The sequence below is a fragment of the Oryza glaberrima genome, chromosome 10 (assembly GCF_000147395.1).
Source record: "Oryza glaberrima chromosome 10, OglaRS2, whole genome shotgun sequence".
NCBI classification, from domain to species: domain Eukaryota; kingdom Viridiplantae; phylum Streptophyta; class Magnoliopsida; order Poales; family Poaceae; genus Oryza; species Oryza glaberrima.
Window position 1 is genome coordinate 19119391 of NC_068335.1, and position 141753 is coordinate 19261143.

A 141753-nucleotide genomic window follows, 5' to 3' on the forward strand; every position below is an offset into this window, starting at 1 on the left:
ACTACAAGACGAATCTATTAAGCCTAATTAATTCGTCACTAGCAAATATTTACTGTAGCACCACATTGTCAAATCACGGCGTAATTAGACTCTAAAGTTTCGTCTCACAATTTACATGCAAACTATGCAATTTATTTTTTTCCGTCCACATTTAATGCTTCATGCATATGTCCAAACATTTGATGTGGCGGAAAATTTGGAAGTTTGAAGGGAACTAAACATGGCCTCTATCTATCTACTGAACATCTGCCGGTACTCTTATATACATGCCTGGTTTAGATGGCAAAAATTTTTGTTTTGGGTGTCACATTGGATATACGGACACACATTTAAAGTATTAAACGCTGTCTAATAACAAAACAAATTATAGATTCCACTAGGAAAGTGCGAACGAATTTATAAAGCCTAATTAATCCGTCATTAGCAAATGTTTACTGTAGAGCCACATTATCAAATCATGACGCAATTAGGCTTAAAAGATTCGTCTCGCAATTTACACATAAACTGTGTAATTGGTTTTTTTTTCATATTTAATATTTTATGTATGTGAAAAGTTTTTTTTAACTGAACAGGGCCAGTTAGACACTCTTTTTTCACTGTTCAGTTAACTAGGGCTAGTACCTTTTGGTTTGGTGCAGCCTCCTGTGTTCTGTTGTGCTGCGGATGGAGCTGGACTCCTGTCTCCAGTGCGGCTGGACCTGGAGCTGGACGGCTCCTCGTCTCGTCGCTGTCCCATGGCGCGTCGGCGCCTTTTACCGGGGGCGTGACGCCGTGACGGGCAAGCGAGCGAGCTGCAGACACCACCACACGCGTACCAGCCCAGGCCACGCGTCACGGGCTCTCGTCACTGCGTGGCGGTGGGGCGTCAGCCTCACTCGCAGCGTCTTCGTCTTCCGTCTTGTCTTCTCTTTTATTATTACTGAATTAGGACCGTCCCAACTCATAACATTAGACATGTTTTTTATAAACTCCACATCATCAAGAAACTAATACTAGACATTACTCTTCTAATGTAAACACCACTATTTCATACTTCAATTTAGTGCTATTTATCTCACATAATGTCTTGGATATTATGTATAAACCATGTCTCATGCAGACATGGTTTCCTTATCTTTCCTCATTTATTCACTTGCCACATCATTTTTTTTGTTCTAGGTGGTAACTTATTTAATGTTATAACACTATCCTAGTCGTTGGGTTGGGAATGCCCTTATATACTATTGTTTTAATTTATACGATATAGAGTATAATTGTACTCTTTCGTGGAGTACCATGGACGTGTTTGGGAGAGATTAAAATTCAGAGAATCAGCTGGTTGATAGCCAGCTTCTGAGAATCTCAAAAAGTTGTGTTTATAGCTTCTGGCTTGTAGTTTATTTTCTAGATTCTACAACTACAGTTTCTCAGAATCTGTATCAAAAGTTGTACTGTTTAGGGACCTTCTGATTCTGCGAAAAGCTACAGCAGCCAGAAGGTCGCTCAAACAGCCCTATATATATAGTCTCGTGTCTGTATCTCTCGTGTAAGTAAGGGCTTATAGTTACTCCCTCCGTTTTAGGTTATAAGACATTTTGACTTTGGTCAAAGTCAAATTTTATATATAAACTTAGTTAAGTTTGAAACAAAATGACTTATAATCTGAAACGGGGGGACTACTTCTTTTTTTCAAAATATAAGACCGAAACGCCGAAACTTTTATCATATGAAATCCGATCACTGTCATCAAGTAGTCACAATATTACTTGGGAGTATTGGAATCAAAATTGTTGTATTTAAAACACAATATTTCAAATAAGCTGTCATGGTCAAAGAAAGTGACTTTGCAAAAGAACATGATGAATGCCGAACAAAGAGCGTCAGTGAAAGTTTACTCGTTAACAGAGACACGGCAGGGCCCAATGCAAATCGCTTCATGCGGTTGGAGAATACGAACAACTCACTGTGTTGGTCGCACATGTTACACGTGCTGTGCTGCCCATTTTCTAGTCCCTATCACCAGCTCTTGAGTTCGTAGGAGCTGTTTGGTTCTTAACTAACATTGCCATAACTCACTTTAGGCAATGTTAGACAAGTGTGACTTGCCACACTTTTTGTGGCCTACAAATTGTAAGCCACACGTATGGCAAAGTTAGGTAAATGATTGCGTCTATGACATGTGGGGTAGGACGGTAAGAAAGTGTGGCTTGCCATAACTATGGCAATGAACTAAACACAAGGCTAAGGAGGTGTGGCAGCCTAAAGTGTGGTGTGACAAGTTGAAGCATTGAACCAAACAGCCCCGTAGACTCGCAGAACTTGTTTACTTTATTGTCAAAAATAACTTATCAAACTGAAATAATACCAAAGACGGTCATGCCATTTTAAAAGAGAGGAGAATATTAGAGAAGGACATAATATCAAATAAATAGAATGGGTGAGACTTCAAACCCAGGTCGTCTAACCCACCACCTTAGGGCAGTCCAAACCCTCCACCTAGGATGGTGTCTATGGCATTAACTACATTGTCATGTAAGACTTTTAGCTTATGTTGCACTATATTAATTAAGAGAGAGAGTGGAGAGAGGAAGAAACTTGGTCTCATGCAAGACACAGTTTCAACACGAGAACCTATGCACTAGACACTATGAAGTTTTGCATTGGGAGATAATAGTGTCTTCATAATAGATGAAGAATAAATATGATTGGTAGAGAAGAAAGATGATGTATTTATTAATGATCACTTTAAGAAACCATGGGTTGTAGAGTGTAGTTTCTATTGTGATATCTTATTGACATGGCACCATAGACACTGCTTATGGACACTATGGGTTGTGACTGCCCTTATAGAGCTAGCCGAAAGACCCATAGACGTTTCTCGGTCATGCCATTTTAAACAATTCAATTCTTTGCTAAAATTGATAAATATATGGTACCATTTATTTTGTTACCAAATATACGAGAAACATCATATTTAATATATCCTACCAAAACCGTGCATGCTAGTCTACAAGAATGCATACATATGGGTACACTGGATATGAGGGAAAAATGCATATATGTGGGCACACTAGGCATGAGGGAGCTCACCAGGAAGCAGCCCAAGGCAGAGAAGCTCCAAGCGTCTCCGGTGATGGTGAGCGGCATGCCGGCATCAGAGGTGACAATGACACCAGGGACATTCCAATCTGGTACATGCACACCAAAAAAATCAAATGCAGGAGGTGGAATATCCCCTAAGGTTGCCACTGCTGCAGGTAATTGACATCCACCGATTACGGAGGATTTGACGCCGGTAGCATTTGACCGGAGTTAAAAGAAGGCGATGCCGATCTCCTTGATCGGTCCACGGTTGAAGGAGTTTCATGAGACGTTTCCTTCCTAGATGCTAGGTGAATCTCCTGGCGAAGTCACTTGATCAGGGATAGTGTGAGGTCGTTGGAACGTTGGCACGATACCATAGCTACGCTCTACACCGCGCTAGCGACAAGGTTATGTTCCTGGGACTTGGCAAGAAAAAAAAAGAGAGGGTTAGTGCAGCTAGGCAGGATAGACGGCACTGGTAACGGTATGATCTATATCCCGCCTAGCCTACTCGAGCTCACTGAACACTGCCATTGTCTTCCTAGGCGGCTGGATGCCTGAAATAGTGTGAGTGTGAGAATGACATGAGTGGAAGGAGGAACGACAATTTTACAATAGTAATGTAGCGAAATCCACTTTTTAAAGGTATTTTAATGAAACCTGTTTTTGAGGACGACATAATATCAATCTCCTCGTCACCGAGCCACCCGCAGAAAACTCAAGAAGGGCAGCGGATCCTTGGCCACCACCACGTACTCTCTTCATAAAAAAAAACTTAGCCTTACAATAGAACGAATCTGGACAAAAAAAGACCCTTTCTAGTATAATAAATTTAAACAATGTCCAGTTCCATTGTATAAAAATATCACCTCTAAATAGGTTGAGTTTTTTTTTTTTTTTTTTACGGAGAGAGTATTCCGCGACCCGTCCATCGCGCCGTGAGCCCAATAACTGCATCCAGCCGAGCCAGCCAACCACGCCATCAAACCCCCCACCCCAATCGCCGAGCAGCGCGGGGAGCCGGGGAAAATTGAAGCACCAAAACAACCGAGACACACTCACACAAAAAGAAAAAATAAAATAAAAAGAAAGAAAAAACCGCGGACCACGACCCCAAAAGCGCTGCCACCCGCCACCGGCCGCGGCCACTCTTTCCCCTCCTCCGATCCGTCGCTTCGCCGGGGCCACGCGCGCGCACCGGAGGAGGAGGCCGTGACTTGAGTGAGGTTTTCTCCTCTCTTTTTTTTACCGCGGCGACTTGTTACTGTTTCACCGCGCCTCCCTCCCCTCCTCCCCCGCCTTTTCCATTTCGAGCTCGCCTCCCTCCCGTCCCCTCCGTGCTTGCTTCCTCCCCTCCCCCACCTCACCCACCTGCCCGTGGAGGCGGTGCGCGAGAGAGAGAGAGGGAGTTAGGGTTAGGGTTTTGGGTTGTCGAGTGGGTGGGTGGGTTGAGGGGAGTGGTCCATCCATGGACGGGGGGACGGGGCCGGGGGCGGAGCTGCTCTCGCCGGGGGAAGCCGAGTGGCCGCCCGAGCTCCGCCTCCCGCCTCCGCCGCCGCCGCATCCTCCTCCTCCTCCTCCCCCGCTCGAGCCGGCTCCGCCATCCACTCCCCAGCTCCGCGGCGAGGCGTCCCCGCCCCCGCCTCCGCCTCCGCCCGTGGGACCACCCGGCGCGGCGGTGGTGGCCGCCGCCGCGAGGAAGGAGGCGTCCGCGTCCGCCGAGGGGTTTGATGACTCGCACTTCCTCGGATCGATCATGGGGGCGCCCGCGCACCAGCACCAGCACCAGCACCAGCAGCCGCCTGCCGTGGGGCCGCCGGTGGTGGTGAAGAGGAAGAGAGGGAGGCCGCCGAAGAACAGGGATGGAGCGGCGCCGCCTCCGCCGCCCAAGCCGGTGAAGAAGAGGGAGGACGACGAGGACGTGGTGTGCTTCATCTGCTTCGACGGGGGCAATCTCGTGGTCTGCGATAAAAAGTGCGTGCGCGCGGTTGGCGCTTGCATTTCTGCTTATAGTACCGTAGCTTCAATTTCGTCTGCTCGTAAAAAGCTGAACCAAATGTCTTCCATTTTGGGGCTGTAGGGGTTGCACAAAAGTCTATCATCCTGCTTGCATCAAGCGCGACGAATCATTCTTTCGATCTCGGGCGAAATGGACATGTGGTAAGCTCTCCTGTTGGACTTCTGCTTCTTTGTACTTAACATCTAGTGATTACTGCTGTGCACACCGAGGGCGCGTTCTAAAATGCGTTTTGAAACTGATGATTAACCGCACGCAAAACGACAAATGTGATTAGCATATGATTAATTGAGTACTGTTAATTATTAATAACTAGAAAAATGGGTTTATTTGATTTTTTAAAGCAACTTCTGTATAGAATCTTTACGCACGAAACACACCGTTTAACAGTTTGAAAAGCATGCTAACGGAAATTGAGGAATTAATAAAACCGAAATGGAGTTTAGAATGCGCCGAGTAGGACTAGGATTAGTGTCATATCTTATTTGACGTACGATTATAGTTGACGTAATGGTGGCCATAACTGCTGTTAAAAAAGGCATCTTTTGTGGATACTAGATATATAAGTGCATTTGGTATGATTGCCTTCCCTTCTTTGCAATGCTATGAATTTTATGTACTTGAATTTAATGAGCAGATTAGGTCATTCTTTTTGCCATTTTACCATCTGGAAAGTACATCCGTGGTAAAATTTATTGGGTATTTGCATGTCCTGACTGGTCCGCTAACAAACCAATAGTTCAATACGACTTATCCTGTTCTTGATGTCATGTTTTTCAGGTTGGCACCTATGCAGCACCTGTGAAAAGGCAGTACAGTACATGTGCTATACTTGTACATACTCCCTCTGCAAAGGTTGCATCAAACAAAAGCCAGTCAAATTCTTTGGTGTCAGAGGGAATAAGGGCTTCTGTGATACCTGCTATAGCACTATACTGTTGATAGAATCCAAAGATGATCGTGCCAAGGTAACCTGCTGCTAATCCTTATATTCCCTCTGTGTTTCTTGAATTATATGACCATCTATATGCAAATATGTCTATAGAGTTAATGTGCAAATATCCATTTTCTCAGTCCTTTGGACAGCATAATGCTCATTTTTAACATTTGGTTCAACTAGGCACCTTCTTTTCAAGTTCATTTGATATTGAAAATCATGATTAATTAAGGTCATAGATATTTCTCTGAGTAGTTTGAGAAGTAATAACTGCAGAACCCAAAGTCATGGAATACATGAAATTTGCTATATCTCTATTTTGTTGATCCAATATATTGGCACAATGTTTTGTGAGTTGCAGGCTTGTAACTATCGGCTTTTGTAATGTAAAGTTGGTGGCATTTGCTGGGTCAATTTATCCATTCCGTTGTCTATTGCCTTTAGGTTGTTGCGATGTGTGGCTTTGATTTGGTTTATGTTGCAGTGCAGAACTGTACTTTTAGCTCAAGTGCATCTGTAACTAGGAAATATTGGCGTAATCTTCATGACTTCATGTAATCTTACCAACATAGTTCTATCCTCACACATCTTGTATGAACTAGGCAACCTAAAACAAGTAGCAATACACTTTTACCTTGAAGTTCTAAATGATTTTAGGCTTATATTTACTTGGTAAAAATAAATAAAGAGGACTTGCTGAAACAAACATACAAGCTAACCTTCTCTTCTACTTTAGTTGCACAAATATTAGAAATCTCCATTTTGTTGATAAGATACTCAGACATTTTGTATGACTTGCTATTGATATGTGCTTTCTAGGCTAAGGTGGACTTCGATGATAAAAATAATTGGGAATATCTCTTCAAGTTGTATTGGTTGGATCTTAAAGGGAAACACTCTCTAACATTGGAAGAACTTGTCAATGCCAAAAGCTGTTGGACTGTTCGTAGCACTTCCGCTAGGAGAGAAAAGGAAGATTCATCCAATGACCTCTATGATGCAAATTTTGACCTTGATGCCAGTTCTGATGGCGCCTCAAGAAAACGAAGACGGAATAGTTTTTCAGGGAAAAGGGGACGGAAACGCCAAAACAATGGTGCTGAAAGCTTACCTAAGAGAGTGCAAAATGAAGGAATGACTTTTATAGGTGACACACAATGGGCATCATCAGAGCTCTTGGAATTCATTGGGCACATGAGAAATGGTGATATTTCTTATATTTCCCAATTTGATGTTCAGATTCTTCTGCTTGAGTATGTAAAGCAAAAAAATCTTCGTGATCCTCGCAGAAAAAGTCAAATTATTTGTGATGCGAGGCTTGCCAATTTGTTTAGGAAACCACGTGTTGGCCACTTTGAGATGTTAAAGCTTTTGGAAATGCATTTTCATGCGAAGGAGACGGTAAATGGTGATGGCCAAAAAGGCATTGACTCAGATTCAGCTCAAATAGACAGTGGAGGATATAGTGATATGCCAAGTAAATTATGCTCTGATAAGAGGAGGAAGATTCATAAGAAGATTGAGAGAGAATCACCAGCTAATCTAGAGGATTATGCAGCGATTGACATGCACAATATCAATTTGATTTACTTGCGCCGCAGCTTGCTAGAGGATCTTATTGATGATAATGGCACGTTCTCTGACAAAATTACTGGTGCTTTCGTGAGGATAAGGACTCCTTGTGTTGGCCAAAAGCAAGATATTTACCGCCTGGTGAAAGTTCTTGGTGAGATTTTTTTTACTATACTGACGGGAGCTACTAATTTCCATGAAACCAGAGTTTGAAGTTCTTGGTGTTTGATTTTGTCTACAGGTACACATAAAGTAGCAGAACGGTACAGCGTCGGTAAGAAGACAACTGATCATGCGCTTGAGATATTAAATTTAGATAAAAAGGAGGTTATCACGATGGATACAATCTCAAATCAAGATTTCACAGAGGTAAATAATTCATATGTTTGGCACCTTTTGTATGCTACTCCCTCCATCCGAAAGTGTTTAGCATATTTCATTTCTTGGTTTTTCCAAATGAGATGGTCATATTTGTAGTCTTCATGTGCTAAATTAAATTGTTGACCGGAACCCAAGTAGACATCTTAATACTATTTGTTGCATGCATGCATATAGTTCCTTGGTTTTGTCACATGGGGGATGGGTTTATTCCTCCTTGGTCTTGGTGATAAAAAGAAATATGTCTTGCACTTTTGGATGGAGGGAGTAATTAAGACAGTATACTTTCAACCACAAATTAATACCGAGACAAATATACAATATGATCTTATGCATAGCTCTCACTCAATTGTCAATAGTTTTAAACTTTTAGGTTATGAATATGTGAATTAAATATTCACTTAGCTGGCTCAAGCATCACGAATGACTAGAGTTTGGTGTTGATTGTCAGTAGTAACTTTATTAAATTTGTTAAACATAGATGTGCAAAATCTGAATGTTATAAACACTTTGTAGTCATTGCCCGTGTCGTGTGGATATACATTGCTTTGCTTGGATCTAAAGTATACCAACAACGTGCTGAATATCATTGAAGCACATATGGATATCGTGCAACCATGGCTTGGCTGGCTGTGGGTATTCATTTGCCGTGTGACTATGTGAGGTGTCTGGTTTAGTTCCCATCATAATGTTCAAAGCAGAGTTAATTTTTACTGAACTTCTAGAACGGTTCAACTTATCTGTGGGAGGGTGATTTGGAGGAGGTGGTGATGGAAGACAGACAATCACTCAGAACTTTTGTTATATGAAGTTGTAAAGACAGGCAACTTGATCATATTCTTTACAATATAGTGCATTAGTGCTATTGCTCGGCCACTTAATATTTTTTTGACCTGGACTCGACCCCTCAATGTTTATTCTCGTTTACTGGACTTATGATGCAATATCGTGTTTTCGTTACCTGATAATTCAGAATCATCGAGATTTATGTCTAGTTTTTTTTTTAAAAAAATATTTTACTAACCTCTAAAGTAATAAAGTGCAAATTTGCTGCGGTTCATTGTTCTATGGTACTACAATTCTTCCATTTATATGATCTGTCTGCATGTATTTCTGTAGGAGGAATGCAAACGCTTACGCCAGAGCATGAAGTGTGGTTTGATTACCCGACTAAAAGTGGTACTGTTGATCAAGATTCATTATACGGTGATCGATCTCATCACTACGTTCAAGTTACATAGATCTGACATATCTCCTTTGTCTTGATTCAGGGAGACATCCATGAGAAAGCCAAAATATTCCAACTGCTGCGAGTTAATGATGTACGTACTGTATTACTTGAGAAAAGCTCGCTAAGTGCTGACTTGCTTTATTTCAGAATATTGCTTTCGTAACTTATTTTCTATTTTTCTTTGTTAAATCCACCTACAGTGGTTAGAAAATGAAAAGCAGAGACTGAGCCATCTACGTGATCGTGCTAGTGAAACTGGGCGCAGAAAACAATATCCTTTTAACTTAGTATGTCGCGTCGCTGTTCCATTATTTATTTCTGCCATATGTTTTACAAATATTGTAGTTTGGTTCTCCAATGTTAGATCAAAGATTTGCATGCCTATGGTCATCATAGATTAATCTATGAAGCGTTCAATTCATACCATCATTGCTAAATTATTATTTGCATGAGGATACATTTCTTCATGCATACTTTACTAATGGAGTATGTGTGAGTAAAGATAGTGCAACTGCATGGCCTAAAACTATACATTTCTCTATTCAAGTTTAAGCAAAACCCTGTTGAGGAACATGTTTCATGGGTTTGCTAAGGTACCTTGATTTTGACTAAACTTTTGTAACATTTTTTTGTTTTGACTTTACTGCAATTTCATCGGTCTTGCACAATCATAATAGCCAAGTTAACTACAATTATTATGCATAGCTAGCAATCTTTTGTCATCCTCCTTAAATGCTGTGAAATTAACTCTCTGCTAGAAAAAAGATTTGACATTTTAGAACTTAGAAGTTGGAAGGCAGCTTTCATGAGCTATCATCCATTGGTTTCCAGATGATGTGTCTATGCTGAGTTGCTGACATAAATCCAACTCTTTATGTTCTGGCTTTCTTTTCTCTTTAATTTATTTTCTCTGGAGAAATATTGTGATCAGTGGCCGTTCTTTGTTTCAAGTAAAACTTCTTCCATAACATTCAAAGTCTTAAGTGTATGGTTTTCTGTTCAAATAGTGATTGGCATCAAGTCATCACGATTCACCTGCTGTCATTTGTTGATCATTTTATGATCCTTGACTATACCCTACGCTTAGGGAGTGTGTAGAGAAGTTGCAACTTCTGGGCACTCCTGAAGAAAGAGCACGCATCATTAATGAAGATCCAGAAGTACATGTTGACCCATGTATGTCTCCTGATTATGAATCTGCTGAAGAATTGGATGTTAAGAAAGCTGGTATTTCATGTCTCTGAACTCTCTCTAACTCCCTATTCTGCTATTGTATACTGATGTGCTCTGCTTATAAACGTTGATCTTTTTGCAACTTTCTTGTTGACTTTGTACGCAGTTGATTCGACAAGTAGGAATGGATCAGACCTGTTATTTCTTGGAAGAAAAGGAATCGAAACAAACTCTCTGCAGAATCATAGACAAAATTGTTCTGCCACTAGTCATCACACGACTACAAGTCCACCTACTGAGGGTATGACTCATGGACAAGGAGAAGAAGGTAACATTAATTTGCTTTCAAGAAATGGATGCGATATTCTTGAACCTAGCATTGATTTGAACAATATTGCATGTGAAACAGCATCGTTTGCATCGTCAGAAATTGTATCAGGTGACATGGAACCAGAAAAAGTATGGCACTACAAGGATCCTTCAGGAAGTGTTCAGGGCCCATTCACACTTTTACAGCTGTCCAAGTGGGCAGCTTATTTCCCACGTGACCTGAGAATATGGCTAACATTTGAGAGTGAACAAAACTCACTGCTTTTGACTGAAGTTCTCTCGAAACAACAAAAAGATTTCATTCAGCCTTCTCCCGAAGTTGACAATAATAGGTCAACATGGGAAGGCGTTGGGCAAGATAGAGTTGACTCAAGTTTGACTGGAAATAACTCTTCCTCTCCTATTGGTTATAATGTGATCTACTCTTCTCGGTTGCCTAGCCCATCTGCTGACTATCGTGCATCAGCTAGAGAAGGCCCAAACCTTCCGAGTGGAACCTTGCCATTCATGACAAGCCAGAAAACACAAAAGGATCCTCAGATGTTGCATGGCCAGGCACAGCATCAGGGTGATTATTCATGTACCATCCCGTCATCTGTGGTTTCATATAGACCAGCTGGTTCTCATGATGAGTGGCCCCCTCGAGGCAACATTGGTGAATGGAACAATAGTCAGGATAGTGGTGGTATGTGGAGCCCAACCACACCTCACATGAGTCGGAGCAATTTGGAGCATCAGCCTGACAGGTGTATTACGAAGAAGCAATTGCAGAATGATTCCAAACGTAATACGCTAGCAGGATCTGCAGAAAATCTAAATTCCCAAATGGATTTTGGTTCACAGAAAGTACACATTCCTACTCCACAACAACCTGAGAGAGATCTTGCCACTTCTGTTGGTACTTCAAGGCAATCTGAGTTTAAAACTTGTCATCAGGAAGGCTCTCACTGGAGTTCAACAGCAGACTCCATTACTCATGATGGGCTTCAATTATCTCTTGCTTCAGCAAAGCCTGAGAGCTGCTCTGCAGTAAATCCTATTAGAGATGGAGATTCCAGTTCAGCTTCTCGTGTGCCTAATCAATCAGGAGCTCATGTCTATAGCCCACCACACCCAGCTACAACTAATTTAAGCAAGAGTGAGGAGACTATGAATCAGTGTAAATCGTGTGAGCCTGAAGCATCAAATAAATCACGCAAGCCTGATGCATCATATGCTCCAGTTAATCAACATCCTAAGCCTGAAAGTGATCCAGTGTTACCTGATACTCAAGATTTTGAGCGCACGCATCCTAGCCCAAGTACTGAACATGACACAAAGGAGCCATTGAAGGATCAATCGAGGTCAACATCAGTAGCACCTGAAGGGTCGGGTACAAAGGCACATGGACAGTCTTCCATAGCTTTTATATCAGAAGCATCTGGCCCACTTTCTAGTAAAATTGTTGGCTTGCAACCACCCAAGGATACATCATTTCTTGTTGAAAGAGATATAAAAGATGGAGGTTCCATTACACAAACAGAGCAACAAAAAGAAGAGAGTACAGCATTTAAGAAAGAGAACGTAGCTGTTGATCCTATCTCTGACAGTGAAGCAATAGTATCTGGTGTGTTGGAATCTTTGACAGAGACATATAATCTGCATGAAGAAACCGCTTTGGAAAATTTCACGCCAACATCTGCCGAGGAAGAACAACCGCAATGCTCTACCCCTATTGCATTATCTCCTTGGGATGAAACAAGTGACTATCAAGGTGAAGCTGTTGATTCTGCTCTATGGGGTGTCCAAGATGACCAAAACAATGAAATGTGGTCATTGTCTTCACCAACACCTACTCTCCAACCTTCAGGTTAATGGAAATACCTTTTTTTAATCACTTTATTTGTTTGCTTGATAATATTTAATCTTGAGATATTCTACAGGTATTGGAGCTGATACCAAAGGTGCTTCCTGTGCTATAGAAGAGGTGATAGTAGCCCAAGGAAATAGTGGTGTTGTTGAACCGTCACCAGCACTGGAGAAGAAAAGGATTGAAAAAGTACCAAGTGCTTCCATAGATCGTGGAGTACCAGAGCAGGTAATGCTAACTTAAATATTTAAATACTAGGCAAAATTCATCAGCATTATGCAAAGAGAATCCTAGCAACATGATGTACCCAAGTTTTAACAGCAGTTTTATTTTGACTTGTTTAGGTAAAACCAAAATCAGATGCTGCATTATCTCCAGAAGAGAGCAGAAAACCTTCAGGTTTGCAACTATCAAGCACATATCTACAAGGGAGCACAAAATCTTCAGGTTTGCCACCGTCAGGCACATCTCTAGATGGGGGCATAGAACCTTCAGGTTTGCTACCTTCAGGAACTTCTTTGGAGTGGGGTACAAAAATTTCAGGTGTGCAATCCTCGGCCTCATCTCTAGAGGGGAGCAAAAAGGCTTTTGTTAGGCAACCATCAGGCTCTTCACTAGAGGGAAACACAAAAGCGTCAGGTAGGCAGCCGTCAGGTTCATCTATAGAGGGGAGTAAGAAACCTTCTGATAGGCAGCCATCAGGTGCATCTCAAGAGGGGAATACAAAGCCTTCAGGCTGGCAACAATCTGTGTCGTCTCTTGAAGGTGGCACGAAACCTTCAGGCTGGAAACCTTCAATTTCTATAGACACGAATACAAAAGCTTCAGGTTGGCTGCGATCGAGCTCATCTCCTGATGTGAACAGAAAAGCTTCAGCATGGCAATCATCAGGTTCTTCGCCTGTTGCAGGGAGCTCAAAAGCATCAGGTTGGCAGCCATCACCTCGCGAGAGCTCGAAATCTAAGCCTAATTCCACATGGGGTGCCGGCCAAAGCCGCAACTCGTCTTCGCACCAATCAACAACACCAACAGCTAAATACTCATCAGAAACCCCAAGGAGACAAGGAAACAACAACACAAATTCTGCTGGCTGGGGAGACTCTCTCGGAAACAAGAGCTGGCATTCACCCTCAGGCAATGCGAGCAGCCGAGGCAGCCATTCTAGCCACCACCATGACCGGCACAATCAGAGCAGCGAACCATGGCGTGGTGGCTCAAATCATTCCAGGAGATCAGATCATCGTCAAGAACATGGCAACGGTGGCTCGTCGAGATCATCGTCGTCGAGGGGGCAATCTCAAAGGGGGATCTGTAGATACTACGAGAATGGCTACTGCAGGAAGGGCACTTCCTGCCAGTTCCTCCACCGTTGAAAACGCCCTCACATTTTTGTACAGCCCTAAATGATTTCTCACTCACTCCGTAGTCAGCACAGAAGTGACCTTTATTTAACCTTCTCGGCACCACTCAGCTGTTAGTAAGTATATACATATCCATCAGCACAGGAGTATGATTAAGTTAGCATTTTATGCTTGGAAAAACAGCCACTGATGTACGGCCACGACTGTAGATCCTTCTCTTTAGGTGAATGATGCATTTTGATTGATCCTGTTAGGTTTAGTGGAATTATGAGTTCACCCGCTTTAAATCTCTCTTGATCGCGTATGCAAGAAGCAAAATTTTGATATGTTTGCACTTTGTTGTCTCGTCTCCAGAATTTGTAATTCAGGCAGCTTGTTTACCTGGGTTACTAGAAATCGGAAGCTGCCGGGCTAGCAGAGGATACCGCAGGTATTGCCCTCGCCGACGGCTCGCCGGAGCAATCCTGGCGTCGCCGACATGGGCAGCTCCAGGAACGAAACGATTGTGTTACTGTGGGTTGGAACTAATCCTCCACGCAATGCAACGTAAAGCGAAATAATGGATTGGCATATAATTAATTATATGTTAGTAAAAAAGCTTTTGTTTTAAAAAACATACTTCCTCCGTTCCGTTTTATATTTAATGAAACTTATTTAATATTTTAGATGTTGAAATAAAAAACAGTTAGATTAAAAGAAAAAAAGAAAGTCAAACTGGCTTTTGGAAAAGCAGCCGTGGGTTTTGGCTTTTGCAAAAGTAGCTTTGGAAAAGCAGCTACGAGGAAGTCAAAAACCTGTTTGGTTGATCAGATGTGACTTTTGGAAAAACTTCTCACTTACGACTGGACCCTGCTTGTCAGCCTCACTGCATTCATCTTCCTCCTCACACGGTTCGCGTGGGGGCTCGTTGTCGGGGTGCGCCGGCCTAGGCTCGTCGGCCGGCCATGAAGGCAGCGTGGGACGAGGGAACAGGCGGCGACGGGGAAGAGCAGACGCGCGTGGTTTGGAGGAGGCCGGCGACGGGAGTCAGGGGGTGCGGTAGGGGAGGAGCTCGCCACCTCGCCGCAGGTCGCCGCCTCGCCGGGAGGAAAAGGGGTGGCGTCGGGCGGGGTCGGCGTAGGATGAGGAGGAGAAGGTGCGGCGTCGGGCGGGGAGGAGCAGGGGCGGCGCCGGCCGTAGATGCGCCTCTCCACCCCCACTGCTGCACGCTAGCGGTGCGGGAAGACGCAAGAGGAGTCTATCGAATCGTTTTTTTATAATGGTAGAGGTGGGAAATTTTTTTCTCTCAAAAGCCAGTAAAAACAGGGGTAGAGGCTGCTTTTGGATTTGTACTACACTAAAAGCAGCTTTGGAGAAAAACACTTACTTCCTCCGTCCTAAAATGTAAGCATTTTTGAGGTTGGCATGGGTATTAAGAAAGTAGGTGAGAATGATTGAAGAAAGTGTGTAATTGGTTGAAAAGAGAAAGTAGGTGAAAAAGAATGATTGTGATTGGTTGAGAGGAGAAGGTAGGTAGAAAAATAGTTTCATTTTGGGACAAAGTACTGTGCTAGAAATAGCTACATTTTGGGACGAAGGTAGTATGATTTTTGGGTCCTTTGATTTGCTTTTGACTTTTGCAAAAGTAAAAGTAGGTTGAAAAACCCAACCAAACACGGACTGGGATTCGGTGACATTCCCCCATGACATTCTCGGTGACATGACTCAATGTCACCGAGAATGTCATGGGGGAATGTCACCGAATCTCAATTCACCAGACACACCCTGAGTTACATGAAACGGAGAAACGGAGGGAGTACAATTTACAATTGAGGAAAGGAGAGAAAAGAACGCAATCTTACCGTTGAATGGGCCGCACGGATGTTAGCCTAGCTGATTTTGTTGGCCGTAGTACAGCCCATGTTCTGGAGAAGCTGTAAAATGGGGTTTCGCCGCCGCCACGGCGGCCGGAAATCGCCCATGAGTAAATCGCCATGAGCTCTCCAGACCGGCGCCGGCGAGCGCCATCCTCTCCTCCGTCTGATTCGTCCCGACTCGATGGCACCGCTCCAATTTCCTCACCACCGACGAGGTCAGTGCACCGAGTCTCCTCCCTTGCTCATGACCTCACACGGAAATAACGAAGCAGATGTTCATTCATTCATCTGTCGATTCCTTGCAAATCTGAGCGATTTGTAGTTGTGATTTGTGAATCAGAGTGATTACCTAGCTAATAGCTATTAAAGAGTTATAAACAGTATTTTTAAGAGTAAAATGCAGTACTATATATTGCAGGCACTTTTGATTCAAGAAAGCAGTTAGCTTTATTTACTGCAACCTGTCTGTCACTAAATTCAGCTGTTTGTTCCACAAGCTATCAGATATACACTTCTTTGCAAAGCACAGATCTGGCTTTTCCAGTCGTAAAACATATATATAATTTTCTGCAGCTCAATTACAGTGGTTACTTTGACTTCGGTGTGCCGCACTTTGGTGTGCTGGGATAGAAGACAGGATAGTAGGTGTTCAGCTCAAGCTGGTCCAGGATTTGATTGACAAGTGTCAAGTAGGAAGAATGTCCGACGATGAGCTCACTGGCATCAACCTGTGAGTTCAGAAATATTATCGAGTTTTTAGCTGTATAGAGGAAATTTTTTGGCCCAGTTGAATGCCGCAACACACTTACATTTTCAACTCCAGGTACATTAACTGCTTGGATGCCGGCCAAGCCTTGTGAAAGCAGGCTACATGAGAGATCATTTTCATGGAAAAAATGATGACTCCACATCCACAATCTGTGATAGTGATTCTGAAATATGAGTCAGATTTACCTTGCTCGAAAAGTGATACCGAGAATCCAATCATTTGTGGAGTAAACATTCACAAATCGTCCAGCAACCATCTGCGGAAATGCATGGCCATCCATACTAGTGAGAAGATGACATGGAGCAAGGTAAGATTTGCTAAAATTATAGGTGGTTTCTTCGAGCAATTAGCACTCATTTCATTTGTGACTTTACTTTCAGTACAGTAGTGTAAAATTCACATAAGAGTTAGTAATGTGCTCAAGGCTATAGTTTCAAGCAGTTGGAATCTATAGAACTACCATACCTTCCTGGTAGACTCCCACAGCTCCTCCTTATCTGAAACTGGTGCACCTATCATCACAGCTCTTTCAACGAGTCCCTCTATTCACAATGAAAGGTCAGCCAGACAAGCTATAAATAAAGTTTCATATATGCACATAGTTAAGAGGTACCATTATTTCCCAACAAAGCTAGTTCCTCCAAACACTTGAAGACAACACGTGCCCCTAGGGAAAACCCGATGAGAGTGACAGGCCTAGAAATCCCAGTAAAAAATTAGTTCCATTGAGAAATGAAGTCTACTGGATTGTACATTCTAGGCAGAGAATTACCTGCTTCCTTGCAATCCTCTGAGCAGCACTTCAGCAAGCATTTTCCCAGTCTTATCTGCCCTGGAAACATCTACTCAATTAATTTCTTGTGCGCTCATGTAATTTTGGAAAGGATAAAAAAAGATTAATGCATACATTACAGCTTTAAGTTTGTTGCATTTTTTCGTTTTTATCATTGCTCATTTGTTTCTTTTTCGCGAACGTATTGCTCATTAGTTTCAAGATAATTGTATTCTCTGTTCTGTTTTCAGCTTTTGTACAACTAATGAAAAAAAAAAGACCAGTTTTGTACAGAAAAGGGAAAAATGCATCAGCATTAGTTTATGTAATGAGAGTTCATTATGTCACCTGTCAATAGCAATGGACCATTTACTATCGATAAAATCTGCAGCAGATACCAAGTAAGCCGGCCATGCAAACGCAGAAACAATACCACTTAACACAGTTTGCATTGCACCTTCCCTCATCAACTCAATTGCAAATCCTACATCATTAACCAACAACCGGACAATTTTATGTTGAGTAATCAGTAAAGTATGAAAGAAAGAAATAAACGCAAACACTGTACACGTCGAACGCCAAAATTACTTGATGCCAGCCAATCGCGTATTGCTGTACTGACGCCAATTATATGCTTAGACTCCCATTGCAGAATGTACCTGCCAATTACAAGTTTCTTGTACTTAAGCAAGGCAAACATGTTCTAGAAAATGCAACGATATTGATAGGGACAACAGCTGCATGAATCTTACCTGTATTCATCTCATGTGAATATTTTGGTTTCTAAACAGAATGCAATAGGACTATCATGGCTATGTTAATACCAAAGTAGCAAACTGCAAAGAGAACTTTTTTTTTGAAAAAGTATTTCGTGTGAATGTCTTTTGGGGGGTTGTACCTCTCTAAGTTTGTCTTCCATCCTTCCCATGGCTTCATATAATCTTCCTCGGTAAAGGCAAATCCAGTGACCAAGATGGCAACTGCTAGCCGCTGAAATCATAAAAACATCCATGAAAATCCAGTCAATCCTATTAAGTGTCATCCACTCGAAAAAGTTTTATCGAAGACTAGGGATAACATCTTTGCTTTATGCTCTCTGAACCTTTCCAACATCGAATCAAAATAACAAAAGAGAACAAAAACTCACACCCTGGTTATGGTTCTCGCCGATAGTGTTGAACTCAAATTCTCTCACACAACCAATTCTTTTGGCCATTTTGGTCCCAGTCAACCCAGCTCCAGCAGCTGATTTTCAAGTTAAGATGCTGGTTAGTTACAGATCCTGATAAAAGATTCCTGCTGGGTTCAGAAATAAACACCTCCAAATAAGGAATAGTATCACCAAATTAATATTCAAAAACCATCTACGCTCACCTCCGAATGATGCAGCAACCGCTACAGAGCCTGCAGTATGTCCAGCAGCAGTAGCTATAGCAGCAAACCCACTAGCTCCTATTAAAGGGATAAGTGTGTGCAATGTTGGAACCAGAGCAGTGAATCCTGCAGCAATTGCTGGAGCAGCTAAACCTGAAAGTTCAGACGAAATTATTCAGTTACAGAACTTATCTTGATCTGACATTTCATAAGTTCATCCAAATTTCTTTCAGGTCATATACCCCCGGAGATGGCCATCAGCGTTCCTCCCGTCAAGGCGGCTGCGCCGATGATTCCTCCACGCTTCCAGTTCTCCCATCTGCTTCTTGGTGACTCGCTTCCTTCTGACTGTTCTTCCTCTCTCGCTGCAGCCATAGCAGAGCAAGCAACCATTATCTCGATAGCTTCCTACAATGCCAAAACGTTCGATTACAAAAACATATAGTTTGTGTCCATGACAAAACTGGTAGAGAGATCACTGTTCTTAGCGTGTGCATTTACATGTACAACTAGGCTTTCTTTCTATCCTAATTTCACATGGACGAGAATGCTGTGCTGTTATCCAAAAAAAAAAGAGAATGCTGTGCTAAATGTACCCTGTCATGTGTTCTAGACTTCTAGCATTTTCATGAAAAAACTAATCTAGTGATCACAGATAATGAGACTACTGCACAGTATGGTCATAAAACATTTGATGCTTAGGACAAGTTAGACAAACTTCTTTTGAAACTTTGACCATGAATAATTCCTCGAAATTCCTAGTTAAAAAATGGTGTAAGCAAATTTCCCTTGAATAGTAATATCGTAACATTGAAACTTATTGTATTTTATAAACTCATTCTAACAAAAAAATTATATGGTCATAGTTTTACAAGTTTAGAATCTTGTCCTAAACATCAAATCAAATACTCCATCCGTCCCAAAATATAAATAATTTTGGCTGGTTGTGACACATTCTAGTAGTACGAATCTGGACATGGATGTGTCCTATCCTACTCCAATCCCTTATATTTTGGGACGGATGGACTACCTATGATCAGAGGGAGTGTTAGTGATCTTATCTTGTAAGAAAAGCAATGGAATCTCTGGACAAATCTTACCATCTTGATCCACTTGACGTCGAGCCATGTCGCGAGCAGCCGGAGCGCGACGCGGTGGCGGGCGTCGTAGCCCCTCCTGATGCGAGGCGAGCCCATGCCTTCCTCCGCCATGTTCACGTCGGCGACGCACGCCGAGAGGAGCATGTACAGCACCGCCATCTTCCGGTAATCCTTGGTGCGGCTGCCGCCGGCCGACGACGCCGACGCCAGCCACGGCCACCCTTCGTCGCCGTCCCCCCCGGAGCCGGTGGCCTTGATCAGCTCGTCGGCCGCGACGACGTCGTTCTCCAGCCCCATCGCCATCGCCTCGACGGCCTTGGCGAGCGCGAGCTCCTGCTCCGACCTCTCCGCCGCCGCCGCCTCGCCGTCGTCCTCGTCCTCGAACACCTTCCGGAGAAACTGAGAAGGAAAAAAAAAGTATGTCACGATTGAATCGCCATGGAAATGGTTTTACATTGGAGATTGCATTGGGGCGCGTACGGCTCCGATGTGGTGCTTGGGCTCGGAGGTGGCGGCCGTCGTCTCCACGCCCGGCCATGCCTTGTGGTCGATCTCGAGAAACCTGAGAGAAATTCATCAATCAATGGCGATCCATCGATCGATTTGATGGGGTTTGGAGATGGATACCTGAGGACGGGGCGGAGGAGGCCGTGGGAGTCGTGGGTCCAGAGGTGGCGGGCGTCGACGGGGTCGGCGAGAGAGGGGACTGCGGCAGCGGCGGCGGAGGCGGCCGGGGCGTCGTCGAGGCCGTGGGATCCGAGCAGGACGGACTGGTGGATCTGCGCCTGGCGGAGCGCGAGCGCCAGGAGCGCCCCCGCCGCGTACCGCTGCGTCTGGCTCAGCGTCGACGACGTCGCCATTGCCGCGATCGGATGGCTTGGATGAGGCTCGCCGGTGGGCGTGGGCGCGGGCGCGAAGCCGATCGAGGAATCGGTGCCACTGGCTTAGCCGCGGCGCGCGCGCGGAGGCGAGGCGAGGGCGAGGCGCGTGCGCCGTGCGGGGCGTGTGGCGCGTGTGGCGCGGTGGGAATGGCTGCCTGGCTCGATCGGCGCCACCCCGTCGCGCGCGCGGCGCGGCATGTCGCTCGCGCATGGCGGGGCGCCTCTCGAGGTGCAAGTGGTGTTCGCGTCCTCGCGAGCGGATGGCCCAGAGACATTTGGATGGGCCTCAATCACGGCCCGTTTACGTGTAGCCATACACTTGGATGGGCCGAGATTGAGGCCTAGCTAACGAGGCCGTAATGTGAGATATTTGGAATAAGTTTACCTACCGTCTCTCAATTTTACATGAGTATGTAGGACATCCCTATCCCAATATCAAAAATGTCTACCCTCAAATGGTCAAAGCCATGCAAATAGGTCCCATGGCAGTATATATGGGTGGTTTTACTGACGTGACATCCTAGTTAGCAAGGAGGGAATAAAAAAAATTTGTGGAAGCCCACATGACATACTTACTCCTCCCTCTACTCTATCCAGCGTTTGCCTAGACCATGGTCTGGACCGTCTAGACCCCGTTTAGACGCGAGACCGTACATAGGTTTTTGTCTTGTTTAGGGCCTAAACACTATTTTCTTGTCTAGATGGTCAAAGACTGTCTAGTCCAAGTAATTAGACCATGCTGAGCCAAGTCTAGACCGAAACAATGATGCCTAGACCATGGATGGACCCAAAACATTTGGTGGGTAGGAGTTCAAATTTTCTGGCCTACCAAGGCCCAGATGATTTAAATTTGAAGCTAATTGAAGATTCATTATTGCAAAACAAGGTAAACCTTAAATCTCATCTTTTCTTGCTCTCAAATGTTCTATTGAACTTTTGACTTGTTGAGTGAATTTACATATATAGCAACAAAATATGCTGGTAGCATAATATACGGTATACACTCTAGATTGAGAGTTACCGTCCATCTAGCATCTAGCGTCTAGGTGAACACTGACTCTATCTCCTCTCTCTGTCTCCCCCTCTCCAGTAGCGCAGGCGGGCGGTGTCGGGCAAAGCGACAGCGCACGAAACAGGCCAACGGGGCGGAGTTGATAATAATAATAATAATAATAATAATAAACACAAACCACACCATGTGCCAATAACATAAAAATCCACCGCAAAAAAGAAGCAAACACAGTAACGTAACATCATATTCTGACTACACTTTGTCAATGCACTATCAAGTGTATCTCAAGATGGATCCGTTAAAACCACATACCCTTTGTCATTGCACTATCAAGTACATCTTAAGGTGGATCCGTTACGCAGGGCACTCACCGTACTCTATTTTTTTAAAGGAACACTCACTGCACTCTAGCATCAAATCAAATTAAAGTTCCAAACTATGATACAGTTCCATGCATGCATACCATGCCAAATCAAACTGGACACTTTGCGCATTCTTCTTCACATGCACATGAACACAACACAGCTATACGCTATTTGGCTGATAGCTGGTCTCTCACTCTGAAGAATATCAGAACACTACCACGAATTGTTCATGTCCTGGCTAGCTTTTTGCCGATGGCTTGGCGATCGCCATCAGGCTTATCATGCTATGATACGTAGCTTCAATTTTCGCCCACCTTTCCGACGGTTTGACGCGGCCCGTGTGGATCGATCGCCAGCAGATCTCGCCGGCCGATCGGGCGCCGTCGTCACGCCTGAAAAAAAGGCGACGAGAAGATGGCAGAGAACGCATCGATCTCTGACGACTAAATCCCGAATATTTTCAAGCTCAAAAGCGACCTGTGTGATCCTGAATTCTTCCTGCGTTGCTCGCACGGTAGAATTATATTGTGCCGTGCAGCGACAGAGAAAACTTGAAAGAAAAATGATCGCAGGCGTTACATCAGTGCGTGTCACGTCGGGTTTGGTGCGATGCTGTTTGGTACAGTGGCGAATCTACGAAATTTTTATGAGTCGAGCCTAACAATAAATTATATAGTATACCCAATTTGGTATAAGTCAATAGATTATTTTGGGTTGAGTTGAGCATTTACTTTGTTGGTTTGTTTAATTAAGTATGTACACTATACCATTGCTTCTGCTAGTGACTAAATAATTAGGATGATTAACAATAGCAAAGTAATTAGAATTAATTTGCTGAGGCATGGCTCTGCTTCTGCCGCTGGTTTGGTAGGGTCGATGATCAAACAGATCAACCGTACCGAAAACGTTGAGACGTTGCTACATACACACGATGAAAATCCGAGGCCCACGATCCATGAGAAAGTGACACTGCGAGAAAATCAATAATTTAATTAAGCCATGTTGCTGAATTTCTCTTAATTTTCTCAGGATTTTTCAGCGCCATCTGAAATTAGATGCAATTGATGATGAGGACAAGCGCACTTGAGCTGTAAAACTGACTTTTGATTCAAATCCGTACGCGTTAAATCCACGTCGTCGGAGAATGACGAGAACGACAAAACACAACGCACCGACGACGCCGACGCCGTCGCCGTCGCCGCCGCCGCCGCCTTTTACTGTCGATAATATCGTCTCGTCGGCGTGGAGGTGGAGCCGGGGCCGCGCGCTGGCCGGTGCAGGTGACGACCAAGCCTGCCGTCCATTTTGTGCTCATGCCTCACCTCACGCAGCCCAGCTAATATGGGTCTGTTTGGTTGCCTGTACCAGGCTTGGCTCGTACCAGACCATGCAGATTTGGTATGTTTGGTTTCCTGCACTGGCCCGTGATACAGGATGAGGCGATGCAAAGAGCCAAAGATTGCCTCCGAGCCGGGCCGAGCAGAAACGCAGGAATCGAGCTTCCCAACTTAGCCTGGCTTGACGGATGCAGTGGCGCTGCACCCACGCAATAGTGCATATTGCACCCGCGTGTGCAAGGGGGAGGGGGCTAGTCACCTCACCTCCCCCTCCTCATTTTGCCCGCGTAAAGCCACATGGATTGTATAACGGCAAATAACCCTGAATATTAATGTGTTATAAAGTATAACAAAATCATCCTATTGATCATTTTAATTTTGATCTAACAAAGTTATGAGTTGTTTCATAGTCAGGTTTTTTTAACTGTTATATAATATATTTTATTATTTTGATGCGATACTGAGCTCATGATTAATGGTGTGGCTTAGAGTTCCTATACCTTCCGTGGAAAGGTTAGTACCACCTCACATTAGGGCGATAATTGTAATGTGTGAATTTTATCTCTGTAATTTGAAATCAAGATTTCCAAATCTTACGGTAAGATCGTGGTTACCACCGTTAGGTCATGATAACTGTGCTGTGACCATGATCTTTGACTTGAAAAAAGAGAGAGAAAAAAACCACTATCATACATTGTGAACAATAGAAATACCATATATGATATCCACAACTATAATAATTAATTATAGTGTCCACAAGCATCAAACCTTTATTACGAAGCAAACTCTCCTTTTAGTCGTGCCAAAATATGGAGTTAGCTTTGCATTTTTTCACAAAATCAAATTTATCACTAGATATCATTATTACAAATGCTGTACTACTTCTAGGAAATTTTTAATTTTTCCCCCTTTTTTCTCCAAAATCTAAATTCATACAAATTCTACCAAACATAATGCTGGTAACCTTACCATGCCCTAATGGTAAACACGGTTATCAGCGGTTTGAAAAATCATAGTATGGTTTTTTGAAACAATAGGAACGTAATATTCGGGGATATGTGCCATAATATTTATGAGCGTCACAATCACACCTGTTAGATGGTTGATATGGCTAAATTAGCTGCATGAGGCTATCTAGGTGTTCGTCAAAGGTTGAGCTATTCATGTTTTGCTCTTGATGACGTTGGTCTTTTTGTTTTGTTCGGGTTGGTTTAATTCTTTGTCAGTAAGTTTCAAATGTGATCAAATTATTCATTACAATCAAATCTATAAAACATCTATAAAACAAGATTTGACATAAAATAGTTCATGTGGACCCACCCGATATATTCATGTGGACCCACGTATTATAGATATATGAGGACCCACATATCATAAAATGCAAGTAGTAAATCCTTAATTGTTATATCTTAAAAGTGGTAAATAGTTAGGGAGTTAAATGCCCCTGGAAAAAAATGTTCTGTCCAACAAAAGTATTTTTTAAGATAAAAGAAGTTTTATTGATCGTACACAATTGCATAAAGATAACACAATTACTTTAAAATCACTCAAACCTAAGCATAATTAGAATGCATACAACCTATAACTATTTTTTTAAAAAGGACGACATGAGAATGAATGTCCGTCAAACTCAATCGGAGCAACACTTAATTGGGCTGTCCATCAAAATCTTTTGCACATATTTTTCCGATATGAAACTACAACCACAAGTGACGGTAGCTTCCTCATCTTTTTCTTATACTTACGCTTAAATTTAAATTTTCAACATTAAATTTGTAGTTAATTTTAGTTTTTTTTCATCAAAGTTTATTTTGCAGTATTTACTTTTAGATCGCTAAGAACATATACATATGAAGAGTTTTATTCATCAATTATTTTTCGTTTATAAATATACCGTTTAGCTTATTATTACCTGAATAAGCGAAATGTTGGGGCCGGCCATAGGGGTTCCCACATATTTTTCAGTCCGTCAAAATCTGAATTTAGGATGCCATGCGAAATCCGTATTCATTAATTAATTTTCATCAGTTGGTCCGCAGATTTATGGAGAGGGTTTGCATAGGCACATCGAAGACACTGAAGGACGTGGACACTGTTACGTCTACAGTATTATCGTGGACTCCTCACAGATAATAATGACCAGTAAGATCGTCAGTTACTCTCTTTTTTTTTTAAGAAGAAAGTTCAGGATTGCCAACTTAATTTATGTGACACTGTCAGTTAGTCACAAAGTGAAGTTATTGCTGACAAATTTTGGGCCAAACATTCAGTTAACCACCCTTGTTACTAAAGTTGCTGGAGAATTTAATGATGAGATGATCACTTCACCTTGCCTGAATAATACCAACGGGACAAAACATCCTTATCGTTATTAGTAGTTCTAACCCCACAAGTTGCTTCGATGGATCACCGGCCGCCTCATCACCAACTATATCCTGGAATCTTTGATGGCTATGTATACTTGGCTGAATTATATATGGCATTCTGAGCATTGCTTTTCGTCAGGATTGGATGATTGTTTCGACCCGTCTCTCTCCTTAATTTTTGCCCCGATCATGCTTTAATTCCATCATCTTTTTCATTTAGAGCAAGTTTAATAATATAGCCAACTACCAGATCCAAAAATTAACACATCATCTATAGCTAACTTAATAGCCTACTGATACAATAGTTAATTATAGGTACATAATACACCATTAATGCATTTCTCACATTTCTCTCACATGGTTTATTGGAGCTCGTGCTGCAGCTGGCTACAAATTTGTAACCTGTTTTTTCTCTCTCCTCCACATAAGTATAAATATAATGTGACATATATGGTCCGCTTATATTATCTTATTATACTCGCTCTTATATGCAGTGTATAAGATTGTATCTTGACCATCTCATCAAGATAAAAGGAGAGGGGGTGTACAGCTACGTATTATCACCACTACACGTCAAACTTTAATAGTGAGCAAATTATATTGGTGGTGCATTAACTTGCTCGGTGGATACAGGTTACGACGTGTTTAGTTTCAAATTTATTCTTCAAACTTCCAACTTTTTCATCACATTAAAACTTTCCTACACACACAAACTTTCAACTTTTTCATCACATCGTTTCAAGTTTAACCAAACTTTCAATTTTGGTGTGGACTAAACACAGCCTTAGTGATGCGAAACATGGTCACCCATAATTGTAAATTAGCTCGGACGTTGCAAGTTATTACTATTATTGCACAATTGTAACCAACTTACAAATTTAGCTACTTTTAAATAAATAATACCAAGCTCAGACAAAAAAACTGACATTTGTGGAGTAGTGCCTTTTATCAACCTCCCTTTCCAGCAGAGATTTCTTGCTTGTTCCTTTTGCTTGAGATTCAGCAAAGGTTCGGCATTGGAGGGTGGCCACAAAGTGGACATGCCTTACCGCAGATAATTTGGAGAAAAGAGGGTGAATGTTTTTTTTTTAAAAAATCATATTTATCACACTTTGATTTTCTTTCAAGGATTAAAAAAGTATCTGTAAATTAAACTTCTCAATCTTAATATAATTAGGTTAGCCTAATCCTTCGGCCGACCTAGAAAGAAGGTTCTGAATTAGCCAGCTTTCAAGTATTCGTCACTCCTTATTAAGCTAACAACCGGTCATTATGGTTGATAGCTTTGTCTTTCATTTTAAATTTGATGCACCAACAATATTATGTTCTCTCTTGACTGGAAGAAGAAATGCCGAAGACAACATGTTTTTTTTTTGATTGTGACCAGATGGAGTAATCACTAGCAACCAACTCCATGCATGATGAATGTTAACTCTGAAGAGCTAAATGAAACTAGAGGGTCGGCTAGCTACCTCGATGCCTGAAGATTGTAATTAAGAAAGCTCCACTTCTGCTGTTCTGCAGGGTCGTTTTCTGATCTGGCCGACGTTGCTGAACAGTGAATTCGTTGAACGAATTCTGCTCCTGCTCCTGCGCCATCTAATTTTGAATTAATCTTACACAAGAAAAGGCCGTTTCACCAAACAAAAACAGATATATATATATATATATATATATATATATATATATATATATATATATATATATATATATGTATATATGTATGTATGTATGTATGTATGTATAGGACACTCATATGGGGCACCAGTGCCCGGGCACCATGGTATCTAATGCACAAAATCACTTAAATTTTTCAAAATTTTCAAATTGTGAGTATATAACTAGTTATAATAATTCGATTCATACCTATACCTATCAACAAAACAACTCAAATTTAACTTTATTTCACAATCCATGATTACATACCTAACTAATTATATGTATGGATGCTATATACCTAGAATCAAAATCTAACAAAAACAAGTTCAAATTCAGTACAAACATGCTTTGAACTAGTTAGTAAATTAGTTAATGTTAATACCTAAGTAATTAAAAAAGTTTCATACTCATTTGAATTGGGTATATACTCAATTTCAACAATGGTGCCCGGGCACCATGGAGCACCAAACAAATTTACTATATATATATATATATATATATGTGTGTGTGTTCGTCATCAGTACTGGTGGTTACAAGTAACCTAATTATGGCTATTATAAACTACTCATTAATGCAACTGTGTGACTAGACTACAAGTGTACTAAGGGCACCCGCAATGGTTATCTATAGGCTTCCTACAAGAGATCCATGTCAGCATATTTTCCTATTTGGAAGAGATTAAATGAAAAGAGAGAGTAAAACTATCTACTAACCTAGAGATAGTCTATAGAGAAAAACGAGGCAATGGATTAGAGAGCTATAGATACCCATGTGGACATACTATCGAGGTGGTTTACTATTAATTTAGTCTATTGCTGAGATGTACATATTTTATAGATATCACCTTACTTTACCATTGCGGGTGCTCTAACTACTAATGTTGGTAGGATGACTAAGAAAATTACTCCCTCCGTTTCTAAATATTTAACGCCGTTGACTTTTTAAATATGTTTGACCGTTCATCTTATTAAAAAAGTTTAAGTAATTATTTTCATATCATTTGATTTATTGTTAAATATAAGTATACTTATATATATACATATAGCTTTACATATTTCACAAAAAATTTTAAATACGACGAACGGTCAAACATGTGATAAAAAGTTAACGGTGTTAAATATTTAGAAACGGAGGGAGTATAATATTGCTACATCGAGAAAAGTTGTATAGGTGGTCTTTCTGTACAGCCGCTGGGGAAATATTTGGCCCTGTACGATCTCTCCCCATTCACATCTCAGGCCACTACATCACAACTCATGCGGTCCTAAATTTTTAGTAGAAATGTAAATTCACAACGAACATTCGGAGTTTGCCTTTTTTTTTTCCCGTTTTAATAACATATAGCAACCCGATAGTTTGAGAGGAGAGGAAAAAAGAAGATACGCAAAACGAGGTATGTCATTAACGCGTATGATTAGATGAGTATTAACTATTTTAAATTTTAAAAATGAATTAATATTATTTTTAAAGCAACTTTTCCATAGATTTTTTTTTAAAAAAACACACCATTTAATAGTTTAGGAAGCGTACGCGTGAAAAGCGAGGTGTTTTCTTCCTCAATTTTCATGACAAAGTTTTACAAGAAAATTCAGAGGCTGTGCTTATGTGGACAGGGACACCGGACACCAAATTTACAGCTTTGATCTTATAGTCTATATATCACACTGTCACCCTTAATTATACCCTACTAATCCACTTATTGTTCTGGAGACATGGATTAAATTACAAAGGAGAAAAAAAAAGAAAATTAAACCAGCAAAAAAAAAAAAAGGCCCAGAGGAAGCTAAGCTAGCCACACCAAGCTCCTCCAATGGCGCCACACGCGTCTGAACTTTTAACACCATCACCTGCAAACCATTCTTGCCGTACGCCGCCGCGGTCGCCGGCCGCCGTCAGTACAAGGGGCAGGTGAGCCGGGGCGTGGCGACGGCGGAGAGGCGGGTGGCGCGCGGCGCGGTGAGGCCGAAGATGTCGGACATGTCGAGCTCGGACGGCTTCATCCCGTCGGGGAGCGACCAGTTGAAGCCGTGGGCGAGCCGCGCGACGGCGAGCTCGAGCGCGTAGAGCCCCAGCGCCATGCCCGGGCACGAGCGGCGGCCGGAGCCGAAGGGGAGGAACTCGAAGCAGCCGCCCCTGAAGTCGAGCCCCTCGGCGTCCCCGCCGGCGGCGAACCGCGAGGGGCGGAACGCGTCGGCGTCGGGGCCCCAGGCGGCGCGGTCGCGGGCGATGGCCCAGACGTTGACCATGACACGGGAGCCCCTGGGGACGGAGTAGCCGGCGACGAGGCAGTCGGCGGCGGTCTCGTGGAGGAGGATGGGGATGGGCGGGTGGAGGCGGAGCGTCTCCTTGATGACGCAGCGGAGGAAGGGGAGCTTGTCGAGGTCGGACTCGGCGACGTCCCGGCCGAGGCCCACCACGGCGGCGAGCTCCTCCTGCACGCGGCGGAGGTCGTCGGGGCTGTGCATCATCTCCGCCATCGCCCACTCGATCGCCGACGCCACCGTCTCCGTCCCCCCGAACATCACGTCCTGCATGCCACGTCATCACCTTTGCTTATTACTCACACTACTTGTTGTTTACTTATTATTCCCTCCATTTCTAATCAGTGGCAGAGGCTAGAAAATTTACAATGGTCGGGTAAATCTAGCTACAACAAGTATTTGCTATGAAAATTTTGTGTTCAATTCTATAATATATCAAATTTTACAGTGTGTTCGCTGCGATGATCCTAGGCGGTGGCTCCACCACTGTTTTTAATACTATTTCTGTTTTTAATAGATGACACTATTGAATTTTAGACACGTATTTGATCATCCGTTTTACTTTTAAAGTTTTGTGCAAATGCATAAGTTCCAAATCATGCTTAAAGTACTTTTACTGATAAAATAACTCATAACAAAATAAATGATAATTATTATGTATATTATTTAATATAAGATGAATGGTCAAATGTGTGTCTGAAAGTCAACGGCGTTACCTATTAAAAACATAACTAGTATATGGTACTTTTGGAAATACATTTAACTATTTAATTGTTCAATTTATTCAAAAATTTATGCAGATATAAAAAAGAATTAAATATTATGCTCAAGATACATTTAGTGATAAAATAAATCACAATATCACAAATAATAATTGACTAATTTTTTAAACAAGATAAATGTTCAAGCATGTATCCAACATTCATGACGTCGTACTAAAAAAACCGGAGGGATTAATAAAAGTATAATAATACAATTTTCCATACCAAATTTACTTGTGCCAATCTTACGTATACATAGGTAGGACCACATATTAGGTAGTGGTAGAAAGAAAATTTCACTTTTCCTATCAACAGATTTCATTTTAATATTATCCTTACATGACAACATGTACATCTAAGTTCCAACAGGGCAATATGTTGTCATTTTGTCCTATAAAAACAAGCTGTTGCTTGTGTACATTCAGACAAGAAGTCAGTGCCATGTTGCGTAATGCTTACCAGTAATGATGTTATAAAGTTTTCACTTTTTTAATGTGCAAAGATGAAGAGACAATAAAAACATCATTCATTTTGTTACCGTGAGATGGAAGGAAATGATTTGGTTGGTCTAAAGTATTGAGCGGCCGTTGGGGTCAGATAAATGAAGATTTTACTTTGGAGGGTGACATGCACCAATATGGCCAGAGCCTATCTATATGGACTTACTATCCAGGTTTCACATCATAAGCCATTTAGAGTTTATCTTAAGTCAAACTTTTTAACATTTGGTCAAGTTTATAAAAAAAATTAGCAACATTTACAATACAAAATTAGTTTTCATTAAATCTATCATTTACTATATTTTTATATGTTTGCTTTGTTTTAAAAATGCTTTTATGTTTTTTCCTATAAACTTAATTAGGTTAGAATAATTTTGACTAGCCGAAAACAATTTATAATGTGAAACATAGGGAGTAGGTTAAAAGGGAGATGCGATGATGGTGACATACATAGAAGTTCAATAGGTTGGTTCATGTTTAATTTTTCAATTATTGGAGAAAGGGGTCTTAAAAGTTGAAAATGATGTTGCGTACGTTCCTAGGTGTTATTACGTGATGTATTTCGATCCAAAAAAAAAAAACAATGGAGGTACTAAGTGCAAAATGCATTCATGTTAATATGTGCTCTCCAATCGTTAAAACATGGTAATAGACAGATGAATGAATTCACTATTTTCATGGTTTTATAAAATTATCTTAATGCCAAAAAAATCAATGAGAAATTTTAATTTTTTTAAAGAACTAAAATAATAAAAATCCAAATTAACTCTAGCCACAAAAATACACCACACACACCCAACAGTCCAACAAATTACGTACGTCTCCTAACTCATGGTTGCTTCCCTAACAAGTACACTAACATACATGATAGTAATAGTTAGGTAGAAAACCAAGAAAAATAAACAAGACATACTCACCGTTTGCTTCCCTAACAAGTCCGTTAACATACATGACAGTACGTAATAGGTTGACAAGGCAAAAAAAGAAGACGGACGCACACTATAACACACCAGCGAAAGATCAACACAGTAAATATATTGCAGATGAATTTTTATTCCTCGAGAGGATGTCCCATTATTTTTCTTAGGCCACTCAAACAGTTATAAAATTTTTTTTTCTATAAAATAAATTAATATGACATATATCACTTCGCACACGAATAATGCTAAGTTTAACTTCCACAAGTTATTAAAAAAACAAATTAAACTATAACTAGTATACAGACATTCAAAATAATATTTATTATTTTTAATATATTTTAAAAGTTAAATTTAAACTTATATATTTTTAGATTGAAATATTACATAATATTCTTTATTGTCAATTTTTTTTAAAAAAATAACAAGGAGATGTCCGTTTAAGTGAAAAAAATCCCAGATATATTCAACCATATGCAAACCATGGGTGAGGCCGACGACAATAGTATCACAAAGATAACTTAGGATTTGTATGGTTTCAAACCCTAATAAAAATTGCTAGTAGGCATTTTTTTATTTGGTAGTGCCTGTTTGACACCACTCTATTGATTTGGTATACTTTAGGTCTAATTCAAATAGTTAACATGTAAGTACAATTTATTACAAACGAATTAATTGATAAAGACAAGAATATATAGGTACCAAATCAAAATACCCCTTGAACACACCTACAGCCTACCGGGGTTGTTTTCTTGGCTTTTAAGACGTACGAGTTGTTCGTTCAGTCAAAGAGTCGTCAGATTTGCTAGCCAAGAGTGGAAAGAGACTCGTACACGAGAGAGACGGCTAGCTGTAGCTCAGTAGCTTGCCACATCATGCATACGCGGAGAATAAGCCTGGAAATGAAATCGATCACCGGCCGCCGGCGCCGGAGAAGACCCACCGCCGGCCGGCGTTGGTCAGGCTCGTGCTCTGACTTTAATTTGAGCCTCAAGCTAGGTTGGCTGTTGCGCCAAGCGACTGTAAGATTATTCGTGTGTGCAAATATCCAGTCGTTCTACCAGCAAGTCAAAACACTTATTCAGTCTACCACTAAAAATTCCTATATAAGTTCGTTTAAAATATAGGTTTTTTTTTTTGAAAAAGGAGATATATATTACACGCTGAAAACATTCTAAAAGATGTGAAATAAAATTAGAGCTGTCATCCTACCAGAACGTGGTTAAAGATTAGCTTCTACCTTTATTCGCTAAAAAAGGCTAACACTATAGTTACTTCTAGCTGTATCCGATATACTACTATATAAAAAAAAAGAGAGAGAGAATTTCTAGACACGTCCAGGTACTCCCTCTGTGTTTGTAAAGAAAGTCATTTAGGACTATTTTTAAATCAAATCTTAGGAATATAAATCATGAATAACTTTCAATTTGTTGAGTTTGAAAATATAAAAATTATATAAATAGATTTGTCTTAAAAAATATTTTCATAAAAATATACATATATCACTTTTTAATAAATATTTTTATAGAAACAAGAAATTAAAGTTATATTTTGGAGACCATATCATTGTTCAAAACGACTCTTTTTACGAGTAACATGGTTAAAATTGGATATTTTATACAACGGAGGGATAAGTACAAAGCTATTTTTACTACTTCCTCCGAGTACGTGCTACTCCATAAAATTCTCGGAATATTTTACTACCCGTATATTGAAATATGGGTATAAATAATCATAGGTTAATGCCGTATCTGACGGTGTCGATCTCCTCGGGAACAGTCGACAATGCTTATGTTAGAGCAGACACAATAGCAGGCTATTAGCCAGCTGTAAACATATTTTAATAAGATAAAAGATGAAAGGAAAGACCTGCAGGCTATAAATATGTAGCCAGCTGCAGCACGGACTCTAAGACATAATGTGTATATGATAGGTGGGACTATATATTAGTAGTATAGTAAGCAACTATTGTATGAATTAACTATTAGATTGACTATAGATAAATTAGAGCTAATAGTGGGCTATACTATTAAACTTGCTCTAAGTGAGTTGACTGCCTGTAGAAGTGCAGATGCATTGCGAGGGATGCATCAAGGAGGGCCACTGTATTCTACACTAAAATTAATTACTCCTCAAATCTAGCATTTCATTGAGTGGCTTTAATTTGCAGGGCTTAATCTATGATCCATGATGCATACGTGGCGCCATCTAACGGTTGATCATATCGATTCACCTGCAAACGAGGCGAACACACACATGGACTGCACATGGTGTTCTTGTCAACTATACCAGGAGAGATCTCTGCACTGTCAAATAATCTACACGGATCAAGATAATTTGCCTGACTTAATCGCCTAAAATAAAATGATATATTACCTGACTAATAATCCGGCCCCGTACACTACTGTTGCTGATTTGTACGCGTATTTATAGCGTACAGTTGTGTTTGCGTCAGATGAATTTATCATGTTTAATTGTCAGAGTTTAAGATATATATTACTACTCCATACTGCTGTGCTGGGTAAGAGTAGGTACAATAGCAGGCTATAAACCAACTATAAATATATTTTAAAGAGATAAAGCAAGAGAGAAGAGCAGCGGGCTACAGCACAAACTCTAAGACGTAATGTGTGTATGACAGGTGGGACCAGATATTAATAGTATAGTAAGCAACTATTGTATAAATTAGCTATTACATTGGCTATAGATGATTTGGAGCTAATAGTTGGCTATACTATTAAACTTGCTCTAAATCGGTGAATCATTAATTCCAGTAATTTTACGGATTTGGTGTTGCCTAATTTCGATCGGGTTTTATCTTGATCGGCCGGGAGGAGTAAGTGGTAATTAATCATTACCGTGATAGAGAGATTAAGTTGGTGAAAAATTTGGCAGTAATTAATTACTAGTAGGTTGTCAACTGCACGTACCATGATGATGGCCTTGATGTTGTCGCGGGTGAGGCGGAGCGTGTTCTGCAGGTCGTCGGCCCCGTCGCCGGCGGCGGCGGCGGCGGCGGCGGCCTTGCCGGCGTGCGGCTTGGCCTCGGCGAGGAACGCGAGCATGTCGTCGACCATGTCGGCGTCGGCGTCGTCGGGGTTCTTGCCGCGCTCCATGTGCTCGTCGATGATCTTGTCGATGAACCTGTCGAGCGCGGCGCGCGCCGCGACGAGGCGGGCGTTGATGCCGTTGGTGTCCGCCCAGCTGAGCCAGGGGATGAAGTCGCCGATGTTGAACGCACCGAACAGCTTGGAGAACTCCTGGAGGATGGCGATGAACTCGTCGTGCCCCTCGCCGTCGCGCGTGCCGAACGCGGCGCGGAAGATGACGTTCTTGGTGAGGTTGAAGATGAGCTCGCCGAGGTTGACGGCGGCCTCGCCGCGCGACGCCGCCACGGCGCGCACGAGCGCCGCGGACTCGTCGCGCACGGCGAGCCACGTCTCGGCGCGGCGCCGGCTGAAGAGCTTCACCACGCACAGCTTCCTCATCTGGCGCCAGAAGGGCCCGTAGTGCGCGAACGCCATGTCCGCGCGGTCGTAGGTGAGGTAGGCGATCGCCGTGGTCGCCGGCCTGTTCGAGAACGCGCCGTCCTGCGCCTGGAGCACCTCGCGCGCGTACTCCGGCGTCGACACGGCGAACGCGTGGAGCCGGCCGAGCCGGAGGTGCATCAGGCCGCCGTACTCCTTCGCCAGCGCTGCCAGGCCGCGGTGCGTCAGCTGGTCCATCATTGCCATGTTGCCGACGATCGGCAACGGCTTCGGCCCCGGCGGGAACGGCGCCGCGCGCCGCCGCTGCATCCGCATGATTAGGACGGCCACCGTGACGACGATCGCCAGGCTCAGAGGATCCTGAAGCCACTCCATGGTGAACTTCACCATGTCCGCCATGGATGACACACCACACAAACTTAAATTCCTTTCAAAACAAAAATAATATTCTAGAATTTTGGCCCTATTTTGGGTTGTGTTTGAGATGTTTTTTATGTTTATAAGCGCTCTTGGTGTAGAGCTGAGGAGAAAGTTAGGATGATCCAGGGTTTATATAGAGTTAGGAGGAGTAGGTGAGGAATGATATTTTTATATCCGGTTTAAGACTAGTATAGGATCTCAAATTTCCATAGATACATGCATTTTCGTTTTTTTTTCCTCTATATTTTTAGGCAGTGGGTCCCAGTATATCACGAAAAGGTTCTCCTTCAATCATTTTTCATGACACATATATATCCACATATCAAAATATAGTAACTTCTGACTAGTATTTAGATAAATATGTCCAAATACATCGTTAGAATTTAGTATATTTTTAGATATATGAAGTATCCTATATCATAACTCTTATTTAGAAAATATATATTTTCGTTACTATTAAAAGTAATATATTTTTATTGACACTTCCATATCTTGCAGCAAATTAGGTTTGCTAATAGCATGGAAATTACGTTAGCACAGCTGAGTAACACAACTGACTGAGCAAGTGGTGGCAATTGGCAAACTGGCAATTAGCCGGCCAAAGTAACAGGGTGAACTTGTCCAACACGAGGTCTGGAATTGTTCATATCAAATAGTAATCAATACTACAGTTGGGCTAAAGATCCATGAATGCTTAGTCTAATCCAAGATGTTGAACAGATACATTTCCTTTTTGTATATTTAGTGCACATGCTTAAACGACCGTACACGATTAGCATTTGGTATTCATCAGTCATCACCATATATTTTTCAGTTTTCTTAAGACTAGCTGTTTACATCACCATATACGGTTAAAGGATGGATCAAGAAAACAAATACAAATGTTCACTTTCAACTTATTTTCATTGTATCCGCCAAATCCATAACTATTCCATTTTGGAAAATTGCATTCAGTTGCTTTCTCAGCACCTTCCATACTAGCTACAATTTTTTTTTGAACTTTTATTTTTTAATTTTAAAAATTAACCTTGCCAAAACTTTTTTTCCAGAATCTGAAACTTTTAGCAACACCCGTCTGTCTTGCGTGGCAAAACAACACTGGCACATCGCACATAATGGGCGTGACAAATTTATTCTGCTACGCCATCGAGGGCGGAGTGGTCAAATAACATTGTCATACCAGCCAGACCGGCGTGACTAAATAATGTTGCCACGTCAGCCAAACCATCGTGACAATGTTGTTTTACCACGTCAGTTTGGCTAACGTGACCAAAATGTTCATATCTTGAAAACAAGTTTTATAAGGGTTTATTTTTAAAATTTAAAAGTTCAAAAAATAAAAAAAAAACTAGCTACAGAGTTTTTTTCTTTCTTCTTTTTCTTTAAAGAAATGTATGGATGTGGGCCCGATCACAGCTGATAGATACATTTGTAACCTCCATTTTGGCTTTTAGCCTCTTCCAGAAGTAGAGAAGCTACAATTTCGTTTCGAGAACCTTAAGCTTTCGTTGGCTTTAAGTTGAAGACAAAAACTCAATAGGAAACAAACGAGGCCTAATTAAGGTTCGTTCTTTTAGGATTCTCGGATGAGCTTTATTACTCATTTCTCATAAAGTAAGTACACTTTTTAAAATTGTTAAATGGTACATTTTGTGTAAAAAATTTTATATAAAAATTTCTTAAAATTAAGTATATTTATTTTTAAGTTTATAATAGATAATACTAATTATAAACAATAATACTGCCAGACGGCTGAATCGAACACGACCTAAGCCACAATCACATATTCATGGACCCCATAGATAAACAATTTATTGATAATACAAAGATCATATCTGATTTTGATGCATGTATTCTCGTAAAGAAGAGTGAATATATTGCCATTATATTATTAGTGGCAAGTAGGCTAAGAAATTTGTACAACAAATACTCTATAGTTACGTAACTGCTCTAACTTGGTGATAACATTGTTCATCATTAGCAGAGCAAACTAGGAAAGATTAAGGTGCTGATGCAGGTAGTACCAACTCAACAAGGAATATGTGTTGCCAATATGACATTAGTACAAAAAACTAAAGGACTATACAATTGTAACAAGTTCTGCGACAACACACTAGTACTATATTTACAAATGGATTATCCAGTTGTAATATATAACTAGTTCACCCTAAAAGGAAGAAAATTGTTTAAATATGTGCTTGGATTTGAACTATATATTTTTGTACCCTCTACCAAAAAACTTTCAGGTTAAAACTACCCCCCAATGCTTTTCAGTTTCCAAAGCCATCATGGTGGTTCACCGATAAACTAAAGCAGTTTGCAGCATCTTCAAGTATATCCAAAACTGAAAAGTGCACCAAACCTGAAATTTACTAATCACTGGCTGGCCAACCATGAGGTTGAAACTTTGTTATGTGTTCAATCAGTTACGAGATGCCGACGTTGTTAGCCTCTTGCCAGAGAGATCTTCCTTAATTTAGAGAAACTTTGGTTCTTCACTCTCGAAGTATCTTTTATCTTGAAAGGAAATTCTGAAAATATATATCATTGTCCTCCAGAATATTTGAGAAAATGCTAATTGGGTTTTTTTCCTTTTCTTTATTTACATTTTTTGAATTATCCAGTCATCTTTAGTTACTTTGTTTATATACAATTACCAATGTCAAATTCAGCAGTTATCATTATAAATGGTATTTTCTCTGGCCATTGTTTTCTTCCGATCCATAAAATAGCTTGAAAAGAAATACTGTCAGCATCATTCATATTGTTTTTCCTGTATAGGAGTAGTTAGGCTGTAGCTGCGTAGATGCTGTACAATTTCTTTGCTGGCACTGTAGCTGTAGCTGTCGTGCAGCCACTAGTTATCATCGTGCCATTTTAGGTAATAAAAATATTTTACATCTCCAAAGTCCAAACTCTGCCGTAAGCATAGGAAACAAGTTTTTAATGTAACAAAAACACAATAGGTGGCAAGACAAACCCCAATTACCCTTCAAAAGGGAAATAAACTGATAAGCTAAAAAGAGAACAAGGATTCTAACAAGTTGGCCAATATGTACTGTGCCACCTATTGTGAAAAAAGAGATCTCGTTGGCTACCAATTCTAAAAATGTAACATTGCTGTGCATAGTATTTTACTCCTACTATGGTAACATCGCATATTAATATTTTATTTTGAGCTAGATTTTTTTATTTTGGTAACCCCAGATTGATTAGCATAATGCATTAGTATCAAACTAAATCAGTTTTTCATGTGTCTAGGTACTCCCTGAACCAATTAAAAAAAAATTTTGGCGTCTTGGATAGGGGGATAGTGAAAGCAAGGAAAACATATAGCCAGGCAAAACGAGCGATACGATAATAAAAAAACAAATGTTGAATTGTCTCTTACTCGTTGCGAGAATATCATTGCATGTCCCTCCTCAATTCCTTTTAGCAAGATTATTTTTTATTAGGATCACTTTTATTTAAGAAAAAACACATGAAAACTTTGTTGAGTGGAACTTTTAACTCCTATAGGATTCTTTATAGTTCATTATCGCTGTGCACATAGGACATACAAAAAATAGTATACCGCTTCTATATAAGGAATATACAAAGTAATCATTTCCATTTTGTAGAGTAACTATAGGTAGTTGTTGGACTTAATAATTCCAATCAGATAATTTAATTAGGTCCCAAAATTCAGACGATATATATATACATATAAATTGAGAATGAGTGGCTCCTAGTTAAGGGCCTGTTTGGGGGAGCTTTTAGCAGCTGCAGCTTCTTTTATAATCTCCAATTGCTAGAAGTTCCCCCAAACAGTTCAGCATTTTACCTAGATTCTGATAATCTATAGTTGTAGAATCTAGAAAATGGACTAGAAGCCAGAAGCTGGGTTTCCAGCTTCTACAGATTCTCACCAGCTAGCTTATCAGTAGCTGCTTCTTAGAATCTTAAAATCCCCCAAGCAGGCCCTAAGTCTCTCTGCAACTAAATAACTCTATTTATTCTTCATGGAAGACTACTGTACACCACTAGAACATCTATCTATTATATACTAAAAGTCCATTAAACTTCCTACAAACGCTCTCAAGCCGCCTTGTGGCATCCTACAAACGCTCATAAGCCACCATGTGGCGCTCTAATAAATTATGAAAACTATAAGAAAAAACAAAAATATCTGACCGTCGATTTTCATTTAAAACGGTGGACCCAGTGATTTTAACCATCAGATCAAAATAAAATCTCTCCTCACCCTTCTCTCCTGGGCCCACACGTGCACTTTCCCGACTTCTGTACGTACGCATCCTCCCCTCATTTTCTCTTTTTTTTCTTTTTTCTAATTAAGGTAGTTATTATTACGAGATACACACCATAACGTATTATTGTAAATGGTTATATCTCTTCTTGCATGGAGCAACAAGCTGGCTGTGCAACTTGCAAGCAGTAATTTTTTTTTATGGACGATATATACTTTTATGATATACGCTTGAATGGTTGTATTTTTTATTTAAATTAATCAACAAGCTAAGTCCTATATTCACTATATTTACTATGTTTTTATATAGAAATAGACATGTGATGGGTATCTAATGGGTAAAAAAATTTTAGCCGTTTGAGATGTAACTATGGGATATGAGTTCGTCTGTTACATGCATGGTTGGTGGCGGATCGTTACATAGTATAAATGATTGTATATAAACAATAGATAGCTAAATGATTATATTTTTTTAATATATTTATTTTTAGTTTGATCCATTTAGGCCTTTCTTGATATCTGATAAATATATTATTAGGCATAAACCCATATCCTTTCCGTGACAACTAAACAGCAATGAAAAGTTGTATAAAAATTGATAACATATATCATATCATCATCTATTAGATGTCCATTACAACATCTCTATGTCTACACATTTCACATATAATAAATTACAAAAAAAACTTAAAACTTTTGTGAAAAAAAAAAGCATATGACCATGAGTTTTATTTAAATCGATGGACCCTTCCCTCTCCGAAAAGCTCATTGCTCTCCTCTCCTCTTCCCCTTCCTATTATCTAGCTAAAGTCTATTAAACTTCCTACAAACGCTTCTAAGTTGCCACATGACACTCTAATAAATTAGAGAAATCGAAGAAATTACAAGAAAAAAGCAAAACATCTAGCCCTCGATTTTCACTTAATACGGTGGACCCAATATTCTACATTATTAGAAAAATCCCAAAACCCATCTCCACCGCCCCCCTCCTCTTGGGCCACCTCTTCTCGCGGTACGTACATCCCTCTCTCTCTCTCTTTCCTTCCTTCCTTCTTTTAATCTTCTAGCTAACAAATTAATAAAAATCATAAAAATTCTAATTTTATAAAAGTTGATGGACCCATTAATTTTAACCATCCGATCTTTATTTAAAAAGAAAATCTGGTACCTGCACCCTCACCGCCACATCCATACGTGCGTTCGCACATAACCCTCCTAACGCTCCCCTCCTTTTCTATTTCTTAAGCTAACTTCTATTTTTTAAGCTAAGACTCTTCAAAAATTAATAATTGGATTTCTAAATGATCGTAAATCTCAAGTTAATTTTTTTCTCATTTTTTGAATTATTGTGCTATATATAATTAAATACATAATTCGAGATCCATATACATAGCTCAAACTTCTAATATAAATGTTTAAGAGCAAATTTTTAAACAACATATTAAACAAATATTAAATTTAGATCCATTAAACGCTCCTAAATCGCCACGCGGCTATCATACCAATGCTCCTAAATGACATGTAACCCTCTAATAAATTATAAAAAATCACAGGAATTATATTTAAAATAATCTAACCATTGATTTTTTTTTCAATATTTACAATCATTAGATCTAATATTAATCTTAACCTACTTAAAAACTTCAAGATGATTCTATCCTCCATTGCTTGATGATGCCATCCATGAGTCAGCCGCATGTACTCCGCATATATGTTCCGTTCACGAGAGAGAGAGCGCGCGATTCTGACTCAAATTGAAAAATAAAAAAACCAAATCATTTGACTCAGCTCACTGAAAGAAAAAAGCAAATGAAAAAATATCTTACTTCTAATTTGAAATTAATTTGCCATACCTGTTTTTAACAAGCCAAAACATATGCGGGCTATCTTCCTAGTTATTATTAATACTAAAATACGGATCGATGTTAAGCAATTACTAAGTATGAAGGCTTACCCATACTACCGATGACCCCCATACCCTTTGACTGATTGACCCATGCAGACATGCTTACCTACCAGTACTTATCAAGTTATCAGTAACTTCAGCTAGCTTCCGGTCAAAGTTGCACTACTGAAATGTTCAGAAGAGACAAGCAAATTCTTCCCTTGTCCAGATGTGAAGGCTGTATCTTTCGATAAGCTCGTGCAAGAGAATACTTAGCCACAGTTGCAGACAAAAACAGATTAGTCGTTGATAGCCAAGTAAAGAATAAAAGTAAGGAATATTTCGTCACTAGCTACTTAGCTAGCAGTGGGTGAAAAAGAACAGGCTCACAGCAAAAGCCATTCTCTTCAGTGCCTTGTGTTCATATATGTTGGTTATTTTGTGAGATAAAATCACAGTTTTGACAATGACAAGCAGTTCAGTAGCTTAGTCAGCAGACCAAAATTCACGTTGTCGATAACTGTAACTTTTGTCAACATTAGAACATAAATAATTAATTATTCGCAAAAAAAATGATTTTTCCTCATGTGGAATGGTACTCTGGTTTGAAAGTACTGTAGTTTTCACCTAGGTCAGTGATAAGGATTCCGGAGTAAACTTTTACAATTTGAGTAACTCTTGGTCACCTACTCATGGTGGTTAGGCTAACATAAAACCTAGATATATTAATTAATCAACTAGTATCTGGATTATTTTCCCTATTGGGGAAGAATATTACTTCCTCCGTCTCACAATATAAGTCATTTTAGCATTTCCTATATTTATATTGATGCTAATGAATCTAAATAGATATATATATGTCTAGATTCATTAGCATCAATATGAATGTGAAAAATGCTAGAATAACTTATATTGTGAAACGGATGTAGTACTGTAGATTAGCTAGGTGGTCCTAACCCGGGCTGATCCATATTTCCATAGCTATCAGCCCATATTTCTCTGTCACCTTACAGAGTTTAGAATACACAGCTATCTATAGCAAACAGAGGATCCAATTTGCAATCATGCCCACTGTTCCAGTGATAATCATAATGTGTTTGTTGTCAAATGGTATATATTATTCTAAACAAATGTCAGTTAGTGATGACTGCTGTCAAGTAAAAAACTGCCAAGTGGTTAATGATGACATAATTATACCAGGAATAAATTGGTACACTGTACTCTCTCTTTTTTTTTGGTGCTAGGAGGAATAATTAGTACTCTGGAAGATCAAGTGATGGCAACCATGGTTATTTTAAACATATATGGTCAATCCCACCTAACCAGACCATCCCATTTTCAAAGTAAAATGACTTGAATTTTCCTTTGAGAAAAGTCACACACAATGCACATGCGCCCTTTGTGGCAAACTTAGCATGAGTTTTGTAGGGATTTTTTTTTTAAAAAAAAAAGATGCAAGCACATGTGTATATAGTACATATATAGGTGGTTCATTGATAATATATTTATTTTATTTGAGTGATTATCTTTTCTGCATTTTATATAGTACTATTGGTGTACCGTGACAGTTTTTTTTTTCCACTGAATGGGTCCCTAGAATGAATTAACAGAACGAAATTAGTGCGCCTTTTTGTCGGACGATTTAATCAGAACATACAGTGAATCGATAATGACCTAGTCCTTTGATCATCGTATGCATGTCACTATCAGAGATAAAATCTCGAACTTGTTTTGACCATAGTTGATGATTGCCTGCAATTAGGTCACTCTGTATTAAGCATGACGTGTGGCTGTGAACATCAAAACAATGCAAGACAATTCCAGCTAGGATCTAACGGGAGCTGTTCAATCTCAGTTGCATCCGACGATTCTTATTATTCCAATGACGTGGCATAACCTGATGATGGGAAAGGTTAATCTTTTCACTACTTTAGATTAGATGCAAGACGAAGGATAAATAAGAAATGTGGTCGTCGGAAGCCTATGAAATCGTTTCCTCTGTAAACTTGATATTTTGTTGTTATCAAAGTTCAGAATTTTTTTCGAAGTCACCACAAATACTTTGATGCCTATCATTAAATGAATAATTAGCTATAAATACAAGCATCTATGTTAAATTTCTACGGATAGTTAATTTCACAATAAGAAAACTAACCAGTTGAGAATTATGAACTTCCAAATGCTGAGGAATAAAAGAAGGCTCCTAATAATACACCTTGGCACGCTCATGATATGGTCTCCAGTGTTTACTTTTGACATTTCCTCTGTCCTATCCTATGTGTCCATCAAATCTTTTCAACGTACAACTATATAAAAAGCTGAAATATTTTATCATGACAATCTAATCTAATGATATCATTTTTATGTAACAAAATGTTCGAACTTTTCGTATATATTAGTCACCAAAGCTTGAAGGATTTAACAGCTAGTAGCATCTAAAACATCATCGCTTAGAATCTGAGTAGTACCTTAAATCAGCAACATTAATTCAATCCTCCACTGGCTGATTTATATTTTTTTTGTACTTTCTTTTCCAGAGATTTCAATGGCTGGCTGCTACTTTTCAAGGAAATCATGTCATGCTTAACTCATGCTCTAATTTAATCCGTGCATGTTTTTAGCCATGCGTACCTTTTCTCTAAAATAATCAGTTTCTGTTTGGCTACGTGTAAATTTTGAAATGCATCCTAGAGGAAGACCAACTTCTGTTTGGCCGGTTTGCTGATGGCACATCAGACATGAATAAGATGATATGTGAGGTCGATCAGTGACTAAAGGCAGAGTTTCTATAGTTTAAAGGCCTCCTTTGGAATACACTATAATTTTACATGACTTTTGATAAAAAAAATAAAATTCCTATAAAATTCCCACAATTTGAAGGAGGGCTAAAACCATATGAATTTCTTGGAATCTTCAATTCTCACAGTAGTTGGGAAGAATTCCATGTTCCAAAAAATGCCTTAACGTCAATAGATGATGATGAAAACTCATTTCACGTTAGAGAACGAAGAAACGAAAGGACACATAGTCTAACGGTTACAGTGCTTAGGTAACATCTCTAGACTATAGGTTTGACTCCCCATATGAGCGGATTTTAAGCCTGGTTAAAAAAGTAAGCCAGTAGTAAAAATATGTGTTAAGAATCCTCCTATGAAAGATGCCCCACGGACTAAGGATTGATCCGTAGAAAACGAGTCCATGTGATAGAGGGTAGGGTTCATGGTCTTTCTCAGCCAATTTGGTCTTCTTAATGAAAAGTCATGGGGGGACTTTCCCCATAAATAATCGAGTTGTTATTTAAAATAAAATAGAAACAACAACAAGCTATATTCACGTGGTTTTACTTTTCTATGCCAAAAATCATATCCATCTTTATACAGAGAGCATAAATAAAGAGGTATAGTACTGTTCACCTCTGTTTTTTTTCTCTTTAATTTATCATTCACCATAGTGACGGTGGATCTAAATGGAAGGAGGAAGGCTACCATCTGACAGATGATCTGGTGTCTGGAAGCAGCTGGGTGGAGTAAGAGGGCTCTCAGCAGGGTGGCCGGAGCCTAATCTGATAGCATTATTTTGCTTCCCGTGGTAGCAACAAGAAATATTTGGGAGGCCAAACCTGAAGAAGACCCCAACACACCAGCCGTCAGATGATCACCATCATTTCATTTGTTGTTCCTGTGTTAATTTCCTCCCAGAAAAGAAATTATGCTTTTATGCTTTTGTAGGTAGAATTTCTGATACGTGTCACGCGAGGACCACGTCTGCTCAGGTGTTAGTTTTCACGGAAAGGACATGGCAGCTTGGAAAATTCAAGATGCAGCAAAAGGCAAGACAGAAGAGGTATTTCTTGTTCTTAAATAAAGTGAAAAAAATGGTAGGATTATGTTTTTTTTTTTGTTGGAGAGAAGGTGGTCCTAGGTAAATGACACGTCATTTGTGGAGATCACACAAATGACACACATCAGAGGTTGATATGAGCATGGAAGGGGCTATTCAAATTGTAAACAAAATAAACCTTACCAAATTTTGGTAAGTTGGCAATATTAGCAAAATTTTGGCATAATTTTTTTATGTATTTACTAAAGTTTGCAAAAAAAACTAAATATATGCAAAATTTTGGTAATTTTACATAAAAAATGGTATGGTTTGAAATTGCATCAATCTGAATAGCCCCGAAGTATTCAATTACAACGCCAAGGAATTACTCTCAAACATTTCTTAAAAAATAACTCATAATATTAATGTATAATGCATTATTGTAAGCTTAATGGAGAAGATAATTTGATCCGCTATTGGAAAATGAAATGCCATTACCCTCGAAAAAAAGGGAAAATGAAATGCAAAGTGTGCTTGATAAGGCTTGAGCTTGAGACCAGTTGTATATGATGAACAGTACGTTCATGATAGGTGCGTGGACTTTGAATAGCAGTACTTATCATCATCACTAACTTCATTTAGAACTATTCATAAACGTCAGTACATTTTTGACTATCCCATTAATCACCATGCATGTGTCTCATGTGCCTTCATGTAACATTTACGTCCAAACACCACAAACTCGATCAGAAGCTTTCAACAACAAATGGGAACTGCAATTGGATTGTGAAGGACCAAATGTTGAAACTCTGTTATGCATCAGTGACCTTTTGGCTCCAATCAAATGACAAGTCAAAGATTGCAAGAACTCACCAACCATTACGATTGTGACAAACCCAAAAGGGGACAGCATTTTGTGTAAACGACAGCGTTTTGTTGATTTACCCAGGCAACAAAACCTCAAATTTTCCTTCTGTGGTAGGTTCAATTAGAACGCAGAAAAAAAAAATTGCAGTGCCTCTAGAAGGAGAGTCCACAGTCATGAATGAGCTTCATGAAATTGAGATGTTCAGAAACCACAAAGTTATACATGTACTTCAAAGTTGTAATGTGAAATTAAGACTGCTCTGGGTAGTCGCTTAATTCATCTCAACCCTAGGTGGAGCTGACGCATGGTCTTAACCCGGGTGATGATGCTATATATTATGCTAAAACGGTTGGTGACTTGGTGAAGATCCTGGTCAAATGAGACCTTTGCGATATTTTATTGCAGTAATAAGAATTTAGCAAGAAAAAGTTACTAGTATATATAGCTAGCCTTTTTCCTTTATGATATATTTATATATGCTCCCGTCGTTTGCGAATTATGGAATGAGCGAAATGCAAGATAGTCCTCATCAAAGAGGCTCGTGCTTAAGTGCCGAGCAGGGGCAAAGAGCCTAGCTGACCTAAGCTGGAGGGTAAAACTACTTCTTTTTTTTCCTTTTATTTCTTTGTTTTTCAACTGCTCTGTCCTTTTCCTCTCCTCTATTTAATAATATGTAAAATGAAATCCTCCTGCCTATTTATTTTTTAAAAAAAATGGTTGGAGGCCTAGAACGTTGATAATTATTGATGATGAGGAACACAATTTAAAAAGGCCGGGTGGTTCTTAAGTCTTAACATAATTTTTTGAGTTGAATATGCCCATGGATCTTCGGTTGCTGCTGGCCCTGCTGCAGACAGCACCACAAAAAAGTACCCAACAAATATGCACTTGCAATCATTTCAAATAATTGTAGAGCACCACAGTACCCAACAAATATGTTCTGCTTTAGCGTGTGTTCTTCTTCTGATGGTTGTTTTGATCTTGCGAAATCATTTGCTAGTATTCCTAGCACTTTCTTCCCTCTTTTTTCATCTTGCTCGTGCTAGAAATTAAATGTACTCTATTACATTCTCTAGGCATATGGCTAACCTGAAAGTTGACAAAATTTATCGTCAACAGTTGTTTCAGTTCCAGGGCCAAAAGCCGCCGCAATTGGAGAGATCATAGACTGTTACTGCTTGTTCTGCATCAGTTTCCAGGGGAAACTCTCCCAATTCCCAGCTCTACCGCCTCGGGCTGTAAAGCTGTGAAAGGCTAAGGCCTGACATTTGCGGCCCAATAACGACCAACATAAATGAGAGCCTGAGAGGAATGCATGTTCCTCTGTTGGGATTTGAAGGACCACAAGCATGAACTAATTTAACCGTGTTTACATCAGTCAGATTAGATATAGGCATGAACTAATTCAACCGTGTTTACATCAGTCAGATTTGATATATTTTACCAAACTTTGCTGGAAACCTTGAATAGGGCATATGAGTTGTTCATCAGTCAGATTTTCTCAGCTAATCAGGTTTCCAGTGTGGAGCTTCAAATTCAGGTGCATCTTATTTTCTTATTGTGCATTACTTTAGAACTTCCTTTTGAATAAAGAGGAAATGATCCTACACAATTTACAGCATATGGTTGGACCATAGTTTGATAAAAACTCAGCACTAATATCTATTATCAAATTAGATGGTCTAAAGTTTACATGATTTCCATAAGTCTAGACAATGAAAAAAAACAAGATGAAGGATTGAATGTGGCATCTATCTTCGCCCATACGACGATTCCTTAGATGCTAATGGTCTTCTCTTCTGTTGTGGCCTAAATGCTCCTCCAGATTTTATAAATCTCTTGCTTGTGCTGCTTCTAGGTTGTTCTTCTGATGGTTCTCTAGATCTTACAAATCTTGTTCTATTCCTAGCACTTTCTTCTCTCTTTTTCATCTTACTGGTGCTAGGACGATATAGAATGACAGATCGACCAATTTGGTCAACAGCAATGGATCCGGTTGACTCCTCAAGTTGTAGTATCACGTCAGGCAGCTCTCCAGGGCAGTTCAAATGAATTTTTAGCTGTCATAACATATGCCGAATGTTGAAGAACAACTTAACATCACAGAAAGGAAAGCCGAACAAAAGGGCTCACTAAAGCAAGAAAAGGCACAAGACACTAAATCCTACAGGCTTATTGGCTCTCTTACATACGAAATACGTAGAATGGAACACAGGCACACATGGAACACAGCCTTATTGGAAAATTTGTGTGCAAATTAAGTGTTGGACACAGGCACTTAGCTTCTCAATTCGAACAATTGTCTGTCACAACTTGGCTAGGCCAGAATAAAGATGTGGAGTTTATTCAGTATAAGTCAATTCCATATTTATGAAAAACTTGAGTATTTTGGTTTAATAACTATATGCATTCACAGAGGTTAGAAGTCAGATCGCTTGCTTGCACTATAACACAAATTTTGCTGCTTCTTGAAAGAGAGACTTTTGAATAAAAAAAAGCCTGTGGGTTGTAATGACTTCCGAATGAACAATGGTTTTGTGTTACCTATATGATTTGTGGCAGGGCTGACCATAGGTTAAAACCACCAAATGCAAACAGAAAAAAGCCCAACAATTATGCAACTCAGCCAAACCAAAAATACTAAAACAAGACCAATCAGAACAAGTTTAACCTGAAATCCCTGTTACTCACTTAAGACCCTAGAAGTCAGAAAACCTCTCAATTTGAAGAGGTGCATATGACCTATAGTAACAAAAGAAGTTAAGGATATCTAATATATGCCATGGGGGTAAAGTTCAAAACAACAACCCAATTAAGAAGTTTAAAGAGTGTATCCAGCGCAATTGTGTGGAAGGAATACAAACAGGAGAAAAATACATCTGTAACATGTACTGTGACTAGTATAACATATAAGGTACTGTAATAATGAGCTCATGCTGGTTTGTTTGTTTGGAAAAAAGCAATCACCATTTTTTTCACAGAATTAGCTAGCATGTAAACCACCCTTTGCATTACCTAACAAGAAATATGAGGGCCGTCAAAACGAGGTGGAAAGAGAACAAGCCAATAATAAGGAAAACTCAAGGTCAACCTAGTCATGGTTAAATTGAATATTGCATGTCTACCTAAACCAAAAGCATGCGGTTATCAGCAATTCAGCATCCTATCTACTCCTACAATCAGATTCGAACCATAAAAAGCATTAGTTAACTTTAATAACTATTGATGAATATACCCTACAGTGATCCTAATTCCCAGTTAAACAAAATCACATCACATCATTGTATATCCGTATTCGGCAGCATGATGAAGCATCCCATTTCCATTGGTATATCATACACTGAAATTGATGTATTTGTTCTCATTGTATTTGTAGGTAAACTATGTGTTGTATCATGTCACGAATTTATAATGCGAGAGGATGGGGAAAGGGGAGAGGCACCTTGAGGAGCTCGTTGGACTCGAGGTTGTCGTTGAAGGCGGCGACGACGGACGGCGTGACGCCGCCCTTGCCGACCTGCTGCGACTTGAGCCGCTTGCCGAGGCCGTGCGCGTACGACGCGAGCTCCTTCCGCTCCTTCACGCTCAGCTTCGGCCGCGGCAGCCGCGGCAGCACGAAGGTGGTGGGGCGCGCCTCTGCCTCCTCCTCCTCCTCCTCCTCCGCTTCGACCCCCTCACCATCCGGCGCAGCCACCGCCTCGGCCAGGGACGAGACGGCGGTGACGTGGCTGGGAGCTAGGAGGGAGGAGAGGAGGCGGTGGGAGGTGTAGACGCGGAGCCGAGGGGGCGGTATGGGACGGGGAGGGAGGGAGCGGAGGTGGGAGGAGAGTCGGGCGAGAGGGAGGCGGAGGAGGGTCACCGCCGCTGCCGCCGCCGCCGCCGTCATGGTGTTCGACGGAATGCGAACCCGGGAGGAGGAGGGGATAAGCAGGGGACAGCAGCGGCAAAGCCCACACAAACTGCGGAAGCAGAGAAGGGGATAAGAACTCGTGGGACCGTCTGACAGACGCTGACCCCACCCGGCAGTGTAAGATGTGATCAAAGCTTTGGTCCCACCTGACAGGGCCACGTCTCACGTATGACCTGTATAGTACTCCCTCCGTCCCTTAAGGTGTGTTTGGTTTGGGGACAAGTGGGATGGGTTAGACCTATCCCAGTTTTTTAGGATGGCATGGTTCTAGTTGTGTGTTTGGTTTATGGTATGGGATGGTTATAGTTTTTTGTTTGGTAGAAAGGATTGAGATGGGATAGGATGGACAATGTTTCACGGACAGTTAGGTCCGTCTGCTCCCAGCGGCTAGGTTGGAACGAGTGGTGAGAATGGGGACGGAGGAGCTCGTCGGCGCGAGCGGAGGAGAGGCGGAGGCGGGCGCGGACGAGCGGCGGCGGCCAGTCACGGACAAGGCGGCGGCCGGTCGCGGAGGCGAGGTGAGGTGAGGCGCGGACAAGTGGCGGCGGTCGGTCGCGGACGAGGCGGCGATTGGTCGTGGAGGCGAGGAGAGGCGAGGCGAGGCGCGGACGAGCGACGGCGGTCGGCCACGGAGGCGGTCGCGGACGAGGCGGCGACCGGTCGTGGAGGCGAGGTGAGGCGAGGCGAGGCGAGGCGCAGACGAGCGGCGGCTAGTCCCGGAGGTGACGAGGCGCGGACGAGCAACGGCGCCGATCGCAGACAAGGCGACGGCGGTCAGTCGCAGACGAGGCGGCGGCCGGTCGTGGAGGCGAGGCGAGGTGGAGGGAGCAGGCGGAGGAGGACGGAGCAGCGCCAGGGGAGGGAGTGGTGCCGGGGGAGGGACGGGCGGCCGTGGCGGTGCCGCGGCGGAGCTGAGCGGGAGGGTGTGGGAGCTGACGACGAGCGGCGGCGGTCGGTCGCGGAGGCGGTCGCGGACGAGGTGATGGCCGGTCGCGGAGGCGGAGGTCGACGCGGATGAGGCGGCGGCGCTGCGGCGGAGCCGAGCGGGAGGCTACGGGAGCTGACGCCGTGGGCTCCGTCGAAGTGGGATGGATTGGTCCGGCCGATTTTGGCGGACCGTTTCATCCCAGATCTGAGAGGAATATTCCTCTCCAGGGACCATCCAGTCCCACTCACCTCTCAACCAAACACCCCTAAAAGTGGGTTCATCCCATCCCATCCCATCCAATCCTTGCAACCAAACACTACCTAAGAGATTAGGCCCTGTTTGGGTAAGCTTGTCCCAGCTGCAGCTTTTTCCAAAAACTGTTTCTGCTAGAAGCTGCCCCAAACAGTCCACAGCTTCTGAGATTCTGAAAAATGAACTAAAAAGCCAGAAGCTGGAGAAGCTGGATTTCAGAGCTTTTCCAGATTCTCAGAAGCTGGCTACCAAACAGCTGCTTCTCAGAATTTAAAGCTCCTCCAAACAGGCCCTTTGAGGGCCTCATCGTTTTATTCGTTTGCCCTATGGCTTACAAGCCAAAGCCAAAATTTGAATTTTAAAACTTGATTTTGAATTTGATTTTGATGCTTTTTCAACATAGTTTTTTCTTAGCTTTGTCTTTTCAATCAGTACGAACATATATACAAAAGTTTTACTCGCATATCATTTTTTAATCGCTAATAAGCCATTATGGCTTATAACAAGTATTACCAACCGATGGGGACTTGATATTTTACTTGCACTGTTTGATCACTCGTCTTATTTAAAAAATTTGTTCAAATATAAAAAATGAAAAGTTATGCTTAAAGTACTTTGGATAATAAAGTAAGTCAAAAAAAATAATAATTCTAAAATTTTTTGAATAAGATGAATGTTCAAACAGTGCAAGCAAAATGTCAATGTCAAAATCCTTTATATTTTTATATTAGGGTATGGAGGGAATAGCTCAGAACATTTTCTTGTTTTTTTTTTCAATTTAGTTCAGACTTTCAGAAGACATATACATACGCAAGACATATACAAACTGTAAAAATGAGATCGGCACATCACCATACAGCTGAAATGAGCTGAAACCAATGTTTAATCCCTCAATTTAAATTCTGTGATTCTTCAACAAAAGGTCTTTGCGACTTTGAAACATTGATTAATTTGTCCTTCGGATATATACCTAAAAGACTATCAAGGGTGTATTTTTTAGGGAGAATGAATGTATATGAACAGTGTCCTCTCCGCTGTATATTTTGAAATATTCAGAAAGCTAGCCATGCAACAAGATGTCATACAAAAGGCTGCACTGGTTTTGACAAAAGGGGTAGTGATAATGACAATAATAGAACAAAAGAATATTTGTGATTTCTCTGATCAGAGGGTCTTTGAAGATCACGAACGATCATAATACAGTGTACAACACCAGGGTTATGTATGTATGGCTCATTGAACGCCTAGAAGACCTGGGCGACTTTACTTGCAAGCACACGGTCCCTTTTCTCGATGTAGTCGTAAGGGAACCAGCCAGCTTTCCCTCTGCGTTCACCTTCTGCCCATCCATTGTTTGACACCTGATTGAGCAGGTTAATGAACACAAGTTTAGTGTAGCCAACTTTGCCCACAAAAGTCCAGCAAAGATATGTTTATGGTTAGAAACATGTCCAATGGGAAGATAGGGCCGTACCTTCCGGACAACTATATAGTCACCAGCTGCCAGGTTGAGCTCAGTTTCACTCTCAGCACGATAAGACTGGATGGCCTGTCAAAAAGATGACCATGCATAGAAATCAGCAATAAAATCTCAACAGACAAAACTTATTAGAAGTACTGTAGTAGTAAGCTACAAACTTGTGCATTGTGGTGAAGTGATGATTGGTTACCTCAGCCAAGAAGAATTCCACAGTTTCCACCAATTCAGCGACTGTTGGATTCCTCATGAAAACACCGTTAATTTCTTCATATGAAGGTGGTGGTGGCATAGAACTCTCAACAGCTGGAGGAGGTGCTCCTTCAATTCTTTGGCGCTCAGATACCATCTGTAAAAGTAAAGAAACAAGAGACTGAATCAGGATAACCAAAACAAAGCAGTTCTTTTTCGATAGTTAACAAGTTCCTTTTCTGTATAAGTTTGATAAGGATGCTGTACAAAATCATCAGTACCTCTCTTTCAAGTTGATCAAGAATCTGCAGAACCCTCTGGTGATAACTTCTCTCAGATTCGACCTTCAGTAAGTCAGTAGTGTCATGTAAAGAAATTTTATTTCTCAAGGCAAACAAGGAACTAATCAATTGGCCAAACTAAACAAGCATAGAATATACCATTGCAATTAGTCGTTGCAAGGTCAGTCTTTGCTGTTGAGCTTCAACAGCAGTCATTGATGCGACGGCTTCCTTGCCTAGAACCCCCATGTTTGACTTTAACTCTTGCAACTTTGATTCAGCAGCCTCTAATCTTGAAATCATATCACCATTCCCAGATGTTTCTCTTAATTTCATTTGGCGCTTCGAGACTTCAATAGCCTGCAGAACTCACAGTACCTTACTAAGTTTCTTATATGATCAATGAAAATAAAATTGTGGCATAACATATCAGTGTGAAACTCAAATCTGCCACCATCACAATAGGCAGCCAACAGATAAAAAGGGTAAAGACAGTATGTTTAATAGAAATCACCATAACAATAGGCAACATATGAAGGGTAGTAAAGACAGTATGTTTCATAGTGAGATAACCTGTGCTTCGGCTTCCTGACGCATCCTGTCGTATCTTTGGGCAAGATGGCGAGCATCTTCCAAAGGAGCTCCCATCACCATAGCCCTCAACGGTTCTGCCACCTAATGATATTAATCCATATGTCAGAACAGTCTCATGCAGATTTGAGTAAAATATATGCACAAGATTACAATTTGCAAGGGTATTATGGCATTCATTGCAGAATAAGGTAGTTATTAGCCTGTGCATGGTAATGGATATTTTACAAATGATAGATGTTTTTAACAGGTGCTAGGTTAATAACAAAATAAAAACTGTAAAGACATAACATCACAAAATGAAGTCATACGCCAATAGGTAGCCATCCGCTGCTAGCAACCAGCTACAGCCTACAGTTGAAATCTTAGACGCTATAAGTCATTTCTCCCACCCGTGAACAGTAGTACATGCAGTAAGTTTCCCCACTTTCTATCTTCTACTTTGTTTGTGTGTGTGTGTGTGTGTTGGGGGTGGGGGGTGGGGGCATGTTTGAAATAGTTAAGAGCATAAAAGGAACTAGGACAAGGCTCTGAACCTGGCAAATCACTCACCTTCAATAACTAAATAGCAAATCTAGAGTCTAGATACATTAATGAGCACGGATGTATTACCACAAATAACCATAATATATATTGTTATCCTACGAGCACAGCACATTACGTTGAGTCATAGACAGGGTTAAAAAAACATATTACAAGATGGTGTTTTGTCTTGTTGTATGGTAACTGACATACGAATCAAGGAGACAATGCATGAATCGAATCTATGTGTCATTCTCTGGCTCTACTTGATCAAATGCAGAAAAATTCCAAGCATAGCAGATAACGCATCAGACCGGCTCTACTTAATTAAATGCAGAAGAATTTCAAGCATAACAGATAACACATCAGTCAATCTTACATAATATTATGCCTATGTATATCATATGGAGATTATGAATATGAAACCATCAAACAGTACCTGAGTACCCAGTGCTTTCAGCAGGTTCCCTCTCTCCTTCTCCATCAGTGAGCGTGCTTTGGCGAAACACAACGCCGCCTTCGACAGCGTGCTTCCGCTGGTGCAAGTGTTCTCCGCTCCATACTTCTTGCCATCCTCGCATAACTTATTACCTGCAAACCACAAAAGCACATTGCGAACCCACATTCAAAAATGATAAACAGGATGCGGTACTCGCGAACAATTGAGAAACAACAGTCCAGCATTTCCTTACCGATTTCGACCTGCTTCGACCCTGTGACAATGTATCCCTCCACCCCGCGAACTATGTCCCTTTGGAAGTGCTGCAATGGCGGTGCAAAAGGGCAGCACATTTCTAAGCGAGGCAATGGAATGGAAGGCGAAATGGCAGCAAGAACATAGCTAAGGCAGGGCTGGTTACCATAAGTAAAACTGCAAGGGAACAAATCCAAGTACCTTAGCGGCGCGCGTGGAGATGTAGAGCTTCTCGAGCTTGGAGTGCTGCTGCGCCTCGGCCTCGTCGGCGAACGCGCCGTCCGCGCCGTACCCGCCCCCGAACTGCTTCATCACGGCCTGCGATGCGAAACTCCCGAGGTGTCAGCCATGGGAGAGCGCGCGCGAGCGGCAGCACGAGATCTCGACCGGAGGGAGACACGGCGAGCTGGGATCGAGGAATCCACGAGGAGGGGTAGGGAATCTCGAATCTGGGTTCACCTGCTGCTGCCGGGCGACCTGCTCCCGGAGCTTGGACGCCTGCTTCCGGATGGCCTCCATCGGCGACCGTGGCGGCGATCGAATCGCCGCCGAGACTGCCTGGATGAGGACGCCGACGACGACGAGGTCGGCGGAGATGGGGGCGGAGGCGGGGAGGAATGGAGCGGAATCGGGAGGGAATCCGATGGGCGTGGAATGGAAGGGGGGGAGGGAGATCTGAATCGGAGGCGAGGTGGTGGCGAATGGCGGTGGTGGGCGATGGCCGATGGGTTGAGAGGCTCTCGACTCCGGCTTGCTCCTTTCTTCTTCTTCTTTTTTTTTACTTTTTTTCTGTTTTATTGATTGATTATTTTGATTTTCTCTTCTCCGATTGGCTCGTTGCGACCGTCGGATGGTGAGATTGATTGAGAGAACCGTTGGTTGGGTTGATGGATAGGAGGATGCAGTAGTATATGACACGGTATGCACCCTCCGTAAAAAAAAAAAACTCAACTCCTACAATTTAAATTTTATCCCACCAAAAAACAACTTCTACCATTCTACCTATACTCAACACGTAAAATGAGAAGTTTTATCACTTTAATATCCTTTACCTACCCATAACTTTTACTACTTTTTTTTCCAATGATTAAGGTCATTTTAGTCATTCTCCATCTCCACTAACTCCACATCGGATGCTAGGAATGGCTTTTTTTAGACAGAGGGAGTACTCCCTTCGATTGTTGTTATATTACGAGACTGAGGGCCCCTTTGAATTGCATGATTGATAAAACATAGGAACAAGAAAAACGTACGATTTTAATAGGAATGTAAGTGTAAAACAGATGATAGCAAAACGCAGGAAAAAATAGAGAAATGACCGTTTGATTAAACCGCAGGAAAAACACACGAACAGGATGAGAGATATATACTTAAAGGAAAGTTACAAGAGGTTGAAGCTATTCCTAAATTTTCTCCAAAATCTCTATAGGATAGTCCATTCCATAGGAATTTCAAAGGTTTCAAAGGGCTTCATAGAAAATTTTTCTATAGGATTGAAATCCTCCAAAATTCCTATGTTTTTCCTCTAAATCAAAGGAGCCCTGAAGGAATACTATGTTAAATTCAATTATATATATTTTTTTAGACGGAGAGAGCACTCTCAGTTCAAGTGTTTGCAACTTCGATCATAGATATGTGATATCGGTACACAGTATAGTGGCACGCCGTACATTTGAAGAAGATGCATTCTTTGCTATAGATATTTTGTAATTCGCATATAAGCGTCAAATCTTTAAATTCGGTTTGGATGTAAGAGTTTTAAATAGATTCCATAGAATTTTAACAGGAGTTAACTAGATTTTCACATTTGGAAGATTCAAATTTAACACTAAACGTCCACTGGTTAAGGATCCAATTGGACACCCACCTGATAGTGATTCTGCAACTGCAAGTACTACCAGGGCATGAGTCCCGGTTATAACTTGGCAGGTTTTAGCCTGGGTCCAAGTGGAAAAAACGATTTGGCTGGTCTCGCCATCCGTCGGTAGTGAGACTGAGACACCGATGGGCGGTCTTGTAATAGCGAGTCAATAACAACCAGATTGTACAAGTCACAAGTGCAAGCACTCTTTCAACTAGGAGCAGAAAAGGACGCACAAACCTCACCAGCTTCAACTGCAAGCCAGCAACACAGCTTATCACACACCTGCCTTTTAGTTTCACAAGCTTCGTCACGACGTCCAGATCACAGGCTCACAGCAACGCACTAGACGAGCCCTTCAACAAAAATCACTAACCTGACTCAACAACGTACTTGGAGAAAGAAACGCAGGTGGAACAAATTATCAGTGCCAACTGCCAACAATCAAACGCGCCCGTGACGCCTGTACTGCTGTACAGGCCGCCTTGGCAGTAGACTGCTGCAAAGGACAACGGATAAAAGGCAAAGTGTACCAGTCTCTGTCTCTTGGATCTCATGTTCTTTGGTTGCTTTACTTCCCAAAAGCCAAAGGAGAAAAAAAAAAGCAAATGTATTATTACTGTCGAGTCGCATATCTATACATATTTGCAGAGAAGTTATATCTTGTAACTTCTCGTACAACAAAGAACAGGTTGAACTGGGAAAGCTATAGAGCAAACCAAAAAAAAAAAAAGAATTGGGATACAAACACAGAAGGAACATAAAAAGGCACCTTCTTTGCTAGGGGAAAAAAGAATCATATACCACTGATGATTTTACAAGGAGAGATTGGGTGCTTCAAGTTACCTGACAAATACGCACAGCATTATTTGGTTAGAAATTTCAGAGGTTAGCGCACCAAGTAAAAAGCAAATAAGATGCCAGTGGAGAGATTTTGGTACCTTTTAAGATAACATGCACTTTAGGTGAAGGTAATTATCCTGTCTGCGATTCTTGTACGGCATAGAGGGCATTCTGAACAAGCAAGCGAGCAAGGCTTGCACACTGAAGAGAAGCATTTCAGCAGTTAGTAAACAAGAATGATCAGCTTACATACTACTCCCTCCGTTTCACAATGTAAGACTTTCTAGCATTGCCCACATACATATATATGTTAATGAATCTAAACACATATATATGTCTAGATTCATTAACATCTAAATGAATGTGGGTAATGCTAGAAAGTATTACATTGTGAAACGGAGGAAGTAGCATCTGAATAAAATTCATGGATAGATGGGACTGTTACTTACAGCAAAAATGCCGACAAGGAAGCAAAACTGCAGCAGTGGCAGATTCAAAACATACTTTGCAGACATGGGAATTTCCATCTTTGTCACCCAAGGAATCAGTTTCCTTCTCCTTCATCTCTTGAATTTTAGCCTGCATTTAGAAGAATTTGTTTTATTCAGTGGCACATATTAGCTACTCTACATAGCAGGATTACTCCTGAAGACAATAAACATCCAGTCATAACATAACATGCATATGCAGCATATTTAAACATACCTTGAGACGAACAAGAAGAGGTTCAAATTCTGGATTTCTGTATTCCTCTGCAGTCAATGACTTCACGGTATTATCTGAAAGTTGTTTCTCAACTACGGCTACATTTTTGTCAGCTTTGTTTTCCTTTGTACCGTTAGTAATGTCAGCTAGATTAATAGATCGATCATCAACATTCAAGTCAGATATGCCTAAAGCCCCTCTCTTCAGCTTAGCAACAAGTACCCACATTCCTGCTAAATCGTTTTCCAGAGATAGTTCCTTTTTCTTTGCCTCATCAAACTTTTTCTTGTACTCCTCTTCAAGATGCTCCTTCTCAGCCAAAGCAGCTTCTAGGGCAGCTTCCCTCTGTTTTCTAGCCTGTAGCTCCATCTTCATATCCTCTAAATCAAGACTCCAAGTTCCAACCTCGTCCCTGCCCCTGCCAGCTGAGCGGCCTTTTCTACCAGGAACCCTAGAGTGTGCCAACTCCTGAGCAATTAGTAACTCTTTTGCCTGCTTAGCATTTTGTACAGATAGCTTGGTAACTTCTTCAGCCAAATTCTTAAGTTCAACAGCAGCAGAAGATGCCAGTTCTTTTGCATAGGCAACTTCCTCACATAATTTGCTGTTCTGGTTGACCAATTCACGATTTTCCTCAGTGATTTTCATGTGCTCGTATTTAAGCTTTTCACTTTCTGCTTCCTGTCAAAGCATATTAAAAATATTGTGTATATTAATTCAAAAAATTGCACGGAAAGCATTAAAAATTTCAACAAACTGTGCGGAAATGAGGATCAGAAAAGGAACCTTCAACTGAAGTTTAGATTTCAAATCATGAAGCTCATGTTCTGTGCATTGTTCAGGGGATGCCTCAGTATTTGTTGTCAGCTGTTGCTCAAGGCGTAGAACTTTTTCTTGTAACTCATTGATTTCCACATTCTGCAAGTAGGGGCGATTTTTGTGTTAAACCAGTATTGAAATTGCACCATTCAGTCATTCACCATTCACAAACATTTTAAACTGAACAACGATAAGAAAGAAATAAAGAAAAGGAGAGCACCTTCTGTTGTAGCTGCTCCTGAAGGACGCGATTATCAGCTGATCTTAACTGTAGCATTAAAAAAAGGCACAATCGTGAGAAAAGTTAAGACTTGGTATGGGATAAATTTTATTTTAGACAGCATACTGAAACATTTATTTTTAAAATATCACCTCTAATTCAAAAGCCTTCTCACTGCACTGAGCTGTCAGCTTGGTAATCGTCTGTTTTCACATAAGTCAAAAAATGTTACTAAGAAAATCACATGAACATCAAGAACGCCAGGGGCTCTGGAGCCTGGACAGAGAAAAATTGCATGAAAATTAAGAAACTTGGTACTATGAAGTCCGGATGCATCACCTGTTGCATATCCATCATGGAAGCATTAGCAACTGATGCCTCACCGCTTTCCATAAGTTTTTGCTCCAGGGCTCGCATATGCCTTCTCTTCTCCCGGATTTCACGCTCTAAATTATCTATCTGTGATATAAAAAAATATATGTGCATCTGAGCATTAAGACAAAGAATAGGAAACTGGAGCATCAAAATTAATGAGGATTTGAAGATAGTGATGACATAGAGAGTTAGAGACACAAATATAGCAAAATGGAGTGCTAAGGTGTGCCATGAAGCATGGAGATATATTCGTAATGAAACAAAATCAAGAAGTTCAGCACTTTATACTGCAGTCAACAATTCCATACGTCTATCCTTCATAAATACAAAATAAGAAACTAGTATATGTTCATTTATCCTTGAGAAGATAACTTTTAAACTTCAGGTAACAATTCTTATCAGTCATAGATCTGTTCTTACATAAGAAGTACTCCGTAAGATACAATAAATAACAAAAAAAAACTATGAGTGCCCAGCCATGTATAATATTATTTTACCTGCCATAGAAGTCAGCATAACAGGGGTCAGGGAACTATTCTTTTTCGAAATTTAGTTGAATAGAAATTGGTATGATTTGTTCATAAGATGTGTCATTTGTTCTGCTACTGATTTGTGTCTACAAGTAAATTACATGATTGCTTCTTCTACAAAAAGAAAAGATTGAAAACTGCCCAAAGGTAGTAACTACATATCTACTATTATAAAAATTGAAGACGTTTTTGCCGGAACTTTGGTACGTCATCCGTGTTTGAGTCAGTTTTTGAGTTCATTCGTTTTTGAAATTATATATTTGTATTTGAGTAGGTTTTTAAGTTCGTTCACTTTTGGAAATATAGAAGTCGTCGTATAAGAAATCTCTTTAGAAAAAACTCGCATACTAACTCAAGACAATCAGACTCCTAATTGTAGCTTATCATCTTGTAAAAACAATATCCAAGCAAATTCCTACATTGAATTTCATCTTAGCTAAATCGTATAACAATAATAAGATTAAGATAGCCTTCAACCGTTGCAACGCACGGGCATTTTTTCTAGTGAAGTATTAAGAAAAAGGAGGAAAAATATTACTTGATTCTTCGTCCCTTCAGGGTCTTCAATAGATTGCTCAATCAGTCTTTTCAGCGAACTGGTACCAAAAGCAATTTCACCAGCAAGCATCTTCACTTGCTCAATCAGTAGATCCATTTGATCCGATGCGGTGATCCCTCCCTGAAATGCAAAATACAGGAAATCATAGGCAATTAAATTCACAAATTCAGCATGTTCACTACAAAATGAAAACTAATTGAATTAATATTCTACTGTCTAGTGAGCGCTTTGCATTCATAATTGTTCAAACTGTTCAGTAGGAAGGCAGGGCCAACTATCAATGGAATCCACTGGATATGGCTAATACGCCCATCCAGAATAGACCCATTGTGTTTTGGAAGTGAAAGAGGACAGTGATAAGGGGCGGAAATTCTCATACATTAACTGCCAAAAAAACAGACTAATTCGATTCTAAAAAAATAAATAGTATACATGGGCCTGTCATATTGATGTAAATCCAAGGAACTTATTTTATAAGGACACTTCCACACAATAATTGCGAACAATTTATTCACAAGGCACATGTCATTAGACAGTAGCCAGCGTAAAGTCAAACTACCTGCATTTCATCGGGTCCAGAACCAGCAATCGAAGAATGGTCTCCACTAGCACATCTTAGTTGATTGATCTCATCCACAGCATCTGGCGAAGCAGATGATAGTGAATCTTTCGTGGCACTATCATTTTGGACAAGCATAGAACTATCTTGTGATGTGCTTACTTTCTGAAATGGAAAGGACCAGTACATTGTTGAAGTGAAAAGGCCTGCCTGATGAATGCATATCATAAAGGAAAAATTGTATGTGCCAATGCACAATAGTGTAATAACGAGCACTTACATCTTCCTCATTGACCGAATTATGGCGCTGATGACTAGACGTATCTGTCAAGGCAGGAATATTGTTCTTTGTAGAAACAAGTATTAACTTGGTCAAGCGTTGTATTCTGCTCATCAGAGCAGCTTTTGCTTCCTCTTCCTCCTCCAGGCGAGATTGCATTTTTACCTGGCCCTCCTCCAACTAAACAAGATAAAAAAAAGAGTAACTTATTAGGCATTTATTAACTTAACAGCATAAATCATAGGTATCCTAAAAGAAAATAGCCACAATTGCGAGCAGACACAACCACAGAACTCCAGTAATTTCTGTCTCGCAAATAGCAAAAGGAACAGACCTGTTGGCGTAAAATCATGATTTCTTCCTGACTAGCACCTCCAATCAATCCTCTCCTTAGCTGATCAAGCTCTTGCTTCAGAGAGGATATTTCTCTCTGATATTTCTTGATCAAAGACTTCTCATCGATCATCTGGGCAGCAGAAAATCATGATGCATCCATTAGTTCTTACCTCCAAAACAGTTACACAAGAAGTCAGCTGCATACACCTAGAATACTTACCCGGTTACGAGCAGCATAAATTTCAACACGTTTTGCTCTGCTTGCAAATTTCAATGTATTATGGGTTTCCTCCATGTTACTCGATGCAGGGGTGATTGTGCAAATCAGCTGTAAAATATAAGTTAATCCATCACTTGATGATCAAATTTCAATTCATAGTGAAAGAATGGCCAACAGTGTAGCACCATGTAGTGAATTTTGAACAGAATAGCTGCAAAAGAAAACAAACAGGTTGGTACTTACTGAAACATGGCCATGGCCACTCAATGATGACTGCAGCAGGCGAGTCAACTTAGAATCACGGTATGGTATATGTGTTGCTCTCCCTTCACTGAGTTTCCCAATAACCTGTGGGTTTGAAATTTTCAGAGTAAGTAGGACCAACAGTGATTAAGATTAAGATTACAACAAATGTTGTGAATTGGAAGTTTTTCCTCAGGCGCATCATTTCATTCTTCTAGGGGTTGCATGGGATTAGTTATTTTTATATATTCAACAGTTCCAACAATAAATTATTAGCAACATAAAAACAACATAAACCAGATGCTTCCCAAGTCCAACCTGAACTTGGTAGTTGCAATCATGTTCTAACTCCTAACACATCTCAAGCAAACAAATAATAATAGATTTCTAACTACAATTATGAGTTATGAATGGTGGTGGCTAGCACCAAGAACTTACAGTTCCCAGAGTTAAAAGACTCTTGTTAATGTACGATCCTTCCCTTCTTCTCAGTCCTGTAGTCTCTGTCTTAGAACTCTCTGACCCAGCTAGATCAATCAAATTCTACAAAATACAATAGCACAGAAATGTAAGACTAGAAAGCTGGAGCAATTGAAAATACAGACAGCTGCTTATGAGAAAAACATACAAGTTGTGAGTACATGACTCCATCATACTCGTCACCACGAGCGCTGCTTTCAATCATCTGCAGAAAAGCACGCAAATATTATAGGCCCCAAACAAAGTAATATAGCATACCCAATATTGGATTCATCAGGCAGATTAATACAATAATTAGAAAACACTAGTTCCTTTTTTTCAACAAATGATTGAATGCTGAAAGAATTTATGAACTCACCAATGTGAAAATGGTATGACTTCGGCTGCTAAATAAGTTGAAGTTGTTTGAACCAACATGCCGATGCTCTGCCATGTTAAGTGGAATTAATTTTGGAATGGCAAGAGACATGTCACTTTCTGGTAAGAATAGCTTGAATAAACTAGCCTTCTAATATGCACAATGGCTGAAACATCAAATATATTTGTAACGGGAGGAATATTAAGAAAAAGCCATAATAGAAATCAAGGACCAATAATTTGTCGTACAAAGGAAGAAATCCATGCTATTCACTATTCAAGCCAGGAAAATGAATATTGAGAAAATAGACGCCTTGTTGCTGATAGCACATCTCTCATGCACAGATACAACAGATTTCCGATGCAATATGTACCAAATTGTGGTGAAAATGGTCTGCACAGAAATATAACAGAAATGCCCAAAGAAGTTTAGTTTTGAAACTGCTTGTAACTAAACAAAAAAAAAAATGGTTTTGTGCATCGATGGATGCAACAGCCAGGATGATTAGTCCATGAACCAAAAACACAGAAGCAAGAAGTTACAGCAAACCCTGTATGGATAAAACCCAAAATTTCATGACCACCAATTATCTTCAGAAAACACAAGATTATCAAACATGCCTCCAGCAAATTGTCTTGCTAACTGCATATTAGTAACAGGGAAAACAAATTCTGATAAATACCTTCACCGGCAGCAATAAAAGAAAGAGCATGCCCTGGAGATAAAACAACTTCTTCTTTTATGCCTTCTACATATGTTCCCTAGAGCAAAAAGGAAGCAATTCGTAAGCTCACAAATAAAAGAGCCACAGAAGTAGATATCCCGTAGAAAAAGCTATATGTGCATATAACTTAGCTAGAACACTATGTGAACAAGGAAAAGACTAGCAAAGTTAGATATGAAAATATTATGACACGCACAATGAATATAAATTATAAAATGATTAAAAACTTTTCATGTTCATCAATGTCTGAACCAAATGGCACTCCACAAAAAACAGGCCACATTTTGACTTTAACGAATTCATTACAAAATGAGAATCACACAAACTGTTTCCACGCATCAAAATAGGAGTGAATTTATATTTCAGTACACACTACACAACAATCAAATCCTCTGTTCTGATATCATACAAATCTAAATATTCCGTTAGAAGTTTAGAACTTTTAAAAGAACCATTGTGCCATGATAAAACAAACAAGGTCTGAAGGAAGGTAGTTTGTCTGCTACAGCATTATCTATATCAACAGAAGAGAAGTTTACTTGCCTAAAAAGGACAATTAGATGTAACGGTTGAAAGCAAAAGAAGGGATCTCAAGGGGGGTATGCAAACAAATAAATTAGAGCACCGATATTATATAGAAGTACATGCCAACATGATAACCAATGCTGTAGAGGATTAACCTGTGCATCTTCCCTCACACGCAGATTTTGGCCAGTAGGATCAAGTAGATCATTTATCACCTGCAATGAGAGAGAAATTAAATCCATTGAGATGAATGTACATAACTACATATAGAATACAACTAAATCTAACAAACCTCAAAATTTGACAAGACCTCTTAAATAAATGTGGCACTGCCCATAGTCATAAGTATCACTTGGACAGTATTTACACTATAGGATTGGAAATATGAAGGCTAGGCAGTAACTAACTGCAAAGCTGGAAACAGAAGAATATAGCCAGCAGAAATGGTTGTGGATTACAAGGGCAATGGTGCAGCCAGTAAATTCTATATGTATATATGAGAACAATTTTATGCACAATCTGGGTAGGTCATCAACCAATCCTTTGGTGAAGGCATGAAGGGCAAGTTCAGAAATAACTGGAGAGACATAGCACTTGTGGAGTAATCATAAGTGGGGCTGGACAAAATGCAATGCCATGGGAGAAATATATCAAAATTACAAAATGATGCGTTTCCTGGACTGTGAGGTAGAATACCTCGTTATAGATTTCCAGATATGAAACACGAAGCAAAAATTCCCTCCCAGGAGTCTGTAAATTAAGATAAAACAGTGATAGTAATTGAGTGATATCCAGAATAAATGACAAAACAAAGTAGATTGGGTAGCAAACAGTGAAAAGTACACCCAATAGTACAAGAAAATGGAATGTGCAAAAATTATATGATTTAGGATTGCATTTGCATAACACAGAGCATTATGATCACTGATTGCAGCTTCTGGAAGTCATTAAACCCTATAACTTTTAGTCAAACAAATGGATAAAAAATATTTTTCCTTTAGCTAAATGCCTGTAATTTGCTACAGATAAAAGAAAATGTCATAATATTACCTGAAATAAATAAACTATAATTTTGCATCATATATATTATCCATTTTTTTATGTAGGGGGTGCTCCGCTTGATTATATAATGGGGTAACCCATTTTTATAGGATTTTTTTGTAATACTAATACTAAAATTTATCAGGGGACAATTTATAAAAACTGCAGTGGCAAGAGGTGGGGTGGCAGATTCACTGCCACCACCACTAGTCAACTAGAGCCTTTTAAAATGAATATAGATGAAAGGTTGAAAACCAACTGAAATCTTTGCAAATTCATAATGTTCACAGGCAGCTAATCTTAAAGAAAGGGCCATCACAGTAGCACAAAGGTACATAGACTCCCTTTTAAAGCTGTGTCAGTTACAATTGAGATTATTATGGCCAGATGGGCTTGGACCATTACAAAAAATATGTGAATCATGCTTTATAAAATAGTTCAAATTCGGTATTATCCACATGGACATTAACCATGTGCAGAAGCAGGAATGCAGGATCCCAAGAGGAGACAGCACTGCATATTTTGGAGATACTTTTTTTAACAAGAAACCAATGTAAATTGTTTCTCCATTTAAACAAATAAAAATATGCACTACAACAGTGTAAATATTTGGAAAAAAATAGACGGCTAAATATTATGTAAGTAAAGCATTTAATTCCGTACATCTTGAATTAAGCTGAATACATCCTTGATGGCTAATGGGATTATTCCAGGGCAATTCTGATCACCCTGCAAAAGATTACAGAAATAAATGGATAGATATAAGTATGGATCAAATGATCAAGTCTTCATAAATCACAATTGAGCTTTCCCTTTAGCAACAACATTCATGATTGAAAATGTACACGTCACAACCATAACTGTGATCACTTGCAATAGGAGGATCCCAGAATATCTTGAAAATATAAATTGCATTCAAAGGAATGATATAGAGGAAGTTTTCAGGACGGCTCAACAGAGAATTAGAGAACCTGGAATCACTAAATACAGGATCGTATCTCTTTCCTAGAAGAAGACATTATGACAACAGACCAAGGATTTTTCCCTGTAGGATTTAAGAACTTACATGCATTGTATGGGTCTTCCCACTACTTGTGACACCATAGGCAAAAACCGTACCTACAAGTTGGCACAGATTTGTGCTCAGTAATGTGATTACATTGATAAACGAAAAAACTCAACATACAATGTAAAACATAAAGTTAATATGTGAATGTCAGTACTGCAAGTCTGAAACATCTCAGAAGTTAAAACACTAAATGAAATGATATGGACAACAGCAACAAACATTGTACAAGGAAAGGTAATTTGTTCAATATGATATGGTAGGGAACAGTTTGGAATGAAGTGTGTGCCATCATGGTGATAATATATTACAATATGACCATAGAGTAACTCTCGAACAATAATTGTCCTCCATCAGATATAAATAAATGGAAAACTCATGAAACAATGTGTCGGACAATCTAAATAAGGATAGGTGACATACCATTTATACCCTCCATGGCACCTTTAACAACAGGCCGGGCAGCAACGTCATATACAGCCTCAGTAGTTGTTTTAGGACCAAAAACTCTATCTGAAAAGAAACAGCAGTAAAAAAATGATTGGTTATTAAGTAGAAACCAGATGATACCATAGAGAACAGCATCACAAAATGTGCTATTGTTCTTAATATGAACATTGAAGGTTTGCATTGATTTCAGTCAAGTTGATTGACCATGACCAGAAACATAATTACAGTCGCCAGAAAGCACAGAACAAATGCTTAATAACTGGTTGAGGGAGTAGGCCATGAAACTTCTTGAATGAAAACATTGATGTCAATTTCATTAATCTTATAGCATACCAAATAATTGCAATCGGGAACTAGCAGTCTTCTGAAAGACGACCACAGTACAAGCAGCATGAAAAGGCAACAAGGCAGTGAAACCTCACGGGCAGTGTTTTAGATTTTAGCTGGCTATCAACTTCACAGTAAAAGCTGACTCTTAAAATGTCGCGAAAATGCAAAACGAAGAACTGAATTTTCAATTTTCAATTAATCATCAAGCCTTGTCCCAGCGCTGATGCATTTATGCCTATCCAAAATCCTAAGCCTCTCCTTAGTGATTTCAGCATTGTGCGACTTATCCCATAAATCTGCGGCTGTGAACATCCGACATTGGCTGAACCCATGAATTCAATCCCAAGCCCCAAAATTACAGAAAGCTCAAATGTACTATTCAAATCACCACATTGCCAAATTAACCGCACAAGCAACTGAAGCATAGTACTTACCGTAACCATAAGCCGTCGCCGGGTTGTACTCGCAGCGCACAAGCCGTTCCCCATCAGCATACCACGAGATCTCGTCGCCGCGCTGGATCTCCCGCTCGCTGCAGCCACGCCCAAATCCAGCTCAAATCAGTCGAAATACTCACAACCACGCCCCGCAAACAGATCCCCGCAGCTCACACTCCCAGATCCCCCTCACCTGAGCGGCCGGAAGCGGATGGTGACGGATATGCTGTCCCCGGATCGGGAGGTGTCCTCGATGACGAGCTCCTCCGCGCTGGGGAACGGCACGGGCGACGGCGGCGACGGAACCGGCCCCACCAAGGAGGAGGAGGAGCTCCCCCTCCGCCCCGGGGTGGTGGACCTCGAGCCTCCCCCGCTCCCACCCCCGCCGCCGAAGAAATGGGAGGATGAGGACACGGACGACGCCGTGGAGTACGACCGCGGCATGAGGCGGCCCGTGAGGTACGAGCCGGCGGAGGACGACGACGAGGTCGGAGGCCGCCTGCTCCCCGCCGAGAACGGCGAGCTGCTCCGCCTCGACGACGCCGACGACGACGGCCTCGACGACATCCCGCACGGAAACCGAAGCTTCCCTCCCCCCACCTCCCCCCCGCAAGGCGACGCTGCGCGGCGCGACGCGGCGCGGCGGGGGAGCTCGACGGCGAGAGCGCGCGGAGGCGGAGGCGAGACGCGGCGGAAGAGGGGAAGGTATCGGAAGGTCAGAGGCTTCACATGGCCTTGCTCCAAAAGAGGCGAGAGGCCACGGCGTTGCGAGTTTTTAAAGCGAGACGCCAACGCGACGCAGAGGGAGGTAGGAGGCGACTGTACTACACGTGTCAGCCTCCGCGGCGCTGACGCGCGGGGCCCACGGTGCACGGGCCCACCTACCAGTGACGGCGGTGGGGCTCGGTAATTTGAAATGCGTGGACAGGTTGCGGGTGGTGGGCGGGAATAACTGCGAGGAGGGGTGTTTATTTATTTTCGGGGAGGGGTAAAAAGTGAAAAGCGGAGAAGCGTAGGGGGCGAGGTGAAAAAAATACCCCAAAAAAGGGCAGGTGGTGTGCCGGTGCGGTGGCGCACCAGCTTTTGATTGGTTTATTGCACTTTTCCCAACCCGTTGGTTTGTTGTTTGTTGTTGTTTTCGATGTGATTTGAAATTAGAATTTGAAATTTTTCGTGATAATGACCGGCGCTCGGATGTGGTCTGGTCTCTGTTTTCAAATGGGAGGATGAGAAGTTGACAGGGGACGCTCTTAACAAGATGGAAAGTACAGTTTAAATCAAGCGTTTGTCTGTTTCTTATAACTTGTACTTCCTCCGTCGCATTTCAAGCATAACCATAATTTTTCGTATTTAACTTTGATTGTCCATCTAAGTTTAATTTTTTTTATGATTAGTATTTATGTTGTTATTAAATGACAAAACATAAATAGTATTTTACGTGTAAAAAAAATAAATAAGGCGGACGATTAAAATTTGACATGGAAATTCATGACTACGTTTAAAATAGGAAAGAGGGAGTAACTGAACTTACATGAAAGAAGAATATGGTATGGTTTGCATGAACCGCAAGTTTTTCTAAATTGGCTTATAGAAAGCTCATTTTATGACCATATACCTTTTTTCGTAAATCTAAAAGTTACTTTTAATTCAAAACTTATAAACCGGACGCTATTTACCATGACTTTTTAAATCGTCTACGTCACATCTATATCAACGGAAACAGGTTGGTTCCCGCAAAAAAAAAAAAACGGAAACAGGTTGGTTTCCTTTACATGACATGTTGATGTTGTGGCAATCGAATAAAAGAACTAGAAATGGTGAGTTTCACGTGCTCATTCATTACTCTCGGGTGAGTTCGGGAAGTCATGCCGCAGCACGTCATGACATGCAAAGACCTTCGCTAGTTTCATAGTATTAAGGCATTTCCAACCCAATAACTAGGATGGTGTCTATAACATTAAATAAGTTGCCACCTAGGACAAAAAATGATGTGGCAAGTGAATAAATGAGGAAAGAGAAAGAAATCATGTATTGCATGAGACATGGTTTCTACACAACATCCAAGACATCATGTGAGAGAAGTCGCATTAAATTGAAGTATGGAATAGTGGTGTTTGCATTGGAAGAGTAGTGTCTAGTACTAGTTTTTTTTGATGATGTGGAGTTTATGGAAACCATGTCTATTGTTATGGGTTGGGACTGCCCTTACTAACGAGTAACAAAATACTCCCTCCGTATTATTTTAATATATGACGCCGTTAAATTTTTAACCAACGTTTGACCATTCGTCTTATTCAAATTTTTTATGCAAATACAAAAATACTTATGTCATGCTTAAATAACATTCGATAATAAATCAAGTCACAATAAAATAAACTATAATTACATAATTTTTTAAATAAGACGAAAGGTCAAACGTTTGTTAAAAAGTCAACGACGTCATACATTAAAATACGGAGGGAGTACTTATTTGTTGGATCTCATAATATGGCAAGATGAGGGGAAGGTTTTAGATGAAGAAGATAATAACCCCCACATAACAAATGTACACAACCAAAGAATAAAATCATACCATATGAAGATTTCAAAGCGAGACAAAAAAAACCCTTGAAGTGCCTATAAAAAAGAGTTGGTTAAGCTCTAAACTTGACATAGGTGCTCGCATTTATACTAATTATTCATTCAGTGGTACTCGTAAATAGCGAATTGTCCGTTATGACTTCGTTAATCTCAAAATATGTTGGGCTGGTTTTTTGAATGTACTTATAAGGGTAGGGTGTGTTCATAATGTGAGTAAACGCTCACGTTTGTACTGCATTTTTTTTTTAAAAAAAAAAGAGTTGTAGCTTGTACAAGTCATAGCCTGATTTTTCATAGGAATTTAACTAGTTCCTGTGAGATTCCTGCATTCCCATGGAGTCCTCAATTTTGAAGTTTATAACATAGTTTATACCCATACCTTAAGATTGTTGTTTTGTTTATTACGTGAATCTAGCGCATCATCCAAACTGTTTTTTTTTAAAAAAAAAGAAAACTGTGAAGGGTCAGCTCCAAATGTTTGGCCTTCAGTTACCCTCTTGCCATATGTTGTGAAAATGCTTTTATGTTATTAGTTCATAAGCATCGGAGTGAAATAAACACTTGTCCACCATACTTTTAATTCCCTGACCTAAAGGTCATATTAATTCGCATGATATAGTGAGTACACAATTTATGTGCTTTTGTCTCCACAGGAAGAGCATGACCCTGAAGGGGTAGGTGATGTACCCAAAAAGAATGGCCCAACACATTGTACTAGTACTACACAGATCACTGTCATGAATGTTTTAAATTGGCCAGTCGAGAACTTAAACCAACTTTTCAGATTTAAAATCGATGTAAAAATGAAACAATTCTTCAGATCAAGATGTATCCGTGAATTCTACAGTAGCACAGTTTCAGGTGTCTGAACTCTGAATTGACCCCAAAACGGCACAGAACAACAGAACAAACCATGAACACATCATCTGAAAGATCCCCCAAATCACAATGATATTGCCAAAAACAAAAAGGGCAATGTATTTTCTACCAAACCATCTGTAACATTTTGGAGTGGATTCCAGTGCAAGCATACATGTGGGATGGAGATATCAGCAATCGGCATCAGGACAGTGCAGAGAACATGGTTGTTGGCGAGTCATCCCAACGCCAAGACTCCCCCAGCCTTTCTGTCCCAGGCCATAATGCCAAGAACACTACATTGCAATGCACATAGTAACAGTACCTGATTATATGTGGGCATGCAACACGCCATGATGCCAATTTGCCAATCAAGATTTGTCATATGTGCCTCTATTATCATCATCTCACATTCTGTGTGATTGTGTGCGTGTGAACTGTGAAGTGTTGCAGTGAATTGTTGCCATGGGGGGACAGAGTGAGCAAAAATGCACCATATAATGCATTGGATCCTATTGGGTTTCCACCCCACATGGAGAACTCTGAACTCTAGAACATCTGTACAGGAGTACAGGACAGCATGCAGACATGGAAAGCTGATCACTTTGTGTATGTGTCTTGATGTTAATTAGCAGGACAGAAAATACTGATGAATCATGTACAAATGGGAGTACATGGTAGGGATCACTGGCTTGGTCAAGCTCTGCAAAATCATCAAAAAAATGTTGCAGTTTCACTAATCCACCTGATGGGGAGTTCCTTCTTTAACCAGCCATCTGCATCACCGCAATTTAAGTAGTCCCCAGTAGCACAATAAATTTACTACTAACTTGTTTGGTAACCAATTAGGCAGTATATTAAACTGTGAAGTAGACCAAGAGAAGACAACTACGCAGCACCAATCATATGGACCTTCTAAGCTCGCTGCCAACCTGGTCTTACTAGCATCCAAATTCTAAACTTACACCACCTAAACAATTGAGTAAACAAGTAATCAAACAATGACTCGATGAGCAAGATTAATGAAATTATTTAACCATGGAAGCATCAAGCATGCACATTTTTTTTCTTTTCTCTGCACATACACACACTGCAAATTCCATTCCATGGATTGAGGCATGTTTGTTTGTAGGGTAGTAGTATGTAGGCTTGCAAGCCGCATGTGCCCATCATGGCATAAAATATGCAGAGAATCAGTGACCCAAGTGTGTGTCACCCTCTGGAAAACTTGGAGATTAAACAAAGGTTAGCTCTGGCTAACAAAAGTCCATATCTTGTGACATGGACTGTAGTAAAAAGTTTACATTATCTTAGAGTAATTAACACTTCTCCATTTGTAATAAAATCCTTATTTTGTTCTTGTTTGCATAGTACTAGTAGGAGTACTGGACTAGCTGCAGTAGTAGCAGGCTACAATCGCTTTCACTGACGAGAAGAAAACAGGGGAAATTTAGAGTGCAGCGCACGGTACACGGTGGGCCCGAAGGTAACATGGAGTTAAGCCTCGAGCATGGGCCACTGGCCCAGTGGGACCACAGGGCTCGATGTACATTGTCGAGGCATACAATGCAATACTACTACCTTAATTACTGCCTTTCCAAGAAAAAAAAATCATTCACTGCTTGCAAGTACTACAATGTTTATTGGTGATGAGTAAATTTGATGTAACATTTCGGTCACCGGGTACTGCACATTTACTCTGCATATTTGTATTCCCTCCTTGTTCATTCATTCATTCACAATATGTAAATAGACAAATCTATAAACCAGAAAACACAAACTCTTTTTCCCATGCAACTCTGTGTTGCCTGTCGGACGTGTCAAATGCTACGAAAGTGATTTTCACATGCTGCTAAATTCGGACCGTGTTTAGATTCAAAATTTTTCTTCAAACTTTTAACTTTTCCGTCACATCAAATATTTGGACACATGCATAGTGCATTAGATGTGGAGAAAAAAACCAATTGCACAGTTTGCATGTAAATCGTGAGACGAATCTTTTAAACCTAATTACGCCATGATTTGATAATTTGTTGCTGCATTAAACATTTGCTAATAATGGATTAATTGGGCTTAATAGATTTGTCTCGCAGTTTACAGGCGGAATCTATAATTTGTTTTGTTATTAGTCTATGTTTAATACTTCAAATGTATGTCCGTATACTTGAAAAATAAATTTGGCACACGAACTAACACACAACCTCGGTTTATATAAGCAGTTGAGCCACCCCCTTATAACTTAGTAGTTGTCTGTGGAACATATCAAATACTCCCTTCGTCCAAAAAAAAATAATCATGGGTTTGAACTTGGACACACTGTAACTCAAATCAAACAGCACACAAAAATTACATGTCTCTATCACAATGTTCCATAGCAACACACATTTCCACCACAAATTCACAGAAAATTCTCTATTTAATAAAATTGGCAGCTTGCCAGTTCGTTAAAAAAAACAAATTCACGGAAAAAGGTGAAGAAGATGGGTCAAAGACCAAGAATAAAAGAGCTCGCCTGCATTAGCTCACACTCGTCAAGCTCATCATTGGTCCCGTCCTCTCCCACCTCGATCAACTTCTATTTTGGCGACTTAGCATGGTGCGGTGGTGGTAGGGCAAGCAACTCCCAAGATTCGTCGCTCTTGAGTTTGCGGAAGTCGTCACTACTTGTCGAGCCTCACCGATGGCAGATCCCATCCTTGGGGATCTGGGCCTCGACAAAGTGGCTGACGCGGCCCTTGGCCGTGACGGGGACGGTAACAACATCCTTAATGCCCCAAAACACTAGCGGGCAGAAACCAATACATATACCCATGTCCCGCGTGTATGGGTAACCCAATGGGCTAAGTAACATATGAATAATATCTATATGGACAAATAATTAAAAGTCTTTAACACTGCTAGCAAAGTTCACAACAATTGTTAATAATAGCAGGTTTTAGAGATCTACGGGATCTTCCATTGTCATCACAAGTAGAGTTCTTTTATAGCCGTTAGTACCACCCCAAAAAAAAAAAGAAACATACATATGGGAAATATCTTTTTTTTTTAAGCAATACGTTCCGAGACATTTTGATGTTTTTAAGGAAACATTTGACAGCATCCATCAAACGGTTACACTTCACGTGCATAGTCTTTAAAAAAAAAGGGAAACTAGTACACAAAATAGAGGTCACAGTAAACCGTACAGTAAACCATATCGCATTTGTGATCCGTCCTGAAAGACGGGACAGCACCAAATGCCGGGCGGCCGGTGCAGATCGGAGTCCCCAAGTTAGGAGGATGGTGACGATGTCAAGGCACAACGCGATGACAGCAACGAGTGGACGAAGAGGGATCAGGCCCAGCTGGGGCAGCTGGTGAGTCGATCGATCCGCCCCTTTCTACTGTTCGGGGCGCGCGCTGCACGAGAGCCACAATACACGAGATGGAGGAGGAGGATGAGCACGTGGTCTCGGCCACCTGATCACGCTCGCGTCCACGGATCGTTCGGTGGCGAAGGCGATGGAACGGTAGTAGATGTAGAACTAGCCTGGACCGTGCGTGTATACTGCCCGCTTTTGGTCTTTGCGTGCAGCGCCCAACAATCGCGCTGTTGCGACTCGCGAATGAGGAATATATACGTCGCTCCCAAACTGGTTCTCGTGGTGAAAACGTTTTCTGAACGTTCACGGAACTGGATGAGACCTTTTTTTTTTTTAATTGCTAAATCACATCTGACATACATTTTGAGCCAAAAAATTTACAGACTTTCAACTTCAAGATCTGTTTCACTATTAGTGCTCTGATGAGCCTACGTCCTCTCCTCCAGCGCTGATGACCCTTTTCCTTTAGCTTTGATGACCATGGCGATCGGTAGCGGAGTGGGAGGGTGAGGAGAGGAGGGTTGGCCAGTTGGTCATGGGAGGCATTAGAACGGGCGGGCGGCGCCACCTTCAAAGCTGTGGGGTTGGTAACCGGCGGTGAGCTAATGATGTAACGGTAATAATAGGGATTGCAATTTACTAGTTATGATACAAGGACGATGGCAGTGTTTCTCCAACAATATGGGAAGATGGTGGGGGTGGGACACTCGCCGCCTTTAGCTTGGGGAGGAGGAGGGAAGAGGTTGATTGAGTGGGCCTCATTGGTGATGTCTTTTGATGCGGGCAAGGCCAGGCAGTGGAGGAGGCAACCAAGCGACCTTGTGCTTGCTCACATGCATATGGGAGAAGTGGAGTAAAATGATAGGTTGTTTCGTGCACGAGTTTTAGAGTTGATCCAACGGTTCAAAAATTTTGAGAGTGGGGTTTTCTTACTACATATATAGGTGGTATTTTTCTCTTTAAGGCTTCCAACCTCGTTTACAGCAGAGTTTTAGATGAGATCCTGATCGAAGCCCACGTTTACAGCCTATGGCTGGTGAATTATGAAGGAGTGAAATGTACCCACCATCTAGGGAGTGAAATCTCTCACCCATGTACTTTGCTTCTAAATATTTATACGAATAAACGGGCCTTAAAAAAGAACTTCTGCTTGTAATACAACGTTTCCATAGCTAAAGTGGCCGTGAAACATTTTGTGCATGAACAATCTAATTTTCCAGAAACGCATAAAAAGTTTAGGTTTGTAGATCTGAAGAGCAAAACTGAAAACTTATTATTTATTCGAGTGGGAAAAGTCCTTTTTACACCCTCGAACTCTTATGCTTGTTTAAAATACACCCCCGAACTACAAAACTGGGTATAATACACCCTCGAACTGTCAATACCGGACACTTAACCCCCCGGGCTGTTTTTACCGTGGTTTTTGCCACGTCAGCCCTCGCCACGTCAGGACACAAGGTAATATGGGCCAAGCCCATACTCTGTTCGTTCTTCTCTCCTTCCCTGTTCGTTCTTCTCTTCCTCACGACCACTGGCGGCAGCGGCACGGATCTACGAGGCCGGCGATGGCTGCGGCGGTGGTGCGGAGCTGTTGCGAGGGCGGCGGTGCTGCGAAGGTTGAAAATGAAAACATTTTATGTTTTTGTAAATGGAACCTGGTAGATTGAAAAAAAAAGAGAGTAGAAGAATGCATCACTTTAAGCATTTGATGTATTTCCTTTGTTCCTCGAAATTTGCAGAGAGGAATCGGCCACTAAACTATCCTGCTTAGCCGCAAGAAGATCGGCCCTCTTATGGCACAGCACACACATGCAAACAACCATCATCAATCGTCTCAAACACAATCAATCTTACAAAGCACGATAAAAAATTCCTGTCCTTCCACAGATCAACAACGGGCACCGCCTTTCCTCTCAGATCGAACACCTCCACCCCCTGCACCCCCTGCAGAGATTTCACGAGCTCTTCCACCGGCGCCGCAGCTGCCTCCCCGGTCGTCCCTACAAATATCATCGCACATATCAGCGGTTCAGCACCATGCACGCGAGGGGAAGGAGGAGCGGGGCCTGGAGGCTTATCGACGGCCTCGGGCTTTGTGGCTGCTACTGGCGCAATAGAGAAGCGAAGGCGGCGCGGGTGGAGGAGGGACCCGCACTGGCCCCTCGCGCGGAGGAGACTCAACACCGTAGCCGGTCGCGAGCTGGTGGCGGCCACGTGCGGAACGGGGAGACGCCGTCGCAGCTCCGTCCTCGCAGCCGTCACCGCCCTCGCAGCAGCTCCGCGCTGCCGCCGCCAGCGGTCGTGAGGAAGAGGAACGAACAGGGGAGGGAGAGAAGAATGAACAGAGTATGGGCTTGGCCCATATTACCTTGTGTGCTGACGTGGTGAGGGCTGACGTGGCAGAAACCACGGTAAAAACAGTTCGGGGAGGGGGGGTTAAGTGTCCGGTATTGACAGTTCGAGGGTGTATTATACCCGGTTTTGTAGTTCGGAGGTGTATTTTAGATAAGCATAAGAGTTCAAGGGTGTAAATAGACTTTTCCCTATTCGAGTAGATGTTGAATGGAATTTCATTAGCGACGAGTAAAGCATTTCATCAGTTCCATTGGATTTGTCACCATCCATTTGTCAGCAAGGACGGCCCACTACAACGCAAAACCAGTGCTGGAAAGCCCAGATATACACAGGCAGAGATGCCGGGTAGCCATTACGACCCATTTAAATGGATTTGGACTCTAATTTGGGAGGTCGTTGAGTACTTTGAATTAGATTCCGAGCCCCTGTATTTTCACGAATTAAATTTAAAAATATATTCTTCATTCTTTTTTCTCACTGAAATATTCTTGATGTGATTTTTTTGTCACAAATATATCTTCGATATCGCTGAACTATTGCACAAAAGTGATGATGGAGTGACGACGTGGGTGGTCTCGCACGGTGAGGACACGAGACCACGTGGTGTTGGTCTCGCGCGGAGAGGGTGCGAGACCGAGCAGTCTCGCATTATCAGCCTGCGAGAGTGTTGGAAATGAAATGATTAGTGATTAATTAATCATTGATTAGCGTCCAAGAACAGCATGCTGGCTGGTCTCGCTTGTTGGTCATGCAAGACTGACACCGAGCAGTCTCGCGCGGGACCGCAATACCAACTGTATATTTGTGTCGATAAAACTACATCAATATTTTTGAGAAAAGAAAAAACACAATATACTTTCAAAATTAATTCGTATTTTCACTTGCTTGGTTGATTAACCTTGGAAACACCGTATTGAAATCAAAGCCAAACACAACTTTATGTGGTTTTAAATAAACTAGAAGATTCATAAATTCATATTACTAATACAGCCCATCTAAATTGGACTTGGATTCGTTAATGTTGTTTGGGCCTTTTCTCAAAAAAATACATATACGAAAAAGTTTAGAAATTCAGATTACTAATACGACCCATCCAAATTGGATTACTAATTTGTTGGTGTTGTTGAGCAGGAGAGTTTGTGGGGTTTGGAGAATTGGACTCCGACCCCCATATTTTCACATGTTTGGCTGTTTCACTATGAAAACACTGCATTGAAATTCGAAACCAACACAAATTTATGTGGTTGTACATATATGAAAAAGTTCAGAAATTTAGATTACTAATACGACCCATCTAAATTGGATTACTAATTTGTCGATGTTGTTGGGCAGGGGAGTCAGGGGGCCGACCCCCATATTATCACCTGTTTTAGCTATTTCACTTACCGAAACGTAATGGAAAAATGTGAACAAAACCACTTGGGTATGGTAAATAAAGCGCCGTACTGAAATTCCAATCCAAGCATGACATCTAGAGGAATAATTAAAAAAAGAGAGAGGAGAAATCCCGAAAATTCAGATTACTAAGATCGTTTTGAGTGGTATATACTGGCACAAATCTTGCATGGATTTACAGCAGAGGGGACATATATTCATCACACATAGTCTAAGCACAATTTTGCTCAGTATACATTGCAGAGATCCCATCATCATTTTGTTAACGTCTCACTGACAGTTGGCTACGCAGTTTTTGGGACAAATTTTCTCAATTATCAATGTCGGAACAGGGAAAATTACACAATTTGTCAAATAGGAAATTAAATAAAACCTTACACCATTCGCACAGCAAGATGCCCATCACCCCGGTGCATCGGCGTGCATTTTTATTCTGAGTTCTGACACATCACACACAACTCGAACTATTATACTCTGCCGTTCTGGACGAAGCAAAACGGGGTTTATTACACGCCCCCAAGGCCTCATTTGAAAAGGCCTCAAACCCGGCCCATCTACGTGAATGGACCGAAAATTTTCAACCAAAATCACGGCCCATATTCACGCGGATTTCTCTTGGTGTTCGGCCCATGTGGAACAAGGCCCAAGGATGACACGACTGATTTTTTTTTTAATTGGAAGCCATATAATTTGTTCAGGTTAACTACGTCGTGTATAATAATTTGTTTTTATGGATATGGATTGGATATGATTTGGATCAGCGGCGGAAGCTGCGCTGGGGGCGCGGGGTCTCGCCGTTCTCGTCGCGGAGCTTCACCGCCGTGTACACGCCGGCGCCGGCGACCGCGCCCAGCGTCGGCGCGATCAGGTATATCCACAGCTGCCGGTAGTTGCCCGCCGCCACCGCCGGCCCCAGCGTCCTCACCGGGTTCATCGACCCTCCTGTCGTCGGCCTGCACCGCACCCACGCCGCCGGTTAGCCGGAGATCAAATCCATCCTTTTTTTTTTTTTTGGGAACCATAACACCCTAATTTTGTAAAATTTGAGATATGCCACCCGTATCTCAATGACACGTAGGAACCACATAAGTCAAAAACATGTGGGTCAGGGTGGCATATCACAAATTTTATAAAATTTGTAAAATTTGTGTGGCATGATTCAAATTTTCTTTTTTTTTTTGGAAATCCATCCATTTTTAGTGCTCATTGTTTCATATTATAGGTCGTTTTATTTTTTTTCAAAATTTCTTTTTCCAAATTTATAGAAAATAGTTTTTAATAAAACTAACTTTTAATATGTTTATTTATGTTAGAAATGTTACTATATTCTTATATAAATTTAATAAACTTACAATATAACACATAGGCAGTAACGTGCTACGAGCAGGGTTCAAAAATTCTGAAATGAAATTTCCAAAATTTTGGTTATTTTGGATCCCCTATGTGATTATTTCGGCCAATTTTTTTTATTTTGGTAATATTTTGCTTAATTTGACTAAAATTTGATCCAAATTTCGGTATATCGACACGTTCCGATAGAAACATTCAAACTGAAAGATTAAAACCTGGCTACAAGGAGGAGGAAGAGGATTATACGTACCCGGCGATGAGGATGTTGAGGGTGACGGCGGCGCCGACGGCGATGCCGGCGAGCTCGCCGACGGCGCGGGTGTCGGTGGCGACGGCGGTGACGACGAAGAGGAGGTTGAAGGTGATGATGAACTCGGTGAAGAAGGCCTGGGCGGTGGAGATGGTGGGGTCGGGGACGGTGACGCCGCCGGAGAGGAAGGGGTGGAAGACGCCCTTGAGGGCGAAGCCGGCGCAGATGGAGCCGAGCACCTGGACGGCGACGTACGCCGGGACCTGCAGCCACGGGAAGTGGCGGAGCGCGGCGAAGGCGATGGTGAGCGACGGGTTGAGGTGGGCGCCGGAGATGTGCCCCGTCGACAGGATGATGGTCGTCACGGCGAGCCCCGCGCACGCCGCGTTCCCGAACGGCGAGATCGCGCCGCCGTACTTCTGGTTCACGATCGGCGCCGCCGTCGCGAAGAAGATGAGGATGAACGTCCCCACGAACTCCGCTCCAAGCTGCACCGCAGTTTAATTATTTGTTCAGCGTTAATCTCCCAGCTTAATTAACACACTCATACAGATTACTATAATTTACGAGTTCATGAATTCATGACGGAGCTCTCTTTTTTTAAAAAAGTGAATTCATAATAGAGTTAAGGACTTGTTTAGATCTAAAAAAATTTTGGCCAAAAACATCACATCAAATATTTAGACACATGCATGGAGCATTAAATATGGAAAAAAAAACCAATTGTATAGTTTATATGTATTGTGAGACGAATCTTTTAAACCTAATTACGCCATGATTTGACTATGTGATGCTACAGTAAACATTTACTAATAATGAATTAATTGGGCTTAATAAATTCGTCTCGCAGTTTACAAGCGGAATATGTAATTAATCTAAGTTTAATACTTTAAATGTGTGTCCGTATACTTCAAAAATTTTACACCTAAAAACTAAACACACCCTAACTGTAACTGTATATGAATCGTGTAAATTTGCAATCAATTTAAGACACTCTCTCTTTGATGATTAATTTACTGTTTGATTGATCAATCAAGCAAATTGAGCTGGACATTTCAGTTTCAGAAGTACTTTCAAAAGTCCATCCAAAAGTCTATGGATACTTTCAAGTGCGTCTGATTGATTATGTGGCAATGCTAAACTGCAAAAAGGTGTAATCAGACACAAAAGTTTGTGATTGCGTACTTCTGAATTTAGCGAGATTTTGGTCGTGACAAAAAGAACAGTAGGAATGTGGGATCATCAGGCACTAATCAAAAGCTGAAACGACATATATGTTTATAAAGTTTTGTTTCTGTGCATGATAACAAAATTACCCGCTTTTAGTCCAAAAGAATCACACAGCAATGTCCCGTTGAAATTTTACACTAAAACCATGCGCTTTTCGCAAATAATCATGAACCAATAATTCTGCGGCGATTATGTCAAATCATGAACTGATTACCCTCCCAGAAAAAGAAACGAAAACCAGGGAGAGATTAGACATGACAGGCACATAGCAAAGCAACCACTCTCTCCTCACGGATGGATGGCTCGAAGCGATCGTTGAGTCAACTCTGAATTTTGGACACGGCCCTCTCATGTCACATCCAAAAAAAACCTTATCACCAAAAATCATTGTACTTTCTCGCTCGCACGTTTTTTTATTTTAAAAAATGCATTTTTGTCATCGACTTCAACAGTGCCATTGATAGGAGTAGTATTTAATTTTCTTTTTCCAAATGGTAAGTACTCCAAATGGAGTACAACATGACCAAATTTTTAATCGAATCATCAGTTCTGGATTTCTGAAATTGTGATGGGTTATGGGACACACAGGGATGGCGTGAACAGTAAACGCGGACTTGACAGACAAACCGCCGGATTACGCGCGCCGCCGCCGACTGACGCCGAGCAAGGCCAAGAAAATTCAGCATCTTTGCAGGTTTTATACTCACAAAATTAATCAAACATGATGTAGGCTAGCTAGGACCTAATCGCCTTAGGTAGTACTGTACTGTTTGATCCCATCAGTGATCATTGACAATATAAAATTCAGCTTCCAAAGATGAGCATTGCGTGTTTTCTTTGTAGACGGCAAGATAAATAGTATTAGTTAAATGGAGTACATGGTCCTTCGATTAAGGGCTTCCATAATGTACTACAAAAGTAGTCTATAGGAAATAAACTATTCCATTCAGTCATCTAGTAACATTGTGCAACTAGTCCATATAAAGAAAATAGCAAAAGATATCCATATACATATGGACTACCCATATGACATAAATAATATTATCTATCTCTACTTCTCTCTCTTCTCCTAATGTTACATTGTATCCATATACATTGTGAGGATTGCTATAGTTAAAGTTTATTATATGGGTCCCATCTATATAGACCACTTTTGTCATATACATTGGTGATGCCCTAAGGGATTGTTTTGAAGATAAGAGTTCCACGGTAATTTGGTATGTATTTCATTGTAATTTGGTTTAACTTCGTTATAACATCATTATTGGTTTTCTTCACTTATGCTTATACTTATAAGCTAAAATTAAAATTCTAAAACTTAATTTTGAAATTCGTAATTCATTTTACAACACTAGCTTTTAAATACTAAGAACATGTTAAAATTTTTACTCCCAAATTTTTATTTGTTTGCTAATAAAAACTACGAATATGCATAAGCAAAAGCCAATTGATGACTCCGTAAGTTTGATGACGGCAATATCTTCACACACCACACATGAGTTTGATTTCAACGTTCGAAATGAATTTTGAAACTTTTAAAGGTTTGTTTGAAACACACTGAATACAATGCGGTTGCTTGAATCGTCAGAATATTTTAAAATTTCTCACGGAGGACCATTGCCAGAGTGGACCTGTGTAAAATTTTGAGTCTGCAGGTTCGGATCCAACAAAGCTCTGCTGACGGCACCCCTGATTCCAGTGTGTTAGCACTGTGTAAGTACAGATCTAACCACTGTCACTTCCTTAATTAATCACCTACTGAAACCGCGTCAGTGTGATGTTGCTCTTTTGTCTCCATACGTCACTGTTAACACATTTCATTTCAAAAAGTACTTGTACCCCATGTAACATCCAAACTTTATACCACCGTTATATAACTTTTTTTTAGCAATTTTACGGTCCTTAAAGAGGTACCATGAGTTATTATTTTTTCTATTATAAATTTGGTACCTCTTGGTACCTAGGTACTATGAGGTACCATGAGTTATCAAATTTTACACTAAAATTTTGGTACCTCAAGGACCGTAGAATTGCTCTTTTTAAAAAATGATTTTGCATGATATATGGTTTTCTGAATGAGCACTTTGGCCAAATAGAAGAGCATGTTGGTACTCTATATATCAACCCTCCATTTTTATTTTTGATTTCTTTCTAAGAAGAGAAATATAAGGGGAGAGACTGTTCAATGTTTAGGGGGAATATACGTAATTTTTTTCCTCTTAGAGACTAATTAATCGTCACTTATTTAGAAATAGCACCTAGTAATTTAAAACTAACCAAAAGGACATTGGATCATACCCAACTTGGCCGTATAATATACCGTGTATATTACGGAAAAAAAAATACTAGTACTATTCAGCAACTAGCAATAGGACGATCGATCAGTTCCTCTGACTTTTTTATTTCTGAAGCTTCGTGACAAACAAAAATCATGTGTTTCATTGTCTGTTGTGTCTAATCTCTTTGTCTCATAAAAAAAATCCAGATTTATTGCACTGAAAAAAAAATTCCTGCTAGGAATAGGACGATCGATCAGTTCCTCTGACTTTTTATTTTTATTTTTCTGAAGCAGATGGATGCCAGAGAGTATTTTTGTACCGGATGCATGTTTGTACATCAGTACATGTCTCTGACATTATACCCTGCTGGTTGTGTACGTACGACTACGTCTACGACATCTCGCGCACAATTTCAGAAGCAGAGTAAAAGTACACCAAAAAGTACCAGCACGTTCAACTCCATAGTACAAAAACACCCCAAAAAACCATTTTAAAAACATACAAAAAAAAGGTTAAAAGATGAAGGGTTCGTCATGTTATATCCAGCTTATTAATTTACCCAATTATTGATAGATTATTTGCTCGACGCTCAAAAAATACGATTTTTTTAGTCATGTTAAAAAACTTTTTTTCATTATATTGCTTATATCTCTTGTTTGGAGCTATTTATTAAATTTATTTTCAAAAATATTTTATTCATACCTACAAATCAAACAAATAGTCCTCAGCAATAATCCACTGAATAATCAAATCACATAGCTGAGTGGGAGAAGAGAGCTAGCTAAGAGTGTCCAAACATTTTCTTTAAAAAAGGTAAAAAAAATGGATGGAACTCAAATAATTGCATGTATATCCCCTCCGTAAAAAGAAAAAAAAATCAATCCTACATGTAAACCTGGATACTAGTTTTTTCTTTTTATTTTACAGAGTACTTCTTGCTTAAAGTTGATTTATTTTAAAACGAAGCGAAGCAACAGAAGAAAGAAAGGTGCCTAAATTTATTTTGAGACGAAGACCGAGTTTAGTTCCAAAATTTTTCTTCAAACTTCTAACTTTTCCATCATATCAAAACATTCCTACACATACAAACTTTCAATGTTTCCATCACATTATTCTAATTTCAACTAAACTTTTAATTTTGACGTGAAAGAAGCGGTGGGTGTCCACGTGGGGGCGTCATGTGCATGGGGGCGCGTACCTTGCGGGTGAGCGAGACGTCCGGCGCCGGGATCTCCACGACGCAGCCGTGCGCCGACGGCGCCCACGCCTCCGCCACCGCCGCCGGCAGGCACTTGCACCGCGGCATCGACTTGCGCTCGTACGACAGCGAGTCCACCCGCGGCCCCGCGAACAGCGGCGCCGGCGTCCCCGGCGTCGCCGGCGCCGACGCCCCGTTCACCGGCGACGACATCCCCGCCGCGCCGCCCCCGTTCGGCGCCGCCATCTCCATTAATATATCAACTCTTTCTTGCTCTCCTCTTCTTGCAACTTCTTTTTTTTTTTGTTCTTGTTTTTTTCTCTTTTCAGGCGAATGATGAGGTAGAAATAGGATGGGTTTTTAGCTACTAATTACATGATTTGATGGCTTTTGCAGAGGTAAATGCTACAGCAATGGGAGGATTGTGTCCAGTATTACTACCGGACTGCGACTGAGATGATGGCTACTAGCTAACGATGCATGCTGGAATATGATTCTCTTGGCCTATATTTTTTTTGTTTTTTTTTCTTCAGCTGGGGGTGGAATGATTTCGCCGAAAATTACATGATCTAGCGGTTTTTGTAGATTTTTCGCTAAGGGATTAGTGGAGGAATATCCACCCTAATTAACCGAGATGCCTAGTTATGAAAGAACAATGCTTTTGGGACTTGGAACTGATGACCTTTTTTTTGGTGCTTTTTTGGGTTGGGTTTGGATGGAACAAACTGGTGTGTTCTTACATGCTTCACAGGCTTTTCTCAAGGTTTGGCTAAGGGATATTGATGAGAGAAATGGTGTCCAGCTCTCTCACAACTTCACTCTCAATCTAAGAACAATTAGATCAATAGAGAAGAAAGATCAATGCACATCAAGAACAAGAACACGAACAAGAACAACACTAACTAGCTAGATGGATGGATGGATGGATGCAAGAATGCAATGGAGGAGACGATGATTAATTTGATCAGGAGGAGGAAGAAGATGCAGTGAGCTAGGTGTTTGGGGGGTTGGGTGGTGGAGGTAGCTGTGTGTGGTGCGACTGTATATAGGCGTAGTGTGCGCACATGAGGCGATGGATCGAGGTCAATGGCGTCCACTGCTAGCGAGGTATCTCCCAACTGCTCCGCCCGAATAATGCAACGCGAAGTACTAAAAAGGCTTGGGGATCGCATCAGCTTAATCAGAAGAAGCAGTAGCTGTAATTTTGTAAGTTTGTGAAGTAACTAGTACTAATAATTAAGTATTTTATATGAGTTAAAGAGGACAAACTGTCATGGAGAGGCTGCCCAATAGCTAGCTCAGGAGAGGAAAAAAGAAGAGGGGGAGAGAGAAACCATGCATGCACTCATTGGTGTGGTACATTTCTGACAAAGTGTGCTCTTCTTTATTTGGGTTTAAATCTTTCAATTTGGATGATATATATTGTGAAGATGATATTGTAAATGTATTTGTTTTGTAATTTTTGTATGACTTTGAGGGTGTATTATTGGGTTTTGCAATGTGAGCACCAGTAGTACATGATGTTGTCCCTAAAATGCAGTAGTGGGGTTTGCACATTCAGTTTCAGCACAAAAATTCCTGAAAAAAAGAATCAATTTATGGGTCCAAATGCTGAACAGATTTTTAGCATGAATTTTATATCCAACCAAAATATCTCTTTGACTTTTGACTTCTGATTTGCCATGAAAAAACCATTAAATGATGTGATACCCACATTGTTTACCATATCTATGCAATGCTGCCAGCCGTTATTGACTTATCAATAATAATACTATTTTTTAAATGTAGTATCGATTTGTATGAAGCTAGGACAACATGAATCATTAGGCTTTGATTAATCGTCATTCTCCAAAAAATATTGGGATGCATGTGCGATCTGATCGAAACAATACAAGAGATGATCTCACGCAGAGTTCGATACACACACAGGACTCATGCACCAACAACCGAGTACATATGACTCCGGTAAATCCGAAGATACCAAACATTAGAACTAGTATAAAAATTGCATGCTTGTCATGTGTGCCAGCAAATGGTCAGAGCTACCGAGTGGCAAAACATGCTACCATATACACAGCATGTTACACAGACCAAGTCTCCTTCGAAACACATGATTTTATACTTTTTACCGTAAAAAAAATCGGGCTATAACGTATAAGACTAACGAAAAATTATCGTAGAATTTCTGGGACCGAAAAGCGCGCGAATGAGAATAAGCACAAACAGGAGGGCAGCCAAAGTACTGAAGATTTTGAAAATCTGTTTTTTCAGAGTGAACTTTCAACTCCAACTCATGGCAAAAGAGGAATGGGGCTATCTAGCTCCAATATCTCTCTCCCACCACTACTACAGTGTGGATATCTGAGTAGTACCATTTTGGCTAGTGATGTTGTGTCCTACTCATATCATACTACTACCACCTGCCATGAGAGCTGATCAGGCTCCTCTCCACTTTGATCCTGCTATGATTGTCCCATCTTTATCAAGCTTGGCTTAGTTACAAGATTGCATGCATATATATGCACCAATCAATTCATGCTATACTAGCTCCTGCTTAACTGAACATGTGGCTTGATCAATTTGGTCAGGTCAAATCATCTCTATTGCATTCTTCCACACATGTTCAGGTCGGTGCTAATAACCTTGTTAAGTCTTACCTGATTTGTTGATGAGCAGCATTCCATACAAAATTATTGTGTAGGAGCATGACAACTAGTGGTATTAATGCTACCACGGTATCACAATGTCATGATCTAGTATGATATGTGGAACTCTGAACTCATCCAATCGATGTGATCACACACATTTACACCACCAGTGAAAGAAACTCTGTACTCTACTGATGTAGAAACAATTCAATGCATCGATTGTTGCTGAACAGTGAATTGCTAGTACTGGTAGGATTAGCTCATGGCCACGAAACGATCGCCAGAACATCGCGAGACGAATGGCTGAAACTGAGCTGAATCTCTGAAAGTCTGAGCAGAGAACAGCAGCTAGCAGAGGCAGCCGCATGCGTCCTTGTCTGCTCGAGTCAAACGAATTAAACCTCATTTTTTCGTACCATTAATCATTCAATGGCTGATTAATCGCAGATGCTATTGATAAGGTCGGATTACAGGAGAAGAATCATCCATCTAAGTGCGTAAAGTGACGGCCAGATTTGTGCCTTTGGCAAGGCCTTTTGCCCTTGAGCCCAGTATAAGTGCATAACCTATTGGTTTAGCTGCTAATAACAGCACTATCAAAAAGAATATGCTCAGAATTTGGCCCAAAACAAATCGATCATCATTGCATAGTACTAGAAAATTACAACCGAAGAATTAAGCAAGCAGCTATAGCCTATAGCACTTAGCCCGGCTAAGGCTATGTTTGGAGAAAATTTTTATAATCCATAAAAAAATATCTTAAGATACCTAAATTTTACATTTAAATATTCAATACCTTAAAATACTTAATATCTAAAGGTATCAAATTTTAGATTAGAAAATATGTTATCTCTTGATACCTTCTAAGTATGGTAAAATTACCTCTATATTTGAGGGAATTTCTGGCGGCCATAGTTTCTTCAACTAGCTTCCAAAACAATTCATTTTTTCATTTAGATTGTATCAGAAACTATAGAATCAAAAAAGTGAATTAGAAGTCAAAATCCTCATAGTACAAAAAAAATATCGAAATTACCAGATTTTTCCGAATCTCACCGGTAGAGTCTCCCTCTCACTTAAACAGAGCCTAGCACCAATTTTGTCCCACTAAGGCACTATAATCCGTGCTTTATGTACGCTTTTTTACATATGGCCTGCAAAATCATATGCTTTGGTGATCTAAAAGAAGAGAAAGAGAAGAATCAAAGATCATGTTGACACACGATTCGTTTCTTGGGCGAGCAGCCTGAAACCTGAACCTATGAACACTTTTGAGGCGATAGCCAATATGAGGAGGACAAATACCTCGAGTTACCGTGTGCCTGCCTGAGAATTCACGCGGGTCGCTGCCAAAAAAAAAAAAAAGAAGAAGGGGATCGATTCACCGTCATTGGCGTCGTGTGCAGCTTGATTTGCCGTTACGCCAATGAAGAAAGTATGTTTAGGGAGCTTCTGACTGCTACAGTTTCTCTCAGAATAAGAAGCTTATCTAAACAGTTCAGCTTTTGGTCCATACTCTAAGAAGCTATAGTTATAGAATAAAAAAAATGAACTAGAAGTCAGTTTATAAACTGAAGAACCCACCTTTTTCAAATTCTTAAAACCGACTATCAATCAGCCGCTTATAAGAATCTTAAGTTTCTTAAACATGTTCGAAGCTGGTTGGGTAGCTAGATTAGCTTAATTTTAGCTCTTTTGTGGCATTCACTACACGAATCAGTGAGGAGTGGAGCACTTGTTCTCTCTTGGATGGAGAGGAAAATGCAGGTGCATGCATATGCCGGAAAGGGAAGATTATTGAGCTCAGATTGGCTTTTACAGTTTACTCCACTCGTCATTCACTCTTCCTGATTTGCCAAATCGATAGAGTAGCCGACAGCATCCATCCAACCCGCTGCAGTGAGAAATTGACAGTGCGTATTGTGCATGTCAGCAAGTGCGTTCTTGACCAAAAAATTGCCAAGTGGTTAATTTACTAGCTACAGCTTCCAAAAGAAAAAAAAAACAGAGACAAACTTGGTAGAAATTCTCGTGCAGTCGTGCATGAACGGAATGTCTGGACTTTAATTTACGGGGAATGTTCTTTCCATTAGGATGGATGAATGAGACACGCTTTCTGAGCTTTTGGGCATGTTCAATGGTAGAGATGGGTATGGTTTTTTAAACAATACAAGATTATTTAGAGACCATGTCTTTACAATAGTTGAGACGACAAAGGCTCTAATCATTAACTGAAAAAATATTCCTTTTGTTAATATTCTTTCCATATGTTTATCCTCATGCAACCATTTTTCCATATTATAGTGACTAAAAGTCGTTGTTAAGCCGTTGTCATACATAACAACGATGTTTTGTCTCTCCTTTTTCTCTTTCCTCCATGTCAACAAGTATTCCTAATTAGCAACGCTAAGAGATCACTATTGACAACCATTGTACATGCCTGGCGCGATTTCCATAAAAACTTTCTATATATGAATTTCTTTTTAAAAAACTGTTTTAAATTCATTTTTAACTTGATAATACTTAATTAATTTCTCTATACCTTGGAATGGTGATCACAAAATCATTCAGCTATTGTCCGCTCCGTACAACATAAATTTCTCTTTTTTTTCCATGTAACTTGATGTTAGGAAATCGGATTTGCTACTTCAAATGACCATCCCCCCCCTCCACCGATCGCAAGGGTCGGGGATTGAATGGGTAGGATTGAAAAACAATAACTAAACGTACCAGAGGGGGAAGGGGCAAATGATAGTAACACAAAAAACCTAAAACTCTTAACGGAATTAAAAGTTACCCTCAAGATTCGATGAAGATCCGTTTGACCGTTGCCTGATCATTGGTTTGATCACATAGATGTCGCCGGTCTGACCGAAGAAGATTAGCTGTTCCGACCACCCTTCATGTCATCGTCACTTGTCATTGCATCCGGTCCAACCATCATGGTACCGCCGGTCTGACCACCGGTATGGTGGTATCCCGCTGATGTGATCATCGCACCCAAGAAAACACAAATCAAAAATATCTTGAAAGTAGATTGAACTTTACTACTTTTATTCGTGTTTACAAAGTGTAACAATAACACTCCTCTTACAAAATTCGACTAAACTCGAAACCCTAACTTTTCTCTAAACTTAACTCCCACAAAATTAATACCAAAAGGCCTCAACCCCTCTCTAAGTATACCCGAGGTAGGCAGCCTAGAGTCACGAATTTAACTTGTACAAGAAGTCCTAATCCATTGGAAAACTTCCCCTACAATAAACAAACTTATCTTATCACAATTCGAATTTCAATCTTCCCAAATTTGGACTCTTTCTAAATTTGACTCCGCTTTTCATACACACACAATCTTCAATCGTAGGCCGCATGGAATCTCCATCAACCACATGCATTGTTTTTCTAGCCTAAGCATCCCGTAGGATATTCCGATTGTTTGGGCGTCACCTTCTTTCAAGTTGATTCCCAATCCATCACCAGCAACACTCTCCCAAGGCATCAAGACACACCTACACATGAATCAAACAAGAAACCATATCCGAGCACAAGTTCTTTCTCAACTTGACTCAACATTAGCACAAAACAATATTACACACATGAAGAAATCATCTAGAACTCATTATCACGAGTATACTAATAAACAATCCGAAAACCGACCCTAATCAGGATCCAGCCGATCAAACTGTCGGTTTTGCCGGTTTGACCGCACATACGTACGACGCCAGTTGAACCGACCTAACCTATGTAGTCTGACCCGCTCCAAACGGAGAGCACCACTTCACTAATAATCACTAAATATTAAAATCAATTATATATCATGTCAATTATTCATCGCAAATTAATAATAAAAAACTACACTTTGATTTCACAGACTGTTCACAAGGAGCTACTCCCTTCGTCTCATAGAAAACCAATATAGTACTGGATGTGACACATCCTAGTATAATGAATTTAGACATATATCTGTATAAATTCGTTGCACTAGAATATATCACATTCAGTTCTAGATTTACTTTTTTTTTTTTTGGACGGAGGGACTAATACTGCCTACTACTACCAGTAGTAGCCATGAAGAAAGGTAGAGAAGCGAGCCGCCATTAATGGCCTTTGCCTGGGAGTTTGGAAGCGATGAATGCATGGATGTTGGCATGTGAAAACGGCGGCGCCCACCACAACCACACCCACACCTGCATCATTCCCTCCATTGACCCCGGCCATGGCAGGTACAGTAAAAGCTCAAGCCCCCCCACCTTGCCCCCAGGTCCCCAGCTCCAGGTGAGGTTGGTGACCTGACCCCAAATCCGAGACGAGAACGTGCGGCGAGGATGCGGCCGACCGACCTCCTTCCTCGCCGCCGCAGCCGCTTCTTCTGGCGAACTCCGGCCATCATGCGCGCATGGAAGAAGCACAATCCTATCAACTCTGATGATCCAGAGAGAGAACCTGGGACACTGGGATGCGGGCCCACACTCCAGTGGCCCATGCGGCAACGTGAGGCTCAGGTTTGGAGCTTTTACTTTGCTTCCTTTCCTGCGCTAGTGTTTGAAACTTTGCATGTTATGATGATGAAGATAAAGATTAAATGTTTCATGTGAAATGAGATGGTAATAACGTGTGATTAATTGAGTTTTAATTATTACAAACTTAAAAAAATAGATTAATATGATATTTTAGAACAACTTTCACATAGAAAGTTTTTGTACGAAACACATCGTTTAGCAGTTTGAAAAGCATGCCACGAGTATCCAAAAGTTTATCCAACTTTTGTTGGAGAAAAGAACAGGGCCCAAATCATGGAGGAAGAAATTAAATTCTCGAGGTCTCTCGTCCATGGCAATGGCCCCCCCATGGCGTCTGTCTGTCTAGGTTTAGCTTAGCTTGTCTTCTCCTGGCGATCATAGGCGACGACGACGATAATATGGATTAATGGTGATGTGACGACATGGCCCCCAGAGCAATCGGATACGTGTGACCTAATTGTTCAGTTTGTCTCCTTGATCAGCTCGCTTGCATGCATTGCATGCCTTGGCAGTACTCTAGTAGGCATCAAGAATTCAGAATTCAGAAAAGAACACTACACTGTACTGAATTTAATTCAGAAAGGCCGGTTTTGATTTCCTGCTGTTTTTTTTTCGTCAGATTCCATAGGTGACATTGGACAACGGCATCAATTATCGATCATCATTCTCCATTGCTCCATGCCAACCAATCCATCTATCCTTTGTACAGACTACAGTACATGATCCTTGTTTTGCTGGCAATGTGCAGAGTTTGGACCATACCTGGCTTCCTCTGCAAGCGAGAACATCTATCTGACAGCTTGTCTTCGTCCTCCTAAACCCCTAATATTTTTGTCTCCGCAAAACTAATAATTTCTCACCAACTCTCTAGTCAATTAACTATTCAGTAGATTATAATTTAATGGAGTGTTTCTAGCACTTGGTTGCGTATCATCACACTAAACAATATACAAAAGGTAAAGTATTATATCCTATTAAAAAAAAGTATGATTGCCTAGTTCTTTAGGCATTGATCGATCAAAGATGAGTTACCTGGCATTCTTTGCATTACCCATCGATCCATCGAAAGGCGTTGTTAGAAATTTAGAATGCCACAATTACTAATTAAGAAAAGACCGATCGATCGAACTGTTGCTTTAGCATTTGTCAAATGTATGACAGTGACGAATCGATCGGTCCGATTAATCTAGAGCTGGCTCCGGCGTGCATGAGATGCTGATCACCAGCGACCACCGAAAAGTCGACGATAAAGTGGATGATGAGGGAAAAGTTTAGTGTCAATTGTCATCATCAATCTTCCTCGAGCCAATGATGCCCATGAGAGAGAGAGAGAGAGAGAGAGAGAGAGAGAGAGAGAGAGAGAGAGAGAGAGAGAGAGAGTCACAAAGTGTGTTTAAAAAAAGGCAAGAGAGAATTTGTGCTCATGGGAGGGGCCAATTATCTAGCTGATGATGATGCCAATGGCTAGCTGCTGCTGCAGCAGCAGCGGCCATGGTGTTGTGGTACTTGGAAGCACATGGAATTGTGTTGTGTCTGTGTTACGCACAAGCACGGCCATGACTAGGACACTACTGATGCTTTTCGTTTAGGATTTTTGATCGGATCATGGCTCAACTTGCAAAGAACGCATGCATGGCAGTAGTTGAGCAGCAGGGTAGGTAGAAGAACCTGAAACTTTGAGTATTTTTTTCTGAACCATCTGTTGTTTGTGCATCCATATGCCTTGTGATTTGCTGATGAGTAGAGACCCAATGAGAGAGCAGGGAAACCCTGAAGTCTGAATTTTTCATAGGTGCAATTCTGAGACCTGAAACTCTGAATTTTTCGAAGCCTGAATGTAGTAAAAGCTCAAGATGTGAGGCTATGGTCCATGGAAAGAAAGGATGTGACCCGTGTGGCAAAAACTGATCATTCTTTCGAGTCGAACATACTACAGAGAGCATTTGTTCTTGACAGGTTGGTTGGTCACATGCACAAGTACTGCACATGAACTGAACACAAAAAGAATGTACATCCATGTGTACAACTTGAGGCCAGGAATCACTCAGTTTTGAGCTAAGCTAGGGCCAGCCTCGGAGTGTTGCTGGCCTCAAGATCTCCCTTTTGTTCTCCCCCCTCACCTCACGCCGAGATGAAATGATCGAGTGAGATCATGTCTCTGCAAAATTGCAATGACGATCGATCGATATCGAACGAATCACAAACACTTCGTACAGTGGTCGTCGTTGCCATATGCATCTTTTCTATCTTTTTCTCTCTGTGTATGTCATCAGTTAGTGGGAGACAGCACGAGGGAGGAGACTGGAGATGGTGAGAATTGGTTGGTGCTTGAACTGAGCAAGCAATGCATATCGTCCTCAGGTTCAAAGCGAGCAACCAAACACCAACAGAAAATGTGATTTTTACTGCTCATCCACAGCCAAACTGAACGAGCGGTTGCCGACGCTTATAATTTACAGTGAGACATCACATCATCAGATACCTGAAAGTAATTACCACCACTGTGCAATCTTCCAAAAGCGATCACAGCTGCTGCTAATCGATGGATGGATGGATATCGAGTAATGCAGAACACGGATCAGTACAAGAGAAGATGGCATTCTGATCTACAGAAACCCTACTGCTGTAGCTAGCTGATTAATCTGTCAGGATGCTCGTTCTTTGCTTCTATTGCACTCCGGTGATTGCGTTTTTTGTTGATGCCGATGACGACACGACGCGACAGGTGAGCTGAGAGGCTAGGGTTCGTAGTAGGAGCCGAAAGCCTTCGCGGCCGGGGCTTTTTTTACGTGAAGCTTCTCGTGCAAATCCTCATGATGGATCGGATCAATCGATCTGGAGGTTACGACTTGCGAGAGCGCCGGAGTAGATGGATCGGTTGTTGCAATGTTCAAACAGGAGAATGTGAAATTAAGCGACAAATTAATCACGGTGAGGTGAGATTTTGGTTGCATTTACCGTGCGTGTTTGCGTACGCGATAGGCACCTCGGCGATGATGGTAGTAGTAGCCTTGTCGCCGCGCGCCGGCCGGTGGTTGGCCGGAGAAGAGGATGACATGTTGACAACTCTCGAGAATGAATCTCCAAGGTGATCCAAAGATTGGAGAGGCTTTTCCTCGCTAAATTTCCTGGGATACTGGGGCCAGAATTCATGGGATTTCTCAGAGGATCTCGCACATGGGCCTTAATGTCTTTTGAGAGAAAGAAGTTGGGCAAGTCCAATTAGTGAAGGACAATGTAAACTAGCCCAATTAGATGGCCGAGTTATACCCATGGGCCCATATAGATAGATGGGCCTTTTTCCCTATTTGAATGAAGGAATAAGTCCACTTTAATTCTCTCAATTATGGGTCTAATCCAATTCTTATCACTTAATCGCAATACCAGATATCTCGACACTCTAACTATTAAAACTGGTATAATTTAACTCTTGAGCAGTATTGACAATGTTTTTTTACTAACGTGGCTTGTTGATCTGGTCCAACCAATTGAGTTAGCATGTGGACCCACATGTCAGCCACATCTCTCTTTAGTCGCCATTTTGCATGCTCAAGATCAAGTCACCCCCATCCTCATGCTCTTAAAGGACCTCCCTAGAGGCGTCAAAGTCGGGTGCGGAAACGGTTGGGTAGGCCGTTGTCGACGCGGGATACCCGTAGACCGGATATAGAGGATATTGGGGTACGCTGGTACGAGGATCTACGTAATACGACATCAAGCAAACAGGAAACATAGATTATACTGGTTCAGGCCCCTTGATAGGTAATAGCCTTAATCCAGTTGATATGAGATTATATGATGGAAATCACATATTACAAAGGGAATAATGAAACTCGATGATACCGACGTGATCATAGTCGAGTTGGTTCGACTAGATTACTCGGCGACTTGGCTCCTGTAGGCTCTGGCTTCGTAGGCTGTGGTGGATGTGTTGGTGGTGAGATTCGATGCCTTAGGTCCTCTCGGGGGGGGGGAGTCCTTTTTATACCGCAGGTCACTTGGTCTCCAAGTAGGACTCGTAGACATCGGACCCTGCACGATACAATGACGACCCAGTTCCGTCCGAGTAGGACTCCTGCCATCTGTGGACTCCGTGATGAATTTCCTTAACGTATACAGAAAACGTCCGTATACGCGCAGGCATACCATATTGATACATGACGTATATCCAAGGGTAGAGGGTATACCTTATCCGTGACCCTGACATCCGTAGTGGTGATATTGGAGATGACAAGGCGCGAGGAAGGGAAGCTATCGCGAGTGTGGCGGAGGAGGGGGAAAGAGAAAGAGAGATGTCGTTGACATGTGTGCTCCGCATGATGAATTAGCTGGTTGTATTAGGTTAATGAGCCACATCAGCGAAAAGCATCATTAATAGTACTAAAAGTGTCAAATTATACCGGTTTTAATAATTGAAAAGACGAGATATCTGATATCATGGTAGAGGGATACAAAGCAGGGCCGTATTTTATATACTCCATAATTCCATATGGCTGGATGCATTGCAAAAAAGTTTATTTTTAGATAATGGATTGTAAAAAAAACCCGGCCTCTACACCTTGTGAGGGTGTACATAGCCTAAAAGTCACAAACACGAGTACATAAGACTCTCCCCGTTACATGGGTAAAGCATAAATAAGTTTTAAAGATGGATAACAAGCAAGAGGAACTAAAAGCTAAGCTTCAATCCTTCTTCTAAAGTTCCACCCAAAAGTAGAGAATAGTTCCATCATACGCTTCTCTAAAAGCTTGCACTTCGCGATTACTTCAATGCCTTCGTCTTCCTTAAGAAGCAAAGACCAAAGCCTTGAAAACTGAATTGCTTTGAAAATTACTTGCAAGAAAGATACGTGGTTGTAGCCATTAAAGACTAAGTCATTTCTACTGAGCCACAAAGCCCAACAAATCGCCGTTATGCCCACCCAAGTTTGTCTTTTAAGCTTAGGTTCAAAATCTCTTAACCAATTTCCAAACAAGTGTAAACTATTACGGGGTTGCTTGACTCCAAAAGTAAGATAGATCGCATTCCAAATGTATCTAGCCATTATGCAATCAAAGAAGAGATGTTGAATTGACTCATTAGAGTTACAAAAGCTACAAAGCAAGCTACCCTTCCATCTTCTTTTAGCAAGATTATCTTTTGTTAGAATCACCCCCTTTTCAATATACCAAAGGAAAATTTTAATTTTTAAAAGAATCCTTAGCTTCCAAATTAAAGATTTCCTAGGTATTACACTATTAAGCATAAGGGCTTTATACATGGAGTTAACATAAAACAACCCTTTTTTATTGCTCTTGCAAAAGAAGAATTGGTCTTGCTTATCATTCAAATTGACACTCACCACCTTTGAAACAATTTTAAGCCAATCTTCCAAGTTTTTCCCTACAATTGCTCTTCTAAAAGAAACATTCAAAGGGACCCTTCCTAGCACATCGGCCACCACCAAGTTTTTATTTCTAACCAAGCTATACAAAGGTTGGAAATTCTAAATGAAGGGGTTGGTTTCCCAACCATCGGCATTGCAAAACAGTTTAAGAGCATGCCCAGCAGATCTTCCATCCGGCCATCCATCCCAATTTTAGCTTATGGAGGCGAAAAACAACGCTCCAGCAAACACTCCATCACACACGTCATTTTTATACATCCTCCAAACCGAGCCTTCTCCATGTCAAATTTGGCGTTTCTCTCTCCTCACGCCATCCCCCCAACTGTCCAGCTCCGACGACTCGCACCACCATCCAGACTGAACCATGGGGGAATAGAGAGGATGGACATACCGGGTCTGCCATTGGAGATCGCCGGCGTGGAGGCCCCGCCGTCCGCGCCACCCCACCGCTCGCACCACTGCTCCTCCGCCGCCTGCCTCCTTCCCGGCCATCCGTGGCCCTCGCCTGTCCGCCCGCCTCCTCCCTATCCAGATGCGCCCTCGCCGGTCGTCCGCCGCCGCCCCTCGGCTCGCCCACAAGCGTCGATGCAGAGAAGACAGAAGTAGTACTAGTAGGAACAGAGAAGGGATAGTTCAGCAGTAGTACTAGTAGAGAATAAATATAGTGTAGTAGATGTTACTTGCATTGCTTTTATACTCATTTTAAATATATCAGTTAAAAATTACCCATTAAAAATATACCCGTTAAAATTTACTTATTTCGAAATATTATCGCGATAAATAACACCGTTAAATTAAGTCATTTAAAATATATCCATTCAAATACAAATGTAAAGTTAGTTGGAAAATATTACTAAAATATAGAAGGATGTGATATGGAGGATGCAATTTGGATGATCTGCTGGAGTGAGAAGAGATATGGAAGAAGAATCTTTTTGGATGGCCATCCATATGGGAATATAGAGGATTAAATTTGGATGAGCTGCTGGGAATGCTCTAACGGAAACTATTCCGTACTCCACTTTTTCTTAATGATACAGTATCTTGCTTGAGGGAATTCCGGAATTAAGATAAGGGCATGTACAACGGTTTTTGTTAATGGTCTCTTTCTATTACCATGCAAGCAAATTTGATGACATGGAAGAAAGAGAAAGGAGGAAAGAGAAATATGGTTGTTATGCATGACAACGGTTGAGAGTCAACTCTTAGCATTTATTAGAGCACATTTTGTTGCATGGTGGTGAAAAAAAGGAAACAAGAGTAAGAAAAAAAATATTTTGATACATTAATGGTAGAGACCATATTGTCTCTAACTGTTGTATGACGTTAGATTCTATATAGCGTAGAGCTCATACCTGTCTTTATCTTTGTACATGCCCTAAGCATTCGCATCATCGCACCATACAGTTGGACACACACGAACAAATCCCGGAAAAAAAAGATAATGACATCGGTCGAAACAAACAAAAATCACATTAACTTAACCACGCCGACAAATGGCTATCAGCCTGCCAGCTGTTTGCCCGTTGGTTCCCACTCCCCCCCCCCCCCCCCCCAAAAAAAAAAAAATCCAAACCGAGAAATAATAATCATAATAAAAATAAAAAGAAATCCGGGCCTAACGGGCCGCGCGGCCCAACCCCCAACCCCAACGTCTCATTCCGCGTCTCGAACTTTCCACCTCTCCCAAATAATTTTCTTCTTTCCCCTTTTTTCTGCTCTCCCCTTCGCCTAGTCTCGCATCGAAGAAGAAGAGAGGAAGAAGACGCGACGATTGACGAGTAATCGAGCTCGAGCTGAGCCTTCCCGCGCGCGGATTCGCCGATCGAGGTGAGTAGATTCCTCGGCTCATCCATGTGTGGTTGTTATTTGGGTTGGGAGCATTTTGGGCAAGTTTTTTTGCTGGGTGGTTTGGTGGATCTGAGGTCTAACATGTGCGGACGTAGCTTAGTTGTGTGTTCTTATCGGTTCGTGGATTTGATGATTTGGATGTATGGTGGTTTGTTGTTTTGGGAATTTGTGGCTCTGATTCCCCTGCTTGATTTTTACTTGTCTAGCTCGATTTAGGGTTTGGTCGCCATGGATGATACTGATATGCTACTGCAAAAAGTTTCGTGTTGTGTTGCAAGAGTGTAATGTTAGTTCGGCGCAGTGAATTGAGCGGAGCATCGCTAGGGATTGTAGCTTTAGTGGGAGCTTATCTGCCAGGTGAATCGGGGAAAAGGGAGATTCTGTGAGTTTTATGAATCGTGGACTATTATCACCATGAGGTATCCCTTTTGCTTGATTCGATCCAGAAAGTTGTTGTATGTACGGCCGATTGGTGTGTTGCTTTGTTCATCCATGTTTGTGTTGCGAAGTGCTAATTGGAGGATTCCCCTTTGATTGCAGTTCAGTGGAGATGAGTCGCGCACACGGTAGTCCCAGATCGTTCTTCCCTGTGGGGAATCCCTTTCGAGTTATGTTTCCGGGGGGAGCCCACCTATCTCGGAAGCTCCAAGAGTTGCTCGCTTCGTATGAGGATGCCCTCGCATTGAGCTTAAGGAAGCTCAAGCCGGAGGCCGCCTCGGATGTCCTCACCTTGTCATGGATGAGGCTTGCAGTGGATTGCTTGTCAGAGCTGCACACCAACATAGCGAACCTGATAACCGATCTCGAGCTGCCTGTCTCGGATTGGGATGACAAATGGGTGGACATTTATCTCAACAGCAGCGTGAAGCTGCTGGATATTTGCATCGCGCTGAGCTCAGAGCTGTCTCGTTTGGATCAAGGGCAGTTGCTTCTGCAGTATGCCCTGCATGTGTTGGGCTCGGAGAGTGGTGTGCCGTCGCAGGAGCAACTCAAGAGAGCTGAGCCATCACTTAGGGAGTGGATGGAGCTGGTGGGCGTAAGATGTCCAAGGCTTGTTAGCTGCTCAGCGACCTTGCAGGAGCTTGCTGGGAACCTTTCTCTGATGAAGGTCAAGAACTCCGCGAAAGGGAAAGTGCTCATGAGAGCGTTATATGGAATCGAGTCTGTGACGGTGTTCGTATGCAGTATTTTTGTAGCTGTACTGTCTGGCAGCCCCAAGCCACTGGTGGAGTTTCATGTCCCTGAAAAATTTGGTTGGTCTCAGGCCTTCAATGACCTTCATACTGCTGTCAGTGAGGAACTTACAAGGCAATTAGCCGGTGGAAGTGTTGCAGCTGTAAAAGAGCTGGAAGAAGTTGAAGCATGTGCTAAAAGGCTGCATGTATTGGCTAGCACTTCTCAGCTTGAAGAAGAAGCTGCCAACCTGGCAAATGCTGTTAGCCATACAGAGGAAGAGGTCATGTCAGACAGCATTGTGCAGGAAGGAGACCATCACTGCGGTCTTAAACTTGCTGACGACACTACCAGAGAGTGTGAAGTGGTAATTTCAGAGAGTATTGCAGAAGAAGGAACACACGAAGCTGAAATGAAGAAGGATATCAGCTATGAAAAGGGAGTGGCAATGGTTGAGAGAATCAGTTACGAAGAGCACCAAGATAGTAACGTAAAGCAGGCGAATGGCAGCAGCGATGAGAGCGCCCTGGTTGTTCCTGAGAGAACCAGTGTCCAGGAAAGCAAGGAGGAACTATTAAACTGCATATCCAGCATGTCGAAAAGCGCCGAGGGGCTCCGGCATGGGTTGGACTCCCTATCGAAGCGCGTAGGCGACTTCTTTCAGATCGTGCTTACGGGACGTGATGCATTGCTCTGCAACCTCAGGATCTCGGATGCAGCAAGCAAGGTCGCCGAGGTCAGTTCTTGATATGCTATGTAAGGTTTCCTGACGTGTAATGTTTATGTGGCTAGTGTGTGCACAACTCGGCAGCACAGCTTTGTACATTGTGCTTCTGACCTGTGGCCCCTGCTCAGCCCCACGGAAAGTAAGCTGGGGCCACATCTCAGAAGCATTGTGCATAATCCTGTGCTGCTAGTTGTGCTTGTGCCGTGCAAATCTTCTAAGTCCATCGGCATCAGGCTCTGTGACTGTAAACTCAGCCTTGTCAAGTCCTATACAGTCATTTTGTTTACTTTTTGGTAAGAGTTAGTGCTCTACTCGTTGTAGCGCAGGTCATATGCGAGTGTATAGAGGCGTGAGTGTAGTAACTGTATGTAAGCTGGAGTGTGTTAGCAATATACGAGTAGATTAATGTGTTCTGCAAAGAGCAGATCATTGTGTGCTATTGCTGAACTAGCAAATGATATGGTCAACTTGTATTCATCGTGTGATTCTGATTGCTTGGCTGCTTTCTCCCAACAAGTGAGGCGCTAAATGGCTACCCATTTCTGCATAATCTGAATCAGTACGGGCAAGTCGGCAAACCAAGCACGTTTATGTTCGAACCAAGCACGTTTATGTTCGAACATCAAGATCAAGATGACCGATTTTTCTTCTGAATTTTGTCGTGATAAATAATTGATCCAGCGTACACGTGCTGATCGATCGATATTGTCCGGAATGCTACGGAATCAGACAGGCCTTGTACGATACGGAGGGACTAGAGATTATACAATCACAAAAATAAGTATTTAAGTCAAATGTTTGTACATCATTTTTATCGTTATAAACTAAAGTATGATAGTCATCGTTAGCTAAAGTTTTAAGAATTAGACCAAATCCAGAGCTAAACGTCAAAGAATTATGTTTGAGTAGCCATCCGTATTTTCAACACAAAACAAACATGTTGTCAAAGTATAATCATTATTAGATTTAATAAAACTAATTTGATATTTTATATGTTGTTAAATTTTCTGTAAACTTAATCAGGAAAAAATCAAACAACTTATAATATGAAACTGGGTGAATATTTAACTGGCCATGCTGATCGATCGATATTGTCCGGAATGCCATGGAAACCCATCCATCAACTACAGGCCTAGAGGCTAGAGCCACAAGGCAGGGAAGCTAAACCATCTTTAACAACAACTGACGAAGCGGAGCTGATAATTAACTTGCGGAACGCAAGGGACGACACGACGCCATCGCCATGGCCATCGATGCAACACAATGGCTCCTGCTCCTCGTCGTCTTCCTCGTCGCGTTCCTCTTCACCCTCCTCGCGAAGCATGGCACCGTTAAGCGGAAGCACGGCGTCCGCGTCCCGCCTGGCCCGCTCGCCGTGCCCGTGCTCGGAAGCCTCGTGTGGCTGACGCACTCCTCCTCGGCGAACCTGGAGCCGCTCCTGCGGCGACTGATCGCGCGGCACGGCCCCGTCGTGTCGCTGCGCGTGGGCTCCCGCCTCTCCATCTTCGTGGCCGACCGCCGCGTCGCGCACGCCGCCCTGGTGGGGCGCGGCGCCGCGCTCGCCGACCGCCCCCCGGACGTCACGCACTCGCTGCTCGGCGAGAGCAGGAACACCATCACGCGCTCCGGCTACGGCCCCGTGTGGCGCCTCCTCCGCCGCAACCTCGTCGTCGAGACGACGCACCCGTCGCGCGTCCGCCTCTTCGCGCCCGCGCGCTCCTGGGTTCGCCGCGTGCTCGTCGACAAGCTCGCGGACGCGGGCGCGCACCCTGCGTCTCCTCCTCGCGTGCTGGAGGTGTTCAGGTACGCCATGTTCAGCCTCCTCGTGCTCATGTGCTTCGGCGAGCGGCTCGACGAGGCCGCGGTGCGCGCCATCGGCGCCGCGCAGCACGATTTCCTCCTGTACCTCGGGAGGAAGACGAGCGTCTTCATGTTCTACCCGGCGATCACCAAGCACCTCTTCCGCGGGCGCGTCCACCTAGGCCTCGCCGTGCGGCGGCGGCAGAAGGAGCTCTTCATGCCACTCATCAACTCCCGGCGAGAGCGCAAGAAACAAATTCAACAATCCGGTGATCCAGCGGCATCATCAGAGAAGAAGGACGACAACACAACATTCAACCACTCGTACGTCGACACACTGCTGACCATAAGACTACAAGACGTCGACGGCGACGGCGACCGCGCGCTCACCGACGACGAGATGGTCAGCCTCTGCTCCGAGTTCCTCAGCGCCGGCACCGACACGACGGCCACCGCGCTGCAGTGGATCATGGCCGAGCTGGTCAAGAACCCATCCATCCAATCCAAGCTCCACGACGAGATCAAGTCCAAGACCAGCGACGGCGACGACCACGACGAGATCACCGAGGACGACGCCCGCAACAACCTCCCGTACCTGAAGGCCGTCATCCTCGAGGGGCTCAGGAAGCACCCGCCTATGCACTTGCTGCTCCCACACAAGGCGGCGGAGGACGTCGAGGTCGGCGGGTACCTCATCCCCAAGGGCGCGACGGTGATCTTCATGGTGGCCGAGATGGGCAGGGACGAGAAGGAGTGGGAGAAGCCGACGGAGTTCATCCCGGAGCGGTTCATGGCCGGCGGCGGCGATGGCGAGGGCGTCGACGTGACCGGCAGCAGAGAGATCAGGATGATGCCGTTCGGCGCCGGGAGGAGGATCTGCGCCGCGCTCAGCGTCGCCATGCTGCACCTGGAGTACTTCGTGGCGAACATGGTGAAGGAGTTCGAGTGGAAGGAGGTCGCCGGCGACGAGGTGGACTTCGCCGAGAGGCTCGAGTTCACCACCGTCATGGCAAAGCCGCTCCGCGTCCGGCTAATTAAACGAGCCTAACGATTTTTACCGCTTTCTTAGGAGTTTGTATTTAGTAGTTAAAAAACTAGTGGGCCTAATTTCTTTTGGGCCACTTTTGTTTTATCTATATCTTGTGTGTCTACCAAATGAGCCAAATGTAAAACTGTAGAACTGTAGAAGGCTTTGGTCACAAAATGTAATAGCCAGATGTGTAGTCGTGTGATGCTTCACGAGACTCCAGTGTCTTCTGTTAATGGTACGAGATGGATATTAGTAGTAGATTATACAACCACAAATTAAGTCAGAAGTGAACATTGAAACGGGCTATTCCATTCTCTGAACAAGTCGTATTCCATACAGTTCCTCCAAGCTCCTAAGGAACAGAAAGAACTAACAACAAATAGAATTAGACAGCAAGCGCATAAAAGAGGCACAACAAGTGGCAATCCATCCCACTGCACTGCATCCTATCGGCTATCAGCAATGCTGGAGTGCTAACCACAAAAAAGCATCTTACACTTGGATGGGCCCCTGTTGTACCATAGCCACTCAGCGCAGGGGAAGAATTGCTGGCTGAGAAAGAAGAATTTTTTTCATTTTTAAATTTTTATTTTTTAATATTTACAGAAATATTATACCGGCAAAAATATTTATAGAAGTAGACCCTGCCGCTCTCAGGGAGGTAGGGCGGCAGGGTGATGTGAGGGACACACAGGATGAAAAAAAACTAGAAAAATGCATTTTTGGCAGGTAAAAATTGCATTTACCCCCTTGCAGCCCTTGTAGAGGGTAGTAAGGGACCTCAGTGTAAAATGCGCACACCTTGCCGTTCTCCACTTGAACGGCAGGGGCTATTTCTGTAAATATTTTGGATGGGATAATATTTCTGTAAATATTAAAAAATGAAAAAAAAAATTCCAGATAGGCGTTGAGTTGAGCGGGCCGAATTGGAAGGGCCAGCCCATTGCCAAATCGCCCGAACCATTCGTTTTCTTGGATTCAATAGCGGCTGGAATAAGTACACTTTGAGTGACCCGAATCTAATACCGAATATCTCGACTCTCAAACTATTGAAATCGGTGCAATTTGACTTCTTTGATGGTTCTAGAGGACGGTTTCGCTGATGTGACAGTGTTGACCTAGTTTGTAGGGTTGACGTGGCGCTTAGATGGTATTTGAATTAAAAACGTATATACGGCCCGGTTGTCATTCACGCACATAAAAATTCCCCACATGTCATTTGCACAGGAGCGTCCTCCGAATTCCGATCCATTCCAGCGTCGGCTGCGCGTTCATTCGACTGGGCAGCGGTGCACAGTTCGGAACTTGGGAGGTCGCTCCGACGACTTCCTGAGCCGGCTGCGGCGCGCGGCCGAGACTCGCGGCGGCCACCACAACGAAGGATTCGATCCATTCTGGCGGGAGTTTGGCTTCTGGAAAATACTGATATTGCTGCTGCTGAGTCATACTGTTGGCGATGAAAATGCTGGCATTGCTGGTGCTGATTTGTGCGATTGGTGACGAAAATTTCTGATGCTTGATATCTCCTGAATTCTGCTGTTGGTGATGATGCACGTAACTAGTGTGTGCAGCAGCGAGACACCATTGCAGAGTAGCAGGTAAGTTTTTCTTAAAGATACGTTTGATTATTCGTCTTTTAAAAATATATATAATTATCATTTATTTTATTGTGATTTGATTTACCATCAAAATACTTTTCAAACATGACTTAAATTTTTTATATTTATATAAAAATTTTGAACAAGATGAATGGTTAAATGCTTGTCAATAAGTCAACAGTATCATCTCTACTATTATAAAAATTAAAAATGTTTTTGCCGGTATTTTGGTACGTCATACGTGTTTGAGTCGATTTTTAAGATCGGTTGATTTTGGAAATACAAATCCGTGTTTGAGTTGGATTTTAAGCTTGTTTGATTTTGGAAATAAAAAAGAGTCATATAAGAAATCCTTTTAAAAAACTCCTCATACTAACTTGAGATGAAAGTCGGACTCTTAATTATAGCTCATGATTTTCTAAAAAAAAATCAAAGCGAATTTCCACAGTAAATAATTTCACCTTAGCTAAACTATATAACAATAATAAAATTAAAATAACATTCATTCGTTGCAACGCACCGGTATTTTTCTAGTATATTAAAGAAATGGAGATAGTATGTATATATAACCTCACAAGTGCGAAAGGGCCTGTAGCCTAGTGGTTACAAGAGCCTCAGTAGCACCTAAGGTCTTGCGTTCGACTTCCCATGGGAGCGAATTTTTCAGGATTTAACGGCGTTGTGCTTTTAGTAGTAGGCGACGTACCCATCGACAGCGAGGCGCCTATGGTGACTTCGTCAATCTCTCCAGAATTTGCCGGCCCAGTCTTCGAAGATGCTCATAGGGGTAGGGTTTACGTGCGTGTGTTCATAGGGGTGAGTGCGCGTGCGTTTGTGTAATTCTCAAAAAAAAAAAACCTCACAAGTATACAAGTTTAAATATGATCTTCACAAGTTGTAACAAAAATAATAAATTTAACTGTAATTTGTAGATGTGCTCATAGTCATATTTGTTTATTTTTGCAACTTTTAGAAGTCAAATTTAAACTTGTATGTTTGTGTTTGGAGAGAAAAAATAAATTTTCGTCCCTCCGCACAGGGAAATAAAATAAAATAAGATGCGCAGGCGTGCCAGTGTACTAAGTACACAAATAAAATAGACGAAGGAAAAATGCATTTATTATAATTCTCAAAGAATTACAAAAATACAAAATCCTTGGTCAAATGCGCTCCATGGCCTGTAGGCAAGGTGGATCTGAATTGGCGATTGTGTGATTGTGTTCTCCTGGTTCCCGGGGTCTCGGAAGACATATGGTTAATTACTCTCGCGAGTTAAACTCGTGAGAAACCTCCGATTAAGCTGTGCTGGTCGTCGTTGGTCTTTGCTTCACGTTCTCCCATGCATGACGATGATGGTGGTGTAGATGTGTGTGGGCGTCGGCAACGGTCCACGGCCTCGTTGGTCCGTGCACCGGTGTTGGTGACGTCGTCTTCATGTAGACTCCGCCCGCCCTGCCATTCAGCCTCGTCGGTGGAGGTAAAGATGGTGCTCGTAGTGGGGACTAGCATGGCATTGGCTGGGGTGAGAATAAGATGACGGTGTCGGTAGTGGTGCTGAGCTCGTGGCCATGAAGAGGTCATCAGCGAAAGCACAAATGACATCGGTGGTCACGAGGAAGTCATCTTGATATCGCTAGGAGTAACAGAGACACCAGTGGAGATTCCAAGCTTGTAGTCGTTGGCGGTTGGGGTAGCATCACCCATCTAGTCTAGATGGCACTAGTCGACCATCATCATGGTACAGGAGTCAGCCTACTGATCGCTGCAGCACGCACTTACTATTGAGTGGTTTTATGGGATGTTAGGGGCGTAGCCTAGCCTGGGAACGATGAGATGCGTTCCAGGAGCTGGGTGGCCCTCTTGTATATGCGCCAACAATCGGGGCTGAACTCAAATGATGTTGAGCCGTCTCCGATCGTAGTGGCTTGACTCGGGAGTGCGCCAATGGCGGCCACGAAGAAGCCGTCATGTGTATGGGTGCTGCGGAGTGACAGAGGCACCGGTCGGGATGCCGAGTTCGTGATCACTAGACGGTGAGGTGAGGATTCATGTGAGGATGACACTGGTGGCAGCAACGAGTCGGAGGACTTCGCCGGCAGCAGACGAACGGTGGCGGGGCATACATATATATAACTGTTTCGTTCATCGAACGGATGAGGTTGGCGAGCGTGACGCCATCGTCGTTGGCGTGAGGATGACTCCGGTAGTGACGATGGACGCGAGGTCATCATTAGCCGGCGGAGACGCCAAGCACGTTGGTGATAACAGTCGGTGGATCCAAACTTGCACGTTGGCGACGAATGCGTGATTGGCACCGGCAACGGTAACAAGGCCGAGCTTGTCATCGGCAGAGAAACGACCGGCGCCAGGACGATGACCAGGGACAGGTTCGCCATTGGTGGCAGCCAGGAGTATAGACGCCGATGGTTGATGACCACACCGACGACAGCTCCAAGCTTGAGAGACGGTCGGCAGTGGAGAAACGGTCGGCGCCGGCAACGATGACCAGGATCAGGTTCGCCATCGGTTGTAGCCACGAGGATAAACGATGATGATTGATGATGACACCAGCGCCGACTCCAAGCTTGCGCTCGTTGTTGGTGAAGGCACGGTTGGCGCCGGCGACGATGACGGGGTCAAGCTCATCATCAGTGTCAGCCATGAAGCGAACACAGGAGGTTGACGATGCGCGAGCACATCACCGGTGGTGACGGCAGGAGTGAAGACGCCTTGACCGTGTGGGCCAGTGTGATGACCAACGGCAGCGATGCCATGATATCTCCCAACAGACCACCGAACCTCGTCATCACCGATGATCCGCCACTCTTGCGTGTATGCTAGCTGAAATGGAGAAGACAAGAGACAAAGAAACAAATAGCATTACAGATGGCAGGTAGCAGCATCACCTCCATGTGCTGCCGATCACGACGTTCCACCTCTTCTTCTCTGTATGTGTGTCTGCTCTCGGCGGCGATATGGCCGCACAGCTTGTGCTGCGTGTGTGTCAGTCTCTCTTCTCGTATGCCTCTGCGTTTCTGTCTTCTCCCCTCCTCCTTAGCACGCCTCCTCGCCGGACGCCGAGATACTGCGGCCAACGTCACCGGCCGCCGAGCACACGCGTTCCCGCCGGACGCCGAGATACTCTGGCCGAAATGGCGTGTGCCTCTCTCTCTCTCTCTGCGCCTTTTCGTGTGTGTGTGTTCTGTCTCTGTGTGTTGTGTCCCTGTGTTTCTCCTGTCCCCCTGTAAAATGAAATGGACAATCTTTTATAGGGGTGATAAGTCGGTTCACAGGCTAGCTCATACATGGATTAGTATCTGCTCAGCCAGCCAGCCGCTTCCATCTATAAGCCAAATTTCCATTTAGCAAATATCATGATTATGATAATTCCATTGTATTGTGATATGATTATTTTTTTTGAACGAATCGGCAAGTTGCCAATTTCATTGAATAGAGAAGGAGTAAACTTTACAAGTAAGAAAAACCAGGCCCAGGACCTTCGGTCCTACTGAGCTAAAAATAAAAAGCAAGCCAGCTACCAAGATGCCTCGCCCCCGTCCGAGACCATGTTTTGGCCTCCTCTTTAATTTTGGCCAACAGACTTCCTGTAGATAGCTCTTTGTGCTAGAAAATTCTACGATTTCTCTCGTTCCAGATTTCCTAGTTGACCAGAAGTGTTAACGTGCGGAGTGCTTTCTTTGGGACTTCTTTCAAGTTGGCGGTGGCCTCCCACCACTCTGACACCGATTGAGCTGGTTGCCATTGTCCAGGGTTCAGTTGACCACACCCAGTCCAATCAGATAACGCCGCCCAAATTTTCCTGGTGTATTTGCATTCTGCGAGGAGGTGGAGAGCAGTTTCTTGGGTGTGTCTGCATAAGGAGCAGAAAGAGTTGTTCTGCCAACCCCTGGTTGCCAGTCTGTCGGAGGTCCAAACTCTATTTTGGATGATCAACCAGGCAAAGGTCTTGCACTTGCGCGGTGCCCACGGCTTCCATATTAAGATGTTAAAGTTGGTGGTAGTAGTACCTAGGAGCTGCGCTTTGTAGGCCGACGTCGCCGTATATTCACCGTGGCTAGTGAGCTTCCACACTATCTTGTCCTCCTCATTCTCTGTGAAATGCACGTTGTGCACCACACTCCAGACATTGATTAGCTGGCTGACCAGCTCCGTTGTCCAGCCTGAGGCTGGAGGAAGGTCCAGATCGAGCAGCCACTGGTCTGTGGCTGAGGCCTGTTGTAGCGTGCTGTTCTTTTTCTTGGAGGCCACGTAGATTAGGGGAGCTACATCCTTTAGTCTTCTCCCTTCCAGCCAAGCTGAATCCCAAAAGCTTGTTTTCGCTCCATCCCCTATAGTTATGGTTGCTGCTGCTGCAAAAAGTAACCTATCCGTGTCGTCACAGGGTGTTCCCGACCCCACCCATGCTTTTTCCGGTGATCTCCACTCGTTCCAAAGCCACCGCAATCGTAAAGCTCTTGCAAATTCCTCCAGGTTCAGGATGCCCAATCCTCCTGAGGCTGTAGGGAGGCAGGTCCGTGTCCAATTTATTTTGCACTTGCCCCCCGTCAGAGCTTCACCGCCTGCCTATAGGAATTTCCTTCTCTGCTTGTCGATGACCTTTAGGGACTCATTTGAAGTTTTTAGGCCCATCAGAAGAAAAACAAGTTGTGAAGTGAGCATCGATTTAACCAACGTTGATCGCCCTGCCAGGCCAATATGTCTTCCTCGCCAGCTTGCTACTCTACTCATCGATTTGTCGTAGAGAGGTTGAAGGTCTACTTTGCGCAGACGGCCAGTGGACAGAGGCAACCCCAGATACTTCATCGGGAAGCTTGCCCTAGTTGCAGGCGTGTCATGCAGGATGTTGTCGAGGTCCAGATTATCGCATCTGACCGGCGCCACTTGCGATTTTTGCAGGTTCGTGCATAATCCTGATACCTTCCCAAAACAATTTAGCAGATCGGCGAAGGCGCTCACGTCCTCTTTGGTCGGATTAATGAAGACGGCCGCATCATCCGCGTACATAGATGTGCGGAAGCGCACAGCTCTTCCTCGCAGCTTACTTAGAACTCCTATGTCTGTAGCCTTGTCTAACAGGCGCTAGAGGGGGTCTATAGCCAAGATGAAGAGGAGGGGGATAGGGGGTCACCCTGCCGCAAACCCTTCCCGTGTCTGATTGTTTCGCCCGGGATTCCATTCAGGGTGATCTTTGAGGTGGAAGTGGACAGCAGCCCGAATATCGACTCGCGCCATTTTTGCGGGAAACCCCTATTTTGGAGGAGCGCAAGTAGGTAGTCCCATCTGACCGAGTCAAAAGCCTTGGAGATGTCCAACTTGAAGAGGAGGATCGGGCGCCAAGTCCTGTGATATCTTCTCACCATATTCCTCACATACATGAAGTTGTCGTGTATACTTCGCCCGCGAATGAAGGCACTTTGATTTGGCGAGATCAGCGACTGCATTAGTGGCCTTAGTCTAATGGCGAGCACTTTGGAGAAGAGCTTGGCGAAGCCATGAATTAAGCTTATTGGCCTAAAATCATTGATTCCTTCGGCGCCATCCTTTTTGGGGATGAGAACCACGTTGGCGGAATTTAGAAGGTTAAGGTGCACACTTCTCATGTTATGAAGAGCATTGAACGCCGCAATTACGTCAACCTTGATGATGTCCCAGTATGACTTGAAGAATTTGCCAGTGATGCCATCGGGGCCTGGAGCCTTGTCCCCTAGCATTTCATTCACCGCCTTGCGTATCTCTACCTCGGAGAAAGGCTCCTCTAGCCGTGTCAAGTCTGTCAGGGCAAGGTCTAAGGAGGGCCAGTTCAGGTCACCGGTTCTAGGTTCTGGTCGCCCCATCACTTGTCGGAAATGGTCGGCAATGACCCCTTCCTTTTCTGCGTGTGTAACGGCCCATCCATTTTGCCTCCTTAAACGGAAAATGTGGTTTCTTCTTTTCCTTGCATTTACTTTGTGATGGAAGTACTTCGTGTTGGCGTCCCCCTCTTTAATGTTGGTTATGCGCGATGCCTGCTTCTTCCTTGCCCTTTCAATGACCGCATACCCGAGCAGCCTTCTTTTTAGGCCCAGCCGTAGCTTAAACTCTGCTTGTGTGAGATCTCTATTTTCCCGAGCCGCGTCTAGGCGTTGAATCACATCCAATGCCAAGTGGAACTTGAGTTTAACTTCTGAGCAGATTCCTCGCGCCCATTTCTTTAGGGCCAGGGCAGTGTGACTCAGTTTGTCTGCCAGACGGTGGAGAGGCTCATGATGCGTCGATGTTCGTTCCCAAGCCAATTGAACCTCAGTCTTGAATCCCGGAAGCTTTGTCCAAAAGTTTTCAAATTTGAAGGTCCTTGGGCGTCGTGGCCCTTGGGGGTTTGAGAGAAGCAGTGGGCAGTGATCCGATGTTCCCGAAGAGAGAGCATGAAGGATGTGGTGACCAAAGGCGAGGTCCCAATTCTCATTACAGAAGAATCTGTCTAGTCTGACCAAGGTTGGATGGCGTCTCTCATTGGTCCAGGTGAATTTTCTATTTTGGAGATGGATTTCCTTCAACTCACAATGATTAATGGCTGCGCGGAACCGCCTTATATGCCTTAAGTTAATATTACTGTTGCTCTTGTCACATGCCCTGTAGATCATGTTGAAGTCACCAATTAGGAGCCAAGGTTCGTTGTTAGCTGGCTTTAAGCGTCTGATTTGCCGAAGGAAAATCTCTTTTTCTCTATGTCTCGTTGGCCCATAGACCGCGGAAATGGTGAAGGTGTCCGCCGTATGAAGGAGGCTGACTTTTGCCGTCATCGTGTAGCGACGCAGCCTCACTTCTGTGATGTTGATCGAGTTGGAGTTCCAAAGTAGGAGGATCCCCCCTCGAGTTCCCCTCGCCGGCTTGATGGCGTAACTATCCAATTTATATCCTCCCAGGTATCTCGCCAAAACATCGTCTACTGCTCTCAGTTTAGTTTCTTGAAAACAAGCGATACTACAGGCCGTGTCCACCATTAGTTCGTGTAGCGCCGTGCATTTGGTAGGGGAATTTAGGCCGCGGACGTTCCAGCTGAGGAGTTCGATATTTTGATTAATCATGAAGAAGTGGCTTGCTCTCAGATGTTGCCCGGCTTGCAACACAATGCAACATAAATCCCAGAGGCAGAGGCGCTGAAGCAGTTGCATGAAGTCTCAAGTAAAGCAAGCAGAAAAGAAGTAAAATAATGCAGTCAATGGGGCTGTAGCCTGATGCATGCATATTGCCACGTAGAGGAAGCGAAGTAGTAGTCTTAGAAGCTCCCATTTCACAGTACAGACCAAACATCAGAAGATAGTCGACTTCCACCGAAGCTTCCTGACGGTTCTGGTTCATCCAGTGCATCACACGGCACCGCAAAAGAAGAGCAACAACGCAATTCAACATACATGAAAACATAAGCAGAAGGCGACGACGGCCAATGACGCAGTTCAACTTAAGAGACGACATAAGCAGAAGACGACGATGACGACGATACATGCAAGCAAAGCTTGCTCAAACCCTGGCCAGCAGTTAGGCCGCAGCTTCCTCGACCTCATCGGCGAGGTCCGCAATGCCTTCTCCTACCACCGCGAGCAGGGCTTCCTCCGGTGGCTGCTCTTGATCTCCATCATCATCGATGTCGAGGTCGAAGATGGAGGTGAGAGTCGCAATGGTCTGTGGTGGCAACAGACCATCAAACATTGCAACGTACTCCGCGAGCACCTCGTCCAGGGGGGTGTCCGTGCGCAACAGTCCGAGCCGCTTCATCAACACACGGCTGCACTTCTGCATCGTCGGCATGGCCGGTTTCCCTGCAAGTCTGGAGCTGCGACGAGGATTAGTGAGACTGAACTCACTCTCCTTGGTTTTGTGAGTCATGCGTCCGAACCTGGATAGCGAGAGACGATGCCTCACTTGCAGCGGGGACGTTGGGCGCGTCGGGGGCGTCGGTGAAGCCGGATGGGTCAGGAGCAGCGGCGTGACCTCCGTGAAGAGTGCATCCAGCTTGTTCGGTGTCGGCCGCGGTGCCAGCGGCGGCGGCGTTGGCGGCGACTGAGCCGCGACCTGCAGTAGTGATGGCGAATGCTCTGGCGCCGGCGATGAAGGCGGCAGCTTCAGCGCCGGCAACGAGGGCGACGTAGACAGGAGCGCCCTGCCTGATGGCGATGACATGGCTGGCAGTGTTGGTGACGTCCCGCCGTCCTGGGCCACGAGAATCGAGGCCCCCAACAGGCCGCCCGGGGCGGCTTTGCTTGCCAGGCCGGACACGAGCTCGCCAGGTCCTGGCTGGGTCGCCACGGCCTGCGATCCAACCTGAAATGGGTTCTTGTGGCCCGTCATGAAGTCCAGTTGGAGCTCCGATGGCGTGGTGTTGGCTAGCGGGGAGAGCGGAGATGGCAGCTCCGGCCAACGCTCGAGGGAGGTCGTCGCGGCTGCGAGCTCCAGCTTCTTGAACACCTTGTCGATCTCGTCGACGACACTTGCCGGCGCGGTGACTTGTGTCTCTTGACGGATGCGGTCGAACACCTGGTGGATTGGGACGACCTCGCCGCGCCTTGACGCGTCGACGAGCCGTTCCTTGCCACGGCGCCTCATCTCCTCCACGGACCAGGCTTCCTTCCCTGTGCCGGCAGCGCTTGCTGCGAGGAGCACCGAAGGATGGTTGATCTGCAACACGTTGTCGAGGACATGCGCCTTGGACAGGAAGGTGGCGTCCAGCACCGGCAGCAGCTTGTCTTGAACAATCGGCGTCGACTGTAGCCCATACATGTACTGGAGATTTTGGGCATCTGCCTGCACGTTCGAGCCATTTAAATCAACAAGTAACTTTAAGTTAGCTACCTGTGGCGATGGTGATGTGGACGGCCGGAGAGGATGCAGACTCGAAGCCGGCGCCGCCAGGTCCTCGCGCCGGTCGTCGTTGAACGCGCCATGGCGCCGTACAGTGCGGCTGCCTCCTTCTCCCCAGTCGCGCCGCCTTGGGGAGAGGTCGCGTTCTCACTGGCCATTTAGGCCAGTTCTTTTGGCCGCGTTACGCTCGCGCCCGGAATCCCGGCCGCGACCGGCTCTGTCGTCACGCTCGTCGTCGTCGTCATCTCGGCGACGCCAGCCGAGTCCCCGATCGAAGTCGGGGTGGTCGTCATTGTAATGACGCCGGCTATCCTTGTCGCGGCCGTCCCTCTCGCGTGTGTCGTCATCATGACCACGACGGTCGACGTCGTGCCGGTCGACGTTACGCCGGTCTCCCCTATTGCGGCTGCCACGGTCCTCCTCCATCTTGCCGCCCTCATCGCGACCAGCTCCAGGGCGGAAGAGGCCTTGCGGCGGCGGCGGGTGGTGAGGGAACTGCGGGAACACACGCTCCGGCGCCGGTTCACCATCGGCCACCCCAAGGTGCCATGGTGGAAGATGACGCTTCGTTGGGGTGACAGCCGCGTTCTCATCAAGAGTCACCGTGGCCGAAGTGTAGTCGTGGATTTCTTCGAGGTGGACATACACACAGTACTTGACACCGTGTTGCCACCGCTCCGGCGGCTTGTCAGAGACCGACACCAAGTCGGGCTTTTTTCCACGAGTACTGTTGGTGAAGATCAGCCAGATGCGCTTGGGTATGGAGCTTGGGTTGCCCGTCCACGCCCACACGCTGATCCAGCGCGTGTCCGGCGGGTGGATGAGGCTGGTCTCGATGCTCTCCAACGCGCACGTCTTCGCCACAGTACGCTCAACAATACCGGCCTCCCAAGCGTGCTGCGGTATGCCGTTGAGGTAGAGACGGACCCGGAACATCAAGGCGACACCGAGGGCGCTCTTGAGGCTACGCCATTTGACGTAGTGGAGCTCAACGCCGTGGCGCTTGACGAAGCCCTTCCGCAGCGCTTCCACACAATGGCGCTGGTGCTCGAACTTGATCAGGAAGGCCTCTGGGTGGTGTCGTGAGACGAAGACGTCGCCCTCACGAAGATGGAATTCCTCCTTGAAGATGGCCTCGACGTCCCTTGGAGTGATGGACGCAGACGCTTTTGCCGCCCAGGTGATGACCGCCGTGGACTCCCAGTCCTTGAGCTCAACCTCCATGGCGTGTGGAGTGGGGATGAAGCACTCCTCCTCCTCAGGCCGAGTGGACGGGTCGCCGAGTTTAGCCATGGCCGGAGACGGCCGTGTCGGTGGCGGCGGAAGCGGCGTGCGGTGGTGTTTCTGGTCGTGCGGTGGGGGTTCTCTGTGGTGGCGGCGTGGAACGTCTTGGCGGTTGAACGGAACACGGGGCGGTTGGACGGGCGGAGGCTGCAACGGAGGTGGCGGCGTGGAGTTGCGGTGACCGTGGAGCTGGCGACGTTCCAGGCGAAGCAGAGCCGGACGAGCGCGAGCTCGGCAGGATCTGGCCCTGTGTCCCGACCTCCGGCAGAGGAAGCACCTGACCGGGTCACGGCAGTGGGAGGCGCGGTGGTCTCTCGAGAGGCAAACGAAGCATCTTCCACTTGTTGCTTGCTGAAAGAGGTGGAGGGAGGCTGACGCTTCAGCAGGAGCGTGGTGGCGAGGAGGAGAGCGGATTGAAGGCTCGTCCCATCTCCTTGAAGCTGGTGGTTGGGGAGCAGTTGAATGCGCTGCGCGTCGCCACCAATGGCGCACTTTCACTTGCTGCCAGCCCGGCTCCAGAGTAGTGAAGTCCTCCGGCACGGCCGTACCATGGATGGGACGTCGGGTCATCTCCGTCTCCGGCCTAGGCCTGTAGGCAGAGAAGTAGCCTCGGCGCCGGGGTGGCTCACGCCTGGGAGGCGGAGTAATTGCCGCCTTCAAAGTGCGACGCGGTGGTTGGAGGCGCGGACCGAATTTGAAAATCGGCGGCGAAGCGGTCGCGACCACATCCTTGAAGGAGCGCACGGAGGGTGGCGAGCGGGATCCTGGCGGATCCGGTGTGGCGGAGACATGGGAGACGCCTCCCGGAGAGACCCAAGCTGCGGATCTGAGCGGCGGTGGCGGGGGGATTCACACCACAAGGCGCTTTGGAGCAGCCTGGACGACGGCGGGGATGCAGAGGGCAGCGGCCCGGATGGCCCCGCGGACGGCGCGGCAACTTGGGGTCGACGAAGCAGCGAGGGCGGCGGGCGTAAGGCCGGCAGCGCCGGCGGCGGGGAACTGGGCGACGAGCGTCGCATGCTTACCTTTTTCCTCTCGTTTTTGTGATATGATTATTGAAGCTTCCATTCTATGGTGATACGGAGAGTAGTATTTCCATGTGAAATCTCAGGTGCTTGCTGCTATTATCTGTTTCGTTTCCAATCTGACGTGATATGGATCAATTTTCCTTGCATACTTATACGCTCACGCACTGCTCATAGAAAGAAACTTTCATATAGAGCTATCTTGCCCTTTAGATTTCCTTGGTTTCCATGCAAGCATGTACGTGGTTTCCATGCATATGACGTGAGAGATTAACGGCCGGCAAATCATGTGATTCACTTCCTCTAATGACAGTGCTACAGTGGCATATGCTTCCATTCCCATGAAAACATTCACACCTTTTTCCTTCCATCAGCCAACCATGAAATTGGATCGATCACCCTATATCAAAATGTCGTGAGTACGTATATACTAGAGCAGCCGACGGCAAGTGTCTCACAATATTCATACGTATACGCCATGTACGCCAGGTTATGTTATTAGTGATAATTAATCACCAATTTTGTTATTATATCGCCATTCCCGAAATTAATACTTTAACACACTTCATTTCTTTCATTTATAAAAAAATGTACAAAATATCATCATCGAACAGTTTGTGAAGCGGTATACCATATGCTAATCTATATTGTAATTTTTTTTAAAAATAAATTCATAACTATTTGGATGGCATGCCTCCTTTGTAGCTCCGCTTTGGATGGACTGACACATGGACTGTCTACAAATCTAGCAGAGAGTTCCGCTTGGCTTGCTGTGGCCTGTGGGCATTGCCTCTTGCAAGTCATAGGTACAGCTCGCTGAGGAAATCGTCTCATTCTTTGCCAGAATGCAGCCACTCTTCCTCCCATAGATCTACCAATGATTACCCAAAAATCACGTGTGGTGCCAAATGATGTTTGTCTAATCGTGCCTCCATTGATTTCCACTCAAACAAATCGTTATGCGAGTATAAGGTGGTATAAAACGGTTGAAGATAAAGATTAAGTTGGTGCAGATAAAATAAAAAAAATTAATTCTAGCATTTTCTAGATTCATATTGAAATGCTAGAATGACTTATATTATGAAACAGAGAAAGTATATCATATATCCATTTATTAAGTATGTAATATACTTCCACTGTTTCATAATATAAGTCATTCTAACATTTCCCACATTCATATTGATGTTAATGAATCTAGATAGATATATATGTCTAGATTCATTAATATCAATATGAATATGGGAAACGCTAAAATAATTTATATTGTGAAACGGAGGGAGTATATAATATTTTAAAACAACTTCTACGTAGAAAGATGTCACACGAAATGTTTACTAGTAGCCTTTAGTAGTTTGACTTTGGTAGTTTAAAAAGTGGGTTAACGAAATCGTGATAAGATAATAAAAGGGCGGAATTGAACTTGCAACGATATGGCCAAGTTGCATTCGCCGTGTCATTGAACGATCCAGCTTGACTTGCTTCCAACAAGTGAACAGTAAAACGGCATCGTTTTCTGAAGAATTCTGATTCAGCACGGCAAACCGAACCATGTTTGGAAGCCGTGTACTGCTCAACTGTTTCTGCCTGCGCTTTCAGTCATCAGGAATTCAGGACCATCCAAGGTGGTCGAGTTTTCTTCAGAAATTTCTCCAAATAGAGCATTTGGTTTATCCTAGAATAGCTCATGTGACGAACTGACGATGACAACACGGTGCATTTTAACAAATCCGACGTGGCAGTTTTACCGCCGGCTAAAACAGTCTATTAGAGCAAGTACAATAGCAGGCTATAAGCCAACTATAAACATATTTTAAAGAGATAAAAAATGAGAGATAAGGGCAGCGGGCTACAGATTTATAGCTAACTGTAGCATGGACTCCAAACACAGTGTGTGTATGACAGGTGAGACTAGGTATTAATAGTATGTAACTATTGTATGAATTGGTTATTAGGGCATCTACAATGTACTCCAAAAGTAGTCCATAAGCAATATAATATTTGATTCAGCCACCTAACAATATTGTGGAACTAGTCTATAGGAAAGAAATAACAATAAACATATGGACTGCCCATAAAGAATAAAATATTTCATTTGTCTATATCTCTTCTCTCCTACTAATACTATTTGCTATCCATATACATTGTAAATGTTACAATAGTTGAAGTTCATATATATGGGTCCCATATCTATAGACTACTTTTGCCATATACATTGTTATTGCCCTTAAGTTGACTATAGTTGATTTGTAACCTGTAGATGGCTATACTATTAAACTTGCTCTTATACTTGCTCTTTAGCAGAGCGGCGTGCAACACGCGTGTGGGCGTGTGGGCCGTGTACCGTTCAACTGTTTCTGCCTGCGCTTTCAGACATCTGGATCATCCAAGATGGTCGATTTTTCTTCAGAAATTTCTCCAGATGGGGCATTTGGTTTGTTCCCAGAATAGCTCATGGGACGATGACAGCACGATGCATTTTAATAAGGTCAATAACCAGGATAACCATGCATCTGTCATCGAGCTTTGAAGCCAAGGGCATCTCGCACATGCTCATCGTCTACAAACGCCACCGAATCTGATCCATCAGCCATGACGTCAGCAACCGAAAGAACTTTGGACCTGTTCACTTCAATACCATTTTTAACCATATCACTTTTTAGTAAAGTTGTTAAAATTTTAGCTATATTTAGTTTGTTGTCAAATTTGGTAAATACATAAAAAATCCTACCAAAATTTTAGCAATATTACCATCTTTCTAAAATTTAAGCATTAGCAAAATTTAGTAAGGTTTATTTTGGCTATCATCTAAACAGGCATTTGACTCTGAACTCTGAAGCTACTAAGCTCAGCTGACGAGGCGGCGGAGCAGAGCAAAAGGCAAGAAGACGCCATGGCCACGGACACCACATGGCTCCTGCTCCTCGTCGCTCTCGTCCTCCCGCTCGTCGTCCTCCTCGCGCGGCGGCGCCGGAGCGGCGGTGGCAGCCGCCGCATCCCGCCTGGCCCGCTCGCCGTGCCGGTGCTCGGAAGCCTCCTGTGGCTGAGGCACTCCTCGGCGAACTTGGAGCCGCTCCTCCAGCGCCTGATCGCGCGGTACGGCCCCGTCGTGTCGCTGCGCGTGGGGTCCCGCTTCTCCATCTTCGTCGCCGACCGCCGCGTCGCGCACGCCGCCCTGGTGGAGCGCGGCGCCGCGCTCGCCGACCGCCCGGACGTCACGCGCTCGCTGCTCGGCGAGACCGGCAACACCATCACGCGCTCCAGCTACGGCCCCGTGTGGCGCGTCCTCCGCCGCAACCTCGTCGCCGAGACGCTACACCCGTCGCGCGTCCGCCTCTTCGCGCCCGCGCGCTCCTGGGTTCGCCGAGTGCTCGTCGACAAGCTCGCGGACGGCGCGCGCCCCGAGTCCGAGCCGCCACGCCCGCGCGTGGTGGTGGAGACGTTCCGGTACGCCATGTTCTGCCTCCTCGTGCTCATGTGCTTCGGCGAGCGGCTCGACGAGGCCACGGTGCGCGCCATCGGCGCCGCGCAGCGCGACTGGCTCCTGTACGTCGCGAGGAAGACGAGCGTATTCGCGTTCTACCCGGCGGTCACTAAGCACATCTTCCGCCGCCGCCTCCAAATGGGCCTCGCCCTGCGACGGCAGCAGAAGGAGCTCTTCGTGCCACTCATCGATGCCCGGCGAGCGCGCAAGAACCATATCCAGCAATCCGGCAGCCCACCGGTGCCAGAGAAGGAGACCACGTTCGAGCACTCGTACGTCGACACGCTGCTCGACATAAGCCTCCCCGACACCGACGGCGACCGCGCCCTCACCGACGACGAGCTGGTGATGCTCTGCTCGGAGTTCCTCAACGCCGGCACCGACACGACGGCCACCGCGCTGCAGTGGATCATGGCCGAGCTGGTCAAGAACCCATCCATTCAATCCAAGCTCCACGACGAGATCAAGTCCAAGACCAGCGACGACGAGATCACCGAGGAGGACACCCACGACATGCCGTACCTGAAGGCCGTCATCCTCGAGGGCCTCCGCAAGCACCCGCCGGCCCACTTCGTGCTGCCGCACAAGGCGGCGGAGGACGTCGAGGTCGGCGGGTACCTCATCCCCAAGGGCGCGACGGTGAACTTCATGGTGGCCGAGATGGGAAGGGACGAGAGGGAGTGGGAGAAGCCGATGGAGTTCATCCCGGAGCGGTTCCTCGCCGGCGGCGACGGCGAGGGAGTGGACGTGACGGGCAGCCGGGAGGTCCGGATGATGCCGTTCGGCGTCGGGAGGAGGATATGTGCAGGGCTCGGCGTTGCCATGCTACACCTGGAGTATTTCGTGGCGAATTTGGTGAAGGAGTTCGAGTGGAAGGAGGTGGCCGGCGACGAGGTGGACTTGACCGAGAAGAATGAGTTCACCACTGTGATGGCAAAGCCGCTCCGAGCTCAACTTGTTAAACGGGCTTAGTTTTTATTTTTTGAGTGTCTATAATACGGAACGAGATCCTCTGACAGATGGGCCCGCGAGCAGTGGGGCTCACATATCAATCACCACGTCTCTCTGACTTCATGTCAGAGGATCCCAATCCCTATAAGACATGCATACGCATGCGATTAATACCATAGACTTTATCTAATATGATATCCGGTGCATCTCTTGTTAATTGGTTAGACAGGGAAGGATCTAGGAAAAAATAATAGTAGGGCTAAACAAATTAGGATAACACAATTTGGAACATGTTTCATGTAGGCTACATATCTAATTCGGAGTACACATACTGACATAAATAAGAAGGGGCTGTCTATATAGGAATCAAATGATTTTTGAGGCTTAAATCATTCAGATTTTGATACCATTTGATCTAACAGCTCACAATATTACAAGCCCAATATATATATATATATATATATATATATATATATATATATATATATATATATATATATATATATATATATATATATATAACTTCAGATTTTTTGACTTTTTTTTTTTGACACCATCGTATCGGCTCAGCCCAGGCCCATTTAGCCCAAAAGGCCAAAATTGTAAAACTTGTACTGCACGTGATTACAGCTCACGTTTTTTCCAGCTCACGATGTACCACTTCTTTCTGGAATAGAGTACATCTCCAATCCCAGATCAATCTCGCGCCATGGAAGAAAGTGAGGAGAAGGAAAAGTGAAGCTTACTCCACCAGATAGAAGATATTGGATATGGAGATAGTAAGAATCAAAATCCAGATTCAAACAAGCCTTCAAATCGAAAACAGAAGAGATCCAAACCTTAAGAAAAGTTAGAATGCAAGAATCAACAAGGAGAAGGTAGGAAAAGAAGAAAAGTTGCAGATCAAAGCCAGAAAAAGTAAAATGCCTAATTCTTTGAATTAACAGGACAAATTCAAAAATTACAGTAAATTTCTAATAGAATTACACTACTATTAAACTGTAACTGCAATATATTTGTTCTGTAAATTGAAATATAGAGAACAATCTGAAACTTAGTAGATGTCAGTCTGTCTTAGTCATGTAACAATCTAAAATCAATTTGAAACTAATATGAAAAATATCTATGAGCATCAGGAAATCAGCCTCTATGACTCATTTTGAAATCGTCAATAACTTTTGTTCTTTACTCATGCAAGATTGTCACTAAAAGATTAAAAATACCTAACTAAATTGCACATAGCATATAGCATTTGCAAAATTCTAACCTCAAAAACACCCTAAATGCTTCAATAGAATTAGTAACTATCATCAATCATAAAAATTCAGAACATCAATTATATTTCTACCTGGTGTAGCAAGAATTGCACATTCTTGTCATCAACACAAATTAGGTAGCAATGCAAATTTTCACCATAATCAATCTTTCAATTAGAAAACCCTGTTTAACCATTTGCAGATTACATAAAATTGTTCAAATGCACACACTGTACACCCTAACAATTTCAAGGTTTTCAGCTATTATACAACTGAAGCATAAAACTATTCAAATACACACATTGTACAAAATTACATTGTAATTATACCATTGGAGATGATGTAATTAATAAAAAAGTGAGTTAAAAAATTATACCATTGGAGATGATGTAAAATTATCATTATCTTGAACAGCTTCATTAACATCATCATTAATTTCATTCTCTGGTTCAACACCTTCATTCCAAATTAAAAAAATACATCCATTACAGTTAACTATGTATTATTTTACATGTTTCAAAAACATATTACAGTTATTTAGTTAAGGAATTACAACAAAAGAAAGAGTGTAATTTTAGTAATAAATTACTGTAATTGATGAATTAATGCACTATAGTAATAGATATAGTATTTATAGTGCAAAATGATAAAGTACATAGGCATACTAATTTCAAACCATGCATTTAACTTGGTGACATCAAAAAGAATAAAACATGCACATTATATTTCTCCTAGTGAAGATATTAGCCACCATTTTCATTTTATTTTTCAAGAAACAAGTCCTCTAATTTACAGACAAACAAACAAACTGGACAAGATCAAGAAGAACACACAAAAATAGCCAAGGACAGCAAAGTCAATTATTCACAGTTACAAACAAAAATATTAAAAGAGTAACATACTTACAAAACAGCAAAAAAGCATTCATTATAGCAAACTATGAACTGTTTTACATGTTTGCAAATATATTACAGTTTTTTAGTTAAAAGAATTACACCAAAAAAATTTTGTAATTTCAATAGTACATTCCTGTAACTGACACAAATTACTAACTCAGTTCATCATTTGACACAGTACTACATCTAGAGTTCATTATCTCAAATCAGGCAGATAAAAACAAAATCTAAATATCGGAAAAAGTCACTTCAGAAATAAACTTAAACCTAAATACATTAATAGGCCCTAATATATACCTGAACTCTAGTTATTGTGGACAATTTTCAAATAGACAATGTTAAAGACATCAGTCTAAAGTAAAAGGAGATAAAAGATCATGTTTACTTCTGCATTTATTAATCTGACTGTGTAAAATTCTGTATAGAAAACAAGATCAATCATCTGAAATCTACCATGTGAAGTGACCTCAATCCATCATACATGTTTCACAGATTGATAGAACAAATTTAAGTTACACAGTTTCAATTCAAAAACAGAAACTGATCAGGTAAGATATTACAGTTATTTAGTTAAAAAATTACACAAAAAAGGTGAAATTTCAATAGTAAATTCCTATAACTAACACAAACTACTAACTCAGTTCATTATTTAACACAATACTATATCTAGAGTTAAATTTCAGAAGTAACATGGAAGTAAATTGATAAAGTTTCAAACATACAGGTCAGGAAGTATTCTCTATAAAAAAACAGTGGCCTCACATCAGGCAGATAAATGCAAACCTGAATATAAAAAAAAGTCATTTCATAAATAGAACTAAACCTAAAAAAATTAGAATTGTTGTAATGTCATGATAATTTTACCTTACATTTTTTTAGATAATTTCAACGAACTAGTCAGTGTAACGTATCGATATCAACAAAATTGAAAACTCTTAACATATCAAAAAGTTAGTGTGCAATACTTATCTTTTTCGCGTTCATGGCTTCCCTCTTAGGCCACCAACTCAAATCAACTTCCCTGCAAGAGAAACAATGCAGCACTAATCAGAACAAAATTTCCAACCAGCCATATGGAACAAAATCAAAGAAAATGGAAGAAACAACCTCAGGTAAACAACATCTGGAGACATATGGAAAAAAAGATTCTATGAACTACTCAAAATATCTTATACTGAAATCAGAATGGTAACCGTATGTTGGAATGCCAAACAACACATTATGCATCTCTGTATATTTCGCACATTATCAATAGAGATTATTCAAACAAACTATAGTCCAATTGATAATGAATTACATATAAAAAATATTGTAATTTCAGTACTAATTTTATGTAAGTGATGCAAAATCTAAAATTTGAAACAACCAATATATTAGAATTTGTGCACCATGTGGCATTTAATGTAAATGTATACCTTTAGTTCCATATAACTTTTCAATACATCAAATTATAAATCAATTCATAATTATATTAAAAATGAACATAGTTTATAAATCAGATGATCACAAATATAAAATATTTGATTTGAAATCATAATCAATTCAATGTTTGAAGCAAAGCAATCTTTTAACTATTAAGTTCAGAAACTTACAAGTAGATCATTCATATAAACTGTTTCGCACTTAAATACAGTATGCATGGTGTAAATAAAAATTTATTCATGCAAAAATAGTAGAAGAACAGTTAATGTATATTACCATATATAATTGAATCTCAAATCTGTTTAGAAACATAAAGTACTATTAGGTGGAAAACTACAGTAAGAATCTATGCAAAAATAAGGGAAATGTGCAATACTTTAACTTTGCATGAGAAAAACAAAAATTACAGTAAATTTCTAATGGAATTACAGTACAATTAAACTGTAACTATAATATGTTATTATTGTAAATTGAAAATTAGTCCAAGAAAACTACTGTACTGTAATTAAAAGATCTCGAAAATAAATCACTTACATAAATAGATACACTAAGAGAATTATCTTTATCAAACAATGGATCAGAACTTGAGTGCTTATCTGATAACATCTCACTAGAGGTATATAATCCCTTCTATTTCAAAAGCATGATGGTCCCAACAAAGTTTCAGGGATCTGCAAAATCTGATTACTAATACAAATTTTAATTTCAGGAATCTGCCAGATTATTTTTCAAATATAGCACCAATAGAGTACCATTCGATTTTTCATCCTAATGTATAAACTCAAAAGTTATGCAATTACAGTACATATGTGATACAATTACAGGAAAAAAACACTATAATTTTGATAGAAGCATCATATAAGTCAACTTTAACAATTACAATACGTTATTTGCAGGAAAGAAAGAAACAAGGAGGGAGAAATCAATAGTTGTATGAAGACACATGCATCAAATGCATAAGAACTTGAATACCATAGACAACAAATGCATGAATCAAAATGACAATTTCAGTTTATTCCACATATTAAAGTTAAAACTAGAGAGCTCTAATACACTTACTTTCACATATCACAGAAAGATACAATGCTATGGGAAAACAAACGTTAACTATAGGTTAGTATTTCTCACCAGATAACCCACAAAACACTGATGTGTTTACTAAAAATGTTAATTATCATCATTTGGAAAATAATTAAAATGTGCAAGGTTGCTCACTTCAAAACAAAATTGCTGGTCATTCTTCTACCACGCTGTTTGCCAAAAACATTGTAATTCATATTTGTGTTTCCGATCTATAGTTTTAGTTGATTGTTCATTTTTCATTATTAAGAATTTTGTTTGGATTATCATACATCAAAATTTCAAAATACAGGTCGATTGGAGGAAATAAACATTTCAAAGAATACAGAGTTGCTTCGAATGGATAGCATCTATTCAAACAAAAAAGGTGATCACAATACTTCTACTGTTTATTATGTGGGGAATAAAGTTTACTTATTTACATAATTTACAGTAGTATTTTGATAGAATAACATATTTGCTACACTGTAAATTTAATATAGACCTGTTGTAATTGATACTATTTTAGATTAGAACAAGTGTTTTAGCATTATACTAGTACTTATTAGTTTAGAGACTTACCGGAATTTTGATCCAATTTTGGTTGATCAACTTGCAAAATATAATTAGTCGCAATAGAAAAAGAATCATGAACTAGTTTAAAATCAAATACTTATAGTACTAGATATAAATTGGATCATATAGTTATAGCACGATTAATTTTAGAACTATTTTAATTATTTACATGCTTTCTTATTTAAGAATACATGTTTACAAGTCAAATAGTCACATTCAAACTAGTATGCAATTCTTAAATTTTCCACTATCTAAAAAAGAAATAGCAGTAGCAATTGAATAAATTCAATTCCAATATCAAACCAACTGACTCAACTCATTATTTACAGGACTCATAGAAACAAGGAGAAAGAAAGAAAGAAAGAATTGTATGAAAATACAAGAAACAAACTCAGGTAAATATTTTAAACTTAATGTCAGAATTGTGCTGAACTCATATAGATTAAGAATTAGTTGTGCATTTATTTCCAGGAATTTTAACTATATTATAGAATCTTTCCATTGCATTGATAACAGGAATCAAGGAGAAAGATGATCTGGACAGACCAGGGAACACAAGCAACCAAATGCAGACAAGCAATCAAAATTTCAATCAGGTGCATGTTGGATGCATTGTAAAAATAAAACTAGAACTAGCACTCCAAGAATGTAAATCAATCAATTGTGCATATATGTATGCTTTCTATTTTTTTAGACTAGCCCATTTCTCCATGTGTCCTTTTCCTCTCAATCCTGGACAATCAGCTCAAGAAAAAAATGCTCATAGGAAGCAAAGAAGCTCTTGTCCAGAACCATATATAATCATATCCCACTAATTGGTCTTACATATAAATCAAACTAGAAGAAAATCATGTTTAGCTACTACTTCTAATTTGACATGAGGGACTAATCATTTTTATACAATTTATTGTTGCAGCAAAAGTGCATCACTATATATTTATAGCAGACTTGGTCATGAAAATGTCAGACAATATGCATGATAATACTAAAATGTTGGAAACTCATTGATGCATTTCAAAATTTTCAATAACTTGTGCTCTTTACAGATCTAATAAAATTAGTCTAAGGTGGTCACCGAAGAGTAAAAATACCAAACTAGATTCCACATAGCATATATAGCATCTGCAGACTTTTAGCATAAGAAGGCCATGGATGCTTCAAGAGATTCAGTCACTGTCATCAAAATAACATGTGTTAATTATGATTCAGAGAAGGTCAATAGCATGCTAGCAAGGCTGAACAATGCATCGCAAAGGCTTCTCCTCATCTTCTACTCTATGTATCATGAGGAACTTGTACCACACAGATCCAAATCGGAACATCGCATAGCACAAATCCCCGCAGGAAACAACTAAAATACCCTAAACAAATGGGAAAAACTCACAGAAGGGGCTCACCGTGTCAACTCACACCACACAGCTCGAAATTGAAACATTGCATAGCACAAATCCCAGCAAAAAAAACTAAAATACCCTAAATAAAAGGGAAAAACTCACGCAAGGAGATCACCATGTCAGATTTGAATAAGAAACAAGGGGATTTACCGAGTTACATTCGAAAATCGAACACATCACAGATCCAAATCGAAACAACTAAAACCTTGCAGCACACAAGGAGATGACGACAAGCTCGGATCGAGGACGACGAGGACACAAAACACACTACACAACTACTATGAGACTCACCGGAGAAAGGAAGAACGACATTGCCAGCGAATCGTCGATGACCCACAAATCAGTGTCAAAAACGCACCACTACAAAATACAAATAGTCGACGCGTCGATGAACAAAGCAGTAAACAAACGGGAACTAAATTCACTGGAGAAGAGGAGAAGGAGATCACCGGTGAATCGATGTTGTGTCGCCTTCCACAATCGCCGCATCGCGTGGGACGATGAGAGCAAGAAATTTTCTCGCCCTGTATGCTCTCACTCTCTCTCTCTCTCTCACAGACACAGTCATTCAGTCTCTCTCTGTCAACAGTGCAAGTGGGTCCCACGGTAGACCAAAAGTCCAAGCTATATACCCGAAGCAATTGTCCAAGCCCAAAGCAAATTCAGAAGCAAAAGCCCACACAGAATAAAAGGCCCACAGACCCAACTAGCAAAGGTCCTACCAACTTGCACGAATCTCAAATAAATCAAACGGCCAACAAAACGAATGATCCAGCTATAGAAAATCAGTCGACAGCATATAGTCATCCCGTAGAATTTATAATACGGAACCATTGTCCAATAAATGATGTGCGGTGATCAATCACCCATTATCCTTCACGAGAAACAATCTACAAAAGAACAAAGAAATGATAAATTAATGAATAATGATTACAGATAAATAATGGTTTAAAATAATTTAGAGATTTAGGGAGAGAATGGAGGCAAGCATGATACCACTAAATTCTTTAGACGCTCTTTCATCTATTCAAACCTTTGGATGATTTGTTCATCATCACTGATAGTTCTTAAAATCTGTTTCTCAGTGTAGCATATCATCAGGTCTTGAAATTGATTCGCCCCTTTGGTGCTCCCAGTGGCCCAGTCAGCTCCGTGCGGCGGCGCCTCGCCGGTCGACGGCCGGACCGCCGCGGCGCCACCGGCTGCTGCGCCGTTGCCGCCTTGGATCTCCTCCCCGCGCTCCCGTCCTCCCTCCTTCGCCTGCAGGCTGCGGCTTGCTTGGCCTCTTGCCCCGTGCGCCCGTGTTGCCGGCCGGCGCGCCGCCTCGTCGCCGTTTCCTCGGCCGTCGTCGGTCGCCGCGTTGGGAGAAGAGAGAGGACAGCGCTGATGGCTGGTGCGGTGTTAGACTTGTAATGTTATCTACTTGGAAGAGATTAAATTAAGAGACTACTAATCTGAAGATAGTCTATAGATAAAAACGAGATAATAGATTAGAGAGCTATAGATACCCATGTAGACATACCATTAAAGTGGTTTACTATTAATCTAGTCTATTGCTAAGATGTACATGTTTTATAGATAGCACATTACTTTATTATTACGGGTGTTCTTAGCTTTTCTATGTATAACTATGATTGCTGAAACCTATACTTCAATATATATTGACTAATGTTCCTTGTTCCGTCGCGGTGTCGCACCCGCAGCGACGGTGTCAGTGTCACCACCGCGTTCCTAGGGAAGAGCAAACCAAAAGGAACGTACGTACGTACAGAGACGGGAGTGTGGTCCGTCGTCAACTGGTCAAGGAGCTAGGAACGTGCTTCCCAAATTGCAAGGAGCAATTCGTCGTGTGGCACAGTACAACTGAACGTGCAATGATATCTATATTTGGCCAAACTTCGTGTACTCCCTCCGTTTTTTAATAGATGATGCCGTTAATTTTTTCTCACAAGTTTGACCATTCGTCTTATTTAAAAAATTTACGTAATTATAATTTATTTTGTTATGAGTTGTTTTATCACTCATAGTATTTTAAGTGTGATTTATATCTTATACATTTGCATAAAATTTTTAAATAAGACGAATGGTTAAATATATAAGAAAAGACAACGGCGTCATCTATTAAATAACGGAGACAGTATTCATTTTCAGATTTTCTGAAGTCACAAGTGTGGAATAGAACCGCTATTCATTTTCTGAAGTCGAATTCAGTACTGTACCCAAGCATGTTTTCTGAAGAAGCCGGAACGTTACAGAGCAAATCAACGTGTCAATATCCGAGAGCATGCCTTTTTTTTCCCATATATCTATTATTAACTTAATAAATTTGTGGAAAAAGAAGACATCATATTCGCTCCAAAGAACTAGAGATCCACACATTGATCAAGAAAGATTGGAATCCAAGCATAAATATAATGTACAATATCTGAAATTTGGGGTATGCTTTAAATATAAACATTTACATGCACCTGTCCAGAGTTATAGTACTAACATGCATCACGTGTCATACTAATTTTATTTTTATGGGATGGAGGAAATACTCCCTTAACCTCTGTGACGATAGAAAAACATGTTGGATAACCAAAGGAGAAACCTCTATCGAAAATAATTAAGAAAAAGAACTAGACACATACCCTTAAGAGCAAGGCTAATAATACAACTGACTTGTTAACTATAAGGTTCTTTGCAGCCTTCTCTCAGCCTATCCATATAATAGTTAGCTCTTTAGAATTAATATAGGATACACTTGTCTCTCTCATAAAGTTTCTTGATTCTTATATCCAAGCCGGCCGTAAGTTTACAGCCGCTTCTCCTCTCTTCTCTCCTCCACCTCAGTATTTAGTTGGCTTATAGCCTATTTTTATACTTGTTCTAAAGTAGACTAGCAATTTCATTTGGGACTGGATTTTTATCCCTCGAGGGGATGTTCTCTCGTTGTTTGCATGTAACTCAAATAGTTATAAAATAATTTGAAAAAAATTAAGAAGATGTATTAACATGTGGTATATCACTCCACAAATATGCAAGTTGAAATTCAACTTCCACATCTCGTAACGAAAAAAATTCTTTTGACTGTAAGTATATGTTAACTAGCTATAGTTTAATTTGCTTTTTTCGTTGTAAGACGTAGAAGTTGAATATGAACTTATATGTTTGTGGAGTAATATATTGCATGTTAATACATCTTCTCAAATTTTTTAAATGTTTTCATAACCATTTAAATAACATGTAAATAATGAGGAGATATCCTCTCGAGGGATCAAAATAGTTTCCCGCAATTGCATCTATTAATAGGTTATGGAACCCCTTGTGAGTGAACTGTTCATTGATCACGTGAAAAATCTGTGGAGTACTTTTATCCCAAATGCTGATCGATCCATATATAATCTGTGGAATGCCACGGAATTCGACCCATCATCTCCAGCCACAAGGCAGTGAAGCTAAACTAGCTTAACGTCAACTGACCAAGCGGAGCGAACTCGATCTCGATCGCCATGACCATCGACGCATCACCGTGGCTCCTGCTCCTCGTCGCCTTCCTCTTCCCGTTCTTCGTCCTCCGTTCGCTGCGCAGCGACGGGAAGGGAGGTGGGCGTGGCGGCGGCTGCCGTGTCCCGCCGGGCCCGCTCGCCGTGCCTGTCCTCGGCAACCTGCTCTGGCTGTGGCACTCGCCGGCCGACCTGGAGCCTCTCCTGCGGCGCCTGATCGCGCGCCACGGCCCCGTCGTGTCGCTGCGCGTGGGCTCCCGCCTCTCCATCTTCGTGGCCGACCGCCGCGTCGCGCACGCCGCACTGGTGGAGCGCGGCGCCGCGCTTGCCGACCGCCCGGAGGTCACGCGCGCTCTCCTCGGCGAGAACGGCAACACCATCACGCGCGCCAGCTACGGGCCGACGTGGCGCCTCCTGCGCCGCGGCCTCGTCTCCGGGACGCTGCACCCGTCGACGACGCGCGCCCGCGTGTTCGCGCCCGCGCGCTCCTGGGCGCGCCGCGTGCTCGTCGGCAAGCTGGCCGCGGCGTCCGGCCAGGCTCCCCACGGCGTCATGGACACGCTCCAGTACGCCATGTTCTGCCTCCTCGTGGTCATGTGCTTCGGCGAGCGGCTCGACGAGGCCGACGTGCGCGCCATCGCCACGGCGCAGCACGACTGGATCGTGTACTTCGCGACGAAGATGAGGGTGTTCGCGTTCTGCTCGACGATCACCAAGCATCTCTTCCGTGGGCGCATCAAGATGGCCCTAGCTCTGAGGCGGCGGCAGAAGGAGCTATTTGTGCCGCTCATCAACGCGCGGCGAGAGCGCAAGACAAGGACACAGCCAACCTTGCCGGAGAATGGCACAACGTTCGAGCACTCGTACGTCGACACACTGCTCGACCTCAGGCTACCCGAGGACGGCAACCGCGCTCTCACCGACAAAGAGATGGTAAGCCTGTGCTCCGAGTTCCTCGACGCCGGCACGGACACGATGTCCACCGCGCTGCAGTGGATCATGGCCGAGCTGGTCAAGAACCCATCCATCCAATCCAAGCTCTACGAGGAGATCAAGGCCACGGTAAGCGACGACCACGACGAGATCACCGAGGAGGACACCAAAAAGATGCCATACCTGAAGGCCGTCATCCTCGAGGGTCTCCGGAAGCATCCGCCGGGACACTTCGTGCTGGCGCACAAGGCGGCGGAGGACATTGAAGTTGGCGGGTACCTCATCCCCAAGGGCGCGACGGTGAACTTCATGGTGGCCGAGATGGGAAGAGACGAGAGAGAATGGGAGAACCCGATGCAGTTCATGCCGGAGAGGTTCCTCCCCGGCGGCGACGGCGAGGGAGTGGACATGACGGGCAGCAAGAGGATCCGCATGATGCCGTTCGGCGTCGGGCGGAGGATGTGCGCGGGGCTCAACACCGCCATGCTGCACCTGGAGTACTTCGTGGCCAACATGGTTAGGGCGTTCGAGTGGAAGGAGGTGGCCGGCGACGAGGTGGACTTTGCCGAGAAGGCCGAGTTAACCACCGTCATGGCGAACCCACTCCGCGCGCAGCTGGTGCTCAGGAGCGTCGATTAAATGGGCTTAATGAGTTTTAGTACTCTGTACAAATAATTGGCCCAATGTGACCAGTTGGTTTATTGGAGAGTGTGTTTACTAAGCAATAAGTCTATATTACCTTCCTTACTATTGCACAGGTTCAAATCGTATCCCTCAACTATGAAACCGGATATAGAGGATCCTCAAAAACCGAATCAATTTACCTCCTCGGACGATTTAAATGACGGTTTCGTTCTACGTGGTACGTTGATTCGGTCTTTATCCAACATGACAGCTACTTTCTGAGGAAGTACGTATCATCACAATCAGAAAAAAAAAATAGCGGGATCCACCTGTAAATTCCCATCTTCTTCCATCATCTATCCCCTCTTTACTCCATCCCTTTCTCTGCAACCGCACATCCTGTCTGCTTGCTTGCCGTCTCCCACCTCCCACCGCCGATCCCTTTCTTGGCGCTCCCCTTCTCCTCTGCATCCTCCGCTGCGCGTGCCACCACCCATGTCTGGCGGCGCTCGACCTCCACTCCTCACGGCCGTGGCCGACTCTCCAGCCTTCCACCCCGACCACCGCCTAACGTCCCTGCTCGCCGCCCGCCTGGCCGCCTTGTGGAGTCCCGTCGTCTCCCCTCACTCCGGTGCCTCTACCCTACTCGAGCTCATCCTCTCCCGCCCCTGCCTGTGCACCGACGACTCCATCTTTAACCGCACGCATGCTGGTAGCGCTTGGAGGAGCGGCACCGCTCATCCCTCGCACGCCCGCCATGACCAACGAGCAACGAGTGGTCGAGTGCGGAGGTGGTGTCAATGAGGTCAGGCGGTGCGCGGGACGCACGCACGCCGTTTCTGCTGGGAGAAGCGCCGCCGCTCGTCCCTCGCGCGCCTGCCGTGACCGAGGAATTCCTCGGCGAGGTGGCACAGCTTCACTTACATGTGAGTGGTACGCCCTGGCTGAGATGATACGGACTTTGATCCGGTTCTCCGTGTCCCAGTTCAAGAACTAGTCGCTCACAAACACCTACAGAACCAAATCTAGTTATCGAACTATTGGTGCAAAAATGACTGACATGATCATCGGAATTCAGAGAGCTTGTCCCGGACTCTGCTAGCGTCGCCAGCGCACAGGTGTGTGAAGATTATAGGTACCCCATATCCACACGGCATGGCTATCCGACTAGTTATAGGGGATAACTTATATCTATAGAATATGTACGGATCATGACTTGGGTATTACGTTTCCTTATATATTATAGAACGGCATAAAGTCTTGGTTTGATAATATTGTAAAGTAAATTTAGTAAACCGATACCGTATTAGTTAAGGTTTCTATCTTGTAATCTTGCCCCCCCTCCCAAATCCTATATAAGGTGGGTAGGAGGCCCTCTAGGATAGAGGATTCACAACCTGATCGTCAGATCAATACTGCACCACCTGACGGATTCAAGCCCCCAAACAGGCCAGTAGGGTATTAACTATTATCGAGAGGGTCTGAACCTGTCTAAAATTCTTGTCTCCGCATCCATCCACTTTTAGGTCTCGTGCGCTACCTCGTTTATATTGCCGAAATCTTGTTTCGACAGTTGACGCGCCAGGTAGGGGGGCGTCGAGTTTCCTGTCGACGAGTGCGATGGAACCAATCTCCGACGTTGCCGATTTCGTCAAGCATGTTTTTTTTTGTCTCGGATTCAATCCAGCCGAAGGGATTAATCTCGGCGATTTCATCGATTTAATTTTCAATATTATTGGCTTTGACGTTTAGTAGTCAGATTGTTTTCTAACTGCAGATTAGTTTTAGCGCAAACGACCAGCAACGGTGCCGGAGAATGACACGACATTCGAGCACTCGTACGTCGACACAATGCTCGACCTGAGGCTACCTGAGGACGGCGACCGCGCTCTCACCGACAAAGCGATGGTATGCCTATGCTCTGAGCTCCCTCTACTCCGGCGCAGACACGATGTCAACCACACTGCAATGGATCATGCCCGAGCTGGTCAAGAACCCATCCATCCAAGCAAAGCTCTACGACGAGATCAAGGTCACGGTAGGCGACGACCACGAGGGGGTCAGCGAGGAGGACACCCAAAAGATGCCATACCTAAAGGCCGTCATCCTCGAGGGTCTACGGAAGCATCGGCCGGGCCACTTCGCGCTGCCGCACAAGGCGGCGGAGGACATGGACGTCGGCGGGTACCTCATCCCCAAGGGCGCCACGGTGAACTTCATGGTGGCCGAGATGGGAAGAGACGAGAGAGAATGGGAGAACCCAATGCAGTTCATCCCGGAGCGGTTCCTCGCCGGCGGCGACGGCGAGGGAGTGGACATCACGGGCAGCAAGAGGATCCGCATGATGCCGTTCGGCGTCGGGCGGAGGATGTGCGCGGGGATCAACACTGCCATGCTGCACCTGGAGTACTTCGTGGCTAACATGGTGAGGGAGTTCGAGTGGAAGGCGGTGGCCGGCGACGAGGTGGACTTTGCCGAGAAGTTCGAGTTCAGCACCGTCATGGCGAAGCCACTCCGCGCGCAGCTTGTGCGGAGAAGCATCGATTAAACGGGCTTTTAATCAAGTCTAGCACTAATGAATGAATGAGTGTTTAGTACTCGGTATAAATAATGGGCCTAATGTGGACACTTTAGTTAATTAAAGTATGTGTTTACTAAAGGAATAAGTCTATCATGCGTCCCTATGCACTGTCCCTTTGTCGAATCATATCCCTCAGACACGAAACCGGGTATAACACATCCCTCAATTTCTTTTATGAAGATAGATTAAAAATGTAATATGTCAGTTCACAAACATGTAGGTTTAAATTTCACCTCTATAAGTTGAGAAAAATATGATTACGATCGTTCTACTTAAAAATGTTATTTTGTTTATATATAACTCGTAGAGAATGAATTTAAACTTACATATTTATGAGGTGATATATTACATGTTAATTTTTTTATATAATTTTTAACGATGGGATATTCCCTTAAAACATTAAAATACATTTCCACTATTTACGAGGATAAAGGTGTCGTAGGAGTCGAGGTTGGGGACGATGTCTACAAGGGTACTATGTTGAGGGAATCAAAATAAACTTTCTCATATGTGTAACATTTTTACTAAGGGCCCAATCCAGGATGAAATCTGCCCAGTCAAACCAGCTCACGCCGAGAGAATCCTCGCCGGATCGCGTCACTCGCTTCCAAAATATAACAATTTCCCTTTAAAATTTGTTTTAAAATAAAATAACTTCTTCGTTTATATTCTCTTCCCAACCAATCACATTTTTCACCATTCAATTTCTATATGTATTTTCTCTTATCAACCAATTACTATAATCTCCTATTTAATCCTATCAACTTTGTTAGTACCCGTTTTTAACCTTAATTTTTTATATTTTAAGACGGATGCATTAGCAGTGACACGAGGTGATTGTGTTGGGTAAAAAAAATTCTTTTCCTTCTAATATAATATTCTAATATAATAGATATTGACATATAATTCTTTTGCGAATCTTTTGCGCGTTCGCAAAAGCAGTGAGACGAGGCGTGCGAGTTGTGCGAAATTGCATGTCAAAGGCGAATGCGTTTACGTGCCTGATCAGACCATTTGTAATAGTACTACGGATTACTACATAAATGAACCTGCAACTGCATTGATATGGCCAACCTGTATTCGTCCAGCCATGCCGATTGATTTTCTGCTGGACTTTCTTTCACGAGTCTCTCGTAGTCTCGTGCCTTTTATTGTACGAGATGGATATAGATTTTTAGAAAGAGAGAATAACCTCTCCCATTTCATTAAGGAAATGTCATCAACAGGTCTTACAACTTGCATTTTCTGGGGTTCCTACAACACCCAATCCTACACGATGCTACAGCAAAAAGCTAAAAAACAGAGTAATTCCCACACTAGGGGTGAAAAAAAAGCTCGGGCTCGTGAGCTCAGCTCGAGCTTGGTTGGCTCAGCTCGGCTCGTAAGCTAAACGAGCCAAGCCCAAATCTCCTTTTTAGTTCGTTGCTAAAATGAGCCAACCAAATTCCTATGAAGTTTTTATGGAATGTCTTTTATCATACAAGTTTTGGAGAAAATTTAATGAGGTATAACCTCATGAGAACTTTCCTTTTGAGTTTTTCTCTCTCATCTATTTTTTGTGTTTTTCCTGCGATCCAATTAAACAATTATTTTTATGTTTCATAATATTCCATTTTACACTTTTATTCATATCAAAATCCTATATTTTTACTATTCCAACGTTTTTGCAGTCTCGTTTTCAAAAGTAGCCCTAAATTTCCTACGACAATCAAAGGGATCCTGTGCTATATATGCCTTATTAGGATATATATGAGTCAACGACGGAGGAGAACGTTACTGCGGTACTTTGTACAGTACTACTTTCTCTGCGATCATGATAATACGAGTATAATACTATTTCTGTCCGTAGCAATTTGACGTTTTGAGGATATTGTGATCCGCACGATACTATACGGTACACTATCACAAAATCGCAAGTGGACAATGAAATGACTTTTCCTTTTATAGCGATGCCATTTTCGGCAGCTCATTGTTTTATTTATACTGGAAAATTCCAAATCAGAAATTATCGACTAATTTCCATACATACCATATCAAAAAATCTAGAGATCTTAAACACGTGCCCTTAAAATTTCAAAATCTGCTGGCTCATTTTAATAATATTTATTTGAGAAGCTTCTCCAATGCAGTTTCAATGATATTTGCTGATTAAATTTTAGAAGATGGACCTAACCATAAAGAAAACATATCACGTGTACACACCATGTACATCAACTAACAAATATCAAAAAAAAAATCGAGGAAAACATGTATGTGTATCTACGTATAAAATCTTAACCTCAAATTTATTATATTTTAGCTGTAGAAAAAAATCTTTATAATTTTGTCAATATTTTGGTTTTTCCCTCACTATGTAGAATGGATTTGAGGTTAATACTATTAAAGTATACATACTATTTTTTGTTTTTCTCCCCCACTAGAATGGATTTGAGGCCCGTGTGCCATGGACATCGAACCAATCAACTCCACCCACAAGTGAAGCGGAGCATGAGCATCTTGACAACGCAAGGAGCGAGACGTCATCGCCATGGCCAACGTCGACGCATCACAGTGGCTCATGCTCCTCCTCGCCTTCCTCGTCGCACTCTTCATCCTCCTCTCGCTGCGTGGCGGCGGTGAGCGAAAATGCGGCGGCCGCGGCCGCGTGCCGCCTGGCCCGCTCGCCGTGCCTGTCCTCGGCAACCTGCTCTGGCTGAGCCACTCCTCCGCCGACCTGGAGCCCCTGCTCCGGCGCCTCGTCGCGCGGTACGGCCCCGTCGTGTCGCTGCGCGTGGGGTCCCACCTGTCCATCTTCGTCGCCGACCGCCGCGTCGCGCACGCCGCGCTGGTGGCGCGCGGCGCCGCGCTCGCGGACCGGCCGGAGGTCACGCGCGCGCTCCTCGGCGAGAACGGCAACACCATCACGCGCGGCAACTACGGGCCGACGTGGCGCCTCCTGCGGCGCAACCTCGTCGCCGAGACGCTGCACCCGTCGCGCGCCCGCGCGGCCTTCGCCCCCGCGCGCTCCTGGGCTCGCCGCGCGCTCGTCGACGGGTTGGTGGGCGGCGGCGCCGTGCTGGCGGACGCGTTCCGGCACGCCATGTTCTGCCTCCTCGTGCTCATGTGCTTCGGCGAGTGGCTCGACGAGGCCGCGGTGCGCGCCATCGGCGACGCGCAGCACGGCTGGCTCCTGCACTACGCGACGAAGATGAAGGTCTTCGCGTTCTGCCCGGCGGTCACCAAGCACATCTTCCGCGGGCGCATCCAGACGAGCCTCGCTCTGCGGCGGCGGCAGAAGGAGCTCTTCATGCCGCTCATCAGCGCGCGGCGAGAGCGCAAGAACCAACTCGTGGAACGCGCGGTGCCGGAGAAGGAGACGACGACGTTCAAGCACTCGTACGCCGACACGCTGCTCGACATCAAGCTCCCTGAGGACGGCGGCGACCGCGCTCTCACCGACGACGAGATGGTCAGGCTCTGCTCCGAGTTCCTCGACGCTGGCACGGACACGATGTCAACCACGCTGCAATGGATCATGGCCGAGCTGGTCAAGAACCCAACCATCCAATCCAAGCTCCACGACGAGATCAAGTCCAAGACCAGCGACGACCACGACGAGATCACCGAGGACGACACCCATAAGATGCCATACCTGAAGGCCGTCATCCTCGAGGGTCTCCGGAAGCATCCGCCGGGCCACTTCGCGCTGCCGCACAAGGCGGCGGAGGACATGGACGTCGGCGGGTACCTCATCCCCAAGGGCGCGACGGTGAACTTCATGGTGGCCGAGATGGGAAGGGACGAGAGAGAATGGGAGAACCCAATGCAGTTCATGCCGGAGAGGTTCCTCCCCGGCGGCGACGGCGAGGGGGTGGACGTGACGGGCAGCAAGGGGATCCGCATGATGCCGTTCGGCGTCGGGCGGAGGATTTGCGCGGGGCTCAACACCGCCATGCTCCACCTGGAGTATTTTGTGGCCAACATGGTCTGGGAGTTCGAGTGGAGGGAGATCGCCGGCGAAGAGGTGGACTTTGCCGAGAAGTTGGAGTTCACCACCGTCATGGCAAAACCACTTCGCGCGCAGCTCATGCGCAGGAGGATGAATTAAACGGGTTTAACGAAATTTAGTTTTCTGTGTAATAATGAGCCCTATGTGGGCTGGTTTGCTTAATTCGATTATGTGTGGGAAAAAATATGTTTTACCTCCCTCAATTATTGATCCATATCTCTCAATTGTAAAATCAGATATAGAGAATCTCTCAACTCTCGTAACCTGTTCAATTTGTCTTATTTAGAGGTTTGGTGGTTTGGATATTGCTTTTGTTTTACGTGGCATGTTGACCTAGTCAACTCATGCTAACAACTCGATCTGTGGGTCCACAAGAGCGTCGCTGCTAGCTGGACGGAGCACCACCGTCGACTCGTCCCCATCATACTCCGTGAGGCCTTTTCTCCAACAACACCTACCATGTCGTACTACGTTAGGTCTCAAAGCTAAGAAGGGTCACCACCTTCCTAGCTCTATTAGCCCCAATTCACCAGCCCCGTAAGGCCTTGGGCTGCCGATGCCTCCTCTCAATCCGTCTTCAGCTCGCCAGCCACGTAAGGCCTTGGGCCGCCGATGCCTCCCACGATCGATTCGTCTTCGGCTCGCTGGCCCTCTCACACACACCACAGGAGAGTGAAGAGGAAGAAATAGTTGTGAGAGAGGGGTTACTTATGACACTAGCATGTGGTCCAATTGAATTTTTATTTTTACTTTTATCCGTAGTTCACATAGATGCCATGTTAAGAAGTTAAATCGAACAGGTTTTAAGAGTTGAGACTTGGAGACTTGAGAGAGGCTCTATATCCGGTTCTGCGGTCGAGTGACATAAATCAAGCTAGGGCTACACTTTGAGGGAGGCAAAATAGACTATCTATCTAATATGTTCACTAAATGCCTAAATGAGCCTAATTCAAGCCGATCTCGGCCCATCCAAACCGGCTCGCGCGGTGAGAATTTGGACTGCATCTCGCCGGATTGGGTGGCTCGCTAACTGGCGTTTCCGGCAGTCTACACTTCAGTTTCATCCAGGTCGAGTATACAACATATAATTCTCTTCCACAGACGTCAAATACATACGCTCAGAACATCGAGACAAGAAAAAGCACGCAAACAAATAAAATTGTAAAACCCAAAAGTGATGATTTGACACTTTATTTGTTGCCAATTTGATTTTATTGACACTTGTGAGGATGCATGACATTTCGAACCATCTGAATCAACGAAAGAGTGCCACTTTAGAAGGTGTCAAATTATCAAATCTCCTAAAATAACATGCCAGACAAAATAGAGCAGAGGCCAGCACGGTCAGCCACCACATAATTAACCTTACCTCACGGTGACAATATCATCAATCTTCAGTATCATCCTAACACACTCGCAAGCCAGCGTGATGGCGCTCGTGCTCACCAGCAGTGGCTGCACGACATTCTCCTCCAGGATGTTCGTGATCCGACCCTTCCTCACGTTGATCCCGGCGTTCTTCTCGCCCTTGGCGTGGCGATTCCGAAGCTCGGTGACAATGGAGATAGGATCGAGCCCTGCATTCTCTGCCAACGTGTAAGGGATGACCTCGAGCGCCTCGGCGAACTCCCTGACGCAGTAACTCTCCATCCCTCTCAGCTCCTTCGCCCAAGCAGCCAGCTGCAACGACATCTCGATCTCAGGAGCACCACCACCAGCGATCAGAAACCTCTTGTTCACCAAGCACCTGATCACACAGAATGCGTCGTGGAGGCTGCGCTGAGCTTCGTCGATCACCATCTGGTTGGATCCCCGGACAAGAACAGTTGCTGTTCTTCCCATGTTCTTGATGCCAGTGATCTTGACAATCTTGTTATTGTTACCCTCACCAACAGAGATTTCCTCAACCAGATGTGCATAGCCAAGCTTGTCCTCGCGGAAATGTTCGATGCTAGCAATTGGCATGCAGTTGA

General features: G+C 42.9%; 13 protein-coding genes, 1 long non-coding RNA gene and 1 pseudogene across 17 annotated transcripts in view; 8 read left to right on the forward strand and 7 right to left on the reverse strand.

Moving 5' to 3' along the window:
• The first annotated feature begins 4245 nt into the window (after positions 1 to 4245).
• On the forward strand, positions 4246 to 14203 carry LOC127786176 (zinc finger CCCH domain-containing protein 19-like). 2 transcript variants are annotated; one of them, XM_052313509.1, is made up of 13 exons: positions 4246 to 5037; positions 5144 to 5223; positions 5861 to 6048; positions 6837 to 7743; positions 7831 to 7958; positions 9087 to 9146; positions 9239 to 9289; positions 9399 to 9469; positions 10280 to 10434; positions 10538 to 10699; positions 10781 to 12550; positions 12624 to 12778; positions 12895 to 14203. In XM_052313509.1, the coding sequence occupies exons 1-13, from the start codon at positions 4532 to 4534 to the stop codon at positions 13921 to 13923; spliced, it is 5262 nt and encodes a 1753-aa protein (XP_052169469.1). In that variant the 5' UTR covers positions 4246 to 4531; the 3' UTR covers positions 13924 to 14203. The 2 variants fall into 2 exon arrangements, with proteins under 2 accessions (XP_052169469.1, XP_052169470.1); XM_052313510.1 differs by having other exon boundaries at positions 4247 to 5037; positions 10280 to 10425.
• A 1576-nt stretch (positions 14204 to 15779) lies between these two features.
• On the forward strand, positions 15780 to 19060 carry LOC127786122 (uncharacterized). 2 transcript variants are annotated; one of them, XR_008019916.1, is made up of 4 exons: positions 15780 to 15982; positions 16341 to 16497; positions 16591 to 16843; positions 18916 to 19060. It is a non-coding gene; the product is annotated as an uncharacterized LOC127786122 (long non-coding RNA). The 2 variants fall into 2 exon arrangements; XR_008019917.1 differs by having other exon boundaries at positions 16352 to 16497.
• Positions 16355 to 20740, reverse strand: LOC127786121 (uncharacterized). Its single transcript, XM_052313447.1, has 15 exons — positions 20410 to 20740; positions 20263 to 20344; positions 19783 to 20181; positions 18925 to 19090; positions 18683 to 18835; positions 18456 to 18553; positions 18207 to 18298; positions 17897 to 17967; positions 17657 to 17792; positions 17309 to 17368; positions 17150 to 17232; positions 17002 to 17078; positions 16722 to 16792; positions 16577 to 16634; positions 16355 to 16495 (listed from the first exon to the last, which is right to left on the reverse strand). Exons 1-15 carry the CDS (start codon positions 20640 to 20642, stop codon positions 16355 to 16357), a joined length of 1920 nt encoding a protein of 639 aa, XP_052169407.1. The 5' UTR covers positions 20643 to 20740.
• An 8207-nt stretch (positions 20741 to 28947) lies between these two features.
• LOC127785781 (cytochrome P450 84A1) lies at positions 28948 to 35835 on the reverse strand. Its single transcript, XM_052313180.1, has 2 exons — positions 34772 to 35835; positions 28948 to 29930 (listed from the first exon to the last, which is right to left on the reverse strand). The coding sequence occupies exons 1-2, from the start codon at positions 35726 to 35728 to the stop codon at positions 29295 to 29297; spliced, it is 1593 nt and encodes a 530-aa protein (XP_052169140.1). The 5' UTR covers positions 35729 to 35835; the 3' UTR covers positions 28948 to 29294.
• A 12160-nt stretch (positions 35836 to 47995) lies between these two features.
• On the reverse strand, positions 47996 to 50540 carry LOC127785990 (uncharacterized). Its single transcript, XM_052313310.1, has 2 exons — positions 50010 to 50540; positions 47996 to 48627 (listed from the first exon to the last, which is right to left on the reverse strand). Exons 1-2 carry the CDS (start codon positions 50451 to 50453, stop codon positions 48319 to 48321), a joined length of 753 nt encoding a protein of 250 aa, XP_052169270.1. The 5' UTR covers positions 50454 to 50540; the 3' UTR covers positions 47996 to 48318.
• A 2130-nt stretch (positions 50541 to 52670) lies between these two features.
• LOC127753491 (SH3 domain-containing protein 2-like) lies at positions 52671 to 56194 on the reverse strand. The gene is made up of 10 exons (XM_052278973.1): positions 55874 to 56194; positions 55616 to 55732; positions 55413 to 55482; positions 55160 to 55311; positions 54181 to 54282; positions 53767 to 53967; positions 53608 to 53670; positions 53328 to 53483; positions 53132 to 53206; positions 52671 to 53018 (listed from the first exon to the last, which is right to left on the reverse strand). Exons 1-10 carry the CDS (start codon positions 55931 to 55933, stop codon positions 52902 to 52904), a joined length of 1113 nt encoding a protein of 370 aa, XP_052134933.1. The 5' UTR covers positions 55934 to 56194; the 3' UTR covers positions 52671 to 52901.
• Positions 56195 to 57919: 1725 nt separating this feature from the next.
• Positions 57920 to 69127, reverse strand: LOC127752944 (kinesin-like protein KIN-7K, chloroplastic). The gene is made up of 25 exons (XM_052278393.1): positions 68569 to 69127; positions 68373 to 68470; positions 67582 to 67671; positions 67159 to 67211; positions 66756 to 66821; positions 65748 to 65801; positions 65207 to 65266; positions 64485 to 64563; positions 63803 to 63870; positions 63593 to 63649; positions 63403 to 63507; positions 62965 to 63069; positions 62722 to 62829; positions 62500 to 62631; positions 62166 to 62345; positions 61886 to 62050; positions 61306 to 61446; positions 60202 to 60321; positions 60015 to 60065; positions 59863 to 59910; positions 59610 to 59741; positions 58824 to 59504; positions 58568 to 58697; positions 58217 to 58319; positions 57920 to 58121 (listed from the first exon to the last, which is right to left on the reverse strand). The coding sequence occupies exons 1-24, from the start codon at positions 68940 to 68942 to the stop codon at positions 58237 to 58239; spliced, it is 3180 nt and encodes a 1059-aa protein (XP_052134353.1). The 5' UTR covers positions 68943 to 69127; the 3' UTR covers positions 57920 to 58121; positions 58217 to 58236.
• A 9970-nt stretch (positions 69128 to 79097) lies between these two features.
• Positions 79098 to 86334, reverse strand: LOC127752945 (aquaporin NIP3-1). The gene is made up of 3 exons (XM_052278394.1): positions 85233 to 86334; positions 80526 to 81013; positions 79098 to 79878 (listed from the first exon to the last, which is right to left on the reverse strand). Exons 1-3 carry the CDS (start codon positions 85482 to 85484, stop codon positions 79683 to 79685), a joined length of 936 nt encoding a protein of 311 aa, XP_052134354.1. The 5' UTR covers positions 85485 to 86334; the 3' UTR covers positions 79098 to 79682.
• Positions 86335 to 99445: 13111 nt separating this feature from the next.
• On the forward strand, positions 99446 to 101727 carry LOC127753233 (UPF0496 protein 4). 2 transcript variants are annotated; one of them, XM_052278705.1, is made up of 3 exons: positions 99446 to 99617; positions 99845 to 100057; positions 100179 to 101727. In XM_052278705.1, the coding sequence occupies exons 2-3, from the start codon at positions 100053 to 100055 to the stop codon at positions 101557 to 101559; spliced, it is 1386 nt and encodes a 461-aa protein (XP_052134665.1). In that variant the 5' UTR covers positions 99446 to 99617; positions 99845 to 100052; the 3' UTR covers positions 101560 to 101727. The 2 variants fall into 2 exon arrangements, with proteins under 2 accessions (XP_052134665.1, XP_052134666.1); XM_052278706.1 differs by lacking the exon at positions 99845 to 100057.
• An 842-nt stretch (positions 101728 to 102569) lies between these two features.
• LOC127786145 (cytochrome P450 89A2-like) lies at positions 102570 to 104580 on the forward strand. Its single transcript, XM_052313475.1, has one exon. It carries the CDS (start codon positions 102782 to 102784, stop codon positions 104384 to 104386), a length of 1605 nt encoding a protein of 534 aa, XP_052169435.1. The 5' UTR covers positions 102570 to 102781; the 3' UTR covers positions 104387 to 104580.
• A 15355-nt stretch (positions 104581 to 119935) lies between these two features.
• LOC127786106 (cytochrome P450 89A2-like) lies at positions 119936 to 121753 on the forward strand. Its single transcript, XM_052313434.1, has one exon. It carries the CDS (start codon positions 120022 to 120024, stop codon positions 121582 to 121584), a length of 1563 nt encoding a protein of 520 aa, XP_052169394.1. The 5' UTR covers positions 119936 to 120021; the 3' UTR covers positions 121585 to 121753.
• Positions 121754 to 131600: 9847 nt separating this feature from the next.
• Positions 131601 to 133402, forward strand: LOC127786108 (cytochrome P450 89A2-like). The gene has a single exon (XM_052313435.1). It carries the CDS (start codon positions 131661 to 131663, stop codon positions 133224 to 133226), a length of 1566 nt encoding a protein of 521 aa, XP_052169395.1. The 5' UTR covers positions 131601 to 131660; the 3' UTR covers positions 133227 to 133402.
• A 304-nt stretch (positions 133403 to 133706) lies between these two features.
• LOC127785939 (cytochrome P450 89A2-like) lies at positions 133707 to 135910 on the forward strand (annotated as a pseudogene).
• A 2385-nt stretch (positions 135911 to 138295) lies between these two features.
• On the forward strand, positions 138296 to 139983 carry LOC127786062 (cytochrome P450 89A2-like). Its single transcript, XM_052313386.1, has one exon. It carries the CDS (start codon positions 138320 to 138322, stop codon positions 139877 to 139879), a length of 1560 nt encoding a protein of 519 aa, XP_052169346.1. The 5' UTR covers positions 138296 to 138319; the 3' UTR covers positions 139880 to 139983.
• Positions 139984 to 140974: 991 nt separating this feature from the next.
• LOC127786061 (T-complex protein 1 subunit delta-like) overlaps positions 140975 to 141753 on the reverse strand; it is a 1862-nt gene continuing 1083 nt past the window's right edge. The window contains exon 1 of the mRNA XM_052313385.1: positions 140975 to 141753. This exon is cut by the window's right edge and continues 1083 nt beyond it. Coding sequence (XP_052169345.1) covers positions 141146 to 141753 — 608 coding nt within the window. The 3' untranslated portion in view covers positions 140975 to 141145.

What these genes read in the sequence shown, in the direction of transcription:
- LOC127752945 (XM_052278394.1), bottom strand. Translation starts at nt 85,484, where the DNA reads ATGGAGATGGCGGCGCCGAACGGGGGCGGCGCGGCGGGGATGTCGTCG. An exon ending in ACGTCTCGCTCACCCGCAAG is followed by an intron (nt 81,014 to 85,232) that starts GTACGCGCCCCC and finishes ACTGCGGTGCAG; the next exon opens with CTTGGAGCGGAGTTCGTGGG. An exon ending in CTCAACATCCTCATCGCCGG is followed by an intron (nt 79,879 to 80,525) that starts GTACGTATAATC and finishes GGTGCGGTGCAG; the next exon opens with GCCGACGACAGGAGGGTCGA.
- LOC127786145 (XM_052313475.1), top strand. Translation starts at nt 102,782, where the DNA reads ATGGCCATCGATGCAACACAATGGCTCCTGCTCCTCGTCGTCTTCCTC.
- LOC127785990 (XM_052313310.1), bottom strand. Translation starts at nt 50,453, where the DNA reads ATGACGGCGGCGGCGGCGGCAGCGGCGGTGACCCTCCTCCGCCTCCCT. An exon ending in AGTCCAACGAGCTCCTCAAG is followed by an intron (nt 48,628 to 50,009) that starts GTGCCTCTCCCC and finishes ATGTTATGACAG; the next exon opens with CTAAAAATTCATTTGAACTG.
- LOC127753491 (XM_052278973.1), bottom strand. Translation starts at nt 55,933, where the DNA reads ATGGAGGCCATCCGGAAGCAGGCGTCCAAGCTCCGGGAGCAGGTCGCC. An exon ending in AGGTCGCCCGGCAGCAGCAG is followed by an intron (nt 55,733 to 55,873) that starts GTGAACCCAGAT and finishes TTCGCATCGCAG; the next exon opens with GCCGTGATGAAGCAGTTCGG. An exon ending in TGGAATTCTTCTTGGCTGAG is followed by an intron (nt 53,207 to 53,327) that starts GTAACCAATCAT and finishes TCTTTTTGACAG; the next exon opens with GCCATCCAGTCTTATCGTGC.
- LOC127786106 (XM_052313434.1), top strand. Translation starts at nt 120,022, where the DNA reads ATGGCCACGGACACCACATGGCTCCTGCTCCTCGTCGCTCTCGTCCTC.
- LOC127786176 (XM_052313509.1), top strand. Translation starts at nt 4,532, where the DNA reads ATGGACGGGGGGACGGGGCCGGGGGCGGAGCTGCTCTCGCCGGGGGAA. An exon ending in CAAATCAAGATTTCACAGAG is followed by an intron (nt 7,959 to 9,086) that starts GTAAATAATTCA and finishes GTATTTCTGTAG; the next exon opens with GAGGAATGCAAACGCTTACG. An exon ending in GAAACTGGGCGCAGAAAACA is followed by an intron (nt 9,470 to 10,279) that starts ATATCCTTTTAA and finishes ACTATACCCTAC; the next exon opens with GCTTAGGGAGTGTGTAGAGA.
- LOC127752944 (XM_052278393.1), bottom strand. Translation starts at nt 68,942, where the DNA reads ATGTCGTCGAGGCCGTCGTCGTCGGCGTCGTCGAGGCGGAGCAGCTCG. An exon ending in CCATGATGGATATGCAACAG is followed by an intron (nt 60,066 to 60,201) that starts GTGATGCATCCG and finishes ATGTGAAAACAG; the next exon opens with ACGATTACCAAGCTGACAGC. An exon ending in AGAAGGCTTTTGAATTAGAG is followed by an intron (nt 59,911 to 60,014) that starts GTGATATTTTAA and finishes TTAATGCTACAG; the next exon opens with TTAAGATCAGCTGATAATCG.
- LOC127786108 (XM_052313435.1), top strand. Translation starts at nt 131,661, where the DNA reads ATGACCATCGACGCATCACCGTGGCTCCTGCTCCTCGTCGCCTTCCTC.
- LOC127785781 (XM_052313180.1), bottom strand. Translation starts at nt 35,728, where the DNA reads ATGGCGGACATGGTGAAGTTCACCATGGAGTGGCTTCAGGATCCTCTG. An exon ending in ACATCAAGGCCATCATCATG is followed by an intron (nt 29,931 to 34,771) that starts GTACGTGCAGTT and finishes CGTGGCATGCAG; the next exon opens with GACGTGATGTTCGGGGGGAC.
- LOC127786062 (XM_052313386.1), top strand. Translation starts at nt 138,320, where the DNA reads ATGGCCAACGTCGACGCATCACAGTGGCTCATGCTCCTCCTCGCCTTC.
- LOC127786121 (XM_052313447.1), bottom strand. Translation starts at nt 20,642, where the DNA reads ATGGCGACGTCGTCGACGCTGAGCCAGACGCAGCGGTACGCGGCGGGG. An exon ending in ACGTCAAGTGGATCAAGATG is followed by an intron (nt 19,091 to 19,782) that starts GTAAGATTTGTC and finishes TTGGCATTGTAG; the next exon opens with GAAGCTATCGAGATAATGGT. An exon ending in TGTGGGAGTCTACCAGGAAG is followed by an intron (nt 16,793 to 17,001) that starts GTATGGTAGTTC and finishes GCATTTCCGCAG; the next exon opens with ATGGTTGCTGGACGATTTGT.